At 37.9% G+C, this 143,766-nt stretch overlaps 9 protein-coding genes across 13 annotated transcripts in view; 4 read left to right on the top strand and 5 right to left on the bottom strand.

Annotated features, from left to right (window-relative positions):
- LOC117293978 (vacuolar protein sorting-associated protein 37A-like) overlaps positions 1-10,789 on the bottom strand; it is an 11,989-nt gene extending 1,200 nt beyond the window's left edge. The window contains exons 1-9 of the mRNA XM_033776492.1: positions 10,696-10,789; positions 8,645-8,837; positions 8,053-8,133; positions 6,442-6,556; positions 4,968-5,065; positions 3,285-3,481; positions 1,939-2,060; positions 992-1,187; positions 163-290 (exon numbers count right to left, since the gene is read on the bottom strand). Coding sequence (XP_033632383.1) covers positions 163-290; positions 992-1,187; positions 1,939-2,060; positions 3,285-3,481; positions 4,968-5,065; positions 6,442-6,556; positions 8,053-8,133; positions 8,645-8,748 — 1,041 coding nt within the window. The 5' untranslated portion in view covers positions 8,749-8,837; positions 10,696-10,789. The remainder of the gene's footprint in view (positions 1-162; positions 291-991; positions 1,188-1,938; positions 2,061-3,284; positions 3,482-4,967; positions 5,066-6,441; positions 6,557-8,052; positions 8,134-8,644; positions 8,838-10,695) is intronic.
- A 94-nt stretch (positions 10,790-10,883) lies between these two features.
- LOC117293545 (CCR4-NOT transcription complex subunit 7-like) lies at positions 10,884-19,726 on the top strand. Of its 2 annotated transcripts, none has more exons than XM_033775903.1 (7): positions 10,884-10,973; positions 12,838-13,082; positions 16,232-16,425; positions 16,955-17,116; positions 17,955-18,132; positions 18,485-18,562; positions 19,432-19,726. In XM_033775903.1, exons 2-7 carry the CDS (start codon positions 12,972-12,974, stop codon positions 19,561-19,563), a joined length of 855 nt encoding a protein of 284 aa, XP_033631794.1. In that variant the 5' UTR covers positions 10,884-10,973; positions 12,838-12,971; the 3' UTR covers positions 19,564-19,726. The 2 variants fall into 2 exon arrangements, with proteins under 2 accessions (XP_033631794.1, XP_033631795.1); XM_033775904.1 differs by having other exon boundaries at positions 10,884-10,977.
- Positions 19,727-25,752: 6,026 nt separating this feature from the next.
- On the bottom strand, positions 25,753-39,402 carry LOC117293996 (U3 small nucleolar RNA-associated protein 18 homolog). The gene is made up of 13 exons (XM_033776513.1): positions 39,127-39,402; positions 38,146-38,216; positions 36,733-36,813; positions 35,945-36,018; positions 35,675-35,817; positions 33,522-33,605; positions 32,497-32,668; positions 31,642-31,745; positions 29,246-29,336; positions 28,812-28,935; positions 27,785-27,956; positions 27,134-27,273; positions 25,753-26,564 (listed from the first exon to the last, which is right to left on the bottom strand). The coding sequence occupies exons 1-13, from the start codon at positions 39,379-39,381 to the stop codon at positions 26,540-26,542; spliced, it is 1,536 nt and encodes a 511-aa protein (XP_033632404.1). The 5' UTR covers positions 39,382-39,402; the 3' UTR covers positions 25,753-26,539.
- Positions 39,403-39,878: 476 nt separating this feature from the next.
- Positions 39,879-45,088, top strand: LOC117293671 (nucleoside diphosphate kinase A1-like). Its single transcript, XM_033776068.1, has 3 exons — positions 39,879-40,109; positions 41,845-42,006; positions 42,920-45,088. Exons 1-3 carry the CDS (start codon positions 39,930-39,932, stop codon positions 43,088-43,090), a joined length of 513 nt encoding a protein of 170 aa, XP_033631959.1. The 5' UTR covers positions 39,879-39,929; the 3' UTR covers positions 43,091-45,088.
- Positions 45,089-52,262: 7,174 nt separating this feature from the next.
- LOC117293622 (sorting nexin-25-like) lies at positions 52,263-87,643 on the bottom strand. Of its 3 annotated transcripts, none has more exons than XM_033775989.1 (23): positions 87,513-87,643; positions 82,923-83,266; positions 81,563-81,638; positions 76,159-76,243; positions 75,472-75,529; positions 72,960-73,033; positions 71,907-72,079; positions 70,453-70,639; positions 69,330-69,474; positions 68,493-68,701; positions 67,925-67,964; positions 66,644-66,763; positions 65,911-66,096; positions 64,644-64,793; positions 62,120-62,251; positions 60,830-60,967; positions 60,202-60,315; positions 59,473-59,558; positions 57,374-57,490; positions 55,914-56,054; positions 55,216-55,397; positions 53,496-53,596; positions 52,263-53,127 (listed from the first exon to the last, which is right to left on the bottom strand). In XM_033775989.1, the coding sequence occupies exons 2-23, from the start codon at positions 83,157-83,159 to the stop codon at positions 52,705-52,707; spliced, it is 3,174 nt and encodes a 1,057-aa protein (XP_033631880.1). In that variant the 5' UTR covers positions 83,160-83,266; positions 87,513-87,643; the 3' UTR covers positions 52,263-52,704. The 3 variants fall into 3 exon arrangements, with proteins under 3 accessions (XP_033631880.1, XP_033631881.1, XP_033631883.1); XM_033775990.1 differs by having other exon boundaries at positions 82,923-83,250; XM_033775992.1 differs by lacking the exons at positions 57,374-57,490; positions 87,513-87,643 and having other exon boundaries at positions 82,923-83,588.
- Positions 87,644-87,862: 219 nt separating this feature from the next.
- LOC117293956 (COMM domain-containing protein 5-like) lies at positions 87,863-97,881 on the top strand. The gene is made up of 7 exons (XM_033776468.1): positions 87,863-88,056; positions 89,636-89,796; positions 90,146-90,174; positions 90,714-90,764; positions 91,412-91,507; positions 94,027-94,102; positions 97,574-97,881. Exons 1-7 carry the CDS (start codon positions 87,924-87,926, stop codon positions 97,670-97,672), a joined length of 645 nt encoding a protein of 214 aa, XP_033632359.1. The 5' UTR covers positions 87,863-87,923; the 3' UTR covers positions 97,673-97,881.
- A 7,333-nt stretch (positions 97,882-105,214) lies between these two features.
- Positions 105,215-129,244, bottom strand: LOC117293887 (LON peptidase N-terminal domain and RING finger protein 3-like). Of its 2 annotated transcripts, none has more exons than XM_033776362.1 (12): positions 129,169-129,244; positions 118,627-119,253; positions 113,984-114,102; positions 113,328-113,450; positions 112,752-112,949; positions 111,992-112,322; positions 111,423-111,619; positions 110,896-111,017; positions 110,288-110,467; positions 109,541-109,710; positions 108,368-108,510; positions 105,215-107,962 (listed from the first exon to the last, which is right to left on the bottom strand). In XM_033776362.1, the coding sequence occupies exons 2-12, from the start codon at positions 119,240-119,242 to the stop codon at positions 107,807-107,809; spliced, it is 2,355 nt and encodes a 784-aa protein (XP_033632253.1). In that variant the 5' UTR covers positions 119,243-119,253; positions 129,169-129,244; the 3' UTR covers positions 105,215-107,806. The 2 variants fall into 2 exon arrangements, with proteins under 2 accessions (XP_033632253.1, XP_033632252.1); XM_033776361.1 differs by lacking the exon at positions 129,169-129,244 and adding an exon at positions 120,893-121,074.
- Positions 125,241-128,982, bottom strand: LOC117293889 (39S ribosomal protein L30, mitochondrial-like). Its single transcript, XM_033776365.1, has 3 exons — positions 128,912-128,982; positions 126,854-127,066; positions 125,241-125,709 (listed from the first exon to the last, which is right to left on the bottom strand). The coding sequence occupies exons 1-3, from the start codon at positions 128,960-128,962 to the stop codon at positions 125,452-125,454; spliced, it is 522 nt and encodes a 173-aa protein (XP_033632256.1). The 5' UTR covers positions 128,963-128,982; the 3' UTR covers positions 125,241-125,451.
- LOC117293888 (PGAP2-interacting protein-like) lies at positions 129,080-142,419 on the top strand. The gene is made up of 14 exons (XM_033776364.1): positions 129,080-129,286; positions 131,219-131,531; positions 132,344-132,498; positions 133,406-133,586; positions 134,296-134,613; positions 135,159-135,319; positions 136,275-136,460; positions 137,233-137,368; positions 137,952-138,101; positions 139,217-139,273; positions 139,969-140,056; positions 140,512-140,573; positions 141,134-141,286; positions 141,703-142,419. Exons 1-14 carry the CDS (start codon positions 129,088-129,090, stop codon positions 141,848-141,850), a joined length of 2,307 nt encoding a protein of 768 aa, XP_033632255.1. The 5' UTR covers positions 129,080-129,087; the 3' UTR covers positions 141,851-142,419.
- Positions 142,420-143,766: the final 1,347 nt, after the last annotated feature.

Below are 143,766 nucleotides of genomic sequence, written 5' to 3'. Positions count from 1 at the left end.
TACGCACGCGCCCGACACGCAGAAGCCAGCCGGTTATAAACAGCTCCAGCTGGTCATTATCAACCGTTTAAACACCCCCACATGACGCGTTCTCCACCAATATGAGTAGCGAAACTGTCTGGGGTATTTATGAATGGAGGTTTAAACAAGTGTATTCCCTACCTCACTGATGCTCTGCTGGTTGAGGCAATTCATATCAAATCGATTCCTCAGATCATTTCTCTCCTGAAGCTTCTCAGTCAGCTGGACTTTCATCTTCTCAATCTCAGGCTGGTAGCTCAGACTCGTGTCTGAAAATGTACAATGAGTGGATGAGTGCAATGAGTGGATGGTCAGGGCACAAGACTGGCAAGTATGGCTGTTTCCTAAGTGACTCTCGGCTACGGCTATGGCTGTTTTGCTGCAGTGAAGAATAGGTCTTTTAAGCCATAGCCACAGCCTTAGCCATAAATTCGGACACAAAGGCCATATCCAATTTAACGGCTACATCTAAGGCTATGACTGTTGCTAAGGGTGTTACTAAGGACACCCTATACTTTAATGCATGATGATGTCAAAATCTAGCCATAGCCGTAGCCATAGCTGAAGCCGGGTCACAACACAAATCACTGTGCTTTTGTGAAATCGTATACACTTGCCCATTTTTTCCGTTTCTCATTATCTCCCAATCCATTTCCAGTTTCGCCGCGCGAGTCCGCCAGCTTTGTGCAGCCCTGAATTTCTGCGCTAGCTGTGTAACATGTGTAAGCATAGAATGCCTAGTAACATGGAGTACGCAGGTGTACAAGCCAAAATTCGTTGCTAACCTGTGAAATATGCTTGGCGTAAGCACAGAATTCCCTGCTTTGGTAAGATTCTGTGCTTACAGTAAGCAGAGCCATGAAATTGGGCCCAGGTGTGGTCTCGACGTTTTAAACATTACACTCTGCTTGTTTTCAGGAAAATACTATAGGTCCTTTTGGTTGGTAAAGCCATGAGAATTTATACTCACGAGCTAAATGTTCGCAAACGTCGTACAGCTCCTGTCGATCAGTGAGTAACCTCTTGACCTGAGGTAACTCAGAAAAGACTTTGAGCTCGACTTCTTCATCCGCTAGAATCTCCTTGAGCTGAGACGTACTCAGCGAGGACAAATACTCCTTGAGGAAACTTGGTGAGACAGCGGGCATCTTGTAGGTCCTTGGTACCTGTAGAGGCAGACACAGAGAACTACAATAGTGGCTTCTTATATAATGCGCATATCTGTCACCCTGTCACAATCCTGGCGCTTTAACATACAGTTTTTTCTGCAGGGTATATGGGACTACGTTTGAGTTATGAGACCTATTCCTTTATAGCACCATGTAATGGTTTACAAGGTGCTGTGGTGCAATATGCTGCCAATCAAACCAGGAACACCAGGGCGAGCCTCTTCTCTTTAGGATAAGTGCACTGGGTTCTTTTACCTGCATTACACAACACACAGGACCTACAGCTTTACATCCCATCCGAAGGAAGCAGTAATAATGGTTAAGTCTCTTGCTAAAGAACTCAAGTGTCACGACTCTCGAACCCACACTCTGCTGAACAGAAACATCAGAGCTTGAGTCCTGTGCTTTTATCCGTTCGACAACCTGGGCACAATTTCAAAGAGCTGATAAAGCACATAAATAAGCTAATAAGCGAAACAAAACTATGCTAACTAGAAAAATGTTAACCACAATACCATACCACATGTACAATTCGTGACTGGTATCCTGCTCATTGTTGCTAAGCAGGGATTTTTTTAAAGCAATATTTCTATAAGAGCGGCTAAGAGCATCAAACCAAAGCTCTTGTGTTCCTGGGTATGGGTTCGAGTCCTGGACATGGCACTTATGTCCTTTACTATAATTGCTTTGTCCTGTGGTGGGGTCAGTATCCCTAGTGTCTTAAAACTTGAGCTTTGAAATGACTTACCAAACCAGTATTCGCTAGTCCTGTTGGTGCGACCAGTGGTTCAACGCCGAGGTATTCTAAGGTGTTGATTTTATTGACACTCCGTATCTCGGCCTTCTGGTGAGCCCCTGACGACATGGCACCTGTGAGGATGATTCAACACCATGAGTGAATCTTCATAGTTAGTCCAAATTTGAGTCTGGTCACTAGACCTAGGGTCGATTTCACAAAACGATTTGTGCGATTTGTGCTTCAGATCAATCCTAGCTCTTTGTGAAATCCAGACCTAACAAGCTCTGAATCCCATTCAAATAAATCTGTTCATCATTTTACTTTCTGTCATGTTTTTTCTTTTATTGTATCCTTTTAAATAATTTTGTTGTGCATTTTTATGTAATATAATGTTTTCATCCATCCTGTTATATGTGCTGTTTGATGTGGCTGAAATAAAAGTAAAATCTCTTGTGGATTTTTTTTTCCCACAGGATTTTGAAAAAATATGACATGCCTGAAATGACATGGGGGCAACAGGTGGCCTCTGTTGCCCCTGGTATTTGGCCTTAATCCCCATCAAAAGATTTTCAAAATTTCACTTGTCAGTTTTATTGGGCGTACAAGAGCTACATTGTGGGAATTTTTTTGTAACAAAAAACATTAGAAATATTACATTGTAGGCTTAGCCCCAGGATGTTTTTATTACAGAAAAGTTTTTAAAATGGATCATAGGACAACATCTGAGGAAAGCCCACAATGTCTCTCTACTAACCATGTTTGTATACATCTGCATTTACAATAGAAAGGTTCCAAAATCAAAATGTAAACTTTACCTTTAAAGGCAGTGGACACTATTGGTAATTACTCAAAATAACTATTAGCATAAAACCTTCTTGGTAACGAGTAATGGGGAGAGGTTGATAGTATAAAACATTGTGAGAAACGGCTCCCTATGAAGTACATAACTATAACATAGTTTCAGAGAATGAACAATTTTCCACAAATTTGATTTTGAGACCTCAGAATTAGATTTTGAGGTCCCCAAATCAAGCATTTGAAAGCACACAACTTCGTGTGACTAGGGTGTTTTTTTTCTTTCATTATTATCTTGTACCTTCAACGACCAATTGAGTTCAAGTTTTCACAGGTTTGTTATTTTATGCATAGGTTGAGATACACCAAGTGAGAAGACTGGTCTTTTACAATACTTAACATGCTTAAGGTGTCCAGTGTCTTTAAAACATTTGAACGATTCCACAATCCAAAGGTATACTTTGCCTTCTTTAAACATCTTGATAAAATTTGGCCAAGGTGAATAGGGTTAAAACCATGATGTTGTTAGGAAAAGTTTTTGTTCACAAAGTTTTGTTCACCTGGTAGATGAGACGGTTGGGTGGCGATAAGCGATGTCGATGGAGGCTGATTCCCCTGAAGAAGGATCCCTCCTCCCACTAGCCCAGAGGGGGCGGGTCTATACCCTCCAGCAGGTTGCTGATTAGCTACCGGCAGCTGAGTAGGCGAGGCTAATGAGGTGGGCGAGGCATATGATTGATACATCGTGCCTGCATTTCTAAAAAATACGGAAAAAAGCAAATGTTTCCTCATGAAAATTGTTTCCCCAAGTGCAGACAATTTGCGTACCAAAGGAGATCAATGAAACATGCTGAATATGAAATTGATGTAACACACAAGATAATAGTCCCATTGGTTAAGTAGTTCTGAAGCACCCTTGTATATCTGAGCACAAAGAATTGTAAATAAGGGAATAAAAGGGTAGAGATAAGTTCTTCAACTGCCGTTTAAAACTGGCAGGGTCGTGGCCATGCCATAAAGGCCCGAGCCATTGTTCTTTTATTCCCATTCACAAATGCCTTTTTGGTTAAAAGGCGTAATAAAGTAAGAAACTCTGTAAAACTTATCCATTTTCCCACATCCTTGAGCCCTGTACGTGTGTTGCATTTTTATGACTAAGAAAGTTTTCGGATATTCGTGCGCGTAGTCTTGGTGCAAGTCGTTTCTCATTTTCCTTTCACACACAGCGTGGCCAACTCACCAACAGCGCCCACTTCACCCGTAGCGAGAAACGTCTTGCATCAAGACTAGCGCGTAGTATGCATCTAAGCGTATCCGAAAACAACCTGATATAAACAGCTCCAGCTGGTCATTATCAACCGTTTAAACACCCCCACATGACGCGTTCTCCACCAATAGGAATAGCGAAACTGTCTGAGGTATTTATAAATAAGTTGTTGTTCAAAGGCAGTGGACACTATTGGTAATTGTCAAAGACTAGTCTTCACAGTTGGTGTATCTCAACATATGCATAAAATAACAAACCTGTGAAAATTTTAGCTCAGTCGGTCATTGAACTTGCGAGATACAAATGAAAGAAAAAACACCATTGTCACACGAAGTTGTGTGCGTTTATATGGTTGATTTCGAGACCTCAATTTCTAAATCTGAGGTCTCCAAATCAAATTCGTGGAAAATTACTTCTTTCTCGAAAACTATGTCACTTCAGAGGGAGCCGTTTCTCACAATGTTTTATATCATCAACCTCTCCCCATTACTCGTCAACAAGAAAGGTTTTATGCTAATTATTATTTTGAGTAACTACCAATAGTGTCCACTGCCTTTAACCTTATAATAAGTAATACGTTGTTTTTATAGAGCGCTTTATTACACCCAACAGGCGTCTCAAAGCAATCATTTAGGATTTGCCCCCAACTTTTTCAGCGACTATTCAGTAGGACCAATCTAAGCTTCCTATTTCACTAGTCCACCAGCTTTTATAAGTAGTCCATACGCTAATACTAGATCACTTGGAGAGAACTGTGACCATTGCCTTTGGTTTTTCAACTGGCATTTAAGCAGCAAACCACTGTTGAGGGTTAAGGCTGTAATAATTTTTACAACACAAAAAGGTATTACCTGTTACACTTGGTATAAGGGCAACAATTTGTTAATGCCTCACTTTTTGAAAGAGAAAGTATCACATTATATTTATACGTATCTCCGAACAATGTGGTGTATGGTACGTTGCCATAGTTACTTACGCCTGAACCGGATCTGCGGTGAAAACAAATGGTGGATTGTTTCTCATCTCTTGAATAATGCTCTGAATAACGCGACCCAAATCTGTCTGCACGCCAAACTGATACAGGCAACAAATAAAAATACAAATTGGTTATCTTAATATCATTTTTAACAATAAGAAAAAATAATCAATAGTTGTTTTTGTAGTACTTTATCTACAGTTGTCTCAAGGCATTATTTCTATTTTTTACAACAGGTTTTTGAATAACTCGACCCAAATCTGTCTGCAATCCAAACTGATACAGGTACGAACAGAAATACAAATTAGCTATCTTTATATAATTTTTAACGTTTAGTTTTTTAATGTAGTACTTAATCTACAGTTGTCTCAGGCATTATTTTCATTTTTTTACAATTTTTTCAAAATATGAGAATGATTTATTTGGCACCTTTTACGTAAGGGTTTACAAGGTGCTTCAGCGCATTCAGCAGCCACTGCCATAAACAACGGGGCGAACCTCTCTTAGTGATGGGTTCTTTTTGTGCATTACACAACACACTGGACCAACGGCTTTACATCCCATCCACAGGACAAAGCAATAATGGTTAAGTGTCTTGCTTTATCCTAAGGAAGGAAACAAGTGTCAAGGCCAGGACTCGAACTCACACTCTGCTGATTAGAAACACGAGAGCTTTAGTTCAGTACGCTTGACTGCTTGACTACAAAATGCCACTATTTGTTAACTGTAATAAATATGATGGAGTAGGGGTAATAACAAATTTCCTTCAACATTTTGTTTGCTGAACTTCCGATTAAAGCTTTTCCTGCAACTAGTTTCTCAAAAGTTGTTGATTTGAACTTGCACAACTCAGTACCGCATGGGCAGTTTGGGAACTTAAAATGGCTGACATGAATGTGAAAATCATTCATGAAGCACACACACAAAAATATTCCATTCGAGAAACACTGAAAAAAACACTCGATTTGCAAGAACTTTGCAACAATTGATAGAAAGAAAGTAGATCGTGGAAATATACACATGGAATCTGATGGTTAAAGGATTTGGGTACTTTTTGTAACACAAAACACAATGTCCACAGATTTACATTAAACCTACACCGTTTGAAAATAATGATAATAGAAAGCTTACTTTAAAATATTAGATGATGAGGTGCTGTAGTAAAACAATGTCATGAAAATACGTTTTTACATGCTAAAATAATTTTCGTCTCATGATCAGTGAGACGAAAACTATTTTCATGACATTGTTTTACTCATTTCTAAAAAAAAATACAGCACCTCAGCAAGTAATATTTTTAGGGAAGCTTTCTACTATCATTATTTTCAAACTGTGTAAGTTTAGTGTAAATCTGTGGACATTGTGTTTTTTTTCCTACAAAAAGTACATAGACCCATTAGGGTTCTAGCCGCACCTACTGATTATTCATACTTGAATCTTAATATTCATGAGTAGACCTCTGTGATTGACTTACATTGTTCAGACCTGGACATCCAACAATGGTTAAGGTGTTATTCACCCAAGGATGTCTTAACGGTGGGGAGACCTTGACTTGAGGTTTCTCTTGGGGGAACTGCGGGGGAAGGGTTCTGGAAGAAAGAAAAGAATTGCACTTCTGATTAATCTGAGGGTTTTTTTTCACAGAGCTTGGGCAAGTACTGATTACACAGTGCTTACACACATCGGTGATAAGGGAAATACAAACAATAAGATTCTTTGTCCCAGATGCAAATTTCCATCTAATAAGTCTCAGTCAAATGTTAACTTTTGAAGGCAAAGTATACCTTTGCTTTTATGGGACCGTTTGATTGGTTTTAATCCTATATTATAAATATAGATGTATACAATAACACTTCCATCTGAAAATTTCATTTTAAAGGTGAAAAGGTGGTCACGTTTTTGAAACAGCGTCGAAAATCTGGAGCGTATATGTCCACGCAGGAAGAATAATCCATGAAAGAAAAAATATACACAATCTGTCTCGGATTCTTTTTACATAACCATATTTCTTCAAAAGTGAAATGTTTCTCAACATGCTGTATATCAAAACTACTGTAGGCTTACAACCATAGGTTTTGATTGCCATTAAGCTGATTACCAAACATACCTTCCCTTTAAATGACACCTTGTTTCTGTAAACCACCATAGGCCCAATCACACATGGCTAATATTTACATGTAGGTTTGTGCATCAGATGCATGTCTACACTAATTTTATCGAGTAATGAACCACAAGACAAAATAACTGGGAAAAGGTTTTTTTTTAAATTAGGGTTGAAAAAAGAAATATTTACTGGAGAAAGACTTGAACCTGCGACCTTCGCATTAACCTGCCGGTGCTCTACCAACTGAGCTATCTACATGTAGCCCTTTGTTGACAGCATCCCTTTTTCAATATCTTTGTTCGGGTGCTATTCAGAAGCCATTCAATTTGTAACTGCTGTATAGCCAGGGAGGGATCACACTAAAATTGTCTTAGTTCAACCCAGAACAATTTTAAATTTGAAGATCAGTTTCCCTTGTGGTTCACTCTCTGTACTAAAACAGTTTTGGGTGGGTTCATGTAAAAGTAACAAGTGGTTCAATATTGAATCCTGCTATAATATGACGAAAGGTCCATTGGAAATTTATTTTTGTACGGTTGAATGAAGGAAGTGAATTAGTACAAAAGTTAGTTCTTAGAAAACTAATTCGCTGCCCTGAAGGACTTGGCAGTTATATACAAAGGTAAAGACACGGCCGTCAAAAATGTGCCATCTGCAGACAGACAGACAGACAGCAAACACTATGTTCTGATTTTTTTTTTAAATTATTCCAAAACCAAAGTACATCACTGCAGGGTTTTCCAGAGCAACTTCTCCATCATGTCCATCATGTCCATATAAAGTTTTCTACCTATGGGTTTTCACCCCGCAGCAAGAAGGAAGACCTACACCATAGATTATTAATGACGTAAATAATGATGCATAAACTACAAGATTGTATAATTAAAATGAAGACAAATGCTAACACAAGTCCATGTCTGTTGGTAGGCCCTCCCGATGTTGTAAACAAGCAGTTGTGTCTTATAATAAACTAAAACTTACATATGAAGAGCAATGTTGGTTGTTCCAGTGCCGATGCTGAATGTAACTCGGTAATCCACATCTCTCTTGAGTTCCACCACACTGTATAAGAGAAGATTGTTTGATGCATTCAGGAGTTTATTCAGTTTTAAATTAACAACATTAACTTGCAGTTAAAGGCAGTGGACACTAGTCATAATTGTCAGTCTTGGTGTATCTCAACATGCATAAAATAGCAAATCTGTGAAAACTTGAGCTCAATTGGTCTTCGAAGTTGCGAGATAATACTGAAAGAAAATACCCTTGTCACATGAAGTTGTATGCTTTCAGATGCTTGATTTCGAGACCTCAAATTCTAAATCTGAGTTATCAAAATCAAATTCATGGAAAATTACTTCTTTCTCGAAAACTACGCTTCTTCAGAGGGAGCCGTTTCTCACAATGTTTTATACTATCAACAGCTCTCCATTGCTTGTTACCAAGTAAATTTTTATGCTAACGATTATTTAGAGTAATTATCAAGTGTCCAGTGCCTTTAAAGGAGCTTCAAACAGGTAGATGGAGCCCAAGCACAAACCATGTTTTTGAAAACGCCCGAGGAAGAGAGACTTACTTTGGATTGAGTGCTCGGAGTGATTCAATTTGTTTGCTTCGTTGCTCTTGGAGGGGCGTGATGGGGGGAAGGTTGCTCTTAGACGGACTGAAAAACCAAGACATCACTGCTCCTTAGCACTAGGCTGATCGGATCGAAAACTGTGTACCTAGTGAGCGATGAATATCTGCTTGTTTGATAAACTTGATGAATTCTGGAAAGGAATCAAAGATTAAACAGCGATGGTGAACTATCACTTATTTGATTGTTATATTTTTGTTAATGAAATATATTGCCTGACAATTAACATCACAAGGAGGGATGGCCACTTTAAAGTGACCCAAATCAACTATCATCGAGGACACAATGCTGCCCTTTCCTTGGGCTGAAACAGGGTTACCACCTTCACAGCCCTTAAAGGCACTGGACACTATTGGTTATTACTCAAAATAGTTGTTAGCATAAAAACTTACTTGTTAACGATCAATGGACAGCTGTTGATAGTGTAAAACATTGTGAGAAACAGCTCCCTCCAAAGTAATTTTCCACTTAAATATTCAAATTTGATTTTGAGACCTCAGAATACGATTTTGAGGTCTCAAAATCAAGCATCTGAAAGCACACATTTTTGTGTGACAAGGTTGATTTTTCTTCCATTATTATCTCGCAACTTCGACGACCAATTGAGTTCAAATTTTCACAGGTTTGTTACTTTGTGCATATGTTGAGATACGCCAAGTGAGAAGACTGGTCTTTGACAATTACCGATAGTCATGATAGTGTTCAGTGTCTTTAAGGATGTAGGAATGGGTTATGGGTATCATCCACTAGAAGCCCGGCTGGTAGAGCAGAATGCTGGAAACATTTATAACCTTTCTAACTTTTTACAAAGCAATTGTGGTTAAGTGCCATGCACAACTCTATGGCGTTTGCCAACCAATAGGGTCTGTACGCATGCCTGAATGTGATTAGCATATTTCATGGGAAGGGTCCATTCATTGGGTCTAGGGTTACGGTTATCGTTACAATTATGGCCACCTGTGTGGCCAACTCTCTGGCGAATCGCAACAAGAAGAAGTTTACATGCAATTTCTGTGTGAAGTTTGAGAGGAGGTTGGTGATATACCATCTATATTTATATTCATTTATAAAGATACAAATCAATAGGACTTTAGGGTTCTATTTATTTGAACAAATTGAAAAAGAAATTGCATGATGAGAAGCAAGTTTGAAACTTTCATTCCCAATCCCATAAGGTTTATCGCGAATAGCAAAATATCAAGAGAGGGCGCTTGTGAACCCACACAAAGATATTGGCATGACAACACAACGCAGTAGCAAATCTGCCCCATCTGCCTACCCATAAATAACTTTGCGGTTCTGAATCGCGATACACCTGGGGATGGCCATTTTAATGTTACTAATTTTAAGATAAGAGTAACCTAGATAGTTTCTTTCATTTAAGCAGAAGCCGGAAATCCCCTTCCTGACAATAATGATTCAATAAAAAATCACTTTTCCCCAACTGAATTTGCGAAATGCTGCAGTTCGTACTGTGTGGACGAATCTACCGACCGGCGATCCGAAGTGAAAACCCTACTACCTACCTGGGCCCAATTTCATAGAGCTGCTAGCACAAAAATTTGCTTAGCATGAAATTTCTTCCTTGACAAAAACAGGACACCAACCAATATTCATTTGTTGCATATTGCGTGTTGCTGGTATTTACTTCTAGAAACTATAAAAAAATATAAATATATTATAAGGCTCACAGCTGGTATTCAGCTGTTGTTTGCTAAATCCTGAAAATCACGTGGACATTTGGTTGGTAATCCTGTCTTTATCAGGGAAGAAATTTCATGCTCAGCAAATTTTTGTGCTTAGCAGCTAAATTGGGCCCTGTATACTGTACCTCTCTATGACTATAGTCTCGCTCTCTTCTGACTTCAGCCTGCTTGTTTCAACTGTTTTTAACCATGGAGGTAGAACCCAACATTTAAAATAATGAACAGTATGGTGACCTTTCTAGTAAACAGTCAAACAAAACCCAAAGTTGAATCTTAATAACTTACAATAACTTCCTACAATTTCCAGAGCAAATTTGTTGCCGGAATCTGACGACGAAAAATCGTCCTCTGATGACAACATCTCACGATTGTGTCATGTTTATTTTGTAGACCTCCTAATCTGAAAGCGCGCCCTCTTGTGGTGGTGAACTTTATACCCCACCCTTCCCACGATGCATTTGTGTTACAGGAGTGCTACCGGTGAAAGTGTACAAAATTCGGCAGAATAGACCGTCGATTTTGCAGAAATCCCTGAAATATTTTCCTTCAAGTTGTCTTCAGTTGTAAGTATGTGGTTGTCATTATTAATAATGGGATATTTGTTTACTCTATAGCTTTAGAGAATTGTAGTAAATTGGATGTATTTCGCACACCAAGTCCTGGGATTAAAAAATGTGAGGGAATGAAGTTGCATTGCCATTGCAGTTGCACTGACTGACATTGTTTTTGTATCATTCAATCATTCATTGCACATACATTTGACCATAGCATAGGATGGAATACCCTGTTACCGTGGAATTAAGAATGATTTTTTCTAATAGAAAATGTTCAGCAACCTATAAAAACTGTCCGGAACAAGTGTACTAATCTATGTTAAATTGTTATTATTGTTTTTGAAATATTATTAAATATTATTTATTAAATTAGCCTACTTTCCACTGACTTTTTTTTTTAACTCATTGATCGATGATCGTTTGTCTGTTTAAATTCATCCACAAACTCAAACTGACAAAGTCTCTTTAAAAAAAGGAGCGATCCTCTGGAGGTGAGTCTCTACCGTGGTAATCGGAAAATAATATTTTCAATGAACTTTGTGTAATAATAATTTACATTAAATTTGGAGGATCCAAAATGAGCTTAATCCAAAGATTTACCCACCAGAGATTGACACATTTTGATTTGGCGCCGCAACAATTTAATATTTTGATACTGTGGTAATACGAGACCCACAGTAATATGCAATCAAAAAAACTGTTTCCATTAATTAACCCTTTCAATACCATTGTCGAGTTTACTCGACCGCGCAGTGCAAGCGCTTCCTTACCATTGTCGAGTAAACTCGACTGTGCGTTGTGTAGTCGCTCCGTCCCAATGTCGAGAAAACTTGACAGAAAAAAGCCTTGCCTTTGAGAGATTGTATTTATTTTGTTTGGCGCCCTCTGTTGTTAGGTTTTATATAGACAGGTTGCTTGTTTACCAAGCATTGCAATGGTATGTATTGTATAGGGGTCGCCATTATGATTTTCCGAGAAAAGAACGTTTGAAGATTTCACGCTTCCGTTTGTTTTTGACAAAAATCACCATCATGTCTCCTCATTGCACGAAGGTTTTGGCTTATATGTTTGCCTATAGTGACTCTATAAAAAGACTTGGGAAGTTCTGAGAGAGAATCTAGTGAACATTTGGCAGCCAATCGTGGTATTCCGTCGCCAGACATGCAGTCAGATGATGAAAAAACCGGACTATATAACAACGGTAGCTAACTGGACCGAGCACGTCACCCGTTCAACGCCTTGGGCGTGCATGGCGGGCGGGCCCGGACCGACTCGTGCTGGTCGAAGTGATTGTGGTGGCTGAACACTTTCAAAACAGAAAAGATTTTTCAGCAAAATAGGTTCCGATTTTGGTACAAATGGAAATAGAAGCTTATAATAAAAATGATTATATTTTCTGAGTAGTTTTTACAAACTTTTCTTGAGAAAAATTAGGTTGAAAATCTTGTCGTTTTTCTTGAGACAGAAATCCTGAATAAAAATAGAAGTAAGTCGTTTTAGCCAGAAATCTTGCAAACAAAATTAAGATAATAAATGTACAAACTTGACATCGTAGGAAAGGTCATTTCATATGCTACAAATTGCATGCACAAAGTTTTTCCAAAAAATAATGTCTTCCCACAGAAATTCAAGATTGAAAACAGTACACACTGCAAATTGCGTTATATATTTTTTGTGTGAAAAAATACGGTACACAGCATTGTGACCTTTGTCAACAATGCGGTATCCGGTTCGGCGCTTGCAATAAACAATGTGGTATTGAAAGGGTTAATGAAAATAGCGAAAACTTATGAACCCTACCTTCTTCTCAGTAATTATAATAATGATGCATTTTCTTACTTAAATGTGTCCTTTTGTTGATTGTTTTTCATAGGATTCTTCTAAATCTTGAGTGCTTGATACCAAGGAACAGCACTTCAACCAGTGCGACAGAAGAAGCATCAAGCAGTCGGGGGTCAAGTCCCAGACCCACCTCCATGTAGAGTACCCATCAACAAGTATCTCATCATGCCGGGCCAGACTAACGAGCCAGTCATTGTGGACGTATGGGAGTCAAATGTGGAGGAGATTTTTCGAACGATCAGAATAATCGTGCAGCAATATAATTATGTCGCTATGGTAATTCAGTTTTTGTTTTTTTGTAGAGTTTGTTGTTTACGTCAATTTAGTTTTGTAAATAGTTTGGAGTTGAAAAAAGAAACATTTACTACTGAGCTGATCAGCAGATTTCTCCTTTTCCTCTCCTTTCTCCTTTTTATGGAGGACGGAAAGTGGACATCTGCTTTTCTGGTATCAGAAATGCAGAAAAGCAGATTTTATGGTTGTTTCACATGAGTTTTTCTCCTTTTTTACTTTTCTGCTACCAGAAAAGCAGATTGAACGTTTTGTGAAAATGAATTTTTCTCCTTTTCTACTTTTCTGTTATCAGAAAAGCAGGTTTTACCTTTTCTCCTAATGCTGGCGGACGAAAAGTGGCCATTTGCATGTCTGCTACCAGAATAGTAAAAAAGCAGATTTAACGTTTTGTGAAAATGCCATTTTCTATTTCTTTGCTTTTCTGCCACCTGAAAAGCAGATTTTACTCTGGCGGACGACAAGTGGCCATTTGCTTTTCTGCTATCAGAATATTAGAAAAGCAGATTTAACGTTTTGTGAAAATGCAATTTTCTATTTCTCTGCTTTTCAGCCACCTGAAAAGCAGATTTTACTTGGGCGGCCGAAAAGTGGCCATCTCCTTTTCTCCTTTCAGATACCGGAAAATCATATTTTACCTATAGGTGGCCCAAAAGTGGCCATTTGCTTTTTTCGTTCAAAGGACCGCCCGTGAATGTTTTTTAGTTTATTGAACAAGTCCAAACGTGTCACCTGTTTCATTTGACTCGGGAAACTGTATGACTGACCGTGTTTTTTGTAAGGAAATAATCCTTGAAGTTTATTTTGGATGGTAGCCGTGAAATCTCCGCCAGAGTATTTCCTTTGAGATGCCGCGCCGCCTGCGTGGTCATCACAAAAGTAGGCCATATTTCTTCCAGTATCGAATGACTGACGTGATTGGTTCCCCAACATAAACACAAACACAGTTCGGCGTCGTGCATTGTGCGCATTTTTATGGTTCATGTTCACGGGCCGTCCTTTGAAAGCGAAAAAGCAAATGGCCACTTTTCGGCCACCTACTGCCTAGGTAAAATATAATTTTCCGGTCGGTATCTGAAAGAAGAAAAGGAGATGGCCACTTTTCGGCCGCCCAAGTAAAATCTGCTTTTCAGGTGGCTGAAAAACAGAGAAATAGAAAACTGCATTTTCACAAAACGTTAAATCTGCTTTTCTACTATTCTGGTAGCAGAAAAGCAAATGACCTCTTTTCGTCCGCAAGCATTAGGAGAAAAAGTAAAACATGCTTTTCTGGTAACAGAAAATTAGAAACGTAGAAAATGCAATTTCACAAAACGTTCAATCTGCTTTTCAGGTAGCAGAAACGTAGAAAAGGAGAAAATTTCTCATATAGAAAACATAAAATCTGCTTTTCTGCTATTCCGATACCAGAAAAGCAGATGGCCACTTTCTGTCCTCCATACCTTTTCCTCTGTTAGTTTCACACAACGCTAAAAACTACTGGACAAAGTCTTAATAGCAAGGAACTTAACTCAATTTTTTGCAGAAACAAACTTTCATGTCTGTACCCAGAAACATTTTGCTCTATTTTTCACAATAGAAATGCAACCCAGAATGTTGTGTGTGTAGGTATACCTGTTGCTATTGGAGTAATCCCGTGCCTGTTTGAATCTTTTCACAAAGTTCCACAGGAGACTTCTGAGACTAAGTCCGTAGTACAGAAGCCATATTGCATAATACCAGCTGCTGTCCATTACCGGCCTGAAAGCTACGGTACTTTTATGGCAGTCTGTGGGGGAAACCTTGTCTTACTATTGTTGCACTTTTATGGCAGTCTGTGGGGGAAACCTTGTCTTACTATTGTTGCACTTTTCTGCTCGACTTTTCTGCAATTCCTCGCTACACAGAACATGGGATTTCCACATAATACTAGCTGTACAAACATCAGCAATGCGTTAAATGCTAGACTGACGGCATGGTACTCTGTGGAAGTCTGTGGTACCACTATAGACTGACAGCATGGTACTCTGTGGCAGTCTGTGGTACCACTATAGACTGAAGGCATGGCACTCTGTGTCAGTCTGTGGTACCACTATAGACTGACGGCATGGTACTCTGTGGCAGTCTGTGGTACCACTATAGACTGAAGGCATGGTACTCTGTGGCAGTCTGTGGTACCACTAACGACTGAAGGCAAGCCACTCTGTAGCAGTCTGTGGTACAACTATAGACTGAAGGCATGGTACTCTGTGGCAGTCTGTGGTACCACTATAGACTGAAGGCATGGTACTCTGTGGCAGTCTGTGGTACCACTATAGACTGAAGGCATGGTACTCTGTGGCAGTCTGTGGTACCACTAACGACTGAAGGCAAGCCACTCTGTAGCAGTCTGTGGTACAACTATAGACTGAAGGCATGGTACTCTGTGGCAGTCTGTGGTACCACTATAGACTGAAGGCATGGTACTCTGTGGCAGTCTGTGGTACCACTATAGACTGAAGGCATGGTACTCTGTGGCAGTCTGTGGTACCACTATAGACTGACGGCATGGTACTCTGTGGCAGTCTGTGGTACCACTATAGACTGAAGGCATGGTACTCTGTGGCAGTCTGTGGTACCACTATAGACTGAAGGCATGGTACTCTGTGGCAGTCTGTGGTACCAGTAGAAACCAATGGACCCGGTGCTAGCCATTGAAAGTACAAGGGTGGTGGGTAAGGTTATCTCTGCATATAGTATGGGTCAGACAATAAGAAGATTAAAGGCAGTGTAGTAATTACTCAAAACAATTATTAGCATAACCTTACTTGGTAACGAGTAATGGGGAGCTGTTGATAGTATAAAACATTGTGAGAAACGTCTCCCTCTGAATTAGTGTAGTTTTCGAGAATAAAGAAATTTTCCAATAATTTGATTTTGAGACCTCAGAATAAGTTTTTGAGGTCTCGAAACCAAGCATCTGAAAGCACACAACTTCGTGTGACAAGGGTTGTTTTTCTTTCATAGTTATCTCGCAACTTCGATGACCAATTGAGCTCAAATGTTCACGGGTTTGTTATTTTATGCATATGTTGAGAAGACTGGTCTTTGACAATTACCAAAGGTGTCCAGTGTCTTTAAAGGAAATACTTTTGTTCCGTTTGTACTTGACACAGGACACTGAGTTTCCAGGGGTTGTCGCCCGACCCATCGGGGAGTTTCGGAGTAACTCAGAATACCAGTATCAGCTTCACCGGTGTAACGTGGACCTCCTCAAGATCATTCAGCTCGGACTGACATTCTGCGACGAAGTAGGGAACTTCCCCACTGGACCAGCCACATTTCAGTTCAACTTCAAGTTTAATCTGACGTGAGTAGAAACAATAACTGGAGTCTATTACAGTGCTTGTAAGGTTAGCGAACGTATGGACTAAAAGACTTGTAATGCACACATATCCACCCTGCTGGGTTTTCAAAGCACAGATAACCAAAACAAACAAAACAAAACAGACACAACTATTAAAGTTTGTCCTTGAAAACCTGTGACATAAGATAAGTTTTGAGGAGAGATATTTTAATTTTGTGGTACAAAGACAAGATCTAAGATTAAGTGGTAGGATAGAGTGTTCCAGATGCGTGGCGCAGCTGAAGAAAAAGACCTGTCACCCCAGGAGTGTCTAGACTTGCGTTCACTGAGGAGAAGTATGGAAATGGATCGGAGATTCCTTGATGGAGTGTAAACATAAAGTAGTTCTGAGATATAGTGGGGAGCTTTGTCATTAAGTGCATTGTGTTAGGGTTAGGGTTTGTCTAAATTACCAATAAAATGAGAGTCAGCATTACTCTTATTATCAGTGTTTTAAAATGTTTTGTTCTTCCAATTTGTTTGTTCTCAACAGGGAGGACATGTATGCCCAAGACTCCATCGATCTTTTATCCAAGTCTGGCATCCAGTTCAAGAAACACGAGGAGGAAGGAGTGGACGTGATGCACTTTGCTGAACTTCTCATGACCTCCGGGGTCATCCTCAAAGACTCAGTCAGATGGATCACCTTTCATAGGTACCCCAACCCCACCCCTACTTTACCCTCTATCTATATTTACTTCTAATATATTGTCAATGGACCGTTATCATGTTGCGGTCATCTTGATTTCTTCCCCATTCAAATCAATGTAACCAAACCAAGGCTGGAAGGGCCAATAGTCTGGTTCCTTTTGTACAATGATTTGTTAGCATCCGTTACTGTCACAAATGTGTATCAGTTTTATTTACACCCATGCATTTAAAGTTAAATGCAAAAAAAACTATTGGTTAGAAGCCTACCGTGTTTATGCCCAAAATTTGAATCTGCGAAGCATTACTTCAGTAATACTATCATTATCTTCAAATGCTGTAAGTTTAATGTAAATCTGTGAACATTTTGAAAAAGTATCCGAATCCTTTAAAGCCATTCAACACTTTCGGAACAGAAAAAAAAGTTCACAGATGTACAAATAACTTACAGGGTTTACAGAAGGTAATGATGAAAGACTTCTCTTGAAATATTATTCCATGAAATGCTTTACTTGTTGAGAAAACATTAAAAGAATTATCAATTCTCGATATCGAGAATTACGGATTTATTTTAAACACATGTCATGACACGGCGAAACGTGCGGAACCAATGGTGGGTTTTCCCGTCTCCTGACTCCGATGACAGATTGAGCCTAAATTTTCACAGGTTTGTTATTTTATATATAAGTTGTGATACACAAAGTCAGGCCTTTGGACAATACTGTTTACAGAGAGTCTCTAATGGCTTTAAACAAGAAATAAATTAGTCACTTCCTTAGCATGCTTTCCTAGAAGTTATAACCCGAACAAATATATACAATTTTTGTTTTCATCCTGTTTTCCAGTGGTTACGATTTCTCCTACATGCTAAAAGTCTTGACAGTTTCTCACCTGCCCTCAGACGAGTCGGAATTCTTTGAATTATTACGGATTTATTTTCCGCGGATCTACGACGTGAAGTACTTGATGAAGAGCTGCAAAGACCTGAAGGGAGGTCTGCAAGAGGTGGCCGACTTTCTTCAGGTGTGTTTCAGGGAGTGATTTCCCTATTTTAAACTGGAAATCTGTTTTTTTTTTTGTTTTTTTTTTATATGCAAGGGCCATTTATGAATGGGAATAAAAGAGTAGTGACTCTTTCTTAAACATCCATTTAAAACCTTGCAGGGTCGTTGCCGTGCGCTAAAGGCCCTCGGCTCGGGGCTTTATCACACGGCAATTCGACCCTGCCAACTTTAAACGGTAAGAACTCGTCGCTACCCTTTTATTCGCTTAATCTAAAGCATGAAGGAAGTAGAAGAAATTTGTAAACTATAAAGATGATAACCAAAAAGGCAACGGCATGGATTATAGTTTTTGTTTTTCTCTCCGTGCCCAGATCCAGAGGGTTGGACCCCAGCATCAAGCAGGCAGTGATAGCCTCCTCACCCAACTTGCCTTCTTTAAGATGAGAGAGGTAAGTTAACTCAATCTTATTTGTATCTAATCATCTTCAGTGTCTTCACGGCATGGTTAAAGGAACATTACAGAATTGGTTGTTGCTCACAAAACAGATGCTGGCAGTGTAAGCACTTTATGTAATCCACCATAATACATAAACTGACAAACCTGCAGAAGTTTGAGATCAATCAGCATTTTGGGTCCGACAAAATAGTGTAACTCTGTTTTTTCCTTACGAATTCTGTACAGTCTCTTTAACCTATTCATTTATTTACACTAACTGTGAAGCCAAGGACTCCCAGAAAAGTGAACTTAATCACTGTACTAGTCAAGAACCCAACGGAGGTAAGACAAAGAAGGAAGTTTCAGTTTTAGATGTGGGAGGAAAACCTCTGAGAATTTTTCCAGGGAAAACACACGCAGTCAGGCACAGACTGAAAACCCAGTCCACAAGGACTCTCAGAAAAGCGAACTTAATCACTGTACTAGCCAAGAACCCAATGGAGAGTAGACAAGGAAGTAAGTTTCAGTTTTAGATGTGGGAGGAAAACCTCTGAGAATTTTTCCAGGGAAAACACACGCAGTCAGGCACAGACTGAAAACCCAGTCCACAAGGACTCTCAGAAAAGCGAACTTAATCACTGTACTAGCCAAGAACCCAATGGAGAGAAGACAAGGAAGTAAGTTTCAGTTTTAGATGTGGGAGGAAAACCTCTGAGAATTTTTACAGGGAAAACACACGCAGTCAGGCAGAAACTGAAAATCCAATCCACATAGTTGGACTTGAGTTGGACTTGAACCAGGGTCCATTTGAACAACTTATATTGGATTTTGCGCTTTATATTTGAATAAATTATTAAAGTTATTATTATTATTATAAACCAGAGTTACTTTGAAGACAACATCGATGATGACAAGTACTGCGGTCACCTCTATGGCTTAGGGTCAGGGTTCACACAGAACGGCACGTACAATGACGAGATCAACAACATGTCGACCAACGCCACAACGACGTAGCCAAAGTTTTCATTTACCTAAATCATAACAAAGAGAGTCCTTGTACAAGGAATCCTCGCTGAAAATTTTCGAAAGCATCCGAAGATATCGAGGTTTTCAGGCCTGTATGCTTTGATTTTGAAAGGGCAAAGGCACCAGCTAGTCCTAACTTAGGACTAGTCCTAAGGGACATCAAAAACGTACAGCTAGTCCTAAGTTAGGACTAGTAACTCGTCCTAACTCGAGATAAGACTAGTCCTAACTCTTTGTGAAATCCACCCCAGGGCATTTTCTCTTTGGTAAAGGGCACCCTACGAGGAAATTGTAAATTTCTACTGGGAGAATTACAAGGGCACCAAGGCAATGACCAGGGGGCAATGAGGCAATTTTTTAAAGGTAAGGCCAAGCAAGGCAAGGCAAGGCAAAATGTCCACCGAAACAGAAAAACTGAGGAGCCTAAAGTGGTGATATTTTTATAGTGAACAAAATATGTGAACAGTAGATTTTTTTCTTGGGAATAGTTTGGGGAACACCTCCAAAATATCTCTTTGGTTAATCCACCGTAAATAGAATTTGAAAAATTACTTACTGGTATTTTGTCACTTCGTAGTCTTTACCCAATTAGAAATTTATGGAGACACAAATATAACAAATTTGATAAGAGATTGGAAACAATTTTCAGCGAGGAAATCCTAATCTGTAAGTCTACTCCTGTTTAATGTCGTTATTCTAATTTTGTGATTTTGTCTCCTTGAGAGTATGTTTTTTTAATTATAATTTTGTCTTATTTTGTCCGTATTTTGGGGGCCTGTTTAGTGTCTTACATGTTGAGGGTCAGTCTTTACAAAGTGTCCTGTAATTTTTTAGCAGCATCTCTGGATTTGAATTTCGCGAGAATTCGCAGGGAGCCATTTTTCAAAGTAGAAGTCGGTATTGTTGGAAACCCTTTTTCAAAAGTTTTTTAAAAGTAAAAAAAAATTCTTGCACCTGTCCTAATTCTGTGGTTCGGAAAATAGACAACACTTTCCTAAACCTTTTTGTGTTGAATTTACCAAGTATATTTTTTAAAAACCTGTTTCAATTTCCCGCTATTTTTCGATCAACGAAATCAAATTTAACAAATGTTCTGGATTCCAAATTAAACCAAAATACTATCAACTCATTCTGAAGATTTTAAAAATTATGTTTTAAGAATGGTTTTCTGCATGGATGTAGAAAAACTTTGGTGTCCATTTTTTTTTGCAAGGATAAGCATATTCAATTGTGATTCCTCTGAATGTATTTGTCCAGTTTTATTGTTATTGTTAATCTCTGTAAAGTTATTGCCCAGGATCTGCTGGCCAGGCCTGGTGATATGCACGACTTGATGTCAAGGTAGTTGCTAAGAATTCCGATAATGTAACCACTCACGTCAAAAACAAGTTAACCCCACAACTAAAAACTCTCTGTAGAGAAACTTGAACGTTTGGTCCTCTTGAGTAAAGGTTCGCACAATTCGAGCCAGCCATTTGCTATTGTTGGAGTTAATTCCGATGTATATATTTCAACTCCCAAAGTGGCGGACAGGATAGGTGTGTTTAAGTGCCATGTGTGCCGTAAAAAGGGCCAATAGAAATGTTTTTTACAGTCAATTTGGAAAGGCACTGTCAGCGTTATGCTCCCTGAAATTCCCAGCCTGTGCTTTCAATAGTATCCTTGAAAAGTGTGAGAATTTTAAACAACGACAATCATTCTTCGGAAGTCAGAAGTTAAAAACGATTTGTGAGAAATGGAATCGCTTTGATAGGGTGATCTCAGTCCTGTGGAAGGTAGTTTTTGTATGTTTCAAGTTGACGAGTCTTGCCATGTGTTAAGCTGCTAAAAGATTGGTTTTTTTAACTTTCTCGCCTTGTTCGACATTTTTAATTTGGTAACATAGTATGTGAAGATGGGAGTATTGCAAATTTCTAAAAATGAAGGATGAGTTTTTTTGTTTACAGTGAATTAGATTCAGTCGGTGATTTGTTGAAAATCGAGGGGTTGTTTTTTTCCCGAGTCTTCAAGACTCGCAGTTTTAATTTGTATTTTTCCTCTACATATTTGTCATTTCAATTGCTTCACATTAGAATAAATATTTGCATTGTCAGTGTAAGTACCAACTGTTCGGTTAGTGTATTTTTAGTTGAAATGGAAGGAGGGGGGGGGGGGGAATCATTGCATTGTGTTTATAATAAGTACAAACATTGAAGGGACACTAAATCTGAAATATTAAAAGTCGATTTTGATAAATATTAAAAGTTGATTTTGATTTTTCAACTTGAGGTTGTACTTGTGCTTTCAAGATGTTAATGATTTGTAACGAGATTGGTTTTTAATGTAAACTAAAGTTACACAAAACTATCGTACAGTATGATTATAAATTGTTATAACTCCATTTCGCAAACAAGTTGACTACATTCATGACCCATGTATGATAACTTATTAGTAGTGAAAACTTAATGCACGCCGGATGTGCCTTTGACACATACACAATTAATATCAACTGGAGGGTCACTTTAAATTGCTTGTAGGGTATCTCTGTCTGGTTCCCTTTTAACCCAAAGGTAATGATAGTTATAATTTGCAGTTGTGTAAAGGTACCAGACTTTTTTTCTGACATCCACGCTTTGATAACACTAGGTCGAGTGTGAGCAAATGAAAATGGCTGCAGCATCCATATTTCCTTAAATGTATATCGGGCCAATTTCATAAAACCTGTAAACAGACAATTTTTACTTTCGGATCAATTTGTAATCATTAAGACTGCTATTTGTTATGCAAAGCAGGAGGCGTGCTTAGTTGCATACAGTCTATGTACACGACTCCACTGTAAGCTATCACATCGTCTCCATTGTTTATATAAAAAAATACACTTTTTCTTATGCTTGTTTTCTGCTAATGCAGCCGCAAAAGAATTGCTTACCGGTAAACAGCTAATATGAACTTGAGCGCAAAGCTTGTAAGCACGAACATTCGCTAAGCACAGAATAGTATTGCTTAGCAGAAACAGGCCAAAGTTACACTAAGTTTACATTATGGTGACTTGTGCCCCACTCGAATTTTGCTTAGCAAACAAAATTTGTGTCAAGCAGTATTTACAGCTTTATGAAATTGGGCCCTTGTTGTAGCCATGTTGGAGCGTTTTCTTTCCTGATTTTGCAATAATGCATCTGACCAGAGTGAGGCTGTAAGGTTGAACAGTCTGTTCCTTTATGTGTGATCAGAGATAACCCTGAATCACAATATGGGTCAGCAGGGTGCTAGACAAAGATTACTTCAGTAAACCATGACATATAAATGTACCCTTTGTATAGCGTGACGGAGACTTGGTGCAATAACTTCATTGAGATGTAATAGCTTTCCGTGTTTCTTTGTGTTTTTAAACGATTGTTAGAATGAAGTACTGTTTCTCTGTTAATTTCCTTACGGACCAAAAATATAAATGACTGACCCACAAGTTGTATTGACACGTACCCAAATCTTGTTTTATGACTTGTAAATAAATATATCCCTTCGTAAGAAAGCATATCAGAGTGAGTTTTGATTTATTTTGTTTTCTGAGCCTTTGATGAGTTTGAACAAAACGATATGAGGTTCTTAAACAGCGCTTTATCACACCCAATGGAAATCTCAAAGCGCTCAGTATTTTCATACAATAATAATAATAATAATTACAACATTTTTATAGAGCGCTGAATACGGAAGTTTCTAAGCGCTATAACCAGATTGACAAAACAGATGGGTTTTAAGTAGAGATTTAAAAGTGACCAATGAAGGAGCTGCTTGAATGTGGGAGGGGGCTTGTTCCAAAGTGTTGGAGCTATGACTGAAAAGGCCCGATCGCCATAGCATGTCATGGTGCGGGGGTCTCGGGGGGGGGGGGGGGGGAGCTGGAAATGAGCGCTTTATGGAGAGCAAAGGCGTCGGGTAGCTGATGAAAGCGAAGAAGAATGAAGGGATATGAGCAAGCTCTTGGATATACAGGAGCCAAATTATGAACAGCTTTATACACAAGAAGAATTTTGAAGTGGATGCGTTGGTGAATTGGAAGCCAATGGAGAGAGCGAATGATGGGTGTTAAATGTGCTCTGATTTTTTCGTTCGGGTGACTAATCTGGCAGCGGATTTTTGTATGTGAAGCTACGTGTTAAAGTATGAGACCTATTCCTTTACATAGCAGCAGGTTTACAAGGTGCTGTGGCCCTGTGGCACAATAAAAAGCCAATTAAACCAGGAACACTGGGGCGAACCCCTTCTCTTTACCATGAATGCACTGGGATCTTTACGTGCATTACACAACACCGTAGCAAGCAGTTCTTATACACCCAATGCATACCTGCCAACCAATCCTAAGTTGGAGGAATCATTACCAATGATATGAACTGTATTCTTAATTATAAATTTTGGGCATACCACCATAGAGTTCAACAGTTTGGGTGTTGATTAACTGAAAGGAGTTGGACTGAGGACTGCACTGGTAAACTGATTGTGCTTATAGGGTCAGGCATACCACCATAGAGTCCAACAGTTTGGGTGTTGATTAACTGAAAGGAGTTGGACTGAGGACTGCACTGGTAAACTGATTGTGCTTATAGGGTCAGGCATACCACCATAATAAGAGTCCAGCAGTTTGGGTGTTGAGTAACTGAATGGTGGATCGAGGACTGCACTTAGTAAACTGATCATGCTTTACATGGGATCAGGAGGCATACCACCATAATCAGAGTCCAACAGTAATGGTGTTGAGTAACTGAATGGTGTTGGACCGAGGACTGCACTGGTAAACTGATCAGGCATACCACCATAATAAGAGTCCAGCAGTTTGGGTGTTGAGTAACTGAATGGTGGATCGAGGACTGCACTTAGTAAACTGATCATGCTTTACATGGGATCAGGCATACCACCATAATCAGAGTCCAACAGTAATGGTGTTGAGTAACTGAATGGTGTTGGACCGAGGACTGCACTGGTAAACTGATTGTGCTCATAGGGTCAGGCATACCACCATAATCAGAGTCCAGTAGTTTGGGTGTTGAGTAACTGAATGGTGTTGGATTGAGGACTGCATCATCATGCGTTACAGAGTAAAAAGTAGCGAATGCCTCATCGCCTTGACCTTTTTTTTGTGCTGGATGTAAAGTTAGCATGCCTGCCTTGATTTAAGGCAGGTAAGCTGAATTTTATTTATATTGTATATGTAAAAAACAAAAACCTGCAACTGTGATCGTGGACAAAAAAAATTACCAATGGCCAAATAACTGTGAATACCGAGCTTTTCGTGTTTTTCGACATAATCACCAATGAGATTCCCCATGTGTAACTGTGCATTGCCAAATTTGAGGCGAAGTAAGCCTAGTTTGACTCGCACCTTGTTTGTTAGTTGAAGAATAATACAGTGCTTTGCAAAAGGGCGTACCAAAGCATTCATAATTTCCTTTCAACAGATATGCAGTTTTGTTTGGAATTATAAAACTCACTTTACATGTACTTGTTCATTTATATATTTATGTGGTTAGACTGTAGGACTTGCAATCATAAGGTTGTGGGTTTGAATCCCCCAGTTAACCGCTGATTTTACAATGACTGGAATAATCATTGCGACTGGTTACTGAATCACAATTTCTTGATTTGTGCAATTCATAATTATAGACGTTAACCAATATTTGTATCTAAGAGATTGGCTGTTGCCACACAGCTTGGCGTTTATATCCCCCTGTGGGAGTTTGCCGAGTTCCCTTGTTGGAAGATCATCTAAACAAACAATCAAACAAACAAACAAACAAAGGTGCCGAGGCACAAACGTAATGAACCATGCCTTAAACACCAGGGTGAACAAATGTCAATAATAAGTGTACTGGGTCCTGTTCACATGCATGACACAATACACAAAGGCTCTACAACTTTACGTCCCATCAGAAGAACAAAGCAATAATGGTGATGGAAGTGTCTTGCTTAAAGACACAAATGTCAAAACCAGGCCTCGGACCCACCATCTACTGATCAGAAACACCAGTAGAGCACTTCACAGTCCAGTGCACTTGACCACTCAGCCATACACCACAATTTGACTCCCTAAAAGGCAGAACATGAGCAGAGAATATAGCCACATATGGCATCTGTACAAGGAATTAAAAACATGAAACATTCAACCATCTGCAACAAAAATCTAAACATACACGTTTTATTTTCCTCAACTCCTTCTTTATTCTGGTAAACATTATCGATTACATTTACACAAAACACCTGTAGTTTACATGTGAAACAAAGCAGTGCTTTAAATCAAGACTATTTCCATTACATTGTAAGTATTCATGAATAAAAAATATTTTCATTTTATTGGAGGAAAAATATTTCTGCAAATGCCTTGTTGCTATGTCTTCACAAAACAAAAACCTTAAAACCCAGCTGAGTTACTTTCTTTAAACTTTACAATTTGTATATTTTTACAAAGTTAGTATTGGCACTATTGCTCAATAGACCGTATTGAATATGACGTCACCATTCAAATATCTGCCCTAACATGGCGTTTATGAGCGTGTGCCTGCATGTGCCGCAGAAATCAAACCGGGAACGCTGCATGCTGCGCGTGATCCATAGAGGTATGCGTTTAGACGCGCATTCAGTTTGCACTACAAGATGGTGACTTTCAAAGCAACAAAGGGGTTATTCAATACAGTCTATTCTGAACAAATTCTTTTGTTGGTTTTTCCACATCTTTTCATTTCTGTCCACTAGACTGCTTCTGTTAGACCAGTATACCTCTTCATGTTGGTTGTCATTTGGCCTTCGAAAAAAAATATGCCAGTGTCGAAACATCAGGCCATTCACTATTTGTTGCAGAAATAAATGATCTCTTAATGGGTTAAACCAAGGCGTCAACAACGACACTTGACTATGCTGCTGGTTGATCAATATCTTGACATGAAGCGATATACCTTACTGGCTCAGAACAAACCATCCTATTGACATCCAGATGTCTTCAATAGTTTTTATAATGGCCCAACCTAGAAGGATAGAAACAGAAAGAAGATGTCACTAATTAAAATAAAAAACCTTATCACTGAGAAATATGAGAACAATGGGTGCGTTCGTTTAGCTTCCCTTGGTTGACCCAGCGGTGCTCACTCGGGTGAGCCCCTGACAAGAGCTAATCGAACGATCACACTCGCCCTCTCGTGGTGACAGCATGCACCTCAGGTCACCCTCAAGTGACCCACTCCACAAACAGGGCACTGGGGTCTGACCCAGGTGAGCCCGTCAAAGCTATTCGAACGTATCGGGGCAGACCGGGTCGACCCAGGGAAGCTAAACGAACGCACCCAATATAAATAGATAGATGAATATCAAGTAACAAACCACAATAGAAGCTGACTGGGTAAATTTTGTTTTAATAAGTTGGGTTGAAAACAAAAGTTTTTGACCTCTTTATGTATTAAAATAGAAGTTAGGCAAACCTTGCGCCGTTTATGGTCGCTATTGGCATTTTAGTACAAGCCACCTGTGACCACTATGGTCTCTAAAGAGCTAATTGTCTCTGTATCAAGACAGGAAGGCCACAGACATATTTATTTACCTGTAGAGCATAGCTTTGCCCTTGTTGTTCCCAACGGCCATGTAGCCGCCGTTTGGAGAGAAGTCAAGTTCCGTAGCCAGCCCGATGGTGTCAGCATGGTTAGGAAAGTTGGGGAAAACGTGGCAATCTGGGAGGTGAATCTGCGACAAAACAAAATCAAAATAATTTATCAATCCTCTTTTCCATCTTTCCCCATCCAAATTTTCCTGGCCCTCTCCAGAAAAACGTGGCCTTGTGTTTGAAGAATTAAGGATTTATTAGTTCACTAAACTGTGACATTTATGAGTAATAATAATAATGTACACTTATATGAGTGATGGAGGTTGACCTGATGGGTCCAATTTCAATGGCTCTGTTTACCGTAAGCAAAGAATCTACACGTACGGAAGCAGGGAATTCTGTGCTTATGCTAAGCAGATGTCATAGGTGAGCAGAGAGTTTTTGCTTCTGTTACTAAGCACTCTTTTCTTATTACACAATTAGCTCAGAAACTCAGCACTTGCACAGTAAGTGGAGAATGGTGATCTTAATAATTTGGCAGTAATTTCAACCATGAAATTAGGCCCTGCTCGCCTACACAACAAACTGTCAACTGAGTCTTTTGCAGCCTATGGAACAAATATTTGAAAATAACATTACTTGAAAACTCACCAGTTTGACAGAGTTTGCGGTGTGGAATGATGCAGTGGCTACAATCTCGCTGTTGTGATTAAATTTTGATGCCGTTATCTGCGTGGTTAGATTCATCACGGCTCTGACCGGTTTGGGTCTTACTTCAGTCAGACAGTGGTTATCATAAATATTTAGTACACCACTGTGAGATCTGAAATAGGAAAACAAAAAATGAAAAATCATTGTACATTTCACAACTTCTCGAAATGAAAAGGTAGATGTGTGAACATGAGGGCTTAATTTCATAAAAGTCTGTAAGCACAAAAACTTGCTAAACACAGAAAACTCTAACTCTTGCTTAGCAAAAAGGTTACCAGCCAAAATACTGAATATTTACCTTAGCTGTGACTGGTACCCTATTCATTTCTTGCTTAGCAAAGGTTATTGCAAAGCAGAATTTTCTGCTAAACAGCTTTATGAAATAAGGCCCAGGTCTTTAGGAAAAAACGTACAGATAAACATTGAGACCTACTTCATCCCTGGTTTTTCTTCAAAACCAGCATTTCATGACATCAGAGAAAAGACTTTTAGCACATGGTTGGCACCAGTATAACACGTCTATTCTTTATTTTAACAAAAACTTTGGGAGTGGCCACAGCAAACTGTACAGAAAAATTCTTCAACATTGCCAAGGCAGCCACTGGCCATTGCCATGGCCAAATTTGCTTTATTTGTGGCCTGGCCGAGTGTTCTAGCACACCAGACACGAGCTCTGGGCCAAATTTCATAAAGCCCGTAAGCATAAAAAAATTGGTTACCAAAAGAAAGTGGTTACCAGCCAAAACTCCATAATATTAACATAAATCCAACTGGTGCCCCACTCATTTTAAACCTAGCAAAGACAGTACTTTCTGGTCCTGGTGTTTCAAATGAAGCTCTAGTAAAAGAAATGTTTTAACTCAAAATTAATTTGTAAGTTTTTGTTAACGAGCTGACGCTCTGTGATATGAAGGCACTTATGGATTCTTCAAGAAAAACTTTTTTTTTTAAACCAGGTTTTACTCACCCGCAAGCTATGTATTGACCATCCCTCGATACAGAAATGGTAGAGCCCTGGATGCAGCCCTCATCAACAAATTTGTGGACACAATCTCTAGTCTTCATGTCCCAGACGTAGACTTCGCCATCATCTGAAAAGGGGAACACAAATGTCAGAGTGAAAACAAAGAAAAACAGGAAAGTAAAAAGACCAAATGTGAGTATAAAAGGTTTCTTTCTGGAGCTAAAAAAAATAATGCATATTAAGTATACTTTAAGGTGTTTTGCATCCGCGCTGATAATCCCGCTCTAGCGTTCAACCCCAAATCATTATTATTATTATTTCAAGTAGTTCTGGGGAAATGAAAATGGGTACCATCTAGCTAGGAAAAGGGACATTTAGTGATATCACTCCGATGTCTTCATCCTACCCTGAATTGACGAAGGCTAAAAAACACTCACCTCCAAAGGACAGTAACTTGGAACCATCTCCACTGAATGCAATAGACTTCACTAAACCATTCATCTTCAACGTGCTGATCAATTCTTTGTTCTGCCATACAAATTAAAAATGGTCCACAAGAAAATGTAAAAATTATGTTTATAAAACAAACTATACTTAAAAATAGTATAAGCTGTGGTTAAAGACAGTGGACACTATTGGTAATTGTCAAAGATTAGTCCTCACAGTTGGTGCATCTCAACATATGCATAAAATAACAAACCTGTGAAAATTTGAGCTCAATCGGTCGTCGAAGTTGCGAGATAATAATGAAAAAAAAAAAACACCCCTGTCACACGAAGTTGTGTGCTTTCTGATGATTGATTTCAAGACCTCAAATTCTAAACTTGAGGTCTGGAAATCAAATACATGGAAAATGACTTCTTTCTCGAAAACTACGTCACTTCAGAGGGAGCTGTTTCTCACAATGTTTTATACTATAAACCTCTCCCCATTACTTGTAATCAAGAAAGGTTTTATGATGATAATTATTTTGAGTATAATTACCAATAGTGTCCACTGCCTTTAAGTGCAAAAAACAGTAAGTGGCCTGACATTTCAAAAAAATATACGGCTAGGGTTCGACATGGCAGGCACTATTTTTGGCAACGAAAAATAATGTTTACCTAGATTCAATTATACCTTGTCAAAGTAAAGACAAATTAAGTGTCTACCTAATGCCGAACTGTAGTAATATATTTAGGAATCCTCATCTAAACGGGCCCACATTTCATTTGAGAGGGCAATTATGTTAGTTTGCTTTTTGCAAAGAGCACTTCCACTGGGAAAAACCTTCATGATAACAAAACAAAACATTTATTTTAAGGGACACCAATGCCAAGAACAGAGCATGGTCCATGTGTACAGGCATGCAATTCCCCGTTGAAAAAAAGAGGAAAATTTTCAAAGGCAGCCGAAACGCCACGGGACATGATACCCACAATGGTACCCTAGAAAATGTTGAGGTTTATTATGCTCTTAGGTGCATTGTTAGCATGAACTAGGCTTATTTTACATGATTGTAGTCTGACACTGTTGTTGCCAGGCATATATTAGGCAAAAAAATAAAATATAAAATTAAAAAAACGCGGAAGAGTCTAGGCCTGCTTTAATATAACCAATTCACAAATCTTTTGAGCATTTGCAAAACCTAGGAGAATAACAAACTAACACTATACTCAATAAATTTAATATATTCTAATAATGGGTTTTTTAAAGGCATACAAAAACTTGAACTTCTTCAAGTTTAATGTCAGTTTTCTAATGGCGTTATAAACTACCAGAACAGCTGTCACTTGTCAGTAAAAATTGTCAGAGAAAATTGCATTCACAAACTACATGAAATACACATGTCAGTCAACCTCCTACTGGCTGGCCATTCAACATCATCACGTAGAGAAAATTGCATTCACAAACTACATGAAATACACATGTCAGTCAACCTCCTACTGGCTGGCCATTCAACATCATCACGTACAGAAAATTGCATTCACAAACTACATGAAATACACATGTCAGTCAACCTCCTACTGGCTGACCATTCAACATCATCACGTAGAGAAAAATGCATTCACAAACTACATGACATACACATGTCAGTCAACCTCCTACTGGCTGACCATTTAACATCATCAACAAATCAACAATTCAAAACAAATTGCATTTAAAGGCAGTGGGCGCTATTGGTAATTACCCAAAATAATTATTAGCATAAAACCTCACTTGGTAACGAGTAATGGGGAGAGGTTGATAGTATAAAACATTGTGAGAAACGGCTTGCTCTGAAGTGACGTAGTTTTCGAGAAACAGGGTAATTTTCCACGAATTTGATTTCGAGACGTCAAGTTTAGAACTTGAGGTCTCAAAATCAAGCATCTGAAAGCACACAGCTTCATGTGACAAGGGTGTTTTTTTCTTTCATAGTTATCTCGCAACTCCGACGACCAATCGAGCTCAAATTTTCACAGGTTTGTTATTTTATACATGTTGAGATACACCAAGTGAGAAGACCAATAGTGTCCACTGTCTTTAAGTACAACACAACTCAACTTGGCAAAATATTATCAGCAATAAAGAAATTCATTAGACAACAAAGAAATTACCATTAAGTTATCACACAGGCACAAGCAGAATAGGGAACAAATTCTGCGTCCCATATCCAACAGACCAATTTGATATCAAATTATAAATAATACAAGACATTTATAATGAGCAAAATGCAGGAGCGTCTGTAAGCAACACAACATAAAACAATGAATGGAAATGAACAATATAAAGCAATAAATAAGAAGATGATAATACTGAAATGAATGGTCACTGGAGTGTAAATTACAAAAGTTTTTGAATATAGACTAACCTTAGCCGATAAAAGATGAATAAAACCATACAATCCCTGGAAGGCTATAAACTGTCCATCCGGGGAAACCGCAAATTTACAAAGTGGTTGCCTCTCTGAATATTCTGTAAAGAAAAAAGAGAGAAAAATCACATCATAGATTAAATATTCAACAAGTCACTCAATAAGCGGGAATTCAAGTTCAGTAACACACACTGCTCAATTTACTCATAGGACCATGACAAGACCAACTTAATAACTGGGACAACTTCATAAAGCCTGTAAGTGCGACAAAGGTGTTAAGCATAGACAAATCTTACTTAGCAAAAAAAAAATGGGTCCAGTAGCATTCATTCTTCATACAGCAGTGTGCTAAAGGCACTGGACACTATTTAATTTCTCCAAATAATTGTTAGCATAAAATCTTACTTGGAACCAGCAATGGAGCTATAAATAACATTGTGAGAAATGGCTCCCTCTGAAGTAACATAGTTTTTGAGAACGAGGTAATGTCTCACTCAAATAATTTTATTCAAAGTTGTGCAACAAGGTTTTTTTTCTTTAATAAAAATTAGGTTCTTGCAACTTCGATGACCAATTGAGCCCAAATGTTCACAAAGTTCACAAATTTGGTATTTTATGCAACATTTATATGTTTGGATACTCCAAGTGAGAATACTGGTCTTTGAAGATAACCAAACGTGTCCAGTACCTTTGGTCAATAATTTGTGCAAAAACACATTATGTGATTACACTGAGCACCTTGACTAGCCGCATTGGCGCCCTCTGTTGACAATTTAGGTATGAGCATTTCCTTTATAAGTATTCAAAGCCTAAATCTTCAAACTCCCTCATCTCTGAAGACCTTCAACTCACCTCTAAGGAATGAAACTCGTTCCATTTTGCCGGCGATCATGTCGTAGACGTAGTACCAGCGTGACCTGGATGACATGATGACCTCCGTTCCGTCGGCGGAGAAATGAGCGCTGAGAATGGGAAACTTTTCCACGGCTACGCTCTGAATCTTTGGATTGTTTTTGCCATCCACCTGTAGAAGAACCCATCAACAAATGCAAAAAAAAGATTGCGGGAAAGTTCTATCTCGCAACTCACACCTGTTATCTTTATGTTATTCCTTTTCCAAACAGTTGACTTAGTTGAATCATGTACAAACCAGTAGGGCTGCTGACAGGCAGATAAACTGCTCACGCATTAAGTTTAATGACCAAAGTAATTCAATGTACACCCACTCGGTGAGAAGGATGTAAATATTCTGAGTTGAAACCAACGGTTCTTTTCAGAACCACCCCAACTCATTAGAGATAGTCATTACAGGGTGTTACATGGTAACCGCAAACCTTTCTATATCGTATTTCCACCATGCAAAGTTTCAAATCCTACTTATTGAAGAGTTTTTGTAACCAAACTTATTTTAATGGAGCTTTCCCAAAATGGTAATTTGATGTGAGAATAAACGAGACAAGATTTTGGTGACACTAGTACAGCCCTTCAATGGGAAAACAGCCCAACTACACAAAACTAAGTTTTGAGAAAACAAGAACAGAGACGAGCTGTTTTGCCATATAATGGGATGAAAGTGCAAAAAGAGGCCAAAATAGTATATTTTATATCCACATTATACATAGTTTGCCTTTGAAACTTTTAAAGAAAAATAAAAACCGGCTCAATTTACCCAGAAATTATCTAATATCAGAAACAAAATTTTTCAAGTTAGGCTGTTTTGACAAGGTGGCGTTCAACTTAGGTTAGTCCATAGTTCTTGGTAACAGGCGCATACTGTTTGCTGTTACCTAGCGTTTTAAAATCTCACTTTAAAAATCATTGATAATAATTGTCAAAGTTCTGAATATGCGGAGAGACAAGAACCCCCCACAACAAACCTGAAATATATGAAGACTTTCGTCCTCTCCAGCCGTCAGGATCACCTGCGACGTTGGATGGAACTCCATCGCATGAAGTCGGCTCTGCACAGATATAAATCAATTAAATTTTAAAAATATTAATATTAGAGTCTTAATAACATAATAATAATAATAATTATAATAACAAATTCTTATATAGCCCATTTCACAACAACCGTATCAATGCGCCTTACATTAGTACCCTGGTCATAGGGCCAATATCATCCCTGTAATGTTTCTCAGCTCCCTGGGGAGTATACAGCCCTGAGCTGCCTGTAAGGCGCATGTGGCTTTTTCATACACAATATCAACCTCTACCCTTGCAGCTACCCATTTATACCCCTGTGTGAAGAGAAGCAATTATAGTAAAGTATCTTGCTCAAGGACACAAGTGTCACGACCGGGACTCAAACCCACACTCCGGTGAATCGGCACCAGAACTTGAATTCGATGCTCTAAACCACTCGGCCATGACACTCTACTCGGCCATGACACTCTACTCGGCCATGACACTCTACTCGGCCATGACACTCTACTCGGCCATGACACTCTACTCGGCCATGACACTCTACTCGGCCATGACACTCTACTCGGCCATGACACTCTACTCGGCCATGACACTCTACTCGGCCATGACACTCTACTCGACCATGACACTCTACTCGGCCATGACACTCTACTCGGCCATGACACTCTACTCGGCCATGACACTCTACTCGGCCATGACACTCTACTCGGCCATGACACTCTACTCGGCCATGACACTCTACTCGGCCATGACACTCTACTCGGCCATGACACTCTACTCGGCCATGACACTCTACTCGGCCATGACACTCTACTCGGCCATGACACTCTACTCGGCCATGACACTCTACTCGGCCATGACACTCTACTCGGCCATGACACTCTACTCGGCCATGACACTCTACTCGGCCATGACACTCTACTCGGCCATGACACTCTACTGGGCCATGACACTCTACTGGGCCATGACACTCTACTGGGCCATGACACTCTACTGGGCCATGACACTCTACTGGGCCATGACACTCTACTCGGCCATGACACTCTACTCGGCCATGACACTCTACTCGGCCATGACACTCTACTCGGCCATGACACTCTACTGGGCCATGACACTCTACTGGGCCATGACACTCTACTCGGCCATGACACTCTACTCGGCCATGACACTCTACTGAGCCATGACACTCAACTTGGCCATGACACTCTACTCGGCCATGACACTCTACTCGGCCATGACACTCTATAGCGTGCATATCCACAAATAAGGTGCTCAAGAAGCTTCAACAATGAGGAACGTAAGAAAGGTTTTTGATGCTTTTTATGAATTATGAGACCAATTTATGAACAAGGTGCTGCAGCATACTCAGCAACCACTGCCATAAACCCTGGGTAAAACTCATTCTCTTAGCATTCTATTTTTTTCAAAGCTAGTGGCCTGATGTTTCGATGCAAGAAGAATCTTTCTCGAGGGCTAAATGACAACAAACCTAATTCAAAAAAACATGTTGACAACTAAACAAGTGCAACACAAGCAGTCAAGTGGAAATACATTAATAGAGGGAGAGGGGGACAGAATGCACACAGAAAAAAACAATGAATGGATGCTTGTAGACACAATACATGGGACCTACAGCTTAACATCCCATCCAAAAGACAAAAACAATTATTGTAAAAGTGTCTTGGTCAGGCGCACAAGTGCCCCGACCGGAACTCCAACCCACACTCTGCTGATAAGGAGCCACAGACATGATAGAGCTTTAAGCAAGTGCTCTTAAAGACACTGGACACCTTTGGTAATCATAAACCAGTCTTCTCACTTCATGTATCTCAACACATGCACAAAATAACAAACCTGTGAAAATTTGAGCTCAATTGGTCGTCAAAGTTGCAAGATAATAATGAAAGAAAAAACACCCTTGTCACACGAATTAAGTTGTGTGCTCAATCACTACATTCCACATTGTATACTTACCGGCCAACGATTTCCCTTGTATGACAGAGCAAAATGCTACACGAATTGTCAGCATTCAGTGTGCAAAAAACAAGTGCAGTCTAAATTTTCGGCTACGCATAATTACTTGATAAAATCACTCCCTGCTAACCTTAGTGTACTGTTCCTTGTTAGCGTCGGTCACCCTCCTGAAGTTCAGGTAGCTCTTAGGTAGAGCCTCTGAAGACGTCAGGTAATCACCAGTCCGTCTTAGTAACCTGTCTTCTTCATCTTCATCATCGCTTCCACTTTCATCTACGAAAAAAATCCAAGAAAAAAATTAAATTTTAATTTAACCAAGGATAAATTGCAGAAACATTAAATCAAAAGCTATGACATATTGCATGTTAACATAAAAATATTTAAAGAAATTGTACCATACCTTCAGATTCGCTGTTTGTTCTCTTAGATTTCAACTGGGCCCATGCTGGTGTACTCCCAACAACCTTCTCAAACCTAAAAGTGGAAATGTTGGAGTTTATCAACACTGTCATGACTGTACAGTTGTATTATTAGTTGAAAATTTACAAAAAAAATTATTTTCTTACAGACTGTTCTTTGTTCCCTTAAATGGAATTTGTAAACTCCAGAATGTTGGGAGACTTGTCAGTTCTAGTAGGAATTTAATTTGGTAGAAGTTTTGCCACTTCCAAGGATGCATCGTAAACCTGGGTATGATCCCTGGCTACAAGGCAGTTGCAGGTCGAACAAAGATACTGACAAAATTGGGATGCCACTAAATTTAGGGCTAGATACATGTACATGATAGCATGTCTCAGTAGGTAAAGCGCTAGCACGATAATCCAGAGGTTGCAGGTTCAAGTTCCGCTCAAGTTTTCTTTGTTAAAGACCCTGGACACTATTGGTAATTGTCAAAGACCAGTCTTCTCACTTGTTGTATATCTCAACATGCACAAAATAACAAACATGTAAAAATTTGAGCTCAATTGGTCGTCGAAGTTGCGAGATAATAGTGAAAGAAAATACACCCTTGTCCACGAAGCTACGTGCTTTCAGATGCTTGATTTCGAGACCTCAAAATCTAAACCTAAAGTCTCAAAATCAAATTTGTGGAAATTGTCCACTGCCTTTAAACCAAAAATTAACTTATCTTCAGTCTGTCAGCATATTTAAATTAGAGTCGTTCATGCTAACATAAATGGAACTTACTCTACTTTTCTACTTCTGCTGAATTTTGTTCCGGAATTATTTGGAACCAAGGCCTCATCTTTGTCTTTCTTGGCTGTCGAACTGAAATGAAAAAAAACCATATGATTCCATATAAAACTGGCATAGACTGCTGTCACTATAGTCAGTGAAAAGGAGAATAAAAGAGTGGTCAACATTAGAGGTGAAGGGGTGACTACGGTAGTGCTAGTGCACTGTAAAAAGTTTATTTGACAAAAATACCAGAATCTGAGTGCCGCATCATCTTCCGTAACTTTGTTCGAATGATATCCATACCCTCAAGAGTGGTTGCGAAATGTATGCAGAGAGGAGCATGTGCTTCAAATTAATTCCAAAGTTGTCAAAACTATGAAAAATAAGGCATTTTATGGTCTTTGGTGGTCGTGACAGCGCTTCTCGCTAAATTGGCATTCTATTAAGTTCCTTCTGACATGAGTGCATGACATTATCAGCTGTCCGTGTGATGAAATGTCTGCTTGAATTTGTTGTTTTAAAGGTCAATAATTTGCGTTTTAGCAGACAAATCCTCAAGAGCAATATTATCAAAGTGAAATTAAGTCCAACATCCATTACATAATCTTCAAAATCCCTTAAAAAGTGGCTTGCAGTCAGATATGGAAAAATCTTTCAACACGTTTGAGTTGTCTTTGCATTCGGAAAATGTATTGCAAAAAACTAAGTGAGCCGCAGTTGCTACATGAAGTGTTTTTTTTTATAGCTCCAAGGGTAGACAAGATTAAATGCTTACCCTTGACCTTTCTCATTCTTTGTCTCATGGCAAGATGGGCATCTTTCCATATAAAGTCGGGATGCTGCCCTTGGCATATAAACAAACCATCTGGGCCAAATTTCTTAAAGCTCTTAAGCAGAAAATGCTGCTTAGTATATTCCTTTGCTAAGCAAGAAATGAGTGGGGGTACCAGTCACACCAATCGTAAATGTTTGGCTGGTAACCTTTTTCTTGCTAAGCAGGAGTTTTGTGCGCTTAGCAATTTGTTGTGCCTACAATAGGCTTTTATGAACTCGGGTCCTGATCCTGATCCAGCTGTGGTAAAAAGTTACAGACAATGGGTGCGTTCGATAAGCTTCCCTAAGTTGACTTGGATCTGCCCCTGGTACGTTCAAATAGCTTTGACATCATTCCAGGGGCTCAACGGGTGAGCCGTAAGGGCCCTGCTTGTGGAATGGGTCACTTGGGGCTGGCCCGAGGTTGCATGACGTTACCACTAGAAGGCGAGTGATCATTCACGTAGCTCTTCTTTTCAGGGGCTCACCCGAGTGAGCACTGCGGGGTCGACACAGGGAAGCTAATCGAGCGCACCCAATATATTGTGAAAGGTTGATAGAAAAGAAACGGTGAGCGGTATGTCAACTATTTCAATTTGGAGTCCTGACCTTTGTATGACATCTTCGCCTTCATCCTGCCAGGCTGGTTTCCTCTGTTCTCTGTCCAACACTCCAATCTCCTGTTATTTCATAAACGAAAAGAATACGCAGGGATAAAAGGTTATTCGATTATCAACAAGTTCTCTTTTGATTGAGGACTCCCATCCAACAACCCCACCCCTTAACAAGAGAAACAAAACTTATGAAACTTGTGATTGCACCAGCCCTATTTTATTTTTTATTTTTCAAATAAACAAATTAAAACAGCAATAACAATAAATTGAAATATAATAAAATAATCAAATACAAATTTAAAAACCAACAAAAATATAACAAATTAAAAACAACATTTTTTTTTGTGCAATGATCACAACCGTCAATCAATCCTCCCGACTTGGAGACTACTCCTAGAAACTACTAAAGGCTCCTCCAAGCCTTATTATATAGTTTCTATAACTAGAAGTAGAGGGGATAAGAAAGAATTATAGCAAGTAGACATGAAAGAAAATTGATGTCAGTTAGACTCAGAAACTGAATCGCTTACTAAAATAAACAAATTTATAATTTGAGGTTAGTTGCGACAACGTAACTCCTGCCGACAGCGGAACGTCGGCAGGAGGGTTACGTTATCGCAACTAATTTGAGGTATACTCAATTTTATATTTAATAAACAAAACTAAAATACATTTCTGGAATGTCCGTATTTTTAAGTTCAAGGAATAATGGCCTGAAGTGTCGAACCAGTAGTACAGTAGCGGAACTTTTTTTCTAAAATAAAAGTAGGTCTTTTGCATCAAGGGCTAAAGCAAAGGGTGTGAAATAAGAGGCCATTATTCATTAATTAAAATTTCTTGCAACTTATTTTTGGTTGGTATTCACTATTCAGATTTGCAAAAATTTACTTAATATTCCCCTTTTTTAAATTTCCTATTTTAAAAACACGATTGTACCTAAAATCACATTTTCTTAATACACATCCATTATACCTACCCGATCCTCAACCTGCAATTTATTCACAATTGAGTCCTGTCCACCCAAGACAACATCCTCCAGTTGTCTCTCGAAGTCCGGCTTCGGGATTCTTGAGCCGAGAACCGGCAATTCCCTCCGCCGTTCAGACGGTCTGGTTTCCCCATCAGCTTGTTTCGCAGTTTTCGGTGCCGTCTCTGGAATTCCTTGGGACGAAATGCCATCGTTTTTTGTTAATTCTGTCGCTACAGACCGTTTCTTTGCCCGACGCAGCATCTCTGTTTTCTTCAGTAAAGTTCAAAGACTTATTACCGCAGACAAAGTCTTGTTATGTTGTTATTTCTCTAATTGAAATTGACAACATCTTTCATGTTTTTAACTTCGCCGCAGATGGACTTCATCTTACATTTACTACCACGTGTGTGTAGAGCGCCACCAACGGTTGTGTCTCTTTGAATCATTTCCGGCGACTGTTCAAATACTTATTTTTGAATATCGGTTTTGCAATATCTTACAAGTTTAGATAATATTCTAGAATCCTCGATGCAAAGTAAATTTATAAACAGGTAAAAGTATTTTGGTGATGATATTTTCAAAATAATTTATTGACAATTTATTGACCAATCGTAGAATTCTAAATATAACTTAATATTTACTCATGAAACAGTACAACCACGTGACAACAGTCGGAAAGGGCATTTAAACAGTCTAGTTCCCGTCTCTTACTTATGTCGTTTCTAGACCACACAATAAGTCTGGTTTCGTTCCTCTTTTTCAGCATGCCACACGTCCGTCCTTTCTAATCGCCGGCAAGTTGAGTCCACATGATCATTTCAGTTCTCGCAGTATTCGCGTACTTCTACCCCGATAAAATCATGGCTAAAAACGCAGAGAGAAGTTTCATCATGGTGAAGCCTGATGGCGTCCAACGGGGACTCATCAGCGACATTATGAAGCGATTTGAACAGAAGGGCTTCAAGTTGGTGGCTGCTAAAATTATGAAGGTTCGAACCAGTTTATCCTTTATCTTTTTTTTGACAATGAAATATCACATTGTTCTCTCTTTGGTTTTTGTGTGTAGACTGTAGGCGATCCAGTGCAACGCAGTGCAGCAGTGACATCGTCTGCGGTAAATTTTCCGTATCCAGTGCATCACCACTTTTTCACTCATTTTTACACAAATTTGAGTAAAATTAAATACTATTTTATTTTTAGTTCATATAAACGAATGAGGTTTATCGCGAATAGCAAAATATCAAGAGAGGGCGCTGTTGAACCTACATAAAGGTAATCGTATAGATGATGCGTGCGCGAGTCGTGCATGACAACATACACCGCATAGCAAACTGCCCCATATGCCTTCCCACAACGCATTGCGGTTCTGAATCGCGATAAACCTTATGAAAAAGTTGTAGCAGGATTTGGAAACTTTTTCCATCTATTCAATCGGTCAACTGTTTGCGCAATCAACCGGTTGTGCAGGAATGGTTTTGCGCAATCGGTTATCGCGCAGGAATGGTTTTGCATGACTGATTGTGTGTAGGAAGGGTTTCATGTGATCAACTTATCAAGCAGGAGATTCTGTCCCCCGATGGAAAATTAACATGGGCTGAAGGAGGATGATTTTTAATGGAGGCCACTACTAATTATTAGAAGAAGTTTGTACATCGCGCAAAACCTCTCCAGCACAGTCGACCAATCGTCAAAACTATTCCTGCACAACAAGTCGACCACGCGAAACCAGTCCTACCTGATCGGTCAAACTCAAAGGCGCAATCATAGTTGTGTGATCGATCGATAATTATCGCGCAAAACCATTCCATCGCAATCAAAATCTTTCCAAGATATGTCGTAAATGGTGTTTGAAGCTTTGCATGGTGTGAAGAATAAGAGTTACTTTAATTTAAGCTATCAATATAAACCACAAGGGATAATATAAATTATCACACAAGCGCGAGTGGAATACACAAAAAAATAATATTAATAGCGCTTCTGCGTCCCATAAACAACGAGGCCGGATCCAAGCTGATCCAATATGTCGATCGCGCAAAACTATTCCTGCATAATATTAATAGCGCTTCTGCGTCCCATAAACAACGAGGCTGGATCCAAGCTGATCCAATATGTCGATCGCGCAAAACCATTCCTGCATGATCGGTTGTTGCACAAACATATTCGTGGCATTTCTGGCTACGCGAACAAAGGATCCTCGAATATAGTGCTGTGCAGCGCAATTGGTCAATCGGCCGCCCCGCCCAACAGTGCTAACTCAGCAGCTCACTATCTATTTAATAATAAAACTAATTGTTTTTTCATTTATAAAGCGCTAATTCCAACATAATTTTGTTTAAAAAAAACATTAAGAAAAAATACAAGAAAATACACTACAAAAATGTACCCTGATACGCACTATTTCACACATTAAAATGAATAAAGGAAATGGCAATAAAATTTCTGATGGCTCAGTGAAAGCATGTAAGAAAGAAAACAAATGTGTTTTCCTTCCTCCAACAGCTTGTATTTAGATTTCACAGAAGATTTACTGCTGTGGGCTGTGCTCTCATAGAAACAGCCCTCGAGAAACTGCCATTGTCCTATTGTTTACAGTCACCAATGTCTACTGTACTATGTGAGACCAGACAACTGGACAGTGGACCGAATCAACTTGAGACAACCTGACTATTGGTTCAATTCAACTCAATTAAAAAAAGATTTTTCCTTTTTCTAACAACTTTGCAGGCCGATAATGAATTGGTGAAGCAACATTACATTGATCTGAAGGACAAGCCATTCTACCCCGGCCTTTGTTCTTTCATCTCTAGCGCTCCAGTGTTCCCGATGGTGTGGGAAGGCCTCAATGTTGTCAAGACTGGGCGTGACATGCTCGGAGAAACCGACCCGGTAAGTTACTTCAGTGGTGAAATCAAGAGGAAGAAAGTGTTTTGACCTAGTGACTGGGGCGCTAGTTCGACCGCAGACGTCAACATTTTATAAAAACTGTTATACAGTGCATACATTGTTACTTGGCTATTTGCTATGATTTTCCAAATACCCAGCTAACAAAAATGCCAAAAAGAGAACCTAAACTTCCCCGATATGTCAAAGATGCAACATCAGGCATTTATTTGTACTTGAGACCATTTTTGCTGCCCCAAATTAATGTTTTGTTTCCGGTTCACATTGGAGAAATGATGACAATGACTCTCAAAATAGAGGGGTGCTCAACCGACCATCGTCATGAAAGATTTTTTTATTTTATTTTGTTATGCAAGTTCGCCCCAAAACAAGGCTAAAAGCCACTCTAGGTAAGGGGCTACGAGAAGAAAATGATTAAACATGAAAATAACTCAGGAGAGCTGGAGGCAAGAATTGATATTCCTCTTAAGACAGTCCAGATTGTAGGATGGGGGGAAACATCCACCAGGCAAGGAGTTCCAAAGAGATGCAGTACGTGGAATAAAGCTGTTGGAATGACTCATGTGGTCTTGTGTCCTGTTTACCTTCTGGGTTCGAATTCTACCGAGCAAACCACTGATTTCACAATAACTAGAATAATTATTGTCGTCTTGTCACTTAATAAGAACTTCTTGATTGGTGCAATTCATAAATATCAGCGTTAAACCAATGTTTGTATGAGAGAGATTGGCTGTTCAGTGTTGCCAGCTTGGTGTTTATACATGTATGCTCTTGTTTGCAGAGTTCCCTCGACGGGAAGATCTTTAAGACAGACATGGAGATAATTGATGCCATGGATTACCAGTACATTACAGTTGTTGATTATAATTTTCCTGATTTTGTTTGTCTTTGTTTCTAGGCCAAATCCAAGCCAGGCACCATCCGCGGAGATTACTGCATCCAAATCGGCCGCAACATCATCCACGGATCAGACTCTGTTGAGACCGCTAAGAAAGAGATCGCTCTGTGGTTTAAGGAAGAGGAGCTGGTGGACTGGAAGCTGTCTGGCTATGAGAACATCTATGAATAGGAACTTCATATCACAATTCTATTTAGATTTCACATAGTGTTCGTATTATTACCAAGTGATATTATGTTCAACAAATTTTTTTGAAAAAAAACATTAACTTGCAGTGGATGAGCTCTCAGTTAATCTGATATTATCCAAGGTTTAGTTTCATGTGTTGGTGTTTTAAGGTTGAATAAGCCAATCAAATTCTTTTTGGTGTTGCTCAAGTGCAATGGAAGCAATTTGATTGGCTGAATTTGGATTGTTGCTATTCATCATGAGTGAGATCCAATGAGGAATTGAATTTGTGCATTTGAAACAAAAAAAGTATTATTTGAAACAAGATCTTCAACGTCGACAAATGAGACAGCCGTTGTTTTCTTTAACCATTAATATGGTGTGGAGACATCCAAGACATAGAAATGTATCAGTTTTATATTTGAGATTGAGATGCTTCACCCACTCGCTCTACCACATCCAATCTGGGTTCCAAAGCCTGTCAACCTTGCTGGGTGGACCCAGTTGTTAAAGATGATCCAATATAAATTTGATGCTTGTCATCTTTTAAATAAAATAAAGTATAGATTATTTATCAACTAATTCTCTTCACTAAGTCACAAAGTGCACTTGGTTCAGTATTAGTTATAAAAATCAGTTTGTGAACTCACAAAGCAGAAGCTGTTTGTTTTAGTCTAAAACTTAAAAAGGCAACTTTGAGTTTTACTCATACAACTGTCTCAAATTGAGGTATCAATATCACACAAAGGTCTCAAATGAAAAGTTTATGCTCTAAGCATTTCAAACCCTTCCATAATAAGCAGTTTGTCATCTGTGACTATGGTTTTAGGACCTACCAACAAAGGACCAAAAACACCACTGCATGCTTTGTATGCATTATGTATTTGTTAATCTAGTATCACCAAGTATTATGTACAATTAATGGTCACCGGGTATTTAGGGTTACATAATCTTGCATCGGAGAAAATAAAAACACTAGAGACGTCGTCTTTCTCATATCTAGTCTGCTACTTCTTATTCTTTTGACTCAAGTTATTCGAAGAATTAAACGGCTGTTGCAAATTTCTTGCTGACACAATGGAATAAGTGTTTTAAAAAGTGGGCAATTGCCACGGGTTTGGACACAAGTAGACGGGAAGACTCAGCTAACAGAGAAACAAGAGATTATCGCCACTTTTTTGAAACAAGTAACTTGAGTTTGTGTAGGGTGACCTTTCGCTTTTTAAATGGGAAAAGGTAACCTTTCCAAGGCTCTTTATTTCTGTTACGTGTTCGGGAAGTAAGAGAAAAACACTTAATGGTTTCATGATGCAAGATTACTTTAATATTTGAGTTCACTTATCATTTGTCTGGAAACTGCGTAGGCGTGGGTGTGACCACCAGGTAGGAGCCGTAGCAAATCTGTTTTGAAAACCATGTATCACAGTAATAATGTGCAGAATATCACAAGAGTTAGACATGTCATAATTGCCCCATTCACCATGGGAGTTGCACAGCTGTGCCACATCTAAAGTGCTAATTTTAGAAAGATCGTGTTTGCAAATTGTAAAACATTGGACACTTCAATTCGCTTGTATATCTAGTTTGGAAAACCAATTTCATGGAGCTGCTAAACCACTTAAAGTAGCTAAGCAGAATGAAAATGTGCTTAACAGAATAAGGTTACAAGCCAAAGCACCATGTGACGATTGGTTTCTTGTTTGCTCCGCAGAAAACTTTTAAGCAACATTTTCCGCTCGAGCAGCTCTATGAAAATGGGCCCTGCTCTTGAATCGTTGAGGAATGTTTTTTAAACGCTTTCCAATCGCGTAAACGACTTTGTAATAAATGTCTTACACAATATACACACATTTTTAAAATGCCAATTCTCTGTAAAAATGCCATCTTTAATTTATTTCAGTATAAAAAGCTACTTAATAATCATGACAACAAAGCTTCCATGTTTTGAAAAAACAGGGTGATGGAATAAATGCATTGAAGGATGATGATGAAAAAGAGAAATTATTGTTTGTGTGTGGTTTTTTTAACAGATGTTCCATTTCATTTCATTTATTCTAAGGACATGAGGGACTCTTACCAAGGTGAACTAGCCAAAAACTCAATGAAGAGAAATTAAGAAATTAGGTAGGGAAGGAAAACCCCAGAGAAATATTTTAAGGGAAAACCCACGTAGTTGGGTAGGGACTGAAAACCCAATCCACATGGTGCCTCGGTGGGATTCGAACTAGGGCCCTAGAGGTGAAAGGCCATGAAGGATACCAGTGTACCACTATGCACATACGTACCATCCCTAGATTGTCTCAAAGCACTTCAACTTCTTTTTGCAAGAATCCTCCATTGACCCAAAATCATGAAAGAAAAAAACACCCTTGTCGCACCATGGTCACATGAAGTTGTGTGCTTTCAGATGCTTGATTTCGAGACCTCAAATTCTAAATCTGAGGTCTCGAAATCAAATTCGTGGAAAACTTCTTCTTTCTCGAAAACTACGTCACTTCAGAGGGAGCTGTTTCTCACAATGTTTTATACTATCAACCTCTCCCCATTACTCGTAATCAAGAAAGGTTTTATGACAATAAAATACAAAATCTTCATTGGCTACCTGTTCAAGCTAGAATTAAATTCAAAATTCTCCTTTTAACTTTTCAATGTTTGCAAGGCACAGCCCCGATTTATCTCCAGGACCTAGTTCACAAATACATTCCTTCGAGAAATTTACGCTCTAAGTCAGAGTCTCTTCTTGTCATTTCCACCCCTGTTACAAAATCTTATGGTGCTCGCTCTTTCCAAGTAGCTGCAGCTGAACTGTGGAATGGCTTACCCGAGTCTGTCAAGGATGCTTCCACAGTTGACACATTCAAAAAAACGCCTTAAAACTCATCTTTTCAACGCTTTTCAGTAACTTTCTTTGATGGTTCATTCTTCCTTTATTTTGTTTTACTTACAGCGCATAGGGACTTTGTTTTAGTGATATGCGCTATATAAATACGGTTTATTATTATTATTATTAATAATTATTTTGAGTAATTACCAATAGTGTCCACTGCCTTTAAACAGCAGTTGTGCAGTTAGATGTGCACCATATTCATACTGTATGCATTTTCACTCCCAAAAGAAAAGTGTTTTCCCATGAGCTCCTGGTTGGACTGGCTGCATATTGCACCACACGCACCTTGTAAACCATGGCGCTATATAAAGGGAAAATGTCTCATACTTCAAAAGCAAAGCTCCACAATACTTTGCAGGATAAATTATAATAATGTTAGAGTGACATGAGTGTCACCATAGAGAAAGAACAGAGTCTCTATAGTGTCACTGAGTTACGGATTTGAGGGCTGCACTTATAAAAGCCTCCGTTATTAATGATAAGATGTCAGAACAGTTGCAGACAGTACCTGTGTGTTGTTGTCAGTACAAATGGCCTTTTGAATAATTAATTTACATTATTTTAAACTGCCTGCACTGCCAAACTAAAGAGCAATGTCAAGAAAATAAATAATTGCTAACTATTTCCAGGCATTCTCCAAGAAGTACGCTTACAGATTTTAATTTTCACTAGTGGTAAAAAAAGAATGGAACACCCTCTTTAAATGAATTTTACCCTGCTTACTAAACATATTTGATTGGTTTTTAAATTATATGTAGTGATTTGCAGTAAAGCTCTTCAACTATACATGAAAAACATTGTTTTAGGGCAGCTAGGGTATACTTTTGGTAAATGTTGAAGACAAGTTTCTCCTCATGGAGAAACATTTGAATAAACTCCAAGAAACCTGTCAAATTTGGGCTCAATTGGTTGTCACAGTTGCAGAGAATAATTAAGGGAAAAAACATGTGAAAGGCTTAATGCATGAAGCCCTTCTAAGATTCAATATTTTTAATGACGCCTTTCTCTTAAACTACAAATTGTAAAAAAAAAAAATTATAACACAGCTCTAGATTGTATGGTCATTATTTTTTGGAGTAATTATCAAAGGTTTACCCCCTTTAAAATTGAAAGATTGGAGTTATTATTCTAATTTGAATACAAATCACCAAAAAAGCTGCTGCCCAAATGTAAGTCTATGAAAATTTGGTGTTAACAAATAATTAATTTTAGGAAACAATCACATGGAACATTGAAAAGTATAAATTTGTCACGACACTTTTGGTCTGGCTTCAATACAAAGAAACGCAAGAAAAAGAAGTACCGTCACAATCATTAAGTTTTTGTTTTTTCAGTGTTTGACCGCTACCTACGAAGTGTGGACAAAATAAGTCAACAAAGTGTTAGGACTTGAAAACACTATGTGGACTTTACCATCCACACAGTGTTATTTACTGTAATGAAGAACAGAATGTTCCTTGTGTACAGAACAAAGGACACAGGGACTGCAGAACAGAGCTGTGTGTTTTGTTTACAGAAAAACGTCAGATGAATTTATCCAAACTGTGTTCCTGCGTGTCCATTGAAATAATTAAACATTTTTGAGGGAGTTACGGGTACTTAAAAACAATAAACTATCAGCAAAATCAGTGAAGTGAAAAAAAGTGGTACTCTTTATTGTGTTTTCTGTCAGACCTAACATCTCTGAGTTGTATAACAAACACCCAATACAAAGATGACATTTTGTCGAAAACAAACTCTCACAAGCAGCTAGGCTTCAAAACATCTATAACAGATGTGGGAATAAAATTCTTATCTGTCAAACCTGGATTAATATGAAAGGCCATTCTGCTTGGATGAAGGGCACTTGTTAATTGATGTGTTGGCCTTTTAACAAAGAAGCTCCAACTTGAAGGGCATCAAGACAATTACAGGGAAAACTCTGACCGTGATGTTATTTAAGACTCGATGTAAAGCTCTTATTGTTCCTCAGAAAGGCACTTCAGTTGATCTAATAATAACCTTTCTTTCTCTTATCTTTTTTGTGCGTTCTTTAGAGGTATCATATACAGGATTGGATAGGATAAAAACATCCTGGTTTAATTCGAGTCTGAAAGCTTACCAAATATGAAATATATTCTAGAGCCTGTTTTTATATTCAGTCTGGAATGAAGTCATATTCAAGAAAAAGCTGAAAATCTAAAAATGTCGGTTGTTGCAGGATCGGTAAGGATGAAAAACATCCTGTTTAATTTGTGTCTATGAAAGCTTACTGATAATGGAGTTCATAATTTGAAAACCATTTTTCTGGGAATATTTTGAGAAAACTGACCAGAAAGCTTACAAAACCTAAAAATAAAAACGCAAAAGCTGATTTTTGTTGTTTACAACTAAAATTAAGAACAATGTGAATTTGCATGCTGAAAAATATTATGCATTTTTTCCAGTATTTTGTCTTGCTCATCAAATTAGCCAAATTAATTTTCACAGGTTTGTTATTTGTGTATGGTAAATTACATAAAACATGAACACTGTCTGCGACCATCTTGTCCACCCTACAAATAATCCTGTATCATGCCTTTAAAAGAAAGATATTGGAAAAAAAAAAAAGATATTGGAAAAATACACAAAAAACATGCTTTGTGCAGTACAGTTGAAAAAGATGATAGATCATCACACTATGTTGCATTTATGTGGTTTTGAGGCATTGGAACACATACATTGTACAGGTAACTTAGAGGCATTCAACTGCAAACTGCAGTGCATGTAAAATGAACACTTTAGCAACAGGAATTTTTTTTCGTCTAAGTGCCTTACTATTCCCAATTGCATTGTAATTTTCTTTCTGCATAGTTGCCTGGAACTGGTTGCCTCATGTGACAAGATGTTTCTTCTCCGCTGGACCTCCATGGATCCCAGTTCAAATCCCTAACAGCACTGAATAAGGTTTTCAGTCCCTACCTTTCCCTATCTGGGGGTTTTTCTCCCATATCTAAATCTGACATTTCTTCATTGTCTTATTTAAAGATACTGGACACTACTGGTAATTGTCAAAGACCAGTCTTTTCACTTGGTGTATCTTAACATATGCATAAAATAACAAACCTGTGAAAATTTGAGCTCAATTGGTTGTCAAAGTTGCAAGATAATAATGGCGAAAAAACACCCTTGTCACACGAAGTTGTGTGCTTTCAGATGCTTGGTTTCTGAAATGAGTGGATATCTTCACAGAGTATAACTTCCAGGAGACCTCAAACTCTAAATCCGAGGTCTTGAAATCAAATTAGTATACACATAATGAAAGTTTATGAGTGCAATGGTGCGAATATGTTCATGAGTTGAAAGATGGACTGTTCTATTCAACGAGGCGGAGCCGAGTTGAATGGAACATTCCAGCTTTCAACGAATGAACATATTTGCACCATTGCACGAATGAAAAACATTCATTATTTGTTTTATATAACATCCAAGTATATCTTTGTCATTTTGATTGAAAGATACAACTTTCAAAACAAACAATTTCAACTGTAGAAGCCGAATGCTAGTAATTTTACTATGCCTTCTTGCAGTAACACCTGCTGCGTTACCAAAGACACGCGCACGCAGTGATGTTTTTACTCAGCTTTTTCGTTCCATCCAAAAAGTACCATTGCACGCTGCCAGCGTGCAATGGTACTTTTCGGATGGAACGAAAAAGCACGGTGAGTGACTCAGCGTGCAATGGTACTTTTATTTGCTATCACGTGACGGACAATCCTCCAATCAAATGGCAAGGATCTGCTTGGGTGTTATATAATAGGAAATAACTTTATTCTCGAAAACTACGTCACTTTAGAGGGAGCCATTTCTCAACCTCTCTCCATTACTCGTTACCAAGTAAGGTTTTATACAAATAATTATTTTGAGTAATTACCAAGTGTCCACTGCCTTTAAAACACTTTCCCAACTACTGTATTACAGATCCAGACATGGCCATTATGGCATCCAACACACACTTACAGGAAGATAGACTAAAATGTTAACAGAAAATGGTGGCTTACAAAACTTGAGCCTATTTTAACCATAAGCCTCATCAATTGCTTACAAAATAAAAAATCTGTAAGACAAATTCTTCAGATATGATGTGTTATAAAGGGAGACTGTCAGTCAATATGATCACAGCAGGCCAGTGCAACCCTTCCATGGCAAAACAACTCAACTCAACAAACAAAAAAATTGAGAAAAGGAAGTACAGAGATTTATAAGCTATTTTGTCATCAAAACAAGAAAAGTGTCAAGAGAGGCAGAGATAGAATGTTATATTCACATCCATACTTGTATGCCTTTGAAACTTTGAACTGTAAAAAATTCCCTCAATTAACCCAGAAATTATCTTATTGACCCTTTGCACGCGCGTCACTCGCAGCGACTGATGCCACGCTCACTATGTTGGTGGGCAGTTAGGTTAATGTGTATTAACACCGCGTCGCCTAAAATGCACACTTCACTGCATAACGCACAGCATAAAGTTATATATAAAAATCAGGTGAATTGGGTCAAAACAATATTGAGTTTTGGCTGAACATTATGGACACTCCCAGTCATATGAAAAAGAGTTCCATTATACATACATACTCCAATAACAAATACACACATGATTTGAAACATTCAGTCAAAATCATCTGTTTTTATTTTGTGCTGTAAACCGCATGTTTTGGCAAACCGTACACTTGGAGCACAAAACAGCAGATACACAAAGGGTGGATTTCACAAAGAGTTAAGACTAGTCTTATCTCTGCTAAGGACTAGCCTTAAAGGGAACCCAGGTCAAAATTTCAGTTGAACCTAGTTAAACTGGGTTTAACTGGAACTAGTTGAAACCAGTTGATAAACTAGTTAAACACAGTTAAAACCAGTTGGTTTAATATGGAAAATGGACAGACACCAACTGGTTTATAATTTAAACTCAGTTGAACACAGTTAAACCTAGTCCAAACCAGTTGGTTAATATGGAAAATGGACGAGTTTGTTCACTATCCAGTTGAACCAGTTGACCCCAGTTAACTAGGTTCAACTGGAATTTTGACCTGGGAAGGTACACGTTTGGTAATTGTCAAAGACCAGTGTCCTCACTTGGTGTATCCCAACATATACATAAAATAACAAGCCTGTGAAAATTTGAGCTCAATTGGTCATCGGAGTTGCAAGAAAATGATGAAAGAAAAAACACCCTTGTTGGACGAATATGTGTGTTTTCAGATAGGAATAAAAGACTTCTAGCTAGAAGTCTTTTATAATTTTAGTGAGAAATTACCTCTTTCTCAAGAACTATGTTACTTCAGAGAAAGCCATTTCCCACAATGTGTTATACTATCAACAGCTCCCCAAAGCTTGTTACCAAGTCAGTTTTTAAGTTAATATTTGTTTTGAGTAATTACCAAACATGTACCTTCCCTTTAATTTTGTAGAACTCCTAAATCATTCAGTATTTCTGTTCTGTTTTCTTGTTTTCTGCTGAGGGCACTCCACTTGGCTTAGAACTTTATCGTGCTGCCTACATCTTGGTCATGTTCCTCATAACTAACAACAATAATGAATGCTAATAATCATTTTGCAATATGGAACCAGACTATTTTGTGTTTCCAGCCTCGGTTTAGTAACATTGATATCAATGGGAGAAATTCAAGATGGCTGCACCGTGACTATGGCCTATTAGGATCATGCCTCCACAATTTTGTCTTCTGCATTCTTTTATGTGCTGTTCAGGATGGAAATAAATGTTATATTGAATTGATTTGAATTGAGTCCTAGGACAAGGACTAGTCTCAGTTAGGACTAGGACTAGTGTCAGTTAGGACTATCTTTGTGAAATCAACCCCAGACCTCCAAAAGCATATTCAGACCCTGACAAGGTGTAGACCCCCTATTGTGCAGCAACTGATCTAGAGTTCCATATACAGCTACAGGCCTGCTATGCTCATGACTACAGTCACCATGTAAAATATATTTACTAAATTAGAAAACTTGCATTTCCCTAAATTATTATTTAACTCTTTCTTTTTTAATGTAAAAAACTACAAAAATATAAATGTATACAAACTTTTGTTGTAGTATATTACAAGTCGACTGAATTCCTCAAATTGACAAAAACCGCATCACAATAGAATTTTTCATATTTGGTCACAAAATTAATAATTTGTCTCCAGACGAAGAACAAAACCTAATGTTCGAAACAGTCTATGGGAAAGTTGTCAAGGGGGCGACAAGGCCAACAACAAGGCAACCTGCAATACCTGTGCCCACGATAAAAGCTAAATGTAACAACCCACATCCAAGAGACACTTACTTTCTTTTTTGAATGGCTTAGCTAAGACCTAAATGACTCCACCAGAAACACCATGAAAACCACAAGCTAAGCATGGTTTTGCTTACCACTGTTTTTCTCTGCTTAGTAAGTTTTAGGGCCAATGGACCGTATGAAATAGAAAACAGAGCTATCACACATTTCTTTCATTTCACATTATTTGACAACAGTAAAAAAAATATTCACAAAATGCGAAATGTGGTTTGACAACGATCCGAAAAACTGTAAATATCGACAATGAGACCCAACATGCCCAATCTACCAAAGGTTTAGTTCTTCTGAATCTAATAAAATAGTTTCTTACATAATAACAATTCTTCTGTGCATTTACCGAAAAATATATAACTTTTTTCTTTTGCCATTAAGAAAGACCGCTGTAAAAATCGTCATCTCTTGCTACGAGTCCCTTCAATCTGGTCCACCTACTCCATCTTCTCTCGGCCCTAAATCTTCAATGCTTGTATTCTCCTTGTTACTAAGTTCGCCGTCTTCAGTGTCAAGGCCATTTTCTTCAAGACCTTTTGGAGCATCATCGTCATCATCTTCATCTTCATCACTAGCATCTTGGTTATCCTCATCATCAAAACCCTCCCTAGTTTCTGATGCTCCGCTATCTTCCTTTGTATTGTTCTCATCAACTTCTTCTCCGACTTCTTCGTCTGTCTTCGTCACCATTTCCTCTTTGTCTTCCTCCTTCTTCTTGGCGGCTGCCTCCTCGGCCGCTTTCTTCCTTTGCTCTTGGAGCTTTCTCTCTTCCTCCTCAAGATGCTCGAGAAGTCTTGGATCCTTCAGCTCTGGACAGACCTCTAAGAGGGCTTGTTCAATGATGGTCTACAAGGAACAGCAGAGAATTCTCAGAGTTAAAGTTTTGTCTTTGTTTCTATTATTCAGAAAAATATTGATTTTCATGTGAGCAAAAACTGACATGCACGACATTATTAAAACATTTTAAAAAAACATACTTAGAATAACCTCAACTTGTTCTACTATTCCACTTATTATAATATTCTACCTAGATAAACAATATCAGGTTTCACTTTGAGCTGTCTGAGCGCAAAATGGCTTAATTTGTAAAATGACTCTCATTGCTCGTAAAGTAAAAACAGTTATGGTCTAAATTTAGGGCACTGTTTGAACGTGGCCATTAAATAGGTATTGATTAATTATTGATTAATGACTATTGACTATAAGATACTCACATAGACCAGGTGTTTATTGGTGCGTATATCTTGGAAGGCATCAAAAACTTTGATGGCGCCAAAACGGCTATTGGTCTTTCCCAAGACAGACTGCAGAAAATCTGACCACACAAAAATGCATCAAGAACAAACAATCATTAAATATCAGGAACAAAGAAATTTGTTGAAACAAATTATCTCTTGCTAAACAGTAAAAATCTCAGCCAAGAAAAAGGTATCATTCAGTTAACAAATTAAAGCATAAAAAGTATTAGAATTAGAGACGTTATTGACCATGTCATAACCATACAGAAATTTGTTTATGTTGGCAAACAAGAATGGAACATTCATTTAGCTACAAACAATAATTCATTAACAAAGTTACACAGATTTAAAAAACCAGAAATATACACTCAAAACTAAATAAAACATCTTTTAAAACACAAAAAAAGTTACACAAGTTTACAATAAACGGGAAAATTTGAAGTGAACAAATATACAAATAAGTAGGCCTACCACTATTTATGTACAGTTAATGTGTTACACATGTAAAAGAAATAAATGGAGTTAGGATAAAAGGTTTGTAAGAGGAACACAAAGTCTAACACCAGCCGTCGATTTCACAAAGACTTAGGACTCGTCTGATCTCGAGTTAGGACGAGTAACTTGTCCTAACTTAGGATTAATCTTAAGGTCTGCATGGTACAGTACTTGTCCTAAGTCCTAAGATTAGTCTTAAGTTAGGAAGAGTTTTGTGAAATCAACGGCAGATCTATTAATAATATTATACAAACATTTAAAAAGGGGGATGGGTTGGATTAAATGTTCTTTAGACTTTTTGCATAATTCAAAACAAAACAATGTGGCTATCTTTGGCTATGGCTACACCACTGATTCTGCAGATAGTTCATCATTACTGATCGTAAGCTTACAATCACAAACAATCCCACTTATTACACATACAGTCACAGTAGTCTAGGCTTCGTATTGTGGCTACTAACTTGTTGCATCTTTCTATACTAAAGCCAACACTCATTGTATCTTTGTGTTCCATCTTTCTACTGAAGCAAACAATCACAGCCATATCTAAATGAAGTTAGCAGCCACAACCATAGCCAAAGCCAAAGCTTTCCAATGGACCCTTCCCATGAAATATGCTAATCACATTCACGCTTGCGTACAGACCCTGTTGGTTGGCAAACGCCATAGAGTTGTGCACTAAGCAGACGCGCAACTGCGACTGTGTCACGCACCCATTAGCCGTGTACAAAAGAGCGCGATGTTCCCTCATTTTGCCAACCAAAACGTTTATGTGCAATTTACATATTTCATGGGAAGGGTCTATTCTTAAATAGTCCAAAAGGCAGAGGATGAGTATCAGATCAAATCTTTGGCTATGGCTACAGATTGAAGTCAGCAGCAACATTCATACCCAAGGAAGGAATGATATGTGTTAAATTTCCAAGTAATATTCATGTACATTTGTCTACATTTTGAATATACTACAAATTCATGTGTATTAGAGAGTAGGTATACAGGTTCAAACTGGGAACATATAACAAAAGAAGACAATACAGAGTCCACGGTTCCAGACAGGTCCACATATAAACAATTGGGAAACGTGTACAAAACCAATGGGAGCTGTTGCCAAAAAGTATAAACAAAAGACGGAAAATAGGAGGTCCACGGTTGCAGGCGTAAAAACAGAGTGAGTTAAAATTCAAAAGTTGTGTACATGTACCTGGCAGATACTGCAAGAACTTTTCCTTGGCCTTCTTCTTTGTCTTGTCTCTTTGCTCCGGGCTGGGTACTGGTTGAGCGGGTGCCAGTTTTCCTTTTGGCCATATGGAGTCTTGGAGCATACGTATGTAATAGATGATCATCGGTTCCGAAACGAACCATTCAACGGTTTCTCTCAGCTGCCTGGAAATAGAAGTGAAATATCAGAGGGTTGAAATATAAATGGGACTCAGAAAAACACACATTGCTTCAATCAATCAATCAATCAATCAGAGGGAATTTATATAGCGCCAAAATCAACCAAAGTTGTTCAAAGGCGTTTATATATAATTTCAATTCAATATTACATTTATTTCCATACTGAACAGTACATACACAAATGCAAAACAGAAATAATGTGGAGGCACAATCCTTATCAGCCAAGGCTTGCCGTGGATTGGCTTTAAAAGAGAAAAACAGAACAACAATATTTAAGTAATGAAATGATTAACTAGTTACTTAATCATGACAACAACAAAAACATGATGGGGACAAATGATTTAACAAAGAAATTGAGAAAAGAGGAGACTAACTAAAAACTGTAAATCTGCAAGGAGGAAGCGCATCTGGAGAATAAACCAAAAGAAAAGACTGTGCTACACTGGGATTCAACAAACGGATATCCGATAAAAACAAAGAAATCACATCCCTGGTACTTACTTGTTGATTGTCCCTCCAAACGTCGACTGAACGAAGAAGATCAGTTTCCTACGTAGCCATTTAAACATCCCATGAAGCTCAAACACTTCACTGATTAGAGTGTACAGAGGCTCTGCGGTTGAATCCCAACGATCCTGAACACTGTCTCATGAGAAAGGTGGAAAGAAAAAACTCACATCAAACTTAACGGAAAAAGAACTAGCTGCTGCGGACTGCTAAGCAATAAAAAAGACCTGTGGTAAATACACGTAGTATAACTTAAAAAACTGTGTTATGGTTTAAATGTTATACCTTAACAACTTTTTGCAAAAAGAATTATATCAAAAGAAAAAAAATTAATTTTTGAATTTTTTGAAACAATGACCAAAATAACTTAATAAAATAGATATCAATATAAAACACAAGGGAAACTGACTGGGTCATTTTTGAAATGATTTTTGGACCCCCGAACAAAGATATTGACAAAACAGGGACACCGCCAACATAAGGCTAGATAGCTCAGTTGGTAGAGCGCCGGCACGTTAATCCGGAGGTCGTTGGTTCTAATCCCACTCTAGTCAATTCTTTGTTCAACCCCAAAAATCATTAATAAAATAGAAATAACATTACACAGTATCAGAAACCAATGCATTCTACTTAGCATACACTTTTATCGGAAAATACTTCAGCAAACAGACAACGCCATGCATGAAACCACATAAGGAAAACATCAAATGCTTTACACTGATTTGGGCTATCGACACAAATCAACTGCCACCAGGGGAAAGTCAGCACCTACTCCTGGAGCTAAAACAGTGTTACCCCCTTCACAGGATGTAGGCATGGGTTATCATCCACTAGGAGCCAGGCTGGTACAGCAGAATAGACTAAATTCCAAACTTTTTACGAAGCAATTATGGTTAAGTGCCTTTGACAAAAGTGTCATGACCAGGTATCGAGCCCACACTCTGCTGCTAACAACACCAGAGTTTGGGTCCAGTAATCTAAACCACTCAACCATAACAGGCCACAAATTATGTTCACCCAACAAACGAAATGCTAGTTATCAAAGGTAGGTGAAAGAAGTACAATAGTGTATCACCAAGTCTTAATACCATATTAAATTACCCCAAATCCCATAACGATGAATGACTTCCCTTGCATCAAATGCTCCTTCAAAAAAATCATCAATTGCTACCCAGTATTGACATTCAGTGCGCATTCAAAATAATTTCAATCTAAATTTGTTTTGCTTTGCAAAAAAGCTGGCCGAAATAAATGATTGAGGAAGTTGAAAATAAATATTGTTGTTGCATTGAACAGTTAATGATTTCCCTTGTATCAGTTGGTCCTTAAGAAAAAATCATCACTTGCTTCCCAGTATTGGCAGTCAGTGCACGAAACAAAATTTCAGTCTAGATTTGTTGCTTTGCAAAATTGCTGGATGAAATCGCTTCCCGCTTAACTTCAGGATGACAAACCTCTCCTCATCAGCATCAGTATCTTCCGCCCCTTGGTCATCTTCCTGATCTCCTATTGCCGACTTGAAGATCCCCGCGAACGAGAAGACACCTTTCTTCTCTTTCTTCTCCTCTTTGCTATAAGGATACCATGCAACGGAAACAATGAGAAGCGGGCACAGTGAATAGATGAGCAGAGGGTGCACGAGACGTTACATCAATAGACCATGTGACCTTTGTTTACAATAAGTGTTACCTTATACATTTTTGGCTAGTCTGCTGGCAGGCAAGATACTGCACTGCCATATATGGGAAAGTTTACACTTTCTTTCATAATTTCCACATAAAGCCAAGAGTTATGATAGTAAAAGCTGGACAAGAATTGAGATGTGTCCCATTTCATCATATCAAAAGTTGATAAGAATTGGACAGTGCAATCTCTATAAAATGTAAGATTTTATGTTTTCTTCTATTGTGCTGTGTACATGTATATGTACAGGAAGTCCAGGGTTGGTGGCTCTTTTGTAAAAATGTGATGTCACAGCTGTGCACAGGTCACATCGTCTATAAGAAACATGAAACACTCAAATAATAATAATAATATGCAACATTTATTAGGCGCTTAATACGGCTGTTTCTAAGCGAACATTCAATATTTTCCTGCAAGGTATGTGGTCCTACGTTTTTGAAGTATGAGACCAACTCCTTTGACATAGCACTAACAGGGTGCTGTGGTGCAATATGCTGCCAATCAAACCAGGAACACCGGGGCAAACCCCCTTCTCTTTTTGTTAAGTGCACTGTGTTCTTTTACATCCCATCTGAAGGACAAAGCAATGGTTAAGTGTTTGCTTAGGGACCAGATGTTACAACTGGGATTCGAACCCAAACTGATCAGAAACACTTTAGCTTGAGTCCTGTGTACGCCGGTTTTTATGAGAATTTAAAGAGTTTAGGATCATGCAAAAAGACGTGACAAAGAAGTGACCAGCAATAGATACAGCTTTTTCTCCAATGAAGAGTGCAACGTGTTTCTAGAAAACTTGGTACACCATTTTGTGAACATGCTACTAGGCAGAGAATAATCGTGAAATGACAGGGCTTGATTTTAACACTGAACCACCGGCCTGAGTGTCAGACCAGTAAACTCAAGACAGGACAAGTCCAAAGCCCAATTTCAAAGAGCTGCTTAACCACAAGCGAGTTGCTTAGCACAACAAAATTGTGCTTACCAGAATAAGGGTTCCAGCCAAACTGCTATGTCACATGTACAACTTCCAACTGGTATCCTGCTTATGTTTGCTTAGCAGAAAGGTGATAAGCATGATTTTGTGCTTAAGCAACTCTATGAAATTGGGCCTAGCAAGTGGTCTTCAGTTTTTAATTCAATATCTTTGATTTAAAAGAAATTATGTTCAAACGTAAAGTCTGCGTCAATAAAGGATTTTCAATTATCGGAGTATCACCGATAAAACAGCAGAAATATATCTTCTCTCTGTGTTTGTTAAAATAAAATATTTGATAAAACTGTGTTTCTCATTTTGATTTAAGTCTCTTCTCATATTGACTCTGATCTTGTAAGCTAAATTCCTGGTCCAGTAAAGATTCAGAGCTACAAGTCCTGCGATCTTGTGGGTATTTCCCCTTAGATTCTAGCCCTGCATGACCTAAATCACTACATACAGTGCACAAGCGAAAATAAATCTATTTTCACAAGTTACACCAATCTAGCAACTTTTTGAAACTTTGTCAATAACTGAAATCTATATAAAGAGTTTGCAACATTTATAAGCAGAAATGTTTTAGAATTTCCTGTTAATTTCTATGATAACATTGGGAAAAAAACATACTTTTTTATTGAAAGATTAGTTAGAGAATTGAAAAAGCCATGTAAAGAAAATAAGCTTCTATCTCATGTATCTATAGAAAAACAGAGACAATTTCTTACAGATGCTCAAGTGCCCAAATTTGCTTAAAATATTGAACTCTTGCTTAGCAAAAAACAGGTTACCGATCAAAATACATGTGATATATATTGCTTTTAACTGGTTCCTACGGTTTATTTACGCTGACAAATATTTATGGAAAAGTTACCCTGGTAACCGCACGGCAAGACTTACCTTGCTGTTCTCAGGCATTCAGGAGTGGGTACCAGGAAGGTGTAAAGAACCTCACTGTGTCTCAGTGTCTCATCTTGAACAACAGACTGTCCAAAAAAAAAAAAAAAATAAAAAAGGAGAAAATTTAGAAACCATTCATTTCTGTATAATTATTTTAATACGCCCTAGACAATGCTAATCTTGTTGATATTTCCCACTGTGACTGTTATTTTCAAGAAAAACATTCAGAAAAGTTATTAAGAAACATAAACAAATGCAGAAACGCTAACCCTTTTGAAAGGTCAGTTTTCTTGTATATATCTACATTCATCATTCATATAGGATTAAAACTTATAAAATGTTGACAATGTTGAAGGGAAACGAGTCACACTATTAAGCTAACTGGGCCAAGTTTCATGGCTCTGCTTACCATCAATTCAGCGCTTATGATCACCATTCCCGCTTATCGTGCATGTGGCAACAATTCTGCACTACATGTAGCTGTGTAAATAGAGAAAGCCTAGTAATGTAGAGTACGCACGCGTAATAGTAAAATTTACTGCACCTGTGAAATACGCTTGACATAATTAAGTATGTGCGTGCATGTGCCGTAGAAATCTAACCAGGAATAATGCGTGCTGCGTGCTTCATTGATTTGGACGCGCATACGGTTTGACCTACAAGAAGGCGACTTTCATAGCAAAAAAAGGGTTATTCAATACGGTCTAGAGTGATATATTAATGACTTACTGTGAGGTACTTCTGCAACGTCACTTGTGAGTTTGTCAAGAAGTCCTGATCAAGTTTCTTGAACGGTTTCCTGCTAACCTGTGGCAGCTCCATTTTACCAACCCACTTAGAGCACTGAAAATTTCAGAAACATTCATACCAAGTTATTGCCTTTTCACAAAAATAGAAGTTAATACTTTATTAGCACTGCATGCTATAAACCAGAAAAATATTTGATATTTTTAATCAAAGATTGATGCAGCTAGGGTAAGATTGTATAAGAAAGTAAAATATTTGACTAGAGCGGGAAAATAGAACTACATACATGTAGCTGTTGCAAACTGAGTACCAACTATGGTATAAATGAAAAGGCTTAAGTAAATGCTTATAGTTTTCCAGCCGTCGATTTCACAAAGAGTTGGAACTCGTTGTATCTCAATTTAGGACGAGTAACTCTTCCTAACTTAGGATTAATCTTAAGGGTCTGCATGCTACAGTGCAGGGTTGGGACTCGACCTAAGTCATAAGATTAATCCTAAGTTAGGAAGCATTTTGTGAAATCGACGGCTGAACCTATATATAAGAAGCTCTTTAAAATCTAACTCTGAATTTTCAGGTCAAAATGGCTGAATTAGAATGTTTGAAGTACCTCTTTTAATCTCTGCTGCAGGGCATGGAAATCCCCCAGACGTCGTGAAACGACCCATCCTGGTATGGATATTGATGGGTCAATAGGATGTACCACTATCACATAATAGGGGACAACTTTGTCACCCTCGTCCAAGATCTATGGAAAAAAAGAACAATCAGTTTATTTTATAAGACTTTAATCAGTTGGGGTAAAAAACACATGCAAATCACTTGATGGGATTCAAAGCCATGACCTTTGAGCAGATGTCTTAGCACAAGAACACTGAGCTAGCCCGATGGCTAGAGGCAGTTCGGATCCTATTTGTTATGGCAGTACCACACTTATTTAATAAATGTGAGATTTCATCGGGGATGCTCCACTACTCACAACCTTTTCTGGAACGTCATTATAAGAAAGTATGTACACTTGGATTTGATACATCAGGAGAGTGATGGCCAAGCGTCTAGCGCACCACATTCAAGCATGAAAGGTGACATTCTAGAACACCTGGATCGTACTCAGAGGTGACAGGTCCCAATCCTGAGTCAGTCAACAGAGTTTCTGTTCAACCAGTAACTCACAATCCACAATCCACGCTTTAAGCCGGTTCATACTTCCTGCGAATGCGAATGCGATACGAATGTTTTCCGTCAAAAATTCGCAACAAATAATTCGCAGCAGTTCAACTTTGCTTAACTGACTTGCGAATATCGCTGCGAAAGGAGGGTTGTGACGTCACATTTACGTCAAATTCGCTTCGCATTCGCATTCGCAGGAAGAATAAACCGGGCTTAACTTGTATGATCTGCACCGCCAAAACTCAGATCTTACACTTTAAAAGGTCATCGCAAATTTAAGGGCAGTGGACACTATTGGTAATTACTCAAAATAATTATTCGCATAAAACCTTACTTTGTAATGAGTAATGGGGAGAGGTTGATGGTATCAAACTTTGTGAGAAACGGCTCCCTCTGAAGTTTTTGAGAAAAAAGTAATTTTCCACGAATTTGATTTTGAGACCTCAGATTTAGAATAGGAGGTCTCAAAATCAAGCATCTGATGACAGCACAAAACTTCATGTGACAAGGGTGTTTTTTCTTTCATTATTATCTCGCAACTTCAATGACCAATTGAGTTCAAATTTTCACAGGTTTGTTATTTCATGCATATGTTGAGATACACCAAGTAAGAAGACAATTACCAACAGCGTCCAGTGTCTTTAAGGCAACCACCAATTCTCCAGCCTAAAAGGTCACGTTCTAGAGTACCTATGGTACCCAGATGTGACGGGTTCCACAAGAAACTCACCTGAGCAGAGCAGATGTCCGTTCTCCACTTGCCGATGTAGTCACACCATAAATCCGTCCTTTCAATGTAAACCTCTAGGGATAGTTTCTCAAGACGGAGCTGCTCAATTTCCTTCTCCAACATTTGCTGCATCTGTATCAGAATAAAATCACAATCCACCTGGTTACCTGGATTATTTAACACTAATTGATTTAACAATCTTGAAATTATTCCCTCCGATGATAGACCTTTTTTAATATTTGTTTTTGGAAGTTGCTGGGGTCTTTGGTTGAGGGCACTCTTTAAACTGCAAACACAACTTTTGATAACCTCCTGATGTCAAGAACCTATCATCTCCCTAGGTATTAACTCCTCTGTAAAAAAAACTCAGGGGGAAAAAGGGGGTTGACGTTTGCCACGGCTTTTCACTTCAAAGATCTGTTGCAAAAAATACTGTTAAAAGAAATGTGGTACCTGTCCATATCTTGTCTGCTAGGGTTCAAAAACTTGACGCCCAAAGAGTAGCTAACATTGATAACACTCGACCAGTATGCCTGCATTAGTTTTCAAACTTCAGCATTCACTTATGGAATGCATACTAAACGTTGTGACTTCCTGAAAAAAACGAACCTTGATCCAAACATTCTCAACACTTTGGACCATTTCCCAACATTGCATTTAGGTCCATCTCACAATCTGGATGAAAATAATAAACGACTAGGGAAACTGAATAGATAAGTTTTAATTAATTTTAAGTAACAGTCCCCTTCCTTTGAATCTGATGAGTGAGCGCTCTTGAAATTACTCAGAGCCTGTTGTTTACTTCTGAATTGCTCATCTACGTGATGTACATGTACCCTACCTTGAGTTTCAGTAACCTACCCTTGAGTTTAAGTACCCTTCCCTTGAGTTTCAGTACCCTACCCTTGAGTTTCAGTACCCTACCCTTGAGTTTCAGTACCCTACCCTTGAGTTTCAGTACCCTACCCTTGAGTTTCAGTACCCTTCCCTTGAGTTTCAGTACCCTACCCTTGAGTTTCAGTACCCTACCCTTGAGTTTCAGTACCCTACCCTTGAGTTTCAGTACCCTACCCTTGAGTTTCAGTACCCTACCCTTGAGTTTCAGTACCCTACCCTTGAGTTTCAGTACCCTTCCCTTGAGTTTCAGTACCCTACCCTTGAGTTTCAGTAACTTACCCTTGAGTTTCAGTACCCTATCCTTGAGTTTCAGTACCATATCCTTAAGTTTCAGTCACCTACCCTTGAGTTTCAGTACCCTTCCCTTGAGTTTCAGTACCCTACCCTTGAGTTTCAGTACCCTACCCTTGAGTTTCAGTAACCTACCCTTGAGTTTCAGTAACCTACCCTTGAGTTTCAGTAACCTACCCTTGAGTTTCAGTACCCTTCCCTTGAGTTTCAGTACCCTACCCTTGAGTTTCAGTAACCTACCCTTGAGTTTCAGTACCTATCCTTAAGTTTCAGTAACCTACCCTTGAGTTTCAGTACCCTTCCCTTGAGTTTCAGTACCCTACCCTTGAGTTTCAGTACCATTCCCTTGAGTTTCAGTACCCTACCCTTGAGTTTCAGTAACCTACCCTTGAGTTTCAGTACCTATCCTTAAGTTTCAGTAACCTACCCTTGAGTTTCAGTACCCTTCCCTTGAGTTTCAGTACCCTACCCTTGAGTTTCAGTACCCTACCCTTGAGTTTCAGTACCCTATCCTTAAGTTTCAGTAACCTACCCTTGAGTTTCAGTACCCTTCCCTTGAGTTTCAGTACCCTATCCTTAAGTTTCAGTCACCTACCCTTGAGTTTCAGTACCCTACCCTTGAGTTTAAGTACCCTTCCCTTGAGTTTCAGTACCCTACCCTTGAGTTTCAGTAACCTACCCTTGAGTTTCAGTACCCTATCCTTAAGTTTCAGTCACCTACCCTTGAGTTTCAGTACCAAACCCTTGAGTTTAAGTACCCTTCCCTTGAGTTTCAGTACCCTACCCTTGAGTTTCAGTAACCTACCCTTGAGTTTCAGTACCCTATCCTTAAGTTTCAGTAACCTACCCTTGAGTTTCAGTACCCTACCCTTGAGTTTCAGTACCCTACCCTTGAGTTTCAGTAACCTACCCTTGAGTTTCAGTACCCTTCCCTTGAGTTTCAGTAACCTACCCTTGAGTTTCAGTAACCTTCCCTTGAGTTTCAGTACCCTACCCTTGAGTTTCAGTACCCAATCGTTGTGTTTTAGTACTCTACCCTTGAGTCCGATAAGTGAGCGCTCTTGAGGTTACTCAGAGCCTGTTGTTTACTGCTGAGTCTCTCATCAACATGATGTACCCCACCCTTGAGTTTCAGTACCCTACCCTTGAGTTTCAGTACCCTACCCTTGAATACGATGAGTGAGCGTTCTTGAGGTTGCTCAGAGCCTGTTGTTTATTGCTGAGTCTCTCACCAACGTGATGTACACTTTACCCTTGAGGTTGAGTACCCTACCCTTGAGTTTCAGTACCCTACCCTTGAGTTTCAGGACCCTTCCCTTGAGTTTCAGTATCCTACCTTTGAGTCTGATGAGTGAGCGCTCTTGAGGTTACTCAGTGCCTGTTGTTTACTGCTGAGTCTCTCATCAACAAATTGAAGTTTACTCATGACGGACACTGTCTGCTCTTCAAAGCTGGTTTCATCCGTTGGCAGAACTTCAGGTTTGACCTGAGTAAATGGTATGAGGAAATCGAGTATAAATCTACACAAAAGTCTTTCATTCAATCAGCTGTGACTCTTGAAGAGATTTGATACCTTTTGTCAGTTTGTTGATTAAGTTTATAGCAATGACATGAATCCCTACTCACTGTGAATGAAGATGAATGTAATATAATTTAGTTTCAGCTTCAATAGTCATAAAGTTGTTGAGAAAAAAAAAGTGAAAATCAAAGAGTAATGTTTTTGAGAGAGTCGCGTAAGTCCATTGTACATGTACAATGTATATGCTAAATGTATATGCTATTTTGTGTGTGAAATTGTTTTACTTATTTCTTCAACACTACAGCATCTCGGCAAGTAACACTTTAAGGGAAGCTTTCTACCATCATTATCTTTACACCATGAACGTTTAATGTAAACCTGTGGACATTTGTGTTTTGTGTCGGACAAAAAGTAACTAAATGCTTTAAAGGTATCATACACATGTACAGGCTTAGGAAGGATAAATGATTTCTAGGAGCTTCTAGCAACAGTATCCTCAGAATCAAAGAAGTAAACCAAAAACCAGGACGTATCTTCACCTGACATCCTGAAGAAGAGAGAAGATTGTGTTTGTCATTGAGCACTTCTAACAAAGTCTCGCATGAATTCAAATAAAGTCTGAAATTTCTGATTCCAAAGTGACATCCAAACAGAGAGAAACAATGACACAGAGCTTAAATCACTAAAATAGATAGTTCACATCAGTAAACATGCACAAAGCACTCTCCAATGTACTTCCACAATACATCACAGAGTCTCCTAACCTCAATAAACCTGGCTGGAGTGGCCTCCGCTCCAGCCAGAATCTTACAATCCCTCATACTCACAAAAGGGCATGAGGGGACCGGTCCTTCTCAGTTGCTGGTCCCCGATGCTGGAACTCACTACCAAATCATATTTGCAACACCAACTCACTCCAGGCATTCAAGATTAAATTAAAAACACATTTGTTTTCTTCTCGTTCATAAACTTACTTTTTCGTAGCTTTCTTTTTACCAGCGCATTGTATCTTTGTAAAATGCGCTTTATAAGTCTTATCTATTATTATTATTATTATTATTATTATTATTATCATTGAGATTACCTTGGTATTAAAGCCTTTCTTTTCAAGGACCTCTGGGCTGAGGTCCTCCCTGGCCCCCTTGTCTCTCTGCTCACCAAGTGAAGACATGAGTTTAGTGTAGGTGTCACTGACTAAGAACGATGGATAGTATGTCTCATCAAGCTCTTGGTAGACCTGATGCTGAGCGCTGTAGAATGACTCTGGACCCTACAAGAAAGAGAGTGGACAAGTGCTTAGCATTAATAAGAAGGATACCAATCACAAACCGTACACGTGGAAGGGTAATTTGGCTGGTTTCCTTATTCTGGTAAGCATAGTTTTGTTGTTCTTATAAGAAGCTTCATGAAATTGGACCCAGAACTTCAGTCTGATATAGAGCCTCACACAAATTTCACAAAGCGCTTCACAAAAGAAAAGGGGTAAATTTTCAGAATAGATTTGAAAACTTTTTCATTTGGAGCAGTTCTGATGAAATGTGGCAAATTGTTCCTCAGTGTCAGTGAAGAATGTGAGAATGAGCGATGGCCATATGATCAAGTATGAGTGATGTACATGTATGCGCCTTTGAACAGGTTTGCCTGGAAGTGGAACAGTATAAATGAATTTGTATTATTATTATTATTATTATGTATTGAAAGAGTCAAGAAGTAGAACTTCATTTGGTAATCAAATCAAATTCTTTATCTTAAATATTTATATATTTTTGTATTATTGTTTATTATGTGAATACTCTTGTCAGAGATGAGTGACGGACCTTATCAGCAGCTAAGAAGTCCGCCATGCCTTTGACATGACCCTTGTCCACCTTGACTGCACTGGTTGTAGCTATGTAGGTCTGGTAGATCTCATTGGCATACATGTGCTGATCCTTGGCCTATAACAAAACGGATTACAAAACCAAAAGTCTTTAAACAATGTTGTTGACTCAAGCCGTTGTATTGAACTCGCATCAAACTCTACTCACCAAATTCATTGACTTTTGAATTGAATTGACTAGGGGAAAAAAGGTCTTGTGACTTGAATTGACTAGGGGAAAAAAGGTCTTGTGACTTGAATTGACTTGCGAAAAAATACTTGAGAGCTGAGAATTGACTTGAATAAATTTGAGTTTAAGTTAAAAAGTTTAAATTAAATGTGGCAAAATCAACGTCTTCAGCGACGATGCTGCTGTCGACATCCTAATGTTTTTGAGTGATTTTGTCATAATACTGGTCGTTAAAAATGTACAGGTATGCAGACACAGCTAGAGGTGCATGATTTATGGATTAAAGGCACTGGACACTATTGGTAATTGTCAAAATTTAGTCTTCACAGTTGGTGTATCTCAACATATGCATAAAATAACAAACTCAATCGGTCATCGAAGTTGCCAGATATTAATGAAAGGAAAAAACACCCTTGTCGCACCATGGTCACACGAAGGTGTGTGCTTTCAGATGTTTGATTTGAAACCTCAAATTCTAAATCTGAGGTCTCGAAATCAAATTCCTGGAAAATTACTTCTTTCTCCAAAACTACGTCACTTCAGAGGGAGCTGTTTCTCACAATGTTTCATTCTATCAACCTCTCCCCATTACTCTTAATCAAGAAAGGTTTTATGATAATAATTATTTTGAGTAACTACCAATAGTGTCCACTGCCTTTAACTAATCTTTTTACAGGTTTTTGGATGTATTTAAGTTTGTCACAACATCATGGGAGTGGGCTTATTTCAGGACTTCATGTAACTTGTGACTTGACTTGCCAAAATTTGACTTGTGACTTGACTTGACTTGAGCAAAAATGACTTGGTTACAACACTGTCAAAAAGATCAGCATGAGCCATTATTTTCACCCTAGCAGTGCCCTGTATTAAAGGTAGGGTCATCCTTTGGAATTCACAAAGGACACTGCTAGGGTTGAGAAAAGTCAGATGGTGACCTTCAAACAACTCTGTTTACAATTACAATTTGTAGCAGTAGTCAGAATATCAAACCAGTTTATATTTAAAAATGTACGATTTCAACAAAGTACGAGGCGGTGATTCTTGTCTCACCTTTTTACTAGCTCTCAGTCTATCAACTGCCACCCAGAAGCTGTCAAAATATAAAAATGCAAACAAAACGAATTGATTACTACACATTTTGCAAATGCTACAACTCCTCACCCAGGGGTGTGTCTGCGAGGGTAGAGGTTGATATTGTGTTTGACAGCAGCTCAGGGTTGTATACTCCCCAGGGAGCTGAGAAAGATTACAGGAATGTTATTGGCCCAATGACCAGGGCACTCATGAAAAGTAAGCGGCACATAAGGACTATTCATTAGTAATCTTATGACAGGACCAAAGTTTCACTCAAATGTTTTGAAAACATGCAAGACTTGCACAATCTATCATTTTTATTTTATTTTCATCTTAACAAACGGCTTTGAATGAAATACTATGATGGCTTTTAGCTCTTTTAATTTAATAAATTTATCATATTTTTTACATACATTAACCACATTTACCATATTTCTATGTATTTTTAAGCACAAGAGCAGAGGCAATTTCTACATATTGTTTTTTTTTTTACATAACAAGCAAAAAACTAAATCTAATCTAATCTTATTTCATCCAATCTTACTTGAGGAGGTCATCTTTGCCGTCCTTCTTGAGGAAGTTGGTGAGGTACGCCCTGGCCACCTTGTTGGATAGGATCTCATCGAGGGTGAGAACCCTCTGTGGTCTCAGATCGTCCAGTGGTTTGGAGTGTGCCGACCGGTTGTACACCTGGTACTCTGGCCCACCAAGAAGCGCAAGGCGTCTCTCGCACTGTACTTTGGCAACTTTGCACTGTAAAATGATAAGAATCAAGTGACCTCAGAGCTAGCCAAAACATCTCAAGGCTTGTGAATAATGCCAGATATATCTACCAAGCCAGACATAGGAGAATCTCCTATTCAATCAATCCTTCTTACAGTATTGAAAATGCATGTGCAATGTTGTTTTATTATTTGTTTTTACCCATACATGCCATACCCCAATGTGTGCAAAGCACTGTATACTCAGTACTTGCACAGGCATATTACTCGGGTGGGATTTAAACCCACAACCTTTGCCATTCTGCAGCAGATATAAATAGACCACTGATATTGCTTGGTGCGGGTAAAACCAAATTATATTCTTTATGCCGAATGCAAATTAAATGTTGCTCTGGTGTCTCTCTGACCTGGGCCCAAATTTCACAAAAAACTTGCTAAACACAGAGTTGTATTGCTTGGCAGAATCAGGATACCAGCCTAAATTACATTATAAGTTTGCACTGTTGTGGCTGGGTGCCCGACTCAATTATTGCTTAGCATTTATAATAATTTGTCAAGCAGTATTTTCTGCTTAACGGCTTCATGAAATTGGGCCTAGAGGAAGTCTTGACACTTTTTTAAAAAATGTTATCCAAAAGCTTTGAGAGTTATCGTCTTACCTGGTTGATGTACCTCTTGAGATTACGCACTCTGAGAAGGTTGGCCTTACCCCTGCTCTTGGCTGACTTATCGGCCTCCGGTCCTCGGGATTTCTTCAGATCTTGGATCATGGTGGCATGCATTATTTCAGTGATGATGTGATACCTGAAGAAGAGAAATTGACATCAGAACTGGAAAGAAGGTTCTCAGGCTTTCAATTTTTATCAATAGTTAGGATTGTGAAAAAGCTAACTGAACATTGTTTTCCCCGTTCAAATAACTGTAAAGGTGGTTCGGCTCCACCCTAAATACAAAATTTGTTGACACCCAGTACAACTAGACCAGCAACTGATTTCACGAAATGCTAGGATTAATCTCGAGTTAGGACGAGTAACCCCCCCTAACTTAGGATTGGTTCAATGCGTCCTACGTCTTCTGATACGGAACTTTACTCGTCCTAAGTCCTAAGATTAATCCTAAGTTAGGAAGAGTTTGGTGAAATCGACGGCTGGCCTGATCTATCAGCAATATGCTTCATGTTCCTCGAACTCGCCTGGCTAGTTACAGGGACAGGGCCTTTTCCTAACATAACACCATGACTCTGGAATTCACTTACTGAAGACCTAAGACAAATCACTCTCTTCCAGCAGAAACTTATTCTTAAACACACTTGCTTGGCTTGCTTTCCCAAAACATGTACTTGACCACTACTAGACCAGCTCCTTTGAATGATTTACAGGAAATAATGCCCTGCAATGAATGCATTATTGTTATTACTATTGGCGTGTCATGGCTAAGGGGTTGTAAGAGCACTGGATTCAAGCTCTGGTGTTTGATCAGCAGAGTGTGGGTTTGAATCCCAGTCATGACACTTGCTAAGCAAAATTGGGGAGGTAGTGCTTTCAGCTCTACCGACCAGGCTGATGATACCCAAGCCTACATCCGTATGGACTGTAGAAGGGGTAACCCTGTTTCAGACCTAGGAGTAAGTGGTAATGGCCTCTGGAAAAAAAAAATTGTAGCCCACACCTTGAAGTGGCCTTCAGGCCTTGTGTGTCTGGCAACTTGCATAACATTTTTTTAAATTGTTTTATTACCAACAAAAAGAAGGACAAACCGTCCTTAAAAAAAACCACTTCCTACCTTATTTGTTGTAATTCCTGTATTTCATTGCACAAGTTGATGAGTTTGATGAACTCTTCATAGGAGGCTGCATAGGCGTATTTCCGCTTGTGGTTCTCGGCCAGGATCTCTCGATGCTCAAGAAACGACACCAGCATACTGTTGATGAAGTACGGGTCACAGATCATGTCCACCGCAGGTTTCAGTACTGTACACAAACACATAAAAACGGAGTACTATGATGTTTTAATGCTACAAACAAAGTGTGGACCTGAGAGCAACTCAGTCCACATAATGTGGACTTAAAACACTACAAGGACTTACACACATCCACACAGTATTATTTACAGTGTTAGGATTTTACTTTAAGACACTGGACACTATTGGTAACAAAGACTAGTCTTCTCACTTGGTGTATCTCAACATATGCATAAAATAACAAACCTGTGAAAATTTGAGCTCAATTGGCAGTAGAAGTTGTGATAGAATAATGGGAGAAAAACGCCCTTGTTGCACAAGTTGTGTGCTTTTAGATGCTTGATTTTGAGACCTCAAATTCTTATTCTGAGGTCTCGAAATCAAATTCAAATAGTTTAGGGAGAAATTGCTTCTCTCTCAAAACCTGTGTAACTTCAGAGGGAGCTGTTTCTCACAATGTTTTATACTATCAACAGCTCTCCAATACTCATTACCAAGTATAGTTTTATGCTAATAATTATTTTGAGTAATTACCAATAGTGTCCAGTGTCTTTAATTGACAAAATAAAGGAGTGTAGGGCTACATTTGTAGTTTAGACCTAAGAACAAAAGAAGTCACCTCAATGTACATCTCACTTAGGGACTTAAAACACTACGTGGACTTACATACATCTCCATGTTATTTGTATTATTTACAGTGTTGACAAGTAGTATTTTCCCTGGCTACACGGCAGTTAACGGCTGTATGGCTTCTGACTGGCACCCCCGAACAAAGATATTGACAAAATAGGGACACCGCCAATATAGGGCTAAATAGCTCAGTTGGTAGAGCGCAGGCACGTTAATCCGGAGGTCGTTGGTTCGAATCCCACTCTAGTCAATTCTTTGTTCAACCCCCAAAATCATTTCAAAAATTTACCCAGTCAGTTTCCCTTGTGGTTTATATTGATAAGTAGTATTTTCCTTAACTGTTTCATCACAATATTACAAACAAGTAGACAAAGTGTTGGTTAGTTTTTGTTGTCCATGTATAAGATGAAACTGTGGCATTCCTTGATGAAAGCACCCACATGCAGTCAAAAATATGGTCAGTTAAAAATTATGGATCATACTTCCTGCGAATGCAAATGCAAAGCGAATTTGACGTCACTGTTTTCGCAGCGATATTCACAAGAGAGGTCATCTGCTGCAGATTATTTGTTGTGAATTTGTGACGTCAACATTTGCTTCCCATTCGAAGTATGAACCGGACTTATGTCTCCAGAACTTGTACAAACCTCCGCATGTGATGATTTCCCGCAACAAATGCCTGGCGGTGTCCGAGTTAGCGATGCCCGCTGGGAGCATGAGGACTAGCATGACCTCTGTTGTCTCTCGTAAGAATTCCCTCTCTGCCTCCTCACTGATCAGACAGGGATGAAGGAGGAAGGGCTTGGGGTTTGGGGCATCTCTAAGAAAGAGAAGAAAAAAACAGAAAGAGAAAGAACAGAATGAAATTTCACTTTCAAAAATTTGAAGCTTTCTGACAACATGTGACCAGAAGTCGATTTCACGAAACTCTACGAGTTATCCTATCGCGAGTTAGCACCAGTAACTCATCCAAACTTAGGAAGGGTTCGATGCATCCTAACATCTTGGATACTGAACTTAACTCATTATGAGTCCTAAGATTAATCCTAAGTTAGGAAGAGTTTGGTGAAATCGACAGCCGTACCAACATTCCAATTATCAAAATGTCAACAATAAATGTGATCGCATGATGTCATTTGAGTAGGTCTCCCTCAACGTCAAAAGAATGTTGCTCATTAGCCCATGCTGAATGTCATGTGCATTTCCTTATCGTTTCATCATCACCTCTAAGATTGAGATATAGGGTGTCGTGGCCACGCGGATAAGAGCACCGAATTCAAGCTCTGGTGATTCTGTTCAGCAGAGTGTGGGTTCGAATCCCGGGCGTGACACTTGCGTCCCTGAGCAAGACACTTCACTATAATTGCTTCTCTCCACCCAGGGGTAAATTCTTGTGATTGATTTAGCCGAGTAGCGCATTTGTTGCACAAGGCTGTTTACTCTCCAGGAAGCTGAGACGGTTTAAGGAATTATTTAAGGCCCAGTGACCAGGGGTAATAATTTTGGAGCGCCATGAACGTCACTGCGTGATGGACCTGAGCGTGATATAAGAAGCCATTAGTGTTATTATTATTATTATTATTATTATTATTATTGAATGCTGTCAACTAGGTGTAGAATTATGGAAAACAACTCTGGCAGCCAGGTATATTTTTTGGCAAGAAGTTTAAAAAGCAACATGAAAGGAAACCACCACTTACTTCACAGTGGTGTCTCTCAGCTCAGCAAAATGGTCACATAATTTATAAACAATATCGCTGGTGAAGAATCGCACCTGGAGAGAAGAATTGAATCAAAATAAAATTTAATTTATCAATAAAACTGGACTAGTGTATATTTATTCTGGGCCTAATTTAATAGCGGTGTTTAAGCACAGAAAGCGGCTAAGCACAACAGCATTTAAATCAGCGTTTTTCTGAGCTCAGAGATGCCAAACTAGTATGAGGTATCGTAAAACCAAAATAACTGGTTTATTTCAGGTGGAGAGTCAGTAAAATGTAAAAAATCAGCAGTCCTGATATTGTTCTTACCGTGTTCTTCTGTCTTATATTGTTCTTATTATAATTCCCCTTACTAAAGAATTTCTCTTTGGATTCCAAGTTGAACAAAGACAAGCTGTGAGGGATTCATTGTTCCATTAGTCCCAGAAGGGCACCCTATAAGCACACACACAAGTGTGTAATGGCCTTATAGACCCTCCTTTGTTCAACTCTTTGTACTGCCATGACTGCTGACAAATGTGGACCCCATTGTTTTCCTTAGCAAGAGCAATCAAAGTAATTCACCATCGGCTCAGAACTACAAGGTCATTGGTGACATTTGTTCAGAGTCATTAATTTGCTTTTGCATATTTTGGAGCTCCGGTACATGTAAATGATGGTTTGTTTTTTTATCAAGAGTGTACTTGTTTGAAAGAAAGAAACATTTATTTCAAAGTAACACATTCATTTGTTGATCTTTATTTGTTTTAAATTGATAAGCATTTTTTATGAATGACATTTTGATCATTGTGACCATGACATTTTGAAATTACTGATCTGTAGAAATCATTCATCATATAATTTTGGCAAAGTGCAGGCCTGATACTTCACAGAGGCAACGAAGGCGATTGCCTCCATGCCCCCTGGTCATTGCCTTGGTGCCCTTGAAATGCTCCAGTAGAATATTACAGTTTCCTCATTAGGTGCCCCTTTCACCTTACCAAGGAGAAGATGCCTTTGTGCCCTTGCCGTTTTAGAAACGCAGCATACAGGGCTGATAGTGAGTCTAATTCGAGCATTCTCAGATGCCAGACATTGTGGGTCCCAAAAAACCTGACGTGTCAAACGGGTGAAGGTCGGAGTATATATTTGGAAGGTACAACAATGGACGATCAACATCGGTGAAGGTGAAGGCCACCAGAATAAAAGAGAACCACATGTAGTGTTTATGAAACCTGTGGATTCAATGAACTGTGAAATACCCGCGAAAGAAATCTTTGGAAGTTCTTTGTCCTTACTCTATGTTTTAACCAGGAAGAATTCATGTAAACGTTACTGGAGCGAAAATTTGAAAAATGTGAAAAACTGCATTTTTTAGGGAGCTCAAATGATGCCAAACTAGAGAAGTATGAGGTTTCGTAAAAAGAAAAATGGAACTAATTTATTCCATGTGAGCATTCAGTATTAACTCCCCTTAGAATTGGAAGTTGACAAATTTTCATCAGTTTCAACTTCGGAATGTGGAAATTCTTGACAAAAAGGTGGCACACCTGGGTTTTCTCTTATTCTCTACCTGGAACCTCCTAGGTGTAACAACATCAGGAGGTTTACAGACTCTGTACACGTACATCACCAGAAACACAAAACTACACGTTTGGACACAATGTGGACTACTGCTTTCTCCCTTAAAGCCATTGGACACTCTCGTTAAACAGTATTGGTCATCGTAGTCGGGAGAAAATAACGGGAAAACCCACCCTTGTTTCCGCACGTTTCGCCGTGTCATGTAATTCTCGTTAGCGCGAACTAAAATGTTTTAATGTTTTCTCAAAAAGTAAAGCATTTCATGGAGTAATATTTTAAGAAAAGTCTTTCAACATTACCTTCTGTAAACGCTGTGAGTTATTTGTAAATCTTTGAACTTAAACAAAAAATCTGTTCCGAAAGTGTCCAATGGCTTTAAGTGTTTGCTTTACTTTTTTAGGAAAAATATTTCATTTTAAATGAGACTTTGAGAAATCTTATAAACAGGAAAAATCCTGAGAAATCGCATTCTTGAATGTTCGTAACCCACAGTAACCCATTCCAACTGCACAATAACTGGCTCCACTGCTTACCAGGACCCAATTTCATACAGCTGCTAAGCACAAAAATTTGCTAAGCATAAAATTTCTTCATTTATAAAGACAGGATTACAAACCAAATTTCAAGGTGATTTTCAGGATTAAGCAAACAACAGCTGAATACTTGTAACAAGTAATGTGCAACAAATAGAAATTTGGTTGGTTATCCTGTTTTTATCAAGGAAGCAATTTCATGCTTAGCAAATTTGTGTGCTAAGAAGCTCTATGAAATTGGGCACAGAAGCCTTTAGGAGCTTAGCAGCATTGAGCTAGTTCTTCTTTGATGATTTGGATATATTTAAATAAAAAACATTATAAAAAAATAATAAAAAATAAAAATAAAAAAGGAACACTTTAACAAAGTGACTGTGGCAAACATTTATACTTGCCTTGTCGATGTTCTTCAGCCTCTTTAACAGATTTTCTAAAAACTCCCACATGTCCTCTCTGTGAAAGGTGTTTAACAAAATCAAAACAGTTTGATTTAAATGATAACGATTAATAATAATGAAAATCATCTGAGATTTCTATTGCAATATTTCCATCAACTAAGCATTACAACAAGAAGTATTAGAAACATCAGAGAAAAAGTACCGACAAATTTCATTACTACTAAAAGGTCTTCATACATATCATGTAAAAGCAGAATTACATAAAAGCACAAAGAGAAAAATTGTCATCACTTTACACTTAACAATAGCAATGGATTGAGAGTAAGACAATTACATCTGGGACAATGAACTTTATCTTAATTTTACCATTGTTTCATAGACAAATGAAAAATATACAAGAAAATTCAAAAAACCATTTCCAATAATTTACTGAAGAATTTCAGTAAATAATGTTATGTATTGAACAAATTCGATATTGCCTCTTTTTTTTGTTAAAAAAAAAACTCTTTGTTTTTGTATATTTGTGATGAAAATATTCTGTTTACAAGTGATCATACCGGCTATATAACTCTGACTTAACAACAAGCTGTAAGTTTGTTATACAAATAAATATTGATTTTTAGGTACTGACCATTCCTGAGAACAAAATGGTTTTTCCTAATCAAGAAAACAGTTATTACTTACTCTAATGCTGACGTGAACACGTCTGTGTCTTGCCCAAGTTGAGTGTACCAACTCATTACAAAGTCTTTCATGATTAAATCAAAAACTGTCACAAGGAAACACAAAACAAAAAATGTTAGTTTCATCAGAAAACTCAGCAGCATTATACAACGACAAAAGTTTAAAGGCAGTGAACACTATTGGTAATTACTCAAAATAATTATTAGCATAAAACCTCACAGGGTAACGAGTAATGGGGAGAGGTTGATAGTATAAAACATTGTGAGAAACGGCTCCCTCTGAAAGAAAGTAGTTTTCCACAAATTTGATTCCCAGACCTCAGATTTAGAATTTGAGGACTCAAAATCAAGCATCTGAAAGCACACATTTTAGTGTGACAAGGGTGTTTTTTCTTTCATTATTATCTCGCAACTTTGAACAACCGATTGAGCTCAAATTTTCACAGGTTTGTTATTTTATGCATATATATGTTGAGAGACACCAAGTGAGAAGATAGTCTTTGACAATTATCAATATTGTCCAGTGTCTTTCATAATGATTGATTGAGAATCATGGAGCATAAACTTTGCAACAAGTAGAAACAACACTGTACCTAATGATCTATTACTCACAATACAAGAATGTAGTACCAATAACCACAACAAGGGAAACTGACTGGGTAAAATTCAATTAATTTAGGGTTAACAAATTGACTAGAGCAGGATTTAATCCTGCGGTCTCCGGATTAATGAGCCAGCACTCTAGATGTTACATAAAATTAAAACAAAATTCTTTTAAATGGCATAAAAACACAACTAAAGTCTTATAATTCTTAATACAAATCATCAGGGCTCAAATATTGGGGCCAAAAGACCTCAGGGTTCTAATCCAGATCAAAAGGAGTTTTACGAGCAGTAGGAAAAAATCTAATCGTTTTTGTCTTAATAATTATAATAAAATAATAAACAGCTTTTTTATAGCGCCCTTAACCCCAAAAGGGTCCCAAGGCGCTTCACAGAGGTTTTAAAAATATTAAGCAAATACAGACCAAGTTATGGAAAACCAATTTGAGATAAAAACAAATAAAAAACAATTTTCTCTTTTTGTCTTACGTGTAAGTGTTCTTCAATACTCAACAGAATTGACAAATATATATCAGACTAATAGGCAACAAGTAATTTTTCACAAAGATATTTCACAATGAGGCACTGTAGCCTGGTATTATTCATTCAAAATTTCAAGACTACCTGACTTATGCAGTTATGAGTTTACATGTACATGTACTTCTCCAGATGTCATAACCTCTCTTTTTGACAATAGATTATTTACCAGTCTAATTTTGGACCAATTTATTTGTTGAACAAACAAAATATAATGAAAAAATACATTATAAGCCGGTGTCACAGCATTTTTCAACTTACACAAAACGAGGGAAGAATTTTATGCAAAGGCTTGCTGCTATTTATACATAATTATGACTTGAACACAAAAAGGAAACATGTGACACAATGAAGGTTTCCTTGAAACTCAAGATGGTCACCAGAGTTTTCAAATGATGCATAACTGCGATGACTCAGCCCTCTTTGGAACTTCTCGAAAGTCCTTCAAGACTAAAAGGGGAATTTCTAATCATAGCTGATAAAATGTCAACTTATTTACAAAAAGTGTAACCGTGTGAATTCCAGGGTATTTTCTTGGCAGTCAAGAAACTGCTTAGGAATTTGTTTTTGTGGCATTGCAACGTGAGGTATCAATGTTTATATTTGGTTTGGGTTATTGTATGGTGAGGCACTATTTCTACGGGTATACTATCATTGTATATTTAGTTTACAGTAACAGCTACCATGTATCTACTTGCTGTGTAGATTATATTCTTTGGAGAGCTTGTTTGCTAACCATGAGCTTCTGCCGCGGAGATTTTTCAGAAATCCGGGAGACTTCTTGAACTGCCAAAGAGTAGTTTTTGGGAATTAAAGGGGTAATTACTCAAAACAAATATTAACTTAAAAACTGACTTGGTAATGAGCATTGGAGAGCTGTCGATAGTATAAAACATTGTGAGAAACGGCTCCCTCTGAAGTAGCATAGAATTTGAGAAAGAGGTAATTTATCACTAAAATAATAGAAGTCTTTTATTTCTATCTGAAAGCAAACAAATTTGTCCAACAAGGGTGTTTTTTCTCTCATCATTTTCTCGCAAATTCTTTAAATTGAAGCGACCCCAACGGAGCAACAGACTCTCATTGTTGTTTTATACAATAGGAATTTTAATAATAATAATAATAATAACAACCGCATTTCTATAGCGCCTAACACCTCCAAAAGAAAGTCTCTAAGCGCTCAGAGAAAACAAAAGAATAAATATGTATTATGATGATTTGAATAGATATGTTTTGAGAAGAGTCTTGAAACTTGAGATCATGGTGGCTTTTATCCTTGATGATGTCTACATAAGAGATACAATTCAGTTCAAGGTTACCAACCACTGAACTCGGGAGAGTTGAGTAGCCAAACGTCACATCTTCCATTGTGTAAACTGTAAGCCATAGATCTCTTGGATATAAGAAACCCTTCGAGGAAGGACACTAGTCCAGGGAACTGTTTTGTCACAGCTCAGTGATGTATACACAACCTTGGCAAACCCCTAAACTTATGAATAATGCAAAAGTCTTGTTTGAGTAGTGGCTTTACGACAACATCTTTCCCTCACCCCCTGAACTTTGGATTCATGGGTGAACTTTCATAACAGAGATTATCTCTGATGCATTAGAAACTTTTTTGCCTTTATTATTTAAGATGTTTTTTCTCAGGTTGTTTACATCTTTCTGGTTAGTTTTTGTCCTTATACTCTATGGTTATGAAGTTTAATTATTTGGTTCATTTTCCCGTTGTTCTTGTTGGTATTGTTTTGCTTTTCTTGCCTTTGCTTAATTTTAATATACTTCCTAAATTTTAAGCCTAAACATTTTTTTTTAAGTAGTTGTACATATCTGTTTATTCATTCAGATTTTTAGAATTTCATTTTTAATTGTTATTGTCTATTTTCATATTTAATGTTTCTTTGTTTTTGTCATTCTCGGAGACTAAATTGTTAGTGAAAGGGTAACCCTGATAAAGGATTTAGAAATATATAAAAAATTATGTAAATAAATTTTAGAGATGATTGCATGTTTTTTCATTCTTCCAAGGGTTTCATAAAAGCAACGGCGCCTCATTGACCTTTTGTTGAGCTCAAGAATTATTTTATTTTTAGAAGTAGCTTATCTTAGTTGTAATTAAGTAAACAGGGTTCTCCCGTTTCCTCCTGATAACTTTGATGTAAGATGTTTGTCATTGTTATTCAAAAATCACTAAAATAGAATCGATAATAATAAAATAATTTTTTGGCACAATCATTTTATCAGATCCTTGGTGTGTTTCCCAACCATGGATAAAAAACTTACCTCTCTCCCTAAATCTACATTTCTACGAAGGGGTCATTTCTAACAATGTTTTTACATAAACAGCTTTCCAATGCTCTTTGTATGGTCATTAATTTGTTCAAGTAGTTAGTGAAGGTGTGCCCTCCCTTTCACAATAAATGTACTGGGTTCTGTTAAAGACACTGGACACTATTGGTAACTGTCGAAGACCAGTCTTCTAATTTGGTGTATCTCATTATATGCATAAAATAACCAATCTGTGAAAATTTGGGCTTAATTGGTCGTCAAAGTTGCAAGATAATAATGAAAGAAAAAAACACGAAGTTGTGTGCTTTCAGATGCTTGATTTCGAGACCTCAAAATCTAATTCTGAGGTCTCGAAATCAAATTTGTGGAAAATTACTTCTTTCTCAAAAACAATGCAACTTCAGAGGGAGCAGCTTCTCACAATGTTTTATACTATACTATCAACAACTCCCCATTACTCGTTATCCACTAAAAAGTTTTATGCTAATAATTATTCTGAGTAATTACCAATAGTTTCCACTGCCTTTAAAGGGTACTTTTTGTAGGACACAAAACACAATGTCCACAGATTTACATTAAACTCACACAGTTTGAAAATAATGATGGTAGAAAGCGTCCTTTAGAATATTACCTGCTGAGGTGCTGTAGTTTTTTAAAAATGACTAAAGACAAAAGTTATTTTAGCACGTAAAACGTATTTTTTGTTATTTGTTTTACTAATTTCCCAAAAACTACAGCACTTCAGCTAGTAATATTTTTAGGTAAGCTTTCTACTATCATTATCTTAAACCTTTCTAAGTTTTTTAACACTACACAATGTCAATCTGTGGACATTGTGTAGTGTTAAAAAAAGTACCCAAATCCTTTAAGTGCGTTAGACAGCACATGGGACCTACTTCAACTGTACGTCCCTTCTGAGGGACAAAGCAATCATGGCAAATTTCCTTGGCCATGAAAGGACACAAGTGTCAATGACACTTGTTATGACCAGGAAAAGTTATACCACACTCTCACAAAACCACAACTTGAGTCGAGTGCACTTCTAAACCCCCCCCCCCTCGCCCTTGACATTGTATAATTATCTGACGCACAATCAATAGCAGACAAACCTTCTCAAGTAAGTATTCAGAATTTTTTTCTGAACTAAAGGCAAGTTATGATTCAAAAATTTTGGTTCTGCCAGATTACTCAAGACAAACAAAAATAAACACTAACAACATTTCGATGCATTTCGAGACATAAACAATATGGTCTCAAGACCGAGACCTCAGTTGAGACCTCCAACACTGTTTTTGGTGCCTTTAATTTGTTAACTTTGTATAGTTTCCTGTAAGGGCTGTGGTACCCAGTGTAAGAGCACTCTATAAATGTCCCTTATTATCATTGATATTACTATTACTATTATTTTTATTAAGCCTGAATACCTTATCAGTGAGTAGCAACAGTAAAGGAAATCCTTGAAACATTAGGAACAACAAGGAAGTACAAACCCAATAAAAAGACAAATTTGACATTATGGGCATTTAGGTTCAAATTTATTTGAGTGCCTGTGAAAACTCTGTCACTCAACAAGCAATTGTGATAAAACGAAACAGAAGACGTCAGCGTGGTCAAGTGATTAGACTGCAGGCCTTGCAATCACAAGGTCATGGGTTCGAATCCGGGCTAGCTAACTGTTGATTTCACAATGACTAGGGCCTCACAGCGGGGGGGTTGTTCGTAAAACCTTGACTAATCTGCACTAGTCCACCTTTTTTTTAAACTAGTGAAGCCAAATTCTGGGGTCAAATTGACCCTCGTGGACTGGATGTTTGCAGTGTAACGGAGGGTTATTTTAGCACTTTTGGATTAAGGGTTAATTTAACTCCTCAACTGGACGTACCCCTAGTAACGGCTGATGGAGTGTCAAGCAAACCCCAGGGGTAAACAACAATTTTTTATACTAATTGTTTACAAAACAAATTGTTGTTTCTTACCTTCCTTGATTGCCTTGTCCATATTCCTCGAGACAACTAAGCCTCTTGGTCGACGGTGCTTTCGAGATAATACTTCCTGTTTAATTAAAATGCGGACACATTTGATTAGTTCTCCATGACAACAAGCCTGGAATTACATGTCTTGGCCTTGGTGCCCCTTCAAAAGTTTTCCATCGACATTGAGATCTTCTAATGGAAGTGTCCTTTGCAAAATGAAGTTGCCTTGCCCTCTCAAAAACAAAATTCCAGGCTTGGCGATCAAACTTCATAGGTACTGGGCCCAATTTCATAGAGCTGCTTAAGCAAAAAATTCTGTTTTTAAAAGCAAATTAATCCATGCTTAGTAAAATCAGAATACCGGCCAAGACTTCACTCAATTGTTATGCTAAGTAAAAAATAGCTCAATACCAGTCACAAGCAATGTATATGGCATGACATTTTAGCCAGTAACATGTGTAAAATAAGCAAGCTATTTTCGTTCTTAAGCAACAAAATTTTTTGCTTAAAGGAACATGTTGCCTTGGATCGGACGAGTTGGTCTATGAAAGCATTTGAAACCAATTGTTATGAAATACATGGTTGGAAAGATGTTATAAAAGTAGAACATAATGATCCACACAAGTATCACTCAAAACTGCACAGTTTTCATTTTACGTCGCGAACTAACACGGTCGGCCATTTATGGGAGTCAAATGGCCGACCGTGATAGTCAACGAGGTAAAACGAAAACCACACAACTTCAAGGAATATTTGTGTAGATCATTGTATTCTACTTTTACAACATCTTTCTAACCATATCGATTTTATAACAAACGGTTACAGAACGCTTTTCAAAGACCAACTCGACCGATCCAAGGCAACGTGATCCTTTAAGCAGCTCTATGAAATTGACCCCTGCTGGTTACTGCTTACTAGCTATAAAAAAAACACAGCTGGAATTATAAACAAAGGAAGTTCACATTGAGATTCATCTTCAATGGTTCAATAACAATGTTATTCAAACTTCATAAAGAGACTTAATTTCTAAAAAGACCACAAAAATGTTCATAAAACTTGAAGTAGTAAAATACAGAAGATTTCCACTTTGCAGCTATAAAACACAATTTAGGTTTTCACCGCAATGAACATTTGAAGTAAAAAATTTAAAGATCGAACATGTTGGGACTAACTGTTCACAAATTCCTCAATGAATTTAAAAAAGAAAAGTTTCTGTATCTTACAACACTTTTTCATTTGTATTTACCTAATAGCGACATAAATTATTCCCTTTTTGTAAAAATGAGTGAAAAATAGGATATGGAAAGTTTTCTGAATTAAATAACAGTTTTATTTCAATTTTATTAACAGAATCCAATCTCACCATGACTTTCATGACCAGCACATTAGCAGCGGGCGATGGATTCGCAATCATCGACTGCTTCCTCTTCTTACCGGAGAACATCACCATGACGAACCCCAGTATGAAGCCCACCATGGTGACCCCTAGGTACACCAGCACCGAGGTCATGTTGGTGAGATGAACCAATCCAAACTGGTAGGACACAGCCAGGATGGCCACCAGTCCTGCTCCCATGCTGTACATGTTGATGTAACCCATAGTGAGGCTTGGAGGTATGGCTTCACTTCAATCAGATGCCCAAGGTTGAAGCCCTCTTACTAAGCATCCATTGTGAAGTACTGGTTACTTGCTATACAAAAAAACAGCTGGAATTTAAAAACGAGGGAAGTTCACATGGAAATTCATACTCAGTGGTTCAATGACAACGTGTCCAGGAATCACTTCTCCACACAGTGCACACACCAGTAAATATCTGTGCCGAATCACCGACTTTGAATAAAGCTCGTCTGCTTGCTTAGATTTCTCTGTGTGTGTTTATGAAGTCTGTAATGTTATGGCTCACTACACACACTGCAAATCACACTGCATACATTGTTGACATTTGAGATTTCCTGCAGAGCAAAGTTTCAGGGAATCTTGTTTTAGTATACACCAGCAAAATGACAAAGGAGGAAAGTTACTGATGATACAAATGCAATCCATGAAGGTTATGCAAAGAACCAAAAAGTAAAATCCTCACGGGTCGCAGCAGTACCAGAAGGTCTGGGGTCAATGCAATGAAAACAATTAACCTTTTCAGCCAGTTAGCTTGTCATTTCACTAGTTGTAGTCCGCCAGCTTTTTCACTAATCCAGCTTTCCAACACTAAATTTGACTGGTCCTCGGGTGTTTTGAATAATTTTTGAAAAAAAACTGTCAAAGCTATTTGTCAGTATTGTTGCAGAGTAGACTACGAGCTTCAAAGAACTATTCCTGAATGTTCTACTTTAAGGAGAAAATAATTATGACAAAAAGAAATCCAGCTGGACTACTTTTAGTCAAGCAATGGGGGCTTGGTCATAGCTTCACAGCAGCATAGTGAGATCATAGATCTATGGTGGTGAGAAATTATATAAGCTAATAATATCTCACTATGTTGCAGTGATGTTTTGAATGACTAACCTGCTCAAGTCATGGTAAGACATCTGCTTTTATAGCAATACAAAAGTCATGGGTTCGAATATCACCCGAAAGATTTGCCTGTGAATTTGAGAAAGGGTGTAAGGTTAAAACAAAATTAAAGGAACACGTTGCCTTGGATTGGTCAAGTTGGTCTTCGAAAAGCGTTTGTAACCGTTTGTTATAAAATGCACTGGTTAGAAAGATGTTTTAAAAGTACAATGATCCACACAAATTTGCCTCGAAATTGCGTGGTTTTCCTTTTACTTTGCGAACTAACACGGTCGGCCAGTTATGGGAGTCAACCATAAATGGCCGACCGTGTTAGTCGACGAGATAAAAGGAAATCCACGCAATATCGAGTGATACTTCGTGTGGATCATGATATTCTACTTTTAAATTATCTATCAAACCAATATGCATTTTATAACAAACGGTTAAACACGCTTATCAAAGACCAACTCGACCGATCCTAGGCAACCTGTTCCTTTAAATTCTTCATCCCGATGCAAAAACTAACAACCTGCTCTAGTCATCAGCAGTCTCCACAAATATACTCTGTGGGCAGTTGAGACAGTTCTTACAATACCAATAAAATAATAAAAAGCAGTTACATGTATATCCCGCAAAAATCTGCCTATAAAGATGCTCTTTTTACAGCTTAAAATAAGTTGAACAGGCAGCCAATAAAAATATACAAAACAACTATTAAGTGTAAGCACAGGAACATTCAGTATAGCTAAAGAAGACCCCAAACCAATTTGATACCTCACCATGCAATGCCTAAAATCACTTTTTTATAATCAATATGAATCATTTGGTTAGATTCAGCAAGTTGCAAGCGACTTTTAAAGGCAGAGTTTGCAATAAGTGGAACCACAAGGTCTCCACCACTTGGACAATTTTTTACAATTCAATCAACTTGTTGAAAGCAATTATGCATGAAAAGGAAATTCAGTGATCCGCCCATTGGAAAGCACCATGAGCACCCATGCAAACTGTTTTTGCACTTTTATTCAGTGGAGGTTTCAACACAAAATACTTACAAAATAAAATGAACAGGGTTCTTTCATCTGTAAAGGTGAATGTGTCTCGATATAGCCCAACCATCTGTTCCCTGTAAGTTGGTGCTCAACTAGTTGGGCAACCTCAACTAAAAATGAAGGCCGATTTTATAGTTGGGGTAGATTTTACAGTTTAACAGTGATGAAGCATGTAACCAGTAGTACAGAAAATTCAGAGTCTTATAAATGTTCTGATTAAAATATAAAAAAAAAATTTAAAATTGTCAATAATTTGTACATGTTTAATATTAAAAGTATAGATAAAAAGTAAGCCAATATAATTTCATACACGTGAAGGCCCTATACGCCTTTCTTAATATTTATGCATGAGGTACGTCACAACGCTAATCCAAAACGAGCAATGGGCGCAGACACTGCAAGTGATGGGGAGCGTGCGCCCATAGCCTCATTTTGGGTACGAATTATGACGTCATGCATAAATATTAAGAGAGGCGTATGCTGTACTCTCTTGATGGTTTATATAACTTTTTTTTTTTTTTTTTTTTTTTTTTAATAAAAACTAAAACTCAGCATGTTTTCAACCACTGCACATCTCGGCATCTAAATTTTAGATAAAATCATGGGGGTATTCTGTGATTCCTCCTTTTGTGATTTAGTCTAGACTGTGCCCTCCATGATTAAAGACACTAGATACTATTGGTAATTGTCAAAGACCAGTATTCTCACTTAGTGCATCTCAACATACGCACAAAATAACAAACTAGTTGCGAGATAATAAAGGAAGACAAAAACAGCGTTGTCACACGAAGTTGTGTAGGTACTTTCAGAAGCTTGATTTCGGTACCTCAAAATCTAATTCTGAAGTCTTGAAATCCAATTCAAATATTTTAGTGGAAAATAACTTCTTTCTCGAAAACTACGTTAAGTCAGAGGGAGCCGTTTCTCAAAATCTCCATTGCCTGTTACCAAGTAAGTTGTTATGCTAACAACTATTTTGAGTTATTACCAATAGTGTCCAGTGCTTTAATAAAGCAGTGAAAGGTGAATTGATCAGTAGGCTAACGTCTATTCTTTAAACTCTTCTGTAAATCTTTATAAGATGATCATAACTGGAGGGTCTTTGCAAAAGAATAATTACAGCGCCTTCATACTTTAGGGGGAGGGGGATGCAATAATATTTACACTAGAGGGCGCTATTTTTCTAACCCTGGTTGCCAAGCTGTGTAACTTATAAAAGTGTATTCTGGAGTTTTATTCTTGTGAAGTAACTATCTACTCATTTCACAAGCTAAAAAATAAACGACCATGGGCATTCGCAAATCTTTCACATGCAATAACCAACTATCATGGTTAAAATGTACAAAACTTCTCAAACTCACAAAGAACAAAATTTTGCCTCAAAGAGAGTGCAATAATCAAGCAACTGCTCACTTGCAGAAACAATCATAGTCTAAGATGTATTTTGTATTTTGACTATTTTACAAAAACAGAGGCAATGACAACCAAACCAATGAATCTTTTTCAATTTTCGATTTGTCCAAGTAAGTTTTATATTAAAAAAAAAAAAAATGCACAAAACACCTGTGACTGTATAACATTCAAGGTTAAATGAAAACAATTAAATGCAATGTTTTTTCCTGAAACAAAAAGGCTTAATAAAACGTTTTATTCTTGAACATTCAGGAAGAAATCATTCAAGGTTCAAAGATTTACACAGGGCCAGGCATCTGCATCTGTCCCAGGTTGTATCGTAATTTGGGTGTGATCCCTGGCTACACGGCAGTTAACGGTTGTATTGTATGGCTTCTGACTGGCACCCCCGAACAAAGATATTGACAAAATAGGGACACCGCCAATATAGGGCTAGATAGCTCAGTTGGTAGAGCGCCGGCACGTTAATCCGAAGGTCGTTGGTTCGAATCCCACTCTAGTCAATTCTTTGTTCAACCCCAAAAATCATTTACAAATTTACCCAGTCAGTTTCCCTTGTGGTTTATATTGATATCTGAAACAAAAAGTCGCATCCCCTTAAAGGTGATCCCCTAGCTGCCGCTTCCCAGGTTGTATCGTAATTTGGGTGTGATCCCTGGCTACACGGCAGTTAACGGTTGTATGGCTTCTGACTGGCACCCCCGAACAAAGATATTGACAAAATAGGGACACCGCCAATGAATATAGGGCTAGATAGCTCAGTTGGTAGAGCGCCGGCACGTTAATCCGGAGGTCGTTGGTTCGAATCCCACTCTAGTCAATTCGGAAAAGTTTCCGCATGGCGCCACCACTTTTTCATTCGATATGAAATAATATAGTATCTAATTTACCTCATTGATATATCCCTTTTTGTAAAAATGAGTGAAAAAGTGATAGATGATAGTTGAGAACAAGAATAAATAAAACTTATAAGCTTTCAAAAAAGGCCAGTCTGTACCTGAGACGAGAGTCATCTGATCCAGGATTGTGTGGAGTTGCTTTAGAATAGAACCTCTTTCTTGCAAAACGTTTAATTTTAAAACTGTCAGAATTTTAAAAAAGAGGACCTTCCTCTGCTCCGCCGATCCCCTCAAAAGTCATGTGTGTGCGACGAAGCAAGTAAACATTATAAACTGGATTTAAACAAAATAAAACAGCCGTTATAAAGATCCTTCACTACTGAAATGTTGATCTGAACTTGCCAACGGCTGTTTTATGATCAATTAAGAATTGTGATTACCGTAGTCTGTCACCTTGACGTACACCCGTCAATAATTTAACGAAAAGGCGGAACAGACTAAATTTATTTTGTTGGGAAGTTCTATTTTTATTTTTTTTGACGGGGGAGGGGACGGTTTCGGTGTTAGAAATGTCGGGTTCTCAGATCGTTGGGGCATCCGATCGAACCCCCTTCACAGGACCAAGGACCCCTCTGGAAGTAAAGTTGATGGCAAAAGGCCTCAAAAGTGTTGATAAAGACACGTTTAGGAAGCTTTTAAAAGGTAAGTTTTGTATTCTAATGTCCGGAAACTAGGCATACGGTACAGTTAACGCACAAATCAATCTATTTAGTATTATTAAATCTAAAAACTCAACTACCTGACATACTACATTACAATGTAGGCCCTTTTATATTATTTCAAGCTTTTCTTATTAAATTATAATAAAGACAGAAAATAGTTAAATGTATCTACAAATTTTACATATTTTAAAATAATAATATAGAAAAAAATAGGCCCTAGCCTAGGCCTAATTAAAATTTAATTTTTTTTAAACTTAAAAAAGTTTAAATTATCTTACTAACTTTAAACTTTACTTACTGAACACACTGAACACTCTTCCGTTTGTGATAATCGATAGCCATGGCATACCGCCTTTACCATTGGGGCATAATAATACTAGTTTGATCATGATTCATGGTCATGATGTACTCCTACCTAGAACTATTTCGGTTTCACTCCGCTGTCGTCTCCGCAAACGGAGACGATAGTGGAACGAAATCGAAATAGTTCGGAGACGGAGACGATAGCTGAACGAAACCGAAATAGTTCTAGGAGTATAGTCATGATGGTGCTGGCGAAATCTAGTTTGCACAGCCATGTTGATATGATTGGTTGGAGCTTCTTTACTTTAGTAATCGTTTTTCTTTATTTTCAGGTTTTCTGTTTATTAAAATTTGTTTACTTTTGTAAACTTTAATTAACTATGTTCTGACGTCAATTAAAGTCTTTTTAACTTCTGTTGTGTAATTTTTGAGATGTTTTAATCTAATTGAATTGAATTGAATTAAAATTGAATTGCCCTGAGGAAGCCCTGACATTACAAAGGATAAATAACAAAGGTCATAATTTTAAGCTCTGGGATTTGATTAAAATAGTAGCGGAAATTGTTGTGTGAAGCCGGGTTCATACTTCCTACGAATGTGAATGTGGTACGAAGGTTGATGTCACAAATTCGCAATAAATAGTTTGCAGCAGTTGAGCTGTGCTCAACCTTTGCGAATATTCACAGTATAAACGGAGTTGTGACGTCAAATTCACGCCGAATTTGCTTCGCATTCGCAGGAAGCATGAACCGGGCTTGACTGTGAGAAAATTGAGGAGGCACTCGCAATGACTTGCAGAACCTCAGCGGTTAGTGGGGGCCGAAAAATCTGCAATGGTATGCTGGAATCTCTGAACGCTCAGACTTTTTCCCATTCAATTGAGCTGAGTATAATGACGAACAATGGTGGCAGCCTCTCCATTGTATCCAGCCTGAACGCATAGGCCTAACGAAGCAGATCACTGTGTCTGCCTTTGATTTATCAGTTTCACATTGGAAATTTTGAAGAACTTCTGCGACAAAATAAATAGATTCTAAAAACTTGAAGTGGATTTGATATGAAGTGGTTAATAGGATGAGCTTAATGAGTTCAAAATTGTTTTAATTCAAACACTCTTTATTAGTTAGATCCCCAAAAGGGTAATTCAAAGCTTGAATGTACGTACACAGTAAAAACATTGAACTTCAACAACTTAAAAAACAAATGAATAGGCCTAGATGAATGCCTTTAACATCAATTTTGTCTTTCCTCCCCAGCTGCAGTAGTATTGCTCGGTGGATCTGAAGTACCAGAAAATACCATCTCATCTCTTGCCACCGCATCACTCACACAAGAATTCCTCAGCACTATTTATGCAGGGATCTGTACTATACTAAGATGTGCTCTACGTTTACCTTCGTCCTCGTTAAAACCAGAGGTAAAACAACTCTCTCAAGTTGTTGAATGTTTTGTTGTTTTGGGTTTGGGGTTGTTGTTTTCTTAGCATAGCTTTATACAAATTAGAATTGTTAAAGGAGGGGGGAGGGGGGGGACTAAAAACAGTTTTGTATTGGAGACATAAAAATCATGACAAAAAATAGTTAATGGCTTGAAGTTTCGACCCTAGCAAAGGCTAAATGACCAGCAAGAGTCATAAAACCTCGGTCCAAGTTGGTTTGTTAGTTGTTTGCAACAACTAATTCTATTTTCTCATTAAAATAACTATGCGTATCAACAGAAAGATTCTTAATGATTTATTCATGAACTTATTTTCTTTTGTGTTTCAGATATTTAAAGAAGACCTGAAAGAATTAAAGTAAGTGATGTTAGAATGTCAACTTAAATTCATATTTGTTTTTACTTACTCCTTTTAAGTTTTATTTAATTTCTTAGTTGACTTTTGTGATCTTACTCAAACTGACCAAAGAAGTGCAGTTAAGTTTAACCCCAACATTTTTTTTATTTTTTTTTTAGTTTTACTCAGGAAATTGTCCTTTTTTGGACACCGTGCCAAAATAATCAGTGCTTTCATCTTTGGAATAGGGGTACCAATCTTGTCCAAGTCCAAACATTCTGGTGATTGATCACAATAGACTGACAAGTTCACTGGCAAAATACACTTGGGGGTTAATTTTGTTGAAGTGTCAGGATTGTTTAAGTGAAAAGGGTGCACTTTAAGATCAAACTCATGTCACTGCCAGCAATTATTCATTCATTTAAAATAGAAGAAAAAAGTTGTCTCTTTCGCCTTTAGCTTTTCCTAATGTTATCTTACAAAAAAATGCAGAAATTATGGGGGGGAAATCACAAACTCCTCAAAATACAAATAGTAAATGTGTAATTTTACATTTTCAGAGTTCCAAAAGAATTCATAGCAGATTTTAGCAGTGCAGCCTTCGGCTCCAAGTAAGTGCATCTCAATTAAGTCCAAGATTTTGTCATTAAATTTGTTTAACTTTTAGAATCAGCTAACCATCCTACTTTGTGACCATTTAACATCATCCACTGTGGTTCTAGGTTAACAGTACACAGTCAACCCTCCTACTTTTTGACCATTCAATATCATCCACTGTGGTTATGAATGATAGATAAACTACAATGATATCATACACAGTACATAGTCAACCCTCCTAATGCCCAACCATTCAATGTCATTCAATGCGGAATGATGGATGCACTAGCCAACCTACGACGTGTTGTAAACGCAACTTCACAGTACACAGTCATCTGTACATTATTATTAGTCACTGTCATTTCATTCTCTAAACCTCCTCATCTAAAGAATATACAGCCTGTGCTGCCAAGTATGTAGCACACCAAGCTAAATCAATTACAGGAACGGTTCCATCTCTGCCCTCACAGGTACCCATTTACTCCAGGGTGAAGAGAAGCAATTATGTTCTCGCTTGAGTGACAAATAGTAACTTTAAATCACACCCTGATGCCTCATCCACCCACAAGAACTTTAGATCTGTCTTCTGGAGAAATTAAGATGCCTTTGTTCGAAACTTAATAATTGATTTGAATAATTTGTTTAATATTGTGTCTTCCAGACGCCAGACATTAGAAGCAGCACTAGTGAGAAATCGTAGCCGATTACCGACCCTAGATCGATTCAGATGGCGGCTAGATGTGGCCATCTCCACCAGGTAAACTATAGTATGCAAATTAGATTTAGCAAAACAAAATTGCAAAAATTAACGACTAAACATGTTTTTCAAGGTACATGTACATACATGTACATATTACCCAGAATACATATCGTTGAAGAGTACGGGTCAACCTTGTGTGTCTTGTCACATACACTGTAGCGAGCATCCTTGTTTACAGGTTTTATCAGGCTTGCGAGCTAGTGATTAAGTTCACTTCTGAGGCATCCCCGCTTTCACTACCAGATATAAATATAATATCCCAGACAAACCACCAACCACTGAACTTCAATGAATGGTTTCTCATCCAATTATAAACAACAGTTTGGACGCTCTCTCAATACCTCTTTCATTTGGAAAGGTTCTGCCTCGGGCCGAAGAGATGCATATAGAATAAATTGCACTTTCTAAGTGTTCCCTTTTGGCTCAAAATATCTCTTGACCATTAACTTCTTTTAAAGTTTTAGAAATCACAAAACCAGTGGATGAGAAAAGGCGTTTTCAATTTTCTAAGAATTTTGTAGCACGTTTTGCTTTCGTAGTTAAATGTTATTAATTTTGGTTTTTACCCATACACCGATGTGTGTTAGCACTGTATACTCAGTACTTTCTTGAGTCCTGTGAAAAAATATCACAGGCATGTCACTCGGGTAATAGTGTCTTTAACTGAACCGTTTCTTTGTGCGTATTGATTTTGTGGGGTTTTTTTTTGCAAGGAGAGATTGTGTCATGTGCACATGCATGCCACGTGTAGGCATGAACATGGAGACAGTGTATCAATTTGAGGTAGCTGGTATGCTTATGAAAGCCCAACCAAAAGATTTCTTTTTATGGTGCTGTCAGATTTTCCAAAGCTCATAGTCTGGTTCTTGAAAATAGTCGTATGTGTAAGAGATTAGGTCCCTCGCAAAAAAATTGCACAGCTTAATGAATGGTTCTTGAACAGAATGAAACAAAATATAATCAAAAGAAAGTTACACATTATGATGACTTTTAGCACATTTTTTTCTTTTGTTAAAATGCTATTTATTAATGGCAATAACAGTGAGGAGCTGGTCTTTGCAGCGTGCTAATGACTTTGGTTGTTGGCTGCGTAGTTAACTGACTGACAACTCCATTAACACCAGTCGGCCACTCACCAGGGCTGACCAATTTCATAAATCCTTTTAGCTAAAAATAAAAAATGCTAAGCACAGACAAATCTTGCTTAGCAAAAAAAGGTTATCAGCCAACATTCATGAAGTTAACTCAGTTGCGACTGGTGCCCCACTCATTTTGTGCTTAGCAGAGAAATTTAATTATGAAATTTTGCCCCGGTCATTACCAAACACTGTTACTAGCTAACCAGCTTTGATGTAGGGCTTCATTCTTGAGTATCTCAGTGGGCGTTTTTTTTTGTTACAAAATTATAAATTAATTGGTTTATTAAAATAACACCTTGTAAGGGTTCACAAGGTGATGTCGTGCGATCTGTAGCCACTTCAGAAACCATGGAGAAAGAAACTACTAGGTGTTAACGATACTTCTAATGAGTTCTTGAACGTGATGTAAACAAAAAATGGCAAGTTCGATCAGCGACCATTTGTCAACCACTAGTCAATGTTCCATGCCAACCCAGGCTTCAGATTTGAAAGGGAAAGGGCACAACTTGAGGCATTTTCTAAATAAGTAACCTTATTCTGTAAAGCACATTGTTTTGTGCTTACATGCTAGTTTTTGGTTAAAGCCATTATACACTTTCGGTAAACAGTATTCCCCAAGTCCCACACTTCATGTATCACAACTTATATATAAAATAACAATCCTGTGGAAATTTAGGCTCAATCGGACATCGGAGTCGGGAGAAAATAACGGGAAAACCCACTCCTGTTTTTGCGCGTTTCGCCGTGTCATGACATGTGTTTATAACCAATTCCGTAATTCTCGCTAACGAGAATTTATATTGTTTTACCGTTTCCTCAAAAAGTAAAGCATTTCATGGACTAATATTTCAAGAGAAGTCTGTCACCATTACCCTCTGTAAACCCTGTAAGTTATTTGTAAATCTGTGAATTTTTTTCTTTTTTTCTGTACCGAAAGGGTCCAATGGCTTCAAGCAGCTTTTTATATCGGACCTAGAGCTTGATTCACTAGACTTCTTTGTTATGATGCTCGATAGCTGTAATAGCCCTATATAGTTTTTACTGCAAATGTTGTATCAAATATGTCAAGATTTCCCAACTGATTAAAGAGTGTTAACTTTAGTGGGGATCACGCTTGCTCATTGGTTTCTTTTCCTACCTTTTTTGTCTCTGTGGACCCCTGGTTCAAATCCCACCTCAGACCGGAGCCTTGCGTGTGGATTTGGGTTTTCAGTCCCTGATTGTGTGGGGTTTCCCTCCCACATCTAATTCTCATTTCCACATCTTATTCTCATTTCCTATTCACCAACCTGATACTGGATTTTAAAAATAAATTTATGAGTAGTTTTTGGCTTGTTTTTGACGTGAATGTTTGTTTTTTGTGGGTTTTTTTTGCAGTTCATTAAACAGAGTGCTGGAGCCCACCATATCAATGCAGATGACTTTAAGTAATGGTCGCATTCACAATTTTGAGGTTTGTATATAATATCTTTATAATATCTCCTTGTTTTTTTACTCCTTTCAGTCTCCCATCAAAAGATAACAACTAAATAAAGGCATACATACAAATTCCCCCACTAAAATCTGCTTTTCAATTGTAAGGCCCACCCCTGGAAAATACTAGAAAAATGGTGATTAAATTGCCTGAAAAGTAGATCACATGTACAGGCAGGTAAGCCCATTTTTTCCCAATAATGTTCCTACTTTCTCCCAAGGACTAAATAATCATGCCTAACTTGATTTGATTTGATTTGATTTAATTTTAAAAGGCTCATTAACATTTGACCATTGTAGCCAACAAAACTGAATTGCTGCCCGAATACTCATAATGTTACATTAAAAAGTTGCACATAACAAATCCTTAGGTATAAAGAGGGAGAAATAAACTCTCCACATTGCGTCCAAACCTGTATTTGTGCAATACTGGTGTTACACAAAGTCATGAACCTCGTAAAGGGTCTAGAATAAGTGGTGGGGTGGGGGGAGACCAGGCCTATTTTCAGGAATGTACACATTCATCCAATCTCAATATTCCTGCGGTTAGATAAGAATTCTCAGCAAGAATTTAGCTGTTGGTTTTGTTAGACTCTAAGGTGAATGTTATTAATGCTGGCGCCTATCGTCACTTGCATAAAAAAACAAATGTTTATAAAACAGTTTTCGTTTGATAACGCTTTTTTTGCCTGCATGTCATAACAGTTGGTTTAATGGTTGTTTGTATAATTGTTTGTATTTTTTTTGGGGGGGGGTTCATATATGAGTTGATGTGGCTGGCTCTCGAAGACACCCATACGGGTGCTGGACACCTTTGGTAACAGACTGATCCATTAAGTCCCGCCCCATTGCGTATTGACCAATCACAACACAGTGAAGGTCCGACAAATAAGGTTTGACATGCGTGGGCGGCAGAATTGTGCAGGTGCGTTGTTGGCGCAGCCTACTGGATCAGTCTATTGTCAAAGACCAGTATTTTCACTTGGTGTGTCCCAAGTCTGTGAGAATTTGGACTTGGTTGGTCATCAAAGTTGCAAGAGAAAATTAAAGGAAAATAAACCCTTGTTGCACAAATTTGTGTGCTTTCAGATGCCTTTCAGAAGACAGGTATGTTGTTATTTGAGTGAGAATTTACCTCATTGTCGAAAGCTACGTTACTTCTGAGGGAGCCGTTTTTTTTTTTACAGTGTTTATCAACAGCTCTCCAAGTATGTTTTAATGCTTATAATTATTTTGAGTAATTACCAACCACTGCCTTTAACTCTGTAGTTACACATACTTGGCGATATATGGAAATGAATATGTATCTTAATTTAATTAAATTAAAAAAATAAGGGGGGCAAAAGACCGCAGCCCCTTTTTTAGGAATGTACACAATGTCATTTCTGTGGTTAGATAAGAATTCTCAGCAAGTATTTAGCTGTTGGTTTTGTAAGACTCCAAGGTGAATGTTATTAATGCTAGCGTCTATCATCACTTGCATCAGCAAAAGAAAAAAAATGTTTATAAAACAATTTCCATTTTATAACATTTTATCTTCCAGTACGCGCTAATCCACCAATCAGATGATCGAACTACTAGGGGGATAAAAACATACATGCTACGACCTCTGTTTTATATCATACTTCCTCTGTTTTTATTACACAGTGCGTATTGTGAAATGTCACGCTCCGTAGACGGACAGTGCAAAAATTACATTCTAAACTTTGTGCGCGTGAAATAACGATCTGAAGTTTTAAATTTTGCACGTTGCAAGTGAGACTGGAAGATAAATTCGTTATCACACGCGCGCTCGTGAAATACGAAAAAATTTAGCGCGTCTGTTTGGCCTCGTTGGATATGGGACGCAGAAGCGCTATTTTTTTCCGTATTCCACTCGCGCTTGTGTGATAACTTATAATAACATCATTATTGTCTGCATAACTACAGTGTAGGTTATATTGCTGATGTCTATCTTCACTTGCATAGAGAGAATTTTTTTTATATAAAACAAAGTTTGTTTTATAACATCATTATCAGCTGCATTAAAGGCAGTGGACACTATTGGTAATTACTCAAAATAATTATCAGCATAAAACCTCACTTGGTAACGAGTAATGGGGAAAGGTTGATAGTAAAACACATTGTGAGAAATGGCTCCCTCTGAAGTAACATAGTTTTTGAGTATTTCTCACTGAAATATTTTAATTGAATTCGAGACCTCAGCTGAGGTCTTGAATTCATGCATCTGAAAGCAAACAACTTGTGCAACAAGGGTATTTTTTCTACCATTATCTCGCAAGTTTGACAACCAATTGAGTTCAAATTTTCACAGGTTTGTTATTTTATGCATATGTTGAGATACACCAAGTGAGAAGACTGGTCTTTGACAATTACCTAAATGTCCAGATGCATTAAAAGGAACAATACATTAGTATTGTAGTATTGTTTTTATAACATAATTTTCAGCTGCATTACAGAAGTAGTATTGTTTTGTTGTTTAGGGGGTGGGGGTCATGTATGGGTTGATGTGGGTGGCCCTTGAATCTGCTTCTCGAAGACTTAGTAGGCGGTCCTTTGCAATTCTACTTCTCAGTAATGATGATAAGCATCCAAAATTCATCTTATTGTTATTATTATTCGGAATGACCGGCCCTCAACTGTTTGTTTTGTAACATTACAAGGTGAACTTTATGGCGTCTATGTAATTATCACATGCATTGAGAAAAGGGAATTACATGTCAATCACACAGTGTAGTGAAAAAGGATTGTCTCACAAAGCCTTGGGGGAATTATATCAAGTCTTGAGAAAACAGAATTATATCACAGATTACGGAAAAAAAGGAATTATGTCACAAAAGCCCCTTTTCACACGAGACAAGAACAATTTAGCAAGGGTCCCTTGCTAAATTGTAGCATAGTTGTAAAATTGTACAAAGTGTACCTTGCATGTGAAATGACAACAATTGCTACATTCGACAACCATGCTAAAATTAAGCAAGGGAGCCTAGTTAAATTGCTTGGGTGTGAATAGCACTAAAGTGTATGAGAAAAATGAGTTGTATCACAGTCTGGAGAAAGGGGAATTGTGCCACAAAGTCTGGGGAAAAAGAAAATAAAAAAATTATATCACAAAGTGTGGAAAAAGGGAATTATATCATAAATATGGAGAAAAGGAATTATATCATAAAGTATGGAGAAATTGAATTATGTCACAGAGTTTGTTTTATAATATTTGTATAATTCTCTTGTGTAATAAATTGTTTGAGGCGTGTCTTACATATTGATATATTATACATAACAGTGCATTTTTCTTATTTGGACTTATTTTGCTTTTTGTTTTTGTTGGTGCATGGTTCATGTAATACAGGTTTGATACAGGCCACACTGCTAGCATTAATTGTCATGGATACCCGGCGTTCTTAGGCTTAATATAACTTTTGTTTCTCCTTTTTTCTGCCTCTTCTTGCAGGTTCCAGTTTCCAAGTTTCATGAGATGCGGTACAACGTGGCGTATGTTCTTAAAGAAATGGAAGATTTAGAGAAGCGGAGTATCTTAAAAATTGAGTAATTTGAAGGGGAAAAAAGAGAGGGTTGGAAATATAATCGTTTTTTTTTTATTTTTTTATTTTGACCTTGGAACTTACTTTACTATCAGAGAAAGGACGCTAATCCCGGAAAGAAGTAAAATCAAAAGAGATAGGCCAAATTAAAAAAAATACCAGTTCAAAAAAGAGAAGGATGAGGGCCTTATTATTAACTATTTCCTTTTTTTTTCAAGATGGCCGCTTAGTATTGCTGGTAGGCATTCACTAATATTGTTTTATGAAACAGACAGTTACAAGTGTTCGAGAGCATCAAGTTAGATTCGGGAAAAGCTCCTAGGCCAGTCCTTTTGAAAATATGGATACAAAAATAGAAAAATCAAACCTTTTTTTTATATTTTTTTTTTTACAAAAATCGAAAAATAATAAATAGTTTTAAAAAAGGGATGCGGCCCCAAAAACGATGCGGGTGGGGACAATCAAATGGTATTTTTTTTTTTTGGGGGGGGGCCTTATATTCATGAGATATTATATTCATCCTACTTAAGTCTGATCTCTGATTTTTTTTGCCCTTGGACAAATTTTAAAAACTTTTATGAAATAACCTGAAAAGTCTATTAAAGCCTATACACTTTGAACAAGTACATCATGTAGGTTAGCTCTTGTACTCGATGTCATTTTCTAAAAGAAATTCCAAGGAAGGACCAAGTATCATGTCTGACTCATAGAGTCCGTGTATGTTTATTAGGGGAAACAGAGAGGAGGTTTTAAAGACACCGGACACTTTTGGTAATTGTCAAAGGCCAGAATGCTCACTTGGTGTATCCCAACAAATGAATAAAACAACAAAGGCTGGTCTCTGACGTTTGACCTCAGATGTTCAGGCATAGGCAAACCATTGTTATAAAGGCACTGAACACCTTTGGTAATTGTGAAAGACCAGTCTTGGTGTATCTCAACATATGCATAAAATAGCCTGTGAAAATTTGGACTCAATTGGTCGTCGAACTTGTGAGAGAATAATGGAAGGATGAAAAACCCTGTCGCACAGGTTGTGTGCTTTCAGATTTCTTGATCTTGAGGCCTCAGCTGAGGTCGCTTACTTAATTCAAATATTTTAATGAGACTGAATTTCCTTCATTCTCAAAAACTTCTGAGGGAGCCATTTCTCACAATGTTTTAATATACTATCAACAGCTCTCCATTGCTCGTTACAAAGTAAGTTTTTATGCAACAATTATTCTGAGTAACTACCGAAAGTGTCCAGTGCCTTTAGTCTAAACTAACGTTTATTTAATAGACCCCCTTGCATATGATGTCACAAGATCAACAGTGCCCTCATTGAAATCAAAAGAAGATTTTTCATACGCTAATAGCTTTGCATTGCACGTACACATGGAGGCGATTCTATTGTTTGACCTCCATGACGGCGTCATATGCAAGAGGTCTGTTTAGGCTGTGTCCAAGTTAATGACTTGGCAATGGCTTTGGCTGAAATGGCTTATTCTCCAATGTTGTCGAAGCCACATAGCTGCAGCCGAAGCCGCTTAAGTTGGATGCGGCTTTAGATACTTTTTAGCCACAAAAACACATATGTGACCATCCACCACCAATAGGCTGTAAAGTTGCACTTGTACATTGCAGAGCCTATTAAATTGTTTGGGTTTTCAAGAAATCTTTGAGAAATCTGAATAAAAAAGTAGGTGGCTTTGAGAAATCATAACTTCGTCAAGAAAAGTCTGATTTAAATGTGGATGGTATCATTTTGAAGCTGATTACACACTCTCTCCAAAAATGCATTGAGCCCATAACAGTAAAAGTGTCAACTTTACAGCCCATTGGTGGTGGATGGTCACATATTACGAATAAGGCTGGTTTATAGTTGGTCGTGCGATGGTCGTGTGATGGAAATCTTGACGCGCGATCATAAAAAAACAAAGTTTATAGGCCTCAGTGATGACTATAAACTGTGGTTTTTATGATCGTACCTCAAGATTTCAATCGCGCGATCATTGCGCGATCGACTATGAACCAGATTGTACGCCTATAAGGTTGCTGCCACGTGATGAAGGCTGTTTAGTTGACATGTAATTTAATTTGTTACCATTAACATCTTTGTATATAATAAAACAGCGATTGATAATAAATTCAATCAATATAAAAAGGCAAAGCAATTGTATAGTTCACCATTTATGTTGTAAGGCCAGTCCCCCCCAAAAAAAAAATAAATAAAAAATAAAATAAATAAATAAAACATTAGATGTACAACGCCCAACTTTGTTTTGCTTTTTCCCAAACTCTTTTTCCACCATCAACAAATGTTGAGGGAAAAAGTTCATCTGAAATGAGGATGCAAATTGTAATTTTTACCTAACTCTAAATTATTGTTTTATAACTCTCACACTGATGTCTGATAAGCATTGGATATTCAATGCTGTAAGAAGCCTGCAGAACATATTATCAAATAGCTGATCAATCAGAAGTGTATCCCCCCCCCCCCCAAATGGGGCCACGTGACAAAGCCAACTTAAGAATCACATAACCTAAGGATTGTTATTAGGCTCGGTCACACGAGGCAGTTTACAGGCAACCAGTTCCAGGCAATCTCCAAGAAGAGAATCCATTCTCATTTGACTGTTCTTTCATCATATTCTTGGGAATTGTAAGACATTGTTTAAATATTTATTCATGTGCTACCTAAGTGGTCCTGTTGAATACACTGCAGTTGGTTGCCTCCAAGTTGCTTGTAAAAGTTGTCTCGTGTGACAAGGCCCTTACATGTGCAAAGTAAAACAAAGATTTATCAGTTGTAGAAGATCGCCTCCAAAAACATAACCAAGAAGTCTTACTCTTAGCACTAAATTTTTTTAATTATTTTTGTTATGCAAGTCGCCAGACACACAAGGCCTGAGGCCACTTCAAGGTGTGGGCTACAATTATTTTCTCCAGAGGCCATTGCCACCTACTCCTAGGGCTGAAACAGGGTTACCCCTTTTACAGTCCATATGAATGTAGGCTTGGGTATCATCAATTCGAAGCCTGGCCGGTAGAGCAGAAAGCACCATCTCCCCAATTTTATGTAGCAAGTGTCACGACCGTGATCCGAACCCACCCTGCCGATCAAATCAAACACCGGTGCTCTGAACCGCTTGGCCATGACACTGCCAACAGTGCAACCAGATGGTACAACCCCCACCCCTAAGTCTCTCTTTTCCCCTGATGAGGTTTTAAAATGCACTAACAATTATGTCCCATGGCATACCTTTTTAATGGTCTTACTCAGGCTCGCGAGTCAGATACAGTGAAGATGTAACAAAACCGTAGTGAAGTGAGCTACATTTCATTATTGATTCCAGTGCCATTTTCCTTAATAAAAGCATGATAGATATAAGAGGCAAAGCCAACCCTGGGCATGACCCACAATACGCTTAAAATTGTTGTAACCACGGTGGGCAGCGCTGGCAGGCGTGCCCAGAACTAAAAAATTTCAAATTTTGCCCAGCACCCTGCCAAGATTTCTCCATGATTGCACTTCAGCTGTGATGGGCCCATGTCTTAACATGGATAATTTGGTTGAACCGCTCGCCCTTATGGACTAAATAAGATTCAGCTAGACCCCACCACTTGAGTTGGTATAGCTACAATTGACCCCCCCCCCCCCCACAAAAAGAAAAGAAAACTGTTACACAATGGGAGACGAAAATTTCTATTGTTTACGCAAGTCTGAACTTGAGCATAATTCTGAGAACAACAGCTTTACCTGGTTAGTCTGCTGCCACCTATTTTCCCCAAAAGCCTCCTATTAGTTTGTTGACCTGTGAGCTACTTTTAACAAATCAATTAAGGAATTCGTTGACTATAATGTGAGTGGGCGGGTGATTTAAGCTTTTTAATGTTTTCTGAAGCCATATAACTTTGAGGAAATCCAGTCATTTAACATCTATTATTGGAAATCAAGTCATTTACGAAGATCGTGATGTTTGGGGGTCATTCAAAGTATGAAAACGAGGATGGCATTATGAAAAACAGAAAATACTGTTCAACAGCATTTCGTCTGCTAAGCTAGAATTGAGTGGGGCACCAGACACAATATTGTGAGCTATATGTAATTTTGGCTGGTTACCTATAAGTAATACTTACTGGAAAGAAAATGAGAAGTGTGTCTTTCATTCCATCATAAAGATTTGTAAAGTGCTTTTAGTTTTCACCTTTCTGTGTCTAGTTAATTATTTGTATTTATTAGTTCTGGTTGTGAAACCAATTATTTTCAGTATAGAGAACTTAATCCATGTACTATCATAGACTTTCATGGAGAGAAGACCCAAAAGAAGCATAGGACATGTAGGATGTCTCAGTTTTATATGTGGGAGGAAAGCACAAGAGAAGTTTTCCATGGAAAACCCACGCAGTCAAGTGGGGACTGCTAACCTAATCAACATAGGGCACCAGTGATTCCAGCCATGGTCCTAGACGTGAAAGGTACCACTGTGCCAACCCAACAGCCAACTTAAAGGCAGTGCACACTATTGGTAATTACTCAAAATAATTATTAGCACAAAACCTTACTTGGTAACAAGTAATGGGGAGCTGTTGATAGTATAAAACATTGTGAGAAACGGCTCCCTCTGAAGTAGCTTATTTTTCAAGTAAGAAGTAGTTTTTCACGAATTTTATTTCGAGACCTCAGAATTAGATTTTTAGGTCTCAAAATTAGCATCTGATAGCACACAGCTTCGTGTGACAAGGGTGTTTTTTCTTTAATTATTATCTTGCAACTTCGACGACCACTTGAGCTCAAATTTTCACAGTTTTATTAATTTTATGCATATGTTGAGATACACCAAGTGAGAAGCCTGATCTTTGACAATATCCAATAGTGTCCAGTGTCTTTAACTTCAACTATGTTTTTCTTCTTAAATTTGACATGCACAAACAAATCAAGGTTAACAAGATAAACACAACATAAAGGATGGACCGAAAAATGATTCTTTATCATGGAAGCCATTGTTTTATTGAGAATACAAATTCACAAAGACACTTCAATTTACCACCAGTTGATTCTATTTGTTTTGTTAGTGAACAAAAAGACTAATTACTGTCTACTATAAAGTTCTAAAACATGTTAGAAACCAAAGAACACACAAAGAATATTTCATAGTGTAGTCCATTGATATGTAATGAATATCATTCTGTTATGACAAATGTACAACATTCTTCATGTAAAAAAACACAAAACTTCTCTATTAAAATGGGACTGAAATTGTATGACAAAGAACTGTTATTGAAAACCTCTCTACTCTAATAAAGCCAAAGGTCCAAGGCTGGGAATCGAGCTTAAATGTGAAATGCACACTGGACGCCATTTTGGTAAGCCACTCTTTTGACTTACCAATAGATCAGTGCAGACTATTACAATAGCTTTCAACAATATAAGAACACGCTTGCTTGCTGAAATGGCACCCATGTGAACTTAACGTTCCAATAGTAGACGGAGGTCTACAACCATTTAGGCGCTATGTTTGCCACTCGCTGTCTATGGTTCTCCTTTCATGCATGAGGTAACTACTGAAGGAATACAAAACTAGATCTATCATGATTGTTTCAACTTGATATGTGACAGGTAACTACTGTAAGACAAATCTAGATACAGCTGGATTGCTTTGTGGTCATATATAGTCCATAACCTCAACTCTTCACTTGTTTAAAAAAAAAATGCTTCATGTACTTCTCAAATGCAGCCCTTCAAATCTTCATTTCTGAAGCTTCAACTTGTGAACTATAAAAGCGCTTTCTGAGTGACCGAACCCAAAACGAATTGGGTATGGCATTTATCTTTTATGCAAACAAGATTCCAATTGAGTTTTTTTCATCTCTTGGATGCTCAATTTATTACTTGCCCTCCAAAATGTATGATGCTGAAATTTAGCTCAGCATAATTGTAACTTCTGGAGGGTTTGGTTGTCTGTAATGTACATTAAAATTAGTTGAATTAGATCAGTTGCGATGGAGTAACAAACTACACTCTAATAGTACAAAAGATCCTAGATACAAAAGGCAGTTGTTTAAATCCTGTCATATCCAATTCATTTGAATTCACAGAAATATAAATAATATAACCTGTATGATCTTATAGTGTGGTGTACATGTACATAATTGGTAACTGGTCTTCACAAATCTGACAACATTCATTTGCTTTGTGCAGATTGGACTCTTCCTTTTGAATGAGAACAGAATATGCTACCTTGAGAGAAGTTTGTTATAATTAAGATCATCTTTAAAATTACTGAGACAAGGGGCATGTTTGGGAATTCTTAATTGTATAATTATTGCGCTTGTATCAGCCCTCTTCGGGCACCACTAAAAAAAAAAGCAGATGAAGATTTGTTTTTTGAGACAGTCCTTTAATAAAGAAAAAGAAAATAAATCTTCAAATGCATTTTCTATGCTCATAAGAAGCCAATTGAATAACAGCGACCATACCATCTCAGGAACAAGGGTGTATTTGGTGTTCATAATGAGCCTAGCTCATCAACCCTAAACACTTGGCAAAAACCGAAACAGCGTCTTCTTCTTCTTTTTCCCCCTCTATTTTTTAACGAATGCCAAACCACCCCTCATTATAAAATGGACTTTCCTAATGAGATGAACATAGAATCTGACAGGTTTCTTTCCCACGCTGGTTTGGTATGGTTCTGAGATAATGGTTTTGAGATAATACAATCTACAATAAATTTCCACTGTTTCTAAAAATCAAGATTTGTTTAATTTTCTTCAAACAAACACTAGATGATGAATTTTCAATTGAGTTACAATAATTGTATTAGACTCATTATATTTGTTTTAAATGAACAATAGTCACACATACAGAGGCTCAGATCATATAATATAAACGCTTTACATTATTGTAAAAAAAAAATAGGTGGGAATGAGAGAGTGAGTTTTTCACCAATCGATGGAAGGAATTTGAACAGATGTGCAAAGAGAAAGATTGTTGGTTTGTCACAAGGAGGAGTTGCTTTAACATGCCCGTCTAATTAAATAATAAAAATGATCCAATCTTACAGAGCCAATGCATGGGACAATAGGCCTATCACTTTGTTAACTTCCACAAAATGTCTCAACAATCTCCAATAAGGCCAAGTTTCATTCTACAATAAGTTTTGTCCCTGTCCAATGAATAGCTTTATTTTAAACAAAGTACAAAACTGTACTTCCTCTGATTTTACATGTTATATCATTCCAGATCCCATTACATAAAAAAAAATTCCTGGTGCAAAAGAAATACATACTCCTCATTTTCAAAATGGTGGGTTAAGTAACGCTGTATACATAAACATGATGTAACATCAACTACACACATCGTCGTTAAGTAACGCTGTATACATAAACATGATGTAACATCAACTACACACATTGTCAGGAATTATCTGTGGGGAGTATATACTCCTCGGATTCGGTTTCACAATATTTAGCTTTCTGTAGAAATAGTTTTATAACGGCTAAACTGATAGCTTTAGATTGCCCTGGTTGTATAACATGTGTGCCTCCGCCCCCCCCCCCCCCCCCCCTGCATGTGTGCCTTCATTCAGTCATTAAGCAACACACAACACGTGCCACACACAAGAATGCATGTCATAACAGCCCAATTAGCAAAGGTGTTATTCAGGTGCGGTAAACGTGATTTTAAAACGTGTTGATACACATTGAGAGCCCTTGAGAAAGACTTGTTTGCCATTATTAATACTTTTTGGATGTTTTGATGTTTGTCAGGCTTTTTGATTTGCAGTATGACGTTTTGATCAATGATTGATTACTCAAACAAAATATATAATACCGTGGGGTTTTTTTTAAAGACAAAATTTGAAAAGTGAAAATACATGTTGAGGTAATCTACATTTTAACCACTTGGGAATTCCTTTTAACACTTCTACAGTTTTCTATTATTTTGTTCCTGTTATCTTTAAGTTTTTCAGACAAAGAAATAGATAACGGTTTAGGCATGTATCAGTGTTTAGTTTAAATATGCATTGACTGAGATCTCAACTCTGAGTTGCAGTTGTTGATTAAAGACAAAATAGCGTTCTTCACACCACAGTGCAGTGAGTGTTTATTTGGAAGAGTTTACAATCTCTTTGCTTTGTTATAGGCCTATTTTTTTCTTTTCATTTGTTTAATGTTTGTAGATTATTTTTCATGCAACCTGAACACAACTCTTTTGGTGAACATGCCAGGATGATTCTACACTAGTTTTTTTACTTGTTGTTCCATTTCCAAGCGATTTAACCAACTATTTTAAAACATTTGACTGCACAATGGTTTGTAAGTGGTGGAAGAACTGTGCACAGAAGAAACTAACAAGTGGAATATACTACTTAGCTTAGATGCATTCACCAAATGATACTATACTGCAGGCTAACATAGTTAATCTATCATTCAAAGCCGAAATGAATGATATTGAATGTTCAGACAGTAGGTTAAAGAGCTGAATTTAGTTTTATACTTTCATGGGTCTGTTTGATTAACTTAAAAATTAAGAAAAATACACACCATTGTAACAAATACAATATTATCTAAAATAAACCAATTTGAAATCAAGTAAAAAAAGTTATGATATGTACAATTGCTACGTGAGTACGGCAGGTAAGGTAAGTGATGGGATTGTTCCTTTGATTTAACAGGCATGAGTAAGGCAGGTAAGGTAAGTGATGGGATTGTTCCTTTGATTTAACAGGCACGTAATTTAAAACACAGTCTGCCATAACATACGGTTCTTTTCAGAACCAACCCAACTCCACTTAGCGAATGAATTTTCTATGAAACACAGCAAATACTTACGTAAAATTTGTTAATGTTTTTACTAGTATCATCCACATAAAATGATACTAGTTGAAACGTACACAAAATTAATTTAAAAGTATTGGCTGTGTTTCATAGAGAAATGATTTGCTTTTTTAAGTTGATTTTTTACCAGCCTGATGAACTTCTTTCATGACACCCCAACTCATTTAGAGATTATCATTACATGGTGTTTCAACAAACCTTACTAGATAGATAATTTGCTGTATATTTTTTTTTCTGTTTAAAAAAATCAATGTAGGATAACAAGCAATGGTAGCCATTTTGAATTCTTTGAATATTGCTTGCTATTCTACATTCTACATGAATTTTCAAAAATCCAAAGTGACGGGCCTTAAGCCAAACTTATTTCTCATGACCCACTGTGTGTTAAACTCCATCAAAGGCACAATTCCTCCAAGCACTTCCCCTATCTGCCACACTATCTATCTCCCCAAATCGGACGTCCGACCAATAAATACGTACTGACATACACTCTGAGAAATCAATTTAAATTGCTACCCAATGCATTTAGAGGGACAAGCTTTTAATTTGAAAAATATAAAATGGCAGCTTTAACTGCTGCAGAAAAAAAGTGTCTATCGCAACTTGGGGTTTCACCAACTGAACCCTCGTAACCATTCCAACTTCCTTGTAAAAGATAAAATTCTTCAGGAATTAAAATCTTTCTTTTTGGAATTGAATCCAGTTTGCCTACTTTTGATTAATATGTATTAACCCATTAAGGCCCGACTGGCCACAGCACACAACCACTGTCTGTCTGAGCTATAAAGAAAGACAGTTAACTTATTGTTCATCTATGGGTTCATTAACATGGATTAACTTTTTTACTGAATCTTCCTCAAGACTTTTTTTTTAATGCATCCGCAATGTTGTGTTCACTTCTTCTGTGAAAGCGTTGCTTGTTTCTTTGAAATCTTTGCTGCTTTTTTAAGCAGCTCATCTTTGGTGTTAAGCTCAGCAAGTTTCTTACACTCATCAGGAAATGGCCGCACATGTTATAAGACTTCCAAAATTCCAGAGTATCATCAGTACAGTGCTGGTGTCCGTCTTTCTTGAGTATTCCTTGTTGGGTACGCTTCGGGCGCTGTTGTCACTCTTACTCGAGTACTGTATACCTTGTGGGACATTCCCTGGGGGCGCTGTTCGGTTCCCTTTTGCGTGATAGCCCACAGCATATTGCATGTAAGGATGTTAACTTGTAGACTATAGCAATCAAACCTCAGAGGTACTCTTGTTCAATCATCCCCGTCAGGAGATGATATACTTAGTTCATCACACAACAAATTTGGTGTATTTTCTAGTCAAAACTGGAAGTCGGTAATGCGGACAAGGCACCTCTGCAGGGCGTTCAACCGCTCCTTCAGGCTGGACATGGACATGATCCCTGTCTGGATACGTTTATTGACGGGAAGAATTGCTAGTAGCCACCACGTCCACGATGGTCCTTGAGGACAAGCCTGTCAGAAAAGATAAGATGGTATTGTTAATACACCTTAGAATTACCTCAATAGGTTACCTCAAGCTACCTTTACCCGAAATCATGGCACTAACAGCGGAATTCAGTAGCAACAATTAACACCTTTGTCATTGAAGAGTCAAATCCTGAATTCACAGCAACACCATGGACATGAGTGGGTTGAAACTGGAAATATAATCTAGTAAAGGATTGTGGTAGAACCATGTGCCTTAACTCTGTTATTAACTGTGATAGTCCTGACAAGAACCAGTGTGTAATAATCGCGAAGACACTTCATATAATGCTTTTTAAAAGGCAATTTTATGAATATTTTCCATAACATTTCCAGCACATTTACTAGGAAATCCTTGTTTACACATATCTTAATCAACTATTAAGATCTTACCAAGGGTTCAGCCTCTCTGGTTGGGGTGGGACCAAAGTGGGCCATGATACGAGTCTGATGGAAGATTGGTAGGGATGTGAACCACCTCTGGGCTTGCTGGTAGACTTCTGATTCAAGGGCTGTTACAATGGCAACTTCATCACCTGAAACAAGATTTATTTAGTTATTTAATTATTTAGGTATGTGTTCAATCACTCAGGTTTAAAAAACACATCAAGAAGACTTAAAATAGCTGTACGAGCAAAAATGGTAATATTAATAAAAAAACAGAAGCCTAGAAATTGCCTTAAAGCAATCTTAATCACTAATCTAGATAAAAACATAGAATTGCACGAGGACATAGAGTAGGCCTACTTAGAGTAACAATTAGACAAAAATAATTGAAAACAAAAGCATATGTGGAAATATTAAATTAAACATCAGCCTAAGCATTGCCAAAAAGCACACTTGAACACTTATCTAAGATGACATCATTAAAAGCATAACCCGGAAGAGGTTTTTTTTTTTATAAAGACAGATCAAATTACACAAAGCTGATAAAGATTCTAAAATTAAAACTATTGAACGGTAGCTGAAACAAAACAAAATCATGCATTTGTATGAAAAAGATACATTGACAATTCTACTAATATGAAAAATTGAAAAAATCTGAAGAAAAACAAACACATGTATAAAAAGCAAAAACATTCAACAGAAAATTTTAGGCACAACTATATAAATTATGCCCAAAAAGAATTTTTAAAGTCAAGCAATGAAATGTCACGAGAAACAAATGAATACAAGAAATATACATAACAATCTTTTAAAACAATTACTTTTCACAATGATAAATGACAATAATCATAGAAATCTTTTTAGCAGATTGTTAAGTTCATCTAAGGAGCAAGCATCTTAAAATTCAAAGACGTTCTTGATGCAATAGAAAGTTCCCATGGGCATATGTTGGTAATCCATATGTTGGTAATCCATATGTTGGTAATCGCCTGAACATTCAGTAAGACCGTCAAAGTCATTGAGCAATAAGTGAATTAACGATTTCTCTGCTGACAGCCCAAGCACTTTACACACAGTAGTGTCTGAAATTGCAGGGGAAAAACAAAACATTGCAAGGCAACAATTTAAATAAGTCGCCAACACAATAAAAGACTTTACTTAGTGGAATTTTGAACTCACCAGTTACTTCAACATCTTTAATGAACTCCACGAGGGCAGTGTTGTACCCATCCCTCATTCCCGTCGACAAGACTTTAAATCGACGGCCACCGATGGTCTTGATGACTGAGCGTCCATCCGGAAGATGTTGAACTTGTTGGATCTCAAGCATACAACCCATATCCTCATGACTGGAAACAAAGACAATTTATCAAAATTTATTATTAGTTAAGACCGCTTTGTATTCATTATCCCTCTCACTTTCTATAATATCTGCCTAAGCACAAACAGCAGCTAAGCACAACAACATTAGGCTCAGCAGAGTAAGGTTACCAGCCATAATACTATGTCTCAAGTACAGTTTGTGACTGGTATATAACAGATGAGTAGTAAAGTTGTAATCGCTAATTCAGCTTAAACAGCTCAACGAGATTGGGCCAAGACTAGCTCAACCAGATTGGGCTAAGACAGAAAAATTTAACAGTATACGCAAATGGACTGACAATGAAGTCACTTGAGCATGTCTGTCCCTCTGTCAATTCTAAGTATATTGCCCAGTTCGGGAATTATTTCACCCAAATTTTATGTGCGCAAAGTCTCAACACATGACTAGCTCACGGTGGCACAAATCTTATGCTCTAGACTATAATAAGTTATCGTCACATGACTGCGTTTCAGCAAACCAGAATGTAGAAATGGTAAAGATGTGGAACTTGTTATGACACTGAAAAGATGTGTTATAAAGAGCTAAAATAGTTCATCTCTTACCCATCTGGGTTGTTTGGATTCGGCAGACACATGCCGAACTGGCGAGCTCCTGAGTCCATCGTCTGTCGTACCATGAGGCGGTAACGAGGTTCAAAGATGTGAAGAGGACAGGGTATCGTGGGGAAGGCCAACGTGCACACAAAGATTGGGACTTCACACTGGCTTTGGTCGCTTACAAACCTGCAACGGAATAGTTATAGGGTTGTTTTAGGTTTCTGATTTGTTTACCCTATAATCATCTGATGTGGATTAAGGTTGAACAAAAATGAATGTTGAAAATTTATTCGCAGCAAAAAAAACGTTTGAGTTTATTTAGGTGATTACTATTAAGAACTTATGAATACTGTATCTTTTCAGTGAGGAAACAGAATTGGCTGTTGCAAACTAATTACCAACCAAAATGACCTGAGGTGTGTTATAATTGACCTGATATTTTGACCATGGTTGAATCTTTCTTGAAGGATTAATAAGAATTGACTTATTCTGAACCTTTTCAGTGAATGAAAAGCAACTTGTTTCTGGTTTTGGAAATTAGTTACTCTACATGTATTTCAGGGCAAAGAAAAAGTTATCTTGGATTTAAAGTTTTCTTTTTTTTAGTATCTTACTTTGCCATGGCTTCCATTTCTTCTTTGTGCTGCTGTTCTCGTTGTTGATATTCCTCCCCCAGGTATTCCTGTAGGAGGTGCAGTGCAAGTTCATTCACTGTGTTGTTGCGTGTTGCCAGATACTGTAATACAACAAGAAAAAGAAAAACTTATGATATTAATAACTCATCTCAGATTGATGCTTCTCCAAATAGTGTATTGCAGCCTGTATGGAATACAGTCTGCACTATTTCGTTTCAGCAGTACAAAGAGCGACAACAGTTCCTGGAAAACATGCCTTGTAAACTCCCTTTCCAGATTCCAGACCATTGTCCTATTGATGTACAAATGTAACCTACAAGAATAGACTAAATTTTAGAGAAAACATCAAATCTAAGAACTTATGATGAGAACCTTTACTATATTTCCTTTGTCAAGTCATGAATTCATTGTGGCATTTATATTTTTCAAGGAAAAACAATTGGGAAAGGAAAACTGACGTAAATTGGTTAAACAAGTTCCAAATCTTTTGATTGAGCGAAACTTACATCAGATAAACAGTCTTTGCAGAGGGGGCAGGCCTTGCTGTAGTCCAACGATCGATTCAGACAGAGTTTGCAGAAAGTGTGACCACATGGCGTTGTAAGAGGCTCAAGAAATAACCTGAAGCAGAGACTGCACTCGTAATCTTCTTTGTCAATTTTCTCTTCTGGAACTCTCCTGATTTTCTTTATCAAGTCTAAACCTGCAACAAAAAGAAACCAAAACAATGTGTTTCAGTTAACTTGACCTTTAACTCTAAACCCAACTTGCTATGTGTCAAATTTTCTGTGATGAGATTCCGAAAAATTAAAAAGATAAAAAAATAACTGAAAGACTGTGTAAGTCTCACTCAGATGGAAAAGTTAAAGAGCATTCGCGTGATCACTTGTTAAGGCAACGTACATGGGATAAAAACAAATCACCAAAATGTTGTTACATGCAAGAGATTTGCACTGGGGTCCTAGTTGTGGAAGTTAAGGCAATTATGCACAGATCACTGCCCTGAACAAATTTTTTTCTGAACAGATCATTTCATCTTGTCGAACATCTTATACTTTTATTACTGACTACTCACGAGCAAACTTTAACTCCACACTCCTCGTTGGACTCATCATAGATTCACTCAAAGACCGGCATCTCTTCCTCTTCCTCATCACCAACAACTCCGACGTCGAGAATTCCTTCCTTCCCCGCGTGGCCGCCTGGACTGACCCCAACATTGCAGGGGGTGGGCTTTCATCCTCAGATGGGGGTGGGCTTGGGGTGGAAGGTGTGGTTTTGAGGCACTTGTCTTGATTTGTCTTATTGTCGGGTAGAGATGGGGTCTTTCCAAAGGGAGTCTTGACAGCTTCATCGCCACCTTCCTCTGTTGTCTTGCCGTCCTCGGATCCTGAATTGTCTGTTTCCTGTTCCGATTAACACCAAAAACCACTCACAATCAGTTCTCTTTGTTCAAACAAAATGTATTCCACAAAGTAGTAGTTAAGGTCATGTCCTAAATTAATATATTTGGTTGATTCCCATGCTGTTAAAATCTACAACTCAATCAAAAACAAAAGTACATGTTTTTGTTTCTTATATTGTTTTCCAGACTTTCTTCCTTAATTTTTTTTTAAATAAATCAACAAAATAATCAATTTCTTAGAGCATGGTGATTATGACAAAGAAATGAGCGTCTTTTAAATATAAATCAACCCATACTCCAAGCGTTCCCTAACACACCCATTAAGAAATAGACTTCCCCTAGGTTCAAATGATTGGTTAGAAAAAGCGGCCATCCCAATTCCAAAAGAAGGGGGTGTACAGTTAACCAAGACAAAAACTTAAATACGTACCTCTTTCTCTTCAACCACCAAGAGACGATTGATTGCTTCAAATCCAAGAGCAACTTCATCAGCCAAATTGGCAATGCTTATTGAGGACAACCCAGGGCTAACGGGAGCACCAGCTCGCAACTGGCGTGCAAAATTTCGCTGGAGCTCCAGACACTTAATTGATTCTGGTTGTACGGGCGACAAGAAGTTGTGAAGGACCTTTTGGAAGAACAGAAAACAAAAACTACAGTTTAATTCACTTTTGAAGACTACCAATAAAGTTATTTTTAAATTGTTTGTTTGACAAAACCTACATTTTGAGGTCACTGTTCCACTTTTTGCGTTTCCTCGGGTCTTTGCCCTAATTGAATCTGAGATTAATGGAGTTTTTTCTTGAATGAGGTTCCCACAGCCTTTAGTTTTATTTTACTTAATTCAAGTGGTCCATTTTTCTGGGTTACACATTCTCTCTTGCCTAAAGCTAAAAAGGAAAAGAGCGTGGTTCAAAAGTTGCATAAGAAGAGTGCATCAAACTCAAGTTAGTTTGAGGGCACACTTGCCTTCACTGTACAGCAATAACATAATTTTATACATTACCTTGGCTAAACACTTCTTGGCAGAGATAGAGAAAGGGTCAAGGGTCAAGCTCTGTAGAAATGCCACCATGGCTGCTTCTTGTCTGTGCAGTTCCTTCAGGGCCACGCCTTTACGATAATAACCCTGATAGAAGAGCATGACAAAAACACCATTATGAAAAAATTACATCGCTACTGTGGATCTGGTACACAGTTAATGAGATCATAGACACAGAATAAGTTTACATAACGTTTGGTTATAAATGTAAGTAATGATTTAATAAGTAGAACCTACGTACATGTACCCACTCTTGGTAACAGATTTCAAGGGAAATGCTACCCACCCCAAAAACTATAAACTTATAAATAAATAGAAGAAAAAAAAACACACGAAACACCAAATTCTAAATCAATAATAACAATAAGATTCAGTGACTCTATTTTTCTTTAAAAATGTAATCTTGAAAAATGCTATACCACTCCATTCAGTTCTTGCATGTTTTTTTTATTAATTGAGTAGAGTACGAATGTATTTTTGAAAAAAAAGAAGTTACTTTTGTGTCTTGCAACTTGCATATGTTAAAAGATTTTCGCAACCCTTCCCCAGGGTCTGTCCCTTTTGGAATAAAACAACAACTCAAATCAAATAAATTATTATTACAATTTACACTCTTATACCTTGGGCCAGTCAGGTCTTATTTCACACACAGCTTCTGCATCGAATAGCGCCTCATCGTAGCGCTCTAGTCCAGTGTATACATGGGACCTGTTGCTTAGTGCGAGATGGTCATGAGGTACTAAAACACAAAACAAAACAACAAAGAATAAATATTACAAATTGTCACATTTCTTAAATTAGAATAAATTATCATGACAGAAGTTGTTCCAATACATAATAATGGAATAAGTTATCCGTTAAAGGCACTGGACACTATTGGTTATTAATTACTCAAAATAATTCTTAGCATCAAAACTTACTAACTTGGTAACAAGCAATGGAGAGCTGTTGATAAAACATTGGGATAAATGGCTCTCTCTCTCTCTCTGAAGTAACATTTTTCCACTAAAATATTTTAATTTGATTTTGAGACCTCATATTTTGAGGCCCCAAAATCAAGAATCTGGAAGCACACAACTTTGTGTGACAAGGGCATTTTTCCTTCTGTTATTATTTTGCAACTTTGACAACAAATTGAGTTCAAATTTTCACAGGTTTGCTATTTTGCTATCTGTTTTGAAATGAAGGTTTAACAAATAATTGAAAGAAGAATTTAATGATTTAATTGATTCACTTACAACCTCTGAATTGCTTGGTTTTCTGTTATTTTGGCTGCACTTGTTAGTCCACGAAGTAAAGCAAAAACCAAGGATGTGCAAATAAAGATATTGAACCATCTTTTCAATGATATTTATTTCATAACAAATGTGTCTTTGTTTCCATACTTTATTTCAGCCTTGTCCATGCATCCCCTTTGTGTTATATCTGTTTAAATGTATGTCCTTTCAAAACAATTTATTTAAAATATAAAATAAAACTGTGTTTTGGTATTTCTAGGCTATACTTTTGTATTTTTTTTTCCGGATGAGATTGTGTCTTTATTTATTTATTTATTTATTTCTACTAGAACTTGTACAAAAAATGGTTGCCAAGCTAATAATAAATTATCATATTGTTGACAGTCGGATTCTACTTTTAAAAACATCTGTTGATGATTCTAGGTTATTCAACTAAGTACTTATTGAATTCCAAAACAAACTTTAATAAAAACACTAACAAAATAATGAATCTCTTTGTTCCCTTATTTGTTTATTTCTCGTCTTTTTATGATGGCGCGCTTCTTAACCTAGATCATAAATATATTTAATTTAATATTTAAAAAAAATAGTAATTAGTACCAATATGTTTTACAGCGCACAAAGCGGCGGCATCAGTGTGCTGATGACGCCTATTGCGGCTTTAGTGTACTAGTGTATGAGCATGGAGCATCGAAGGGCAAGGACACTGCTAGCTGGACCAACTGATGCCAACTGATATGAAAGAGACGACAAATTTAAAATACTTCAAAACCAGACTTGACGCCATAAACCTCGGAAATCTAACACGAAAAGCCCATTTCAAAATCTAGGTAGCCTGCACGAGCATGCATGACAAACTGTGTGTTTAAAAAGCCTTCCAAGGCGTTTTCATGCAGTATAATTTCTGAAGATTCTGGACAGTGTACAGTGTACTACACAACTGGGCCAGGTCACTAAGATTCCTGATCAAATATAAACAGGCAACTTGCAGTACTGATCAAATAAACAGGTCAATTTTGATTAATTTTTATTGGTAAAATAATAATACAAAAAACTACCAGCAGCAGTTAGCTGGTAAAAATATAAGTACATGTACCTGTAAAAATATATCTTTCTGTACGTCTCTGAAATGTTGAACTCTGATTATTATTTTTATCCTGGAAAACCTTATCTTCGTTGTTAGTTTGTTACGTACATGTTTAGTGTAGTCCTTAGTGTTTCAACAGATTCGAAAAAATCAGTTTGGATCTTGAGTGCTAAGTCAGTTTGTTTTACTATATTTGGTTTATTGCTTGGCAGTTTGGCACCCTTAAAATTATAAATAAACAAATAAGTGTAGTAAATTAAACTAAGTATAACTACTTTGCAAAAACAATTCAATACTATTATAATATAAACAATGCATCTTTTGAAGTGGAAATAGAAGAATAAAAAATAAGGATGACTACAAAATTACACATTGCAAACTCTTTCCACTCATGACCTGATCCTAATAATAAAAACTAGTTTTTACAGTGCAAATCACAACGAACCATCTCACTGCACTCTAGAGTATACTAGAAATAGAAACCTCAATGGTTACAAAACCTGTATCATCAGCCTGTTACATAGGGACATACTGTACGCTGTGCAACTTGCACTGTGTAACGCAAATTGCATGATGACCACAGCGCTAAACAGCCTTCCTTATGCAACCAGCGCAAGTTTCTGGTTGAATAATGTGCACATGTTACAAAACCATTTACACTGAACTCACAACATGGTTATCAGTTGGGATGCCATAACACAAAAGCATTGTTGCTGAGAATTTCATGTTATGTAACATTTGTTTTGTAAGGGAACCTAGAAGCAATGGACTGGAAATCTAAGAGTTGTATCCAGTAGGCTACACCTAAATTCATTGTAGCATGATCCCATTCAGGTTTCAAAACACAGTAACGCAATTTAGTCAATAACATTAGTAAAGACTTCTATGAATGTGGCCACATTAACCAGACTGACAAAAAAACAACAGAATAAAGTTAACATAATATCAGCCATAATAACAAAATATGCATCATCAATTGTATGCCATCAATTTTCAACTGCCGAGCATAATTAACTAAGTTCCGTGTAAAATAGAACAAAGTTCTCTGGTTCATTTGAATGTTCACTGCAGGCATTTACAATACAAAGTCTTCCTTTAACTGGCCCAATCTGAGGACAAGTCAAACTCTACTTTCACACGGCAAACGATCACACGGCCGCCGTCTAGTAAAACTAAGAAACATCATGTGACGCGCTCTAAACCAATGAAAAGGCAGAATATTTTGTAAGGGGTGTTATAAAATATAAAATATATCGAGGAAGGGTTTGGTATGACAAGCTTAACTGGTCCTGGTAGCTACTCACTGAAAAAAAGTTAACAGCAAATCCTTTATATGTATCTTGGATTTATGCCAAAAGGGCCAAGGGTACCAATCCCCCCCCCCACAATGTTCTCTACAGGAAAAGGGATTCCTGGGATCCAAACACCCAATGAAAAACAACAGGGGAGGGGGGGCTACCACAATGTTACTCTATGGTCCCATAGAGTGTATCTAGCCCCAAAGAATATCCAAGGTTGAATGTGACACATATACTGGTAAGCACAAAGTTACATAACTTAAAACTAGGTCAAAGTACTGGGGGACCATGAGCAATGTTCACTGGAGGCCAATGTTCACTGGAAGGTGTGGGCCTAATCCCCTGGTGTTATATAAACCAGAATTAATTTTAATTAGGTCAAAGTACTCGCAGTCCATTTGCAGTGTACAGTTGAATTGAACCATAGCTCTATTCTTTGGAAAATATTGAAGAAAGAACACTAAAACATGTGATTGTGATGGCCTAAAAATGTTCCCCTGGCTGCCACACTTGGTTTCCAACAATGGAGCACATTACAAACCAATTATCAGTAAAACCTTAGAGGAAACCATCCTGCTCATGTTGAGGTTGTATGTGTTCATTCAATTCAAAGCCCAAATAAGGCAACTGGTTGTGGAGTAACATTTCTTCTGCAGGTAAACATCAATGCTCCAGAGTCACGAAAATGGTTTCCTTATTTTCTATGACTTCCTTTTTTGTACCCTTGTAAGGCCCCTATGTATGTCTATTTTTGTTGCGTCTTTGTTTCTTTATTGCTGTTTGAACATTTATATATTTTTACATTTTTTGTAACTCAATTTAGTGTTGTGCTCTTTAGGCCCAGCTGGAGAGGTGAGCCTTTTGACAGGAACTGCATTTCTTTTAGGCAATTATTCGAGCTCTAGCTGTTTAATTCTTTTTCCTTCCTGTATTTGTTATTGTTCTATGCTGTATTATAAAATGTTTTTACCAAATTCATGTGCTTTTTTGTACTTTTTATCTTTAGGTATCTGTCAAAGAAATTAAATAAATATGATAGTGAACTTTGTTTTAAGTTCTTTTTTTGTTTCTTCATTTTATATCATTATTGTTAATTGTGTTTTATGTTTTTTCATTTGTTGATTTCTCTGTTAATTTTTTGATATCGTTTGAATACATTCTCATTTTTATTTAAAAACAGTGTTTGGCAAAATTTGAGCGGGAAACTTTACAGTGACAGTACTTTGTATTTTTACTGTGGATCTGCTGAAAAACTGGACTAGAGAAGTATCAAGTTTTGTGATGAGTACAGGAAAATTAACTATATTTGAATCTACGACCTTTGGATTAACGTGTCAACTGAGCTATCAGTATCTAGCTAGTACAGTATTAGGCATACATAAAGAAAGTTCAGTTGGTGGAACGCTGGCACATTATTCAGGAGCTCTGATTCAAATCCTATTCTAGTCACTATTTCTTTGTTCAACCCAAAATAATATAAAATTTATCCAGTCAATTTCCCTTGTGGTTTATTACTAAATGCTGAGATCTCCAATGAGCAAACCACATCAATAGAGAATTTTTACTTTTTTCTGCATTTTAAGCATGACATTAAGAGCACCTCATGCTTTTAAAATATAAAAAAAAAATTATGAACTCACCTAATTTGATTGCCTCCGTGTATTTCATTATTGCATCTTCCGGTTTTCCTTGTGCATAAAGTTTGTTCCCTTCTATCCGCCTCCGTCTTGCTGTCGTCTCCTCGGGAAAGTATTTTTCAAGGAGTCCTCCAAGCACAATATTAACTCTTGGCACCTTGTTGGAGTTGACTAATTGCGAGTGGTTCACTTTACACTTAGCACAAGTTCTTGGCTCTAGAGAGATATGAAGGCAGTCTTTACATAGACTATGGCCACACAGAAGAGTTGTAGGATCATAAAGTAAACACTCACATATCGGACAGGAAAACAGATCCGAAGGCTGTTCTTTTAACTTGCTTTGGCATCTCTGAATTGAAGACGTTAGTCCGCCCTTTTTCGATACAGACGCAACAAGGGCATTTACAAGTTCATTGAGCCGTTCTGGCGTGACTTCCCCTAATCGGAAGGCATGAGCATAGTCTCCAAGGGCCTCATTCATGGAGCCCCTCCTCGCCAGCGAGTCTCCTCTGCCTATAAGCCAATCCATATTTGGTCCGTGTGTTTGTAAAAGATGGTCAAAAATGTCCGTAGCAAGTTCAAAATTATTGCACCCAAAGGCTTGCTTAGCAAGATCCATAGTTGATAATTCTGTGGGCAGAAAAACAAAATTTAATGAAATTTTTTTTGCAAATAACTTGTTTGAGCTGCAACCTATTTTTCTTTGTGCATTTATAAGAGCGTTAAATGATTCCCCCCCCACTACCTGAAAGTAAATATGCCAATCAGCATATTTACTTCAATACCCCTTCTAAAAGAACATACCCTCGAAACACCCTAAATGGCACATTATTATTGAACAAAGATTGCAATGAATTGACATAACATCATTAATTAGTGTATGCTTGAAATTGAAGAGCTCTCATAGTTATAAAAGGATGGCATATTTATACTAGTACAACAAAAAACAGGTTTACAAATTTGTTCCAAAACAGATAAAACATAAATCCAAATTGTGCTTATATAAAGAGTCAAGACTTTAGAGTAGTCTGGAATGGCAACATTCGTATTGTAGAAAACTCTATTTATTTTAAAGTTTTGTATGGGGTATACGTCATGTTGAATCTGCCCTTTGCGCCAAGATGCATTGTTTGTTTCGAACTTTGCAACCTATATGACCGCACTTCACACAAAGCTAGTTGCAATAACGTAACCCTCCTCCCGTCCTCCCATCCGGGAGGAGGGTTACGTTATCACAACTAACACAATTTCCAAAGCATGAGAACATGTGTGAAGTTAAAATAATGTAAATGCCCATTCAAAATAACAATCATCAATGCACCACCACCACAGCACCGCACGTCTATGACTTAACATGATGCACACAATAACAAAAGGTCCATCGATTTTTGTAAAGATTTGGCTGGAATTTGATACAATGCTTTGTTTTAATATTTTGAGTTGACACTGACAGGCTTTGTGAGTCAAGAGAGACAACAAAATATAAAGATGACAAATTACACTACGAATAATAAAATGATAACTAAAATAATATAACATTTCAGTGGAAGACTAAAAAATAAAAGAGGGGTAAAAAATTAATTTGAGTCAAATTTTTCTTTCACTATAATATTATAACAATATTATAGCTAATTCTTAGGATAACTTTCCGTATGGCACCACCACCTTTTCACTCATTTTTACAAAAGGGGAATATCTCATTGAGGTAAATTGGATACTAATGTGATAGTATTATTTCATATCGAATGAAAAAGTGGTGGCGCCATACGGAAACCTTTCAAATTCTTATAAAAATAGCGCATTTCATATTGAATTCATTCATTACATTTGGGCGCTGTACTCCTTTTTTCAACATTCATTGATAATGACAACATTTCGAAAAATTTACCGATGAAAATAAAAAAAAAAGGAGTACAGCGCCCTAGTTACTGGTTCTCATTATCCTTCTTCCTCCAACCAAGTCTTGAAAACCCCCATCCTTGTCACAAATTCAGGGCATGCAGCGAATGTTTATATATAATAATACACAGCACCACATTTAGCGAAAATAACCACCATCCTACCAAGCAGACAACCACCACACTCCAGAGTCTGCTTAGTGATATTAACCATAGTGTTTAGTGATATTGGTGGCCGGCGGTCCGACTCTGTCACTTTTTGACAGTGTTTTATTTTTATCAACTTCTTCTATCAATGATCAGATGGTGCTTCATTTCAACACAACAACAAAGTCGACAAAGACAAACTTGCATTTGTTTGCAATACTTACAGATTTGCATGGCTGCCGTAAAAACGTTGCAAATTACGGTCCGCTGTTGCGTTAACATGATCCAGAACTGTTTACTTCTCGGGAGAGGCAGCATTTCTGTTCCTTGCTCTATGATTAAACTGAAACTTTACTAAATAAATGATTTGTAATGTTGACGACACCCAACGCACGGCCGTGTGGTGTGTACGTCGTGTGTGTGTGTGTAGTGTGTGAGTTTACGTACGTTGTTACATACAATGCCAGTTCCAGTTATTACCTAAGATTTCAACTTTGACCTTATGTAAGACTGTTCAGCACTTAGTAATCGATACTACGAGAAGAATAATAGTATTTGAATCTTTGAGAATCGCACAGGAGGTCTCTCCCTTTTTTACGGGATACTTGAGTATCGATACTATGACGACTGTGCAAGTATCGAACATACACTGATATCGATATTAAGGTGCAGGAACTATTGCATCCGTTCTCTGCTGATACCTCTTTTACTTATACACAAATGAAGCGTCAATACTTCCTACAGAAGTACACGACTCGACCCTCACACCACACAGACACACTGTAAAAAATAACTACCCTTTTGTTTCTGCGTTATGTAAAATATTTTGTATACATAACCAGTGTGCAAGGCCGGGACGGGCCATGGCTGGTCAGTTGTCCAGCCAGCAGGGTTGCGTGGTGGTGCAACCGTTTAGTTTTGTGTAACACATTATTATTTTGTGGGTCCAATTTACCACAGAGGTCATTTACTCATTCATAAAGAATTAATACTGAGTCGTTCCATAAGACCTCGAACTGGACTTCTTGAGCTCATGATATAATGAAGTTTTCAGATAGTGGGAGATTATTAGAGGTGGGAGCATGTTAGTGAACTGGGTATTCTTCAAATCATGCTCAAATAAAGATGTACAGTAAGGAAGAAAAATAAATGTGTTGGGTAACCCCTGTGTTTCAGGTTCACACATGTAACAAGCACCCAATTGTTTTATAATACAGGCTTCTCCAGGCTTGTGAGCTTCAGTGATTAAGTTATGATATATTATTTGGTTTCATAAACAAAAATTATTGTATCAAGGCTTCTGTTGTGTCCTTTTTATTTTCATTATTTAATGAGATTTGACAAGCTTCCCATTCACCAGAGATAGAATAACACAAACTTATAAAACACATTTCTAACCCTGGAGGGCACTATTACAAACAGAACAAGATTCAACGCAATATCAGAGCTCTCCACAAAAAATTACACACAAAACATGGATGTTGATAGCTTGCAGAGACATAAATTTCTTAATTTGACTTTGACTATTAAAAGAGTAAATGTTTCTAATGTCACTAGATAAATGTCACTTTCGGATGAACACTTTCTCTGCTGTGTTTCCATTATTTCATGAGATTTGACAACGCTTCCCTATTTTTTAAATATTTTGTTATGCAAGTCGCCTGACACACAAGGCCTGAAGGCCAATTCAAGGTGTGGGCTACAATTATTTTGTTCCAGAGGCTAGCTGTTACCACCTACTCCTAGGACTGAAACAGGGTTACCCCTTTAACAGTCCATACGGACTTAATAATAATAATAATAATAATGAAAACTTATAAAGCGCACAAATCCACAGAAGTGCTCATGGCGCTAAAATACAAACAATAGCATTAATTAATATACAATAACATCAACACAAATTAAAATGTAAACCTAAGTTGAGAGAAATCTAGAACATGTGGTATAGAATACAATAATACAAATGCAATATTTAAGAAAAAAACATCCTAAAAGGTAACAAAAATCACAATAATTAAACCATTGAATCAAATGCCTGTGTGAAGAGATGTGTTTTCAGTTGTTTTTTCAATTGGGTCAAAGAAACGGATGATTTTACTAGTGCAGGCAGTTTGTTCCATAGACGAGGGGCAGCATGTGAAAAAAGAAATACAAACTTATAAAACACATTTTCTAACATACATATGACATAGATTCCAAAAAAGATTCTACCAAACATCAGAGCTCTCCCAGGAAATTATAAACCGTAAACAAAAATAACTTGCAGTAACAATCATTTCTTAAATTGAGTTTGACATGTGTGCATGTTTTTTTATCCACACAGCTAATTGTATTTGAATATCAATACCTGTACATGTTATCTAAGGTGTTATCACATGTTATGTGACACCCGACATTGAATTCACTGGGTTCATTCTAATTTGGGTTGGCAGACCGGTGTTTACGTTACACACTGATAATCATGGCCAATTTGATATGGGCCAACATTGGGTTTTATGTTTCCCTTTACTTTTTACAAATTTTCCTTTGCAAAGAGCCAATTTTTGTATGTTCGATTTTTGACACCCCCCCCCAAAAAAAAAAAAGAAAAAAGAAAAAAAAAGGTAGGCTGATTCTTTGAGTACAATGGCTGACCTACATAAAGTATGGGTTTGATTAGCCCTATATAGGACTCTTCCTCTGTAGTACAATACGTAAGTGTAAGACCACCAGGGCTAGGGTTTGATAGACTTTTGATGTTACTTTTAACAAAACATTTAGCAATTTCATAACAATCTTACTGATTTCCTCCATAATACAAACATATCTTTTATTAAAAAAAATTTAAAAAATGAAGGCTTCACCAAATATGGCCCTTGTTTTAATCCTGTAGTAAGATTCCAATTTTTGGGGATACAAAGTTATATATTATTTAATAACCACATTACTTTGAAGTGAAATGGTTCTCAAAATGCTTTAAACTTCTTACCAAGTAAGTTTTTCATTTGAACAGTGATTACCAAACACAAACCTTCCCTTTGACTCAGGGTTCAAGGCTCATTTATTTTCCACAGTAAAAAAACACACCCAAAAAACACAAGACACTATTAAAATAGATTTGTACAAAGAATAGTTTACAGTATAGATGTCAAGAACTAGATAAAAACAATTCATATAACAGTGCATAGGGAAGCATTTTAGAAGCAAAGCTTGTAGGCAATTCTCCCTAAAGACATTAGACTTGTGGACAAGTCGTTAAACCGGCCCCACGCCCTGAGATAGTGCTCTCGCGAGATCACTGCTCTCGCGCGAACTGATGGCTTGTCCACAAGTCTATAAAGACATGCAATAAACTCAATAAACTCCACACCATATTTAAAGATACACAATACAAAAAAAAACATTTTTTTTCACACTGGCTACTTTTTTTCTTTCAAACAGTTTCTTTAATCTGGTTTCTTTATTAATGAAAAATTTCTTACAGTACCTGAATTTGGGTTAAACATTGGTTTATTTAGGGAGCATCTTAAAACGATAGAAATGTTCTAATTTTAGCGGGCAAGTATGAAAGTGCGCGAACATGCCTCTCACATTGCTAAAGTGTAAATTTTATTATTCACTTGAGTAGGAATGTTCAGCACAATGTCGCAGTTCAGAAGATCTTTCTGGTGGACCAATGGATTGCTGGTTCCGCCAATGGGAAGTTCCTTTATGCCTAAAACATGCCCGACTTTTAAGACGCTCCCTTAGCAATTGAAAATAAGGACGGGTAAAAAAAGGCTATCATTTCATTTTTATACCAGCATTGGTCATGATGAGACATTCATGAGAAGGGTGGGGCAACCAGGGGGGGCATCCTATGCGGAAATTGTAAACTTCTACAGGAGCATATTCAGGGGCACCAAGGCAAAGACCAGGAGGCATGGAGGCAATCGCCTTCGTGGCCTCCATGAAGTATCAGGCCTAATTGAAGCATTGGTCATGATGAGACATTCATGAGAAGGGTGGGGCAACCAGGGGGGGGGTATTTGAACCTCATTTGAACTTCATTTGGCAAGTAGAACAAGGGCATCGAAACTACAATTCTACATTCTGTCACACAAAAATCATTATTTTTCCTTAAAGCACTCCTTTTTCATTTTTTTCATTTTCAAATAATTTGTACCAAAGATTGCATTGAATGATCATTTGATGTCACTTGACATCAGTTCAGTGAGGAGTGTTATGATTGATGTGCTTTCATCTTTAGTTGGTTATAAATGGAAGATATTTACAGGGAAAACGAAAAACAGGTAAACAAAGTTGTTCAACCAAAATGTATCTAGACTCCAGAGTAGTTTGGATTGGCGACATTTGTTTTGCGGCGTGTCATGGGTGAGCGGTCTAGTTCACCCGACCGAAGCTCTGGTGTTGTTAGCAGCAGAGTGTGGGTCCGATACACAGGCCTGTATGCTTTGTTTTTGAAAGGGCAAGGGCACCAAGGCATTTTTCAATTGGTAAAGGGCATCCTATGCGGAAATTGTAAACTTCTACAGGAGCATATTCAGGGGCACCAAGGCAAAGACCAGGGGGCATGGAGGCAATAGCCTTTGTTGCCTCCTTGAAGTATCAGGCCTAATTGAAGTATCAGGCCTGGATACGAGCTCAAGACACTTGTGCCCTTGAGCACGGGTAGAAACATATAATATCCTTTCATCCCTGTGGCAAATTTAAAACATCTTGAAATAGTAAGGAATTCCGCTTCGCCTGACCCTCCACATAACCATTTACAAAAACAAACAAAAAATTGAATTGTAGGAGATCATCATCTTAAACTCTCCTCCTCAGTCAAATTGTCTTTGCTTGATTCACTAGTCTCTTTTCCAGCTGGTATTTCGTGTCCAATGTTATCAAGTTTCCTATTCACAATGAACTCTCCATTCCATTTGAGGAGGGTGGAACTGTAGTCTCCGTTTGGCAGACCGTATTTGAGGCTAAGCGGTTTGACGCGTATCAGATGTCGCACTTTACGGAGGAGAATGTTGACACTTTCTATGTTTTTGTGGACAACAGGAAAGTCGTTCTGTCAATTTTGAAAGGAGAACGAAAAATTGATTAATTAAAACGAATGAAGTAGAAGCATCAATAATCAAATCATATGTAATTAAGTATGGATTGAGCTTTGGTTTGTTATTGGTTATTTTGAATGGCATTTTATTTTGTCCGTCTCCATTTGCCAACATTTTATGAACACCATCAAAGAAATGTAGATTTGCAGTGCAAAAACATTTCATTTCACTTCATTTCTTTCTGGTTGTGAAGCAAAAGACCCAGAAAATGAACTATTAAATCACTTTACTAGACAAAGGAGTTAGACAAGGAAGTTTCAGGTTGAGTTGTGGGAGGAACACTCCAGAGAATTATCTAAGGGAAAACCCATGCAGTCAGAGGGACTCAGAAAACCTAATCCACACATGTTGTATCCCGACGTGATTTGAACCAGGGTCCTAGAGGTGGAGGGCGAGGAAAAATAACAGCTTTAGTATAAAATTGGTGTCCTGATGTCTGCACCCCTTTAATCATGGCATTCCATTCCAAGGAAACATTATCGAAACAGTTTCAAAAGAAAGACTCTTGATACTTGGGTAATTTAACACCAGAAAGTTTGATCTCCTCGGATAAGATTGACACGATTGTGTTCACATTCCTTTACTTTCATCAAATGTCTTCAGAGTTTAATTTCACTGCAATGGTCACCATATATGACTGAGCAATGCAAAAGACATGCTCAACTTTGCAGAGTATTTTATGTGGTTGTTTGACCTAACATGCAGCCAAAATTCTTAAGTTTCCTCTTCTCCTACAAGTACGTCATTCCACACGAATATCTTTGGACTTGGATAAGATTGGTATGAAAAACCTGTGGTAAGCAATGGATATACCGCAAACATGCCAACCTCTGGGATCTCAAAACTGTACCCAAAATATGAATTTTAATTAAAAACCTGTACTTTTGAAAAAAAACATGCATAAACGAGTTTTACTCAGTCAAGCCCAGAGTATTTGAAATGAGCATTGAAAATACTTCATCTGCTACATAAACAATGTCATGAATGTAATGTTGCAGCCACTAATATATGCTGATTTTACAACACTAGGCCACATGGCTAACGGACCAATAATAGGGAAATTAAACACCAGGGGCGTAAGGACAGACAAATATTTACCCTCTGTAGCATTAGTTGCTGGATGATTTTCCTCTCCCAATAAGGTCTCCTCTTTAAAGAGCGTGTTCTCCATACTACATGGAGCATGTGGGGTCTATCCTCATCTTCCTCAAGTGCTCCTTCTGAAGATGGTGGTCTGGGTGTCAAAGATGAGCACTGCCTTGTTAGGTTTAGGCTTCCTTGGATGCCAAAACACGACCCTGGTCTTAGAAACTGTAATAAAACAGTCAAGTAGTTCATGTTTTCATTTTTTTATTTAGAGGGGCACATCCTTGCATTCAGATGGCGGTTCAGGCTATTTGTTTGTTATGGAATTTCAGGGAAATTTGTGACTGTTTCGCTCAGGGATCTGGTAAGTTTTTGTCCTTCTTCAACATATTTTCTCAATTGTGTTTTTGAGTGTTGTTCATTAGACATTGAGGATTAAGTTTGTGTCCCTAGAATTTGTGTCATGATTTTTGAAAGTGGTAAAAATTTAGCAAATTTAGGAGGGTTACGTTATTGCAATTACATGTATGATAAGGGAACTCGGCAAACTCCCTTTAACATGCTTAAGCCAAGCTGACAACAGCCAACCTCTCTCATACCAACAATTGTTTATTTAAATTCTATAAAGTTATAGAGCTATAGCATACAATGTAGCACTGCAGGCTAGACTAATTTAATTTTTTTATTTAATATTTATTTGTATTTATGTTGGGCACGATCGGTCAAACTGCGCGATCAACCGATCGCGCTGCGCTATTGAAAAATCAATCGGACCAACGGCAACAATCGGTCGATCGCAGAACAATCGGTCGATCGCAGAACAATTGGTCGATCGCACAACATTCGCCAAGAAGCATGCGCGATCAACCGATCTGGCAGAAATGGCTCGGCGCAATCGGTCGATTGTGCAGGAGTGGTTTAGCGCGATCGGCCGATTGTGCAGGAATGGTTTAGCGCGATCGGTCGATTGTGCAGGAATGGTTTAGCGCAATCGGCCGATTGTGCAGGAATGGTTTTGCGCAATCAGGAGATTGTGCCGGAATTATTAGGCGCGATCGGCCGATTGTGCAGGCATGGTTAACCTGCACGATAGGCGGATTGCGCACAACAATTCCTGTACAATGGCCGATAGCGCAAAGCCATTCCTGAAGCATGATCAATTAAACTTCAACCATCGTTTGATCACGCAAACCCATTTGCATTTCCTGCACGATTGGTCGATCGCGCAAAACTTTTCCTGCACGATCAGTCGATTGCGCAAACCCATTCTCGCACGATCGGTAGATCCACACAAAGCCTTTCCTGCACGATCGGCTGATCGCGCAAAAAATACTAGCAGTGCGATCGGTCCATCGCGCAAAGATAAGATGTACGTTGTGCAATCGACCGATTGTTGCGCGATCGAGCGATTGTTGCATGATCAAACGATTGCTGCGCGACCAATAGATCTTTCATCAGCGCAACGCGATCGACGCAGATTGAGCGATCGTGCCCAACATTTATTCATAAATAATCAACAAACCAAAAAATTGTGTTTTGACTTGACTTGCTTGAGTGAGTCTTGAGTTGAGACAGACTAGCTATAGAAAAATTACTTTAAAAACATGAGGTTAAACCTTTCAAACATTAACTCAGCTTGGCAAACTCTTTGCCAAACTATGGGCTACAATTACAACTAAACTAGCCTGAAAATCCAAACTTACCCACGCCTCCCCCCTCCGCGCCCCGCCCATCCTTACACGTCCAAACACCGAACCGGCGTGAATAACTTAAACTTGCTTGTTTGTTGGGATAACTTTCCGTATGGCGCCACCACTTTTTCACTCATTTTTACAAAAAGGGATATCTCATTGAGGTAAATTAGATACTATATTATTTCATATCGAGTGAAAAAGTGGTGGCGCCATACGGAAACTTTTCCGTTTGTTGGATTGGATAAACATTCATACATATTCGTCGTAACATGAGCTGGTTGGCGGCACCTAAACTTACTTTAATCATGACAACAGGGCAATCAAAAACAACTGAACAAGACAAATCACGACATAGACTTATTATGGCCTGGCTTACCTGAACAATTTTGTGAAACCGTAACGATAATTCTCTGATGTTAGCTGCCATTTTGTTTTTTGCCTTTTGATACAAAATTAATTGAGGGCGCTGTGCATTTTTAATGGACAAAATTAAAATGTAATTGATGCCACCGGCCGGACGGACGGACAGACAGAGGGCGTTTTTCTGTTAAAATGGCGACTACCAGGAGCGCATCGAAACGTGCGAAAGAAATTGAGAAAGAAACACCTTCGGAAGAAATGGAGCAAGAATACCTTGACAGTGATGATGAGAAAGAGGAACTCCCCTCTAACCCTGAAACTGTCGAGACGCGAAGGATGCGTGTCTTCCCACGAAGCTTTCTGAGAGAAGTGTTCTCGGAATCGATTTTGGGTGAGTCAGTGAGTTGCGCTTGCGGTCAGTGTTTTTTGTTGTTGCCAGTGAGTAAAGTGAGGGCGCTGTTTGCTAAAAAAAAAAGTTGTAGTTGCCCAAAATAATAGCAATTTTTTGTTTTGTAGTTGAGAACTGCCATCCTCAAAAAAATTCCAGATACTTTTTTTAAAAAAGGAATCCTTTTATTTAAATCAATTTATAAAAAATAAAATTCCCGTTAAAAAGCACTACGTCATACGACAGTGGCAATTTTGGTTTACAGAAAAAAAAAATTCGCCCAGTTCATAATCATATGCGATACGAATTTTGACGTTACGAACTTGCAGCGAATAATACGCATACGTTGTGGTGTGCTAACTCCTGTGAAAGTTGAAACATTCACTGCGAAACACTAAACACTTAAACAGCCCTTGGCTGAATTTCATAGGGCTGCTTAGCGGCCGATTTTGTGCTTACTGTGCGATTTCCATATCATAGCGCTGCTAAAATAACTGTTATGTGAGCTCATGAAAAGGCTTGCTAACCTTCCGGTGCTTACCGCACGAAAAACTAAATGACGTCACAATGCAAATCCATGGTAAACGCGCAATTTGGCCACCTAATTTTTCTGCTACCCTGTAAAATACACTTGCACCATAGCAAATGTTTCTGCTACAGTAAGCGTGAAAATTTGCTTACCGTTAAGCAGCGCTATGAAATTGGGCCCTGTGAGCAAGGTTGTGAGTGATGTCAAAATTTATATCGCATACATTCGCACTCGCAGGAAGTCAAGACTGTAGAGTTGAAAGGATCAAAGCATTTGAAATGACCAAAAAGCTAATTGTATTCAGCAAAAAAACAAATATCATTGTGTTGTATCTGGAATAAAGAAAAAACAAAATAAACCACACCTCAATTTAAATTTAATGAGAGAGACCTTGCCTGCAATTATTGCTAGGAGTAAAGTGTAATTCAATAATGCATTCCTCAGGCACCTGTTTGTAAAGGACAGAATGAGTCATGGTACATTGGCTTTATTAGTTTATTGCTGATGCATAAAAGACCTGCCAAGGCTGTTATGTCATCTTGATGACACTTGTAAAAATCCAATCAAGATAGTGAACATTCTTTCCTGGCAATTTCATCTTAACACAATAGGTTTAAAGACAGTGGACACTATTGGTAATTACTGAAAATAATAATTAGCATAAAAACTTACTTGGTAATGGGGCAATGGAGAGCTGTTGTTAGTAAAAACAATGTGAGAAACAACTCCCTCTCAAGTACTGTAGTTGTGGAGAAAGAGGTAATTTCTCACTCAAATAATATACAGACTTCAGCTGAAGCCTTTTATTAAATGCATCTGAATGCACACAAAATTGTGCAACAAGGGTGTTTTTTTTCTTTAATTATTCTCTTACAACTTTGATGACCAATTGAGCAGAAATTTTCATAGGTTGGTTATTTTATGCATACATGTATGTGTATGTCGGGATGCACCAAGTGAGAATACTGCTGGTCTTTGACAATTACCAATAGTGTCCAGCACTGGACACTATTGGTGATTATTAAAAAATAAATAATTGTTAGCATAAAAACTTAACTTGGTAATGAGCAATTGAGAGCTTTTGTTATTATAAAACATTGTATAAAAAAAACAGCTCCCTCTGAAGTAACAATGTTTTTTTTTAAAAGAGGTAATTTCTCATTCAAATAAGAATCCTTCACTCAGGTGAAGCTTTTCTCGTGCTTCTGAAAGCACACAAAATTGTGCAACAAGGGTGTTTTTTTTGCCAGCGCACACGCCCTAATGATTTATTGCGTAACTGTTATCCATTCACTATAATAACTCTTTGTGAAATCAACCCCTGGTTACTTGGTTATAGTATAAAATTATTTTATCTCGTTCGTGTTGTTGTGATTTTCTCTGGATTATATTTACTACTTTTCCAGGATACGTTTTTTGGTCGCTGTTCCATGGCTTCGCCCCAATGATTTGGTTCTACCCCCTCAACCAGCTACAAGTTACTGGTTATGAAGCCTATGCAGCGGTCTGGTTCCTGCCTCTACTCTGTTTCAGCAGTAGGATTCACAACGCCGTCCAATCTAAACGCGGGATGTTTATCTTGAGGGCGCTATGCGTGGCCAGTGTTGGCTCGTTTCAGGCGTCAACCACGCTGCAGAGATTGCACATCCTGACGATGGGAAATGGGGCTGCAATGTTGCTCCTGTGTGGGACATTGTGGAATAAATCTCTTCACCAACGGTAAGTATTGACCCAATTTAGGGCATAAATTTTACACTGGACCGCAGGCCCAAGACCAAAATCTTTAGCCCCTTGCCAGTAAACTCATAATCCTGGCCAGTAAACTCAGTGGTCTTGTGTTTTTCATTTGAATAAATATGTATTTTTACACACAAGACAAATGAAATAATTTTTCTCTTTTTTAGACCAGTTTTCATGTTACACTTTGTAGAAAGGTTTTGTCAGTCATTAAGGTTCTGGTCTTGTATAGGAGTTTTCTTCAAGCCCTGCAGTCTTGTGGATTTTTACCCTAAATTCAAGCCTGTCCTGGGCCCAATTTCATGATTCTGATTACCAGGTAAAACCTAACAAAGTATTTCTCTTAAAGGCAGTTGACACTATTGGTAAAAACTCAAAATAATTATTAGCATAAAACTTTACTTGGTAACGAGTAATGGGGAGAGGTTGATAGTATAAAACATTTTGAGAAACGGCTCCCTCTGAAGTGATGTAGTTTTCGAGAAAGAAGCAATTTTTCACGATGTTGATTTCGAGACCTCAGAATTTGATTTTGCTGTCTCGAAATCAAGCATCTGAAAGCACACAACTTTGTGTGCCAAGTTTGTTTTTTATCTCGCAACTTCAAAGACCAATTGAGCTCAAATTTTCACAGGTTTGTTATTTAATGCATATATGTTAAGATACAAGTGAGAAGACAATAGTGTCCAGTGTCTTTAATGATCACCCAAAGCGATTAACGCATCAATTTAAAAGTTTCAGGTGTCAATCAAGTTCAGTTCAACCTATTTGCTTTCGTTTCTTCTCCACTGTAGGTCTGCCTCTTTCTGGGGTTTGATGGTTGGTTTCATAGCATTACTAACATCCAGGATTTGGTACGTGTCCATTAATCCAACATGGAGCGATCCCACTAGTAACTCTGTCATCATTGCTCTAGGAGTCCTCGCCACTCTGGATAGATTTACGGCAGGTAAGGTTTTTAGTTTTACATGCTTCATTTTGTTGTCAGATAATTGTTGTTGTTTTTTCTAACACCCATGTTTTATATCGACCTTTTGTGTATTTGTCACCCCTCTCCTTTTTTTCAATCTGGATGACATATTATCACCTTACCCTAAGGGTTTATCAATCAGTCAACACCAGTGGTCAATATTGAACAGTCAGACAGTGGGAGGGTTGACTGTGTACTGCGTAGATGCATTCATCACTTGATATCATATTGCAGGTTGGCATAGTTTCAATCCAAAACCACAGTGGATGATGATGAATGGTCAGACAGTAGGAGGGTTGACTGTGTACTGGGTAGATGCATTCATCACTTGATATCATATTGCAGGTTGGCATAGTTTCAATCCAAAACCACAGTGGATGATGATGAATGGTCAGACAGTAGGAGGGTTGACTGTGTACTGGGTAGATGCATTCATCACTTGATATCATATTGCAGGTTGGCATAGTTTCAATCCAAAACCACAGTGGATGATATTGAATGGTCAGACAGTAGGAGGGTTGACTGTACTGTGTAGATGCATTCACAACATCAAAATGCAGGCACATTTTAGTTCCAAGTTTCATTGAAATTAAATCAAATTTAAACAAATTGCAGCTTCTCTTGTAGCATGCCGTTTCAGATCAGGTTTGCTCAGTGGTTTCTCTCCCTGCCTTCGACCTCTGTGGACCCTAGTTTGAATCCCACCTCAGACCGGAGCCTTGCCTGTGGATTGGGTTTTCAGTTCCTACCTGATTGCATGGGGTTCTCCCCATTGGGGTTTCCTCCCACATCTAAGACTAACCATTTCTTCTCATTTCCTATTCATTGTGTTATTGTGCTACTGGATGTGTAATCAAATGATCTTCCACACTATATTTCTTTCCAGTGGAATACCCGGAGCCTCAAGCTGGCCATGACCCCGAGCTGGCTGCCTCCTGGAGGCGTACAGCAATGGGTTTTGGGAGTCTCCTATTCCTTACTCAATGGCTGTTTGGTGAGGTGTCTGTGCTTTGTCGATGGACCATCAAAGGATCACCCTACCCTGGCCCTCATCCATTTCCTGGAAGGTAAATATTGCAGTTGTTTTGTTTCTTTTCTTTCCCACTATTTTTAAAGGCACTGGACCTGATTGGTAGTTGTCAAAGACCAGTATTGTCACTTGGTGTTTCCCAACATGCATAAAATAACAAACCTGTGACAATTTGAAATCAATTATCAAGTTGCAAGGAAAAAATAACAGCAAACACTCTTGTTTCCCGAATCTGTGTGCTTTCAGATTACTTACAAGGCTTCAGGCATGCAGTTTTTTATCTGATTCAAATATTTGAGTAAGAAATTAACTCTTTCTCAAAAACTATGTTACTTCAGAGGGAGCCCATTTAAACAGTTTGCCATCACACGTTACCAATTATTATGCTAATAATTATTTTGAGTAATTACCAAAAGTGTTCAGTGCCTTTAAAAAAAGAATCCTTAAAATTGCTGCAAGAGTTTTCTTAAATTAATGGTTAATAAAATATTATTTATTTATAGTTAGTTTGATAGATAATTCAAGGAAGGTTGTAGTTAGCACTTTAACACTAAGTGTGAAGCCTTAAGCAAGAGGTCTATAAACCTAGCTTCATTCTTGTTTTGTTTCTTCCCCGCTCTCAGCATCGCTGCCCTTGTGGAGCTCATCACAGGCACTAGGACCAAGTGAAACATTCCTTGTAGTTAATCATAATTGGCAGTAAAAACATAGCTTCATTCTTGTTTTGTTATTTTCCACACTCTCAGCGCCGCTGTCTTTGTGGAACTCATTACGGGTCTCCTACTGTCCTCCAAGAAGGGCCTCCCGACCAACTTCCTCTGGTCCTGGTTCATCGGCGTCCACTGCTTCCTCGGTTTGTACTACCTGGGGGCCTACCTGGGCTTCTTCTGTGGTCTCCTCCTGTCCATGTACACCATGTCCGTCTGGCCTGAGATGATTGACCGACTGACCAGTTGCCCACCGGCGAAGACGCTGACTTTCGCTATGGCAATCTACCTCGTTGAGATGCTATTCAGTGTTTGGACGACTGCGTTTAATTTTGTCCCCGGTGGAGCGATCACCAGGTGAGTTCGATTGGAAGACTTTTAGGGACTCTAGGTGGCAGCAGACTGACCAGTTAAATCCATTGTTCTTGGAAATGTGAGCCTGCTCAGAACTACGTAAACAATAGAATTTTACCTGGTAAGTCTGTGGATTGGGTTTTCAGTCCGAAACAAATGTTCCTAGTGTTCCCATTGTAAGAACATATGTCTTATGAAAACCTCAGTTATTAACAGGAATAAGACATCACAAGGTAACAGTTGTGCTGTTGCGCAACCAGAAAAAAACAGAGGCAAACCCCTTCTCTTAACAACAAGTGTACAGGGTCTTGGAACTCTTCAAAACCAAAATATAGGATGTACGGCTTTACATCGCATTCGAAGGACAAAGCAATAATGGTGAAGTGACTCGCTGAAGGACACAAGTGTCAAGACTGGTACGCAATCCCACACACTGTTGATCAAAAACACCAGCGCTTAAGTCCAATGCTCTTAACCACTCTGTCACAACACGCCACTTCTACCCTCATTTTAAGTAACTCTTGATGTTGACTGTTTTATTATCGTAGAGAAATGACTCTCCTCCTAGCCGCCTTTGTCATGTTCAACATTTTGAGAGCTTTACTCTTTGGGAAGTCTAAAGACCACGAAGAGCCGTCCAGTAAGCATACTGCCTTTCCCAACTTAGACGGAACAGGGACATACCAGATATTCGCCGATGCTAAGATATGTAAGTTATTGTCACTTTCCGTTTTTATTTTTGTTCAGGGATGTTTGAGACCCATTTACATACACCTCCCCCACCCAAAGCGGCATCCGAAGTGATAATTAAGCTTGGGCGATATCACGATATTATCGAATATCGCGATATTAATTTGGAAACGATTTTGATATCGGATCGAATTGGTATTAATTGATATATCGATTTATCGCGCTATATTGCGATATCGATAAAATATCGCAATATCACGATGTATTTCCTAGCTGTGACATCTTGCACCCTTATAGGTTTGGAGTAAAACCAGAAGAATAGGTCATTAGAACACCTCTCTTATGTTATGACTGTCTCTTCTACAACTTTCACTTGGAGTTTGAAGACTGATGATGTCAAATCTAATTAATCGCGATTATATCGAATATCGCGATATATTATCGGCGATATATCGTGAATAAAATAAATCGATATTGCCCAAGCTTAGTGATAATTATAATTATAATAATTCTTGTATAGCGCTCAGGTCAGTTATCAGTGATGCTTATGGGGCTTCAACATTATTACCCCTGGTCACTGGACTATTGTGTAGCATTTCAGCTCCCTCGGAAGTCCATAGCCTATGCTGCCATTTATGTAGCGCACTAAGCTAAATCAATCACAAGAACCATCTCTGCCCTCACAGGTACCCAGTTACCCATGGGTGATGAGAAGCATATATTTTAGTGTCTAGCTCAGTGACACACGTATCATTACCAGGATTTGAACCCAAACCCTAATGACTCAGCCACGAGAACTTGAATTTGATGCTCTCAACCACTCGGCCATGACACCGCGAGCGACTTTGGCTATGGCTACATCCATTGGCTGCAATGACAATGTTTACAAATTTGTCTTTTCGGCTTTATAATACTCGTACAACAACTCCTAATACATTACAGAAGCTAACAATCTTCCTTTCCTTTCGTACCAGATCTTATTCTTCTTCTCTTGATGGGCTGTGGAGGTTTCTTGACTCGATTCCATCCGGAGAAATACAGACAAACGGTCAGAGAACACCCAAGACAGTTTACCGGTATGGTGTGGACGGCACATTTCCTCTATGACAACCAGGGTTGGCCGAGCTTCGAACGGGCTTCCAAAATGATGGAAGATTCAGGTAAGGACAAAAGGCTGGACTAAGATTTCATTCTTTAGAGACTGATACAGTGAGAGGCAGATTAAGGAGTACGGACTCCTCTTGACAGCTTCTTCACGCCAATTTTCAAAAATCTTGTTCATGCTTTGCAGAACCTGTCAGCTTCTGGAGTAATCATTTTCCTTTGAGAGTATCAATGTTACAATGAAACCTTGAATTGACTAAGAAAAGGGAACAAATGTTCTCATAAGAAGCACCTGGATTTGTTTATAGAAAATATATGAGTTTGCATTCACTGTGAATTGCGAAACCTCGACTGTCAGCCAAGATTGATAATCTGCCTGAAACTGGGCCAATGGACCCTTCCCGTGAAATATGCTAATTACATTCACGCATGCGTACATACCCTGTTGGTTGGCAAACACCATAGAGTTGTGCACTAAGATGACGAGCAATCACATGTGCGTCACGCCCCCATTAGCCGTGTACAAAACAGCCCGATTTTCCCTCATTTTGCCAACCAAAACGTTAGTGCGCACGCGCTATGTGCAATTTACATATTTCATTGGAAGGGTCTATTGTAAATCCTTGTGGAACTCAAGGGTTCAATAATGTACCTAGTGGAACACACGATTGTTTGCCTCCATGCGGGTCGTCAACAGTTTGAGTATGTTGCTCAGAAAGCTGCTCACACAAGGCATGATTGAAGTACCAAATAGTGCCCGGTTTATGACACTGTACTCTTAGACGATGAGCAGTAGCCCTCATCAGCCGTTTTCTGTATCATCGACAGGTGCTGATGTTATAGCTTTACTTGAAGTTGATGCATCCAAACCATACCTTGGATTGAATGACATCAGTATGTGGCTTGGGGAGAGACTAGGCATGTATGATGACTTTGGGCCAGCTACAAAAGACCATACGTGGGGGTGAGTCCGACTTGAGCAAAAAAAGGTTTTCCTCTCCTTCTGTCTTAGGATTATCTTCTTATCCAAGTACCCCACTCATCTCCATGTCTCCTCCTACCCTCCCTCCCCGCCTCATTCTCAACTCTTGCATCATCTATTATTATTGACACTGGATCCTCTCCTCCACCTTTATCTTTCAGGAGTCTCTTCTCATCAAAGTACCCCATCATCTCCTCTCTTCTCCATTTCTCCTCCTCCCCACCCTCCCCCTGCCTCAACTCTTGCATCACCTATTACTATTGATACTGAATCCTTGTCCCCACCTTTATCTTCCGGGAGTCTCTTCTTATCCAAGAACCCCATCATCTTCAATCGTCTCCATTTCTCCTCCTACATGCTCTCCCCCACCTCATCCTCAACTCCTCTCTTGTATCATGAATTATCGATCCCGAGTCCATCTTATCTTTCAGGAGTCTCTTCTTATCTTAGTATCCTATCATCTTCTCTCCTCTCACTTTTTCCTCTTACATCCCCCTCGCCTCATCCTAAATTCTTGCATCATCTATTATTGATACTGAATCCTCGCATCCCCCTTATCTTCCAGGAGTCTCTTCTTGTCCAAGTACCCCATCATCTCTTCCGAGCACTACCTCCTCCCGTCTCCTGAAGGAGAGCTAGCGCCAGGGATCCAGATTACCGTCAACATCTCCGGTACTTTGGTGGATTTTGTCACATCTCACATGGGCAACTACAAGTAAGAATCAATTTTAACACTAGCCCGGAATACATTGTCTAGTGAAAACTGCTTCGGGCTAGTAAAACACCATTTCTTAACTTGCCCCGTGGGCTACTCAAAACTGTGCAACCTACTTGTTTAAAATGCTCACATTTCTTCCATTCAGATGTGAATAATACATTTTTGTGTAATGTGTTAATTTATTTTTGAGTGTATGAGTGCAATTTCTTTTGCCTTTTATACTGGTTGTGATTGCTACCATTAATGCATCAGAAAGATACAATTATGACAATACATGTTTAAAATCAGGGCTACTAAAGCTTCCTGGGGGCAAGTTAAACCCAGAGTGGCTATTTAACAAAAACTTAATGCCTGTTCAGAAATGTAGACTGTCTCCAAAGGGATTGAAAACTATTGATTTACATTAAAACCCTTCTACTGTCTGACCATTCAATACTGCCCACTGTGGTTTTGAATGATAAACTATGACAGCATGAGTGAGATATTATGTTGTGAATCCATCTACACAGTACACAGTCAACCCTCCTACTGGTTGACCATTCAATATCATCCACTCTATACTCGGTGCTTAATGAGGACTGCATGAAAAACATTCACCAGAGCCTTGTAAGGGGTTCGAACCCACAACTCTTAGCATTCTGTAAAGTACGACTTGATCCACAACACCATTGAAGGCAGTGGACACTATTGGTAATTACTCAAAATAATTGTTAGCATAAAAACTTAAGTGGTTACAAGAAATGGAGAGCTGTTGATAGTATAAAACAATGTGAGAATTGGCTCCCTCTGAAGTAATGTAGTTTTTGAGAAAGAAGCAATTTTCAACGAATTGATTTTGAGACCTCGAAATTAGATTTAGAGGTCTCGAAATCAAGCATCTGAAAGCATACAACTTCCTGTAATAAGGTTTTTGTTTTTTTTCTCTTTTATCTCACAACTTCAACGACCAATTGAGTTCAAATTTTCACAGGCTTGTTATTTTATGCATATGTTGAGATATACCATGTGGGAAGACTGGTATTTGAAAATTACCAATAGTGTCCAGTGTCTTTAACTACTTCCAGGGATCAAAACATGTCGTCTAAAACTATAATTTCATTAATTTTTTGCAGAGATAATGAAGACAGAAAGTTGCAGGCGGAAGTTCTTTCCAACATCACGAGACGAAGGTATTGTTTGTTCATGAGACTTATTTCAAAATTTGTATTTAAAAATAAAAAGCAATTCTCACCAACAAAACTGGCCTATGGTATAAATGCAGCAGTAGTTAAAGGCCTCTAAGTTCACCATTAACCTTAGCCCAGCATACATTGTCTTGTAAAAACTGCTACGGGCTAGAAAAACATCACTTCCCAACTTGCCCTGTGGGCTACTGAAAACTTGCCAACCTATGTGCTTAAAATGCTTGGATTTCTCTCCTTTCAGATGTGAATATCAAATGTTTAAAAAGTGCTAAATTATTTTTGAATTTATAAATGTAACTTCATTTGTCCTTTAAACTGATTGTTGTTGCTAGTGTTAATACATCAGAAAGACAAAATTATGACAATGCATTTTTTTTTTTAAACTAGGCTACTAAAACTCTTCCTGGGAAAAGTAAAATGCACAGTGTACTGGTCCTGTGGGATACCTAACAAAAAGATTAAGCACAAGGTCTGGTCCTCATATTTCTTCCCTAGCAGAGGCTTTCTCAAAGTGGTTTTAGAGAAAGACTTTGATAGGGTCAAAATGTGACACTGTTGATTATTTTTTGCTCTATTATTACATGCAATTATTGTTTGCTGGTACAAATTGTAAATTGTAAATAAACCAAATAATAATACAAAATATTTATTTGAATTGATTTTCTTTGTTTCAATTACAGCCCAAATCCCACAGTGTTTATGGGATACATGACCTCTGAACCCCAAAGCAGAGACTACAAAAGATTCACACGATTTGGTAAACTCAAGGTGAGTTTATGTTAAAATATGTCTTTCTTAAACAAATTAAACTTCCATACTTAAACCTTATTTATCCCAGTGTGTCTACCTTGTTTAGTAGATATCCTTCTCATTGCTTCATTTCCTTTAAGCAAATTTAGAGCACAAGATTTTGTGCTTACTGTGTAATTTCTATTTCATAATGCTATAAAACCGTAAGCGCAGGAAAAGGCATGCTTCTGTAAGCAAGCGACTGCCGTGACAATATAACTTCTTGGCAATTGTGCAAGCTGGCCGCCATATTTTCGTACTTGCCTGTGTAACAAACTAGTGCTGAAGCAAATTTTTCTGCTGAAGTAAGCAGAAACATTTGGTTACTGTTAAGCAGATGAAGTTATGCACTGGATTCACTTAACTGTATATGTTATTTGTATGGTTTTCTGTCTTTCTGTGTTGTCGAATAAGTTATCTGGATTATTTTTCAGGACATTGACCCTACTGATGAAAACAGGTGGTGTGAGTACATTTTCTACAAGGGGTTAATAAGGTATGATCTCAATTTGACTACCGCTATTTTAATTTGGTAATTTCCAAAGGCAACAGTACAGAGTGCTGCTGCTAAGTTCAACCAAGTATTCTGTATTTAGCTAGTGCATGGATCACAGAAGTCACTGTTGCTGACCAGCCGTCGATTTCACCAAACTCTTCCTGATTTAGGATTGACCTTAGAACTAAGGGCAAGTTAAGTTCCGTATCCATAGACGTTGGGATGCATTGAACCCGTCCTAAGTTAGGTCGAGTTACTTATCCTAACTCGAGATAGGATTAATGATTCGTTTTGTGATATCGGCTGTTGGTTGTGTTTTTGGCCCATACACATATGATACACATCATTGGAGCAATTGGGATAATTATTGTACAGTTAAGTGAACTTAAAGGAGCTATTGTGATACTGATTGCAATATTTAGTTTGGTGAACTTAAAGGAACTATTGTAATTATTGCAATATTAATTTAGTGAGCTTAAAGGAGCTATTGTGAAAAAAAATGCATGATTTAGTCTAATGAACTTACAGGAGTTGTGATATTTATTGCATTTTGATTGCAGGGAATCCTATGGTCGGATTTCCAAAGGAGACCTTAGCGATACCGAGGTACAGATTGCTAAGTTCACCATTCCTGAAACTAAGAAGTACAAGGATAACGACGCCGTGACGATAGATAAACATGAAGTAGATGAGTCTGCATGGCTCCCAGATGCGTAAGTAGAAATCCTCTGATGCTAAGAAAAAGACAGGTGGGAAGAAAAAGCAGATTGTCTTTGACTGTTCAGCCAGCTAGAATGGCAAAGGTTCAAATTTGGGGAGTGGGAATGACAGGGCTTGTAGCTCCAAGTTGGACTGACTGAAATTTATTTTATGAGACCAGAATCAAAATGGGCAAAAGCTTTCAAAAACTGTTTTTATTTGAGTAAGCACTTCGAGGAGATTAATCTCATTTATGTGGACTTCATATAATGCAAATCACACAACACAATTTAACTTTCTCCAAAGGACAATCGGAGCATATCGATCAAAACCTTTGAGCTGTTACACCACCAGATGTTTTTTTCCAGAGATATTTCATGTACGTGACAAACCTTTACGAGTAAATGGATTGGTCTGTTTTTTTTTTCAGATTTGGTTCCAACTACGGCGGCCATTACTACAAACAGGATCAACATTATCACATGGGCACACCTAAGTACTTTTACCGCCGCAGCGAAACTACAAAAGACAACTCCGACGGGAAGCCCAAGAATAGTCCAGAGAGTATTACCGTCTAAGAAGCAAGAAACAACATTCATATTATCATCTTGCTTACTTTTGTTATGTTTATTTCATTACATGTCCAACAGCGGGAGCGCTAATAATGAGTTGGAATTGAGAAGAAAAGTTCAGTTTTAGATGTAGGAGGGAAAGTTCAATTTGGAAAAAAAGGGGTAGGGACTGTAAATCCGATCCAAATGCAAAGCTCCAGGTCTGAGGTGGGATTCGAACCGGGGTCCACAGATGTAAAGGGCAGGGAAAGAAACCACTGAGCATAATTAATACCAGTGTTAGTTGAGTTGAGTTACAAATGGTGAAAATATTTTTAAAATTAAGAAAACCCCCAAAACTTTCATTTCAGGAAGGTCGCACATGGTTCAATAAAATGGGCTTCGTGCTTCCCTGAAATATCTATTTAAAAAAATGTTATTCTGCATAAAAATTGAGAATTTATTCTAAATCTAGAAACTTTTCTAATCTCATGGGACGAGTTTGGTACCAACTGTCCAGAGAAAATTCTTCCGTCTGAAATACTACATGAGAAACTTGTTGCCATAAACTGGGTTTTTTTTGGTTGGGGGGGGGGGGATAAAAATCATGTTTAAAAACAAATTGTTAGGTCTTTAAAAACGGGGGTACAATAATGTTCCTCTGGCATGGGGCACTTCTATGAGGAGAATTTACACTTATATTGAAAGCTTGCAAAGGGCACCACAGCAAAAGCACAGGGCTTCACAACAATACACCGATCCATTAGGCTCTGCCCCTGGCGCACGTGTGAGCAAGAACACGTGAGCCTTTCCAATGCCATTCTGCACAACTCTGCCACGTGCGCCGAGCATACTCGCACGCATGTCAGACTTTATAGTGTCCGACTTTTGGTTGTGCAATGGGTTGTGATTGGTCAATACAAAATGGGGCGGAGCTTAATGGATCGGTCTTTTGCTGTGGGGTGCCTTAGTTTAATTCAAGGCCTGTAATACCAAAAGAAAGTTTTGTGAAAATAAAAATGTGAATCCCTCTTCTTTTTGGTGACTGCCTTGAGCTAGTTGCCTGTAAATTAACTCGTAAGAATTTAACCTTATTTGGTGTCCAGTCAAAAGTGAGACCACCAAATTAGATATGAAATTTTCAAAGGTATTTTACATGGTGTGTTTATTTGAAGTTTAATGATATAATTAAATTACTCTATCGAAAAACAATGATGATATGTCATCCCTTTTTAAGGAATGTGTGATGCATTATAAATCGAGAGAAATGATTGTAGCAATAAATTAGTGGGTGTTTTTGAGGATAGTAGTATGAGCAATAATGACAAAAAAGGATTTCAAATACTTTTTATTATTCATGTTTGTCTTTAGTGTACAATGTATTGTGACTTGAAAAAAATTCAAGTCAATAATTTTATACAGGGATTTTTGGTGGGGGTTTTCTGTGGAGGGCGGTGCTGTAGACTAGATGGAACTACATTGGTAAATGTGAAAGACTGTAGTCCGCACTTAATGCAACTCAACATACAATGGGGACTAATAACAGTCATGTGCTTCACTCAGTGACGCCCAAGGCGCTTCAACGTTCAGTATTTCCCTGCAAGGGATGTGGGACTTTATTTGAAGCAGAGACCTACTCCTTCTACTTATCATATCACAAGGTACTGTGGCGCTATATGCTGCCAAACAGAAAACAACAAACCTGTGAAATTTTAAGCTCAATCTGTCATCATAGTCATGAGAAAATAGTGAAAAAAACCTTTATATGTCTTCACCTTTTGCTGATTTTGGACTTGGCAAGTTCAAACCTAATGGGAGACTTTTGGGACACTTGGTGGCAACAGATTACCAGGTAAAATCCATTGTTCTTGGTAATGTGCGTGTGCCCAGAACTACATAAACAATGGAAATTTACCTGGTAAGTCAGCTGCCGCCTAGCATTC

The sequence above is a fragment of the Asterias rubens genome, chromosome 8 (genome assembly GCF_902459465.1).
Source record: "Asterias rubens chromosome 8, eAstRub1.3, whole genome shotgun sequence".
NCBI classification, from domain to species: Eukaryota; Metazoa; Echinodermata; class Asteroidea; order Forcipulatida; family Asteriidae; genus Asterias; species Asterias rubens.
This window is presented reverse-complemented; position numbering and strand designations above follow the sequence as displayed.

Bases quoted from the DNA above. Each gene is read 5' to 3' on its own strand.
- LOC117293545 (XM_033775903.1), top strand. From the start codon at position 12,972: ATGCCGGGCCAGACTAACGAGCCAGTCATTGTGGACGTATGGGAGTCA. The intron at 17,117-17,954 runs GTACCCCAACCC...CCTGTTTTCCAG, and splicing joins AGATGGATCACCTTTCATAG to TGGTTACGATTTCTCCTACA. The intron at 18,133-18,484 runs GTGTGTTTCAGG...CTCCGTGCCCAG, and splicing joins AGGTGGCCGACTTTCTTCAG to ATCCAGAGGGTTGGACCCCA.
- LOC117293996 (XM_033776513.1), bottom strand. From the start codon at position 39,381: ATGCTGCGTCGGGCAAAGAAACGGTCTGTAGCGACAGAATTAACAAAA. The intron at 31,746-32,496 runs GTGAGTTGAAGG...TTTTCTTTACAG, and splicing joins ACGAGTTTCATTCCTTAGAG to AATATTCAGAGAGGCAACCA. The intron at 27,274-27,784 runs GTGAGTTTTCAA...GTTTTGTCGCAG, and splicing joins CCGCAAACTCTGTCAAACTG to ATTCACCTCCCAGATTGCCA.
- LOC117293671 (XM_033776068.1), top strand. From the start codon at position 39,930: ATGATCATTTCAGTTCTCGCAGTATTCGCGTACTTCTACCCCGATAAA. The intron at 40,110-41,844 runs GTTCGAACCAGT...ACAACTTTGCAG, and splicing joins TGGCTGCTAAAATTATGAAG to GCCGATAATGAATTGGTGAA. The intron at 42,007-42,919 runs GTAAGTTACTTC...CTTTGTTTCTAG, and splicing joins TGCTCGGAGAAACCGACCCG to GCCAAATCCAAGCCAGGCAC.
- LOC117293622 (XM_033775989.1), bottom strand. From the start codon at position 83,159: ATGGGTTACATCAACATGTACAGCATGGGAGCAGGACTGGTGGCCATC. The intron at 73,034-75,471 runs GCAAGTATAAAT...TCTTCTCTCCAG, and splicing joins GGCTGAAGAACATCGACAAG to GTGCGATTCTTCACCAGCGA. The intron at 69,475-70,452 runs GTAGGAAGTGGT...TCTCTTCTTCAG, and splicing joins CAGGAATTACAACAAATAAG to GTATCACATCATCACTGAAA.
- LOC117293956 (XM_033776468.1), top strand. From the start codon at position 87,924: ATGTCGGGTTCTCAGATCGTTGGGGCATCCGATCGAACCCCCTTCACA. The intron at 88,057-89,635 runs GTAAGTTTTGTA...TTTCCTCCCCAG, and splicing joins GTTTAGGAAGCTTTTAAAAG to CTGCAGTAGTATTGCTCGGT. The intron at 94,103-97,573 runs GTTTGTATATAA...CTCTTCTTGCAG, and splicing joins GTCGCATTCACAATTTTGAG to GTTCCAGTTTCCAAGTTTCA.
- LOC117293887 (XM_033776362.1), bottom strand. From the start codon at position 119,242: ATGGATCTTGCTAAGCAAGCCTTTGGGTGCAATAATTTTGAACTTGCT. The intron at 111,018-111,422 runs GTAAGTTTCGCT...GTTGTATTACAG, and splicing joins GCAAAGACTGTTTATCTGAT to TATCTGGCAACACGCAACAA. The intron at 109,711-110,287 runs GTAAGAGATGAA...CTTTGTTTCCAG, and splicing joins AATCCAAACAACCCAGATGG to TCATGAGGATATGGGTTGTA.
- LOC117293889 (XM_033776365.1), bottom strand. From the start codon at position 128,962: ATGGCAGCTAACATCAGAGAATTATCGTTACGGTTTCACAAAATTGTT. The intron at 127,067-128,911 runs GTAAGCCAGGCC...GTTTTATTACAG, and splicing joins GGTTTCACAAAATTGTTCAG to TTTCTAAGACCAGGGTCGTG. The intron at 125,710-126,853 runs GTAAATATTTGT...CAAAATTGACAG, and splicing joins AGCAACTAATGCTACAGAGG to AACGACTTTCCTGTTGTCCA.
- LOC117293888 (XM_033776364.1), top strand. From the start codon at position 129,088: ATGGCGACTACCAGGAGCGCATCGAAACGTGCGAAAGAAATTGAGAAA. The intron at 134,614-135,158 runs GTGAGTTCGATT...TTATTATCGTAG, and splicing joins CCCGGTGGAGCGATCACCAG to AGAAATGACTCTCCTCCTAG. The intron at 137,369-137,951 runs GTGAGTCCGACT...CTTATCTTCCAG, and splicing joins ACAAAAGACCATACGTGGGG to GAGTCTCTTCTTGTCCAAGT.